A 144,179-nucleotide genomic window follows, 5' to 3' on the forward strand; every position below is an offset into this window, starting at 1 on the left:
GGGTTTGGCCCACCTTATTGGACCTGTCTCAAAGTATAAAATAGGCTCAAAAGGTGTGTGTGTATGTGTGTGTGTGTCACGCCCTGGCTCTGGGGACTCTGAAATGTTGAGCCAGGGTGTGTAGTTTCTGTGTTATATTTTCTATGTTGATGTTCTAGATCGTTTAGATCTATGTTGGCCAGGGTGGTTCCCAATCAGAGGCAGCTGTATCTCGTTGTCTCTGATTGGGGACCATACTTAGGCAGCCTATTTGGCACTAGTCGGTGTGGGATCTTGTTCCGTTAAGGTTTGTTTTGTGTAACCTAGGACTTCACGTTTCGTTTGTTTGTTGTTTTGTCGTGAGTTAAGTACTTAATAAAATGTACGCTTATCACGCTGCGCCTTGGTCCGTATCTTCCATAAACGATCGTGACAGAAGATCCCACCAAAAGAGGACCAAGCAGCGTGTCCAGGAACAGACAGCCTGGACCTGGGAGGAGATCCTGGACGGGAAGGGATCCTGGACTTGGGAGGAGATTCAGGCCGGAATGGATCGCCGTCCTTGGGAGGAGACTGTGGAGGCGCGCTATAGAGAGGAGCAGCGGCAACGCAGAGGGTACCGGCCGAGGAGGAAGCCCGAGAGACAGCCCCAAAAAATCTTTTTTGGGGGGGGCTAAAAGGGTGGTTGGCGGAGCCTAGGGTTAGAGCAGAGCCAACTCCCCGTACTCAGGCTAGGAAGCGTGTGACTGGGCAGGCTCCGTGTTATGCGGAGCCACGTACTGTGCCGCGAGTGTTCCGGCACAGTCCTGTACGTCCTGTGCTAGCACCACGCACGTGTCGTGCCAAGATGGGCATTCAGCCAGGACGGGGTGTGCCGGCTCAACGCTCGTGGTCTCCAGTATGCCTCCTCGGTCCCGTATATCCTGCGCCAGTGCCACGTGCTGTAGCGCCAGTACGAGTGCACAGCCCGTACGTCCTGCGCTGATGCCTCACACGTATTGTTTGGAAGTAGGCATTCAGCCAGGACAGGTTGTGTCAGCTCTCCGCTCCAGACCCGCCTCCACAGTCCGGCCCGGCCCGTTCCGGCTCCCCGCACCAAGCCAGTGGTGCGTGTTCCCAGTCCGGTCCGGCCTGTTCCTGTCCCTCGCGCCAAGCCAGTGGTGCGTGTTCCCAGTCCGGTCCGGCCTGTTCCTGTCCCTCGCGCCAAGCCAGTGGTGCGCGTCGCCAGCCCGGTCCGGCCTGTTCCTGTCCCTCGCACCAAGCCAGTGGTGCGCGTCGCCAGCCCGGTCCGGCCTGTTCCTGTCCCTCGCACCAAGCCAGTGGTGCGCGTCGTCAGCCCGGTCCGGCCCGTTCCTGCTCCCCGCACCAAGCCAGTGGTGCGTGTGTCCAGTCCGGCACGGCCCGTGCCTGTTCCACCGGTGCCTGGTCCGGCACCGGTCAGCTGCTCCACTCCGGAGCCAGAGCAATCCGCTCCACCGGGGTCCGGTCCAACTCCAGTCAGCGGATCCACTCCGGAGCCAGAGCAATCCGCTCCACCGGTGTCCAGTCCAGCTCCGGCCAGCGGCTCCAGTCCGGAGCCTGTACGGTTTGATCCACCGTCGTCGGGTCCAGCTCCAGTCAGCGGTGCCAGACCAGATCAGGGGCGCAATGGGGAGGTGGAGAGAAAGTGGTGGTCACGCCCGGAGCCGGATCCGCCTCCGAGGCGGAATGCCCACCCGGCCCCTACCCTGTTGTGTTTGTGTGGCGCGGTCGCAGTCCGCGCCTTTGTGTGGGGGGGGGGGGGGGGGGGTACTGTCACGCCCTGGCTCTGGGGACTCTGAAATGTTGAGCCAGGGTGTGTAGTTTCTGTGTTATATTTTCTATGTTGATGTTCTAGATCGTTTAGATCTATGTTGGCCAGGGTGGTTCCCAATCAGAGGCAGCTGTATCTCGTTGTCTCTGATTGGGGACCATACTTAGGCAGCCTGTTTGGCACTAGTCGGTGTGGGATCTTGTTCCGTTAAGGTTTGTTTTGTGTAACCTAGGACTTCACGTTTCGTTTGTTTGTTATTTTGTCGTGAGTTAAGTACTTAATAAAATGTACGCTTATCACGCTGCGCCTTGGTCCGTATCTTCCATAAACGATCGTGACAGTGTGTGTGTGTGTGTGTGTGTGCGAGATACTGCACATGTGCATGTGTTGTGTAGGGCTGGATGCTGTTTGTTTACATAAATATTTATATTTTTATGTATTATTGTCATGACTTATAAACACAAGCTGTGAAATCATAAAACGAGCCGCCCATCTTCACTAGTCTGTGGTTGAATTTTGATAAAGGTTTTTCTCTCCAATTTTAGAAGGGCAAAATAAGAAGGCTTTTGTAGCATGATCAGCAGTTGCTGTGAATAGGAAATATGTCAAATCTAACAGCTACTTTGACTCAGGATTATACCCATTTCTGTGTTTGCAGGTCCTTCTCTCTCACACTCACACACTTATTATTTGTCACCAGTAGTGTCCCCACAAACAACCTATTGTCCGCTCTTTGATGACACTACTTTAGCATGATTCCACCAGTATTAGGTGTTAAGTCTCTAATCTAAAAGGTACTATATGCTGGCCCACATGACCCAGGTTAACACCAGCGAGGAAGAGGCGAAGCGAGAGGGGTCCACGAAAATAAGACCACAAAGTGAGGAATATTTGTTCGGAGGTCAATGAGAGTGTCCAATTTGGTCAGCAAAAAATGTAATTGCTAATTTGCTGCGTGATGCTTATTTGATCGAACATAAGTTTCGTAATGGTTAGGTTGTTACGAATGCACTGATATAAGTGGATGCACGTGGCATTTCGGCAACTAGGTGGGAAAGTAGTACAAGCAAGAATGGTTGGTTTAGTGATCAGGGTTTTTTTGTGAGGGAGATTGATGGAGTTATTAGTAGGTATAACTAGGGTGGTCAGGAAAAACTCATGGCCCTCGTTATTTAGAACATACTGCATTAGAATTCACTGCTAGTATAACAGCATGTTCTTTGGAAACACAAACTCTAAAGTTCGGCCTTGAAGATTGCTATGTTGTTGATGCGTTGGAGTCTGTGAAGTTAAACCGGCCTCAGAAGTCACATTTTGGAGAGGAGAGGCTCTAACAATCTGCAATCAACATGAGTGATCTACTGTCCCTGAGACTATGAGCCCTTGGAGAGGACATAATGTGCCAGAGTCATGACAGGGCTTCTGACAAGGTCCCTGTGCAGCTTTATGTGACCACCTGGGCCTAAACCCCGGTCTCTTGCACATCATAAGACTGTGTTGGCCAGCTGAGCTAAAGTCTAGGCATTCGTTTGGGGACTGGGGAGCTAACGAACGTTGTCAGGTCTCTGGCAATGTTTCTCATCACGCGAGAGTGGTTACCCCATCCACACATACACACTTATTAATAACATCCTCTGATTGGGACCATTGTTGAATTCTAAGGCATTATAATGACCTGTTGATCTCTCGACCCTGTAGCGAGGCACTGAGCATCTGTGCGGTTGTATTTTGACAGCCACTCTCGCCTGTCTACACTTTTTCCACTCTGGGTTTGGGGTTTCTTATGGGGCACGTTGCTCGTAGCGCAGGTGCAGCCAACATGCCTGGTTCCTCTCTGGTTTCCTTGGAGACGGTGAATTTGCTTTTTGTTTTGATTGGTTCCAGTTAAGAGGGTGGTGGTGGGGCTACAGTGTGGGGGGTGGGGAGCTGCTCTGTGAGGTTTCTTGGCTGGCTCATGGCCCTCTCTGATGAGGTCACAGTTTATACTATCTGGCTCTCTTACAAATCCCAGTCAAAACAGCCATTAACAGTATTTTCCCCTCGTTTTGCACTCTTGACCCGCGCGGAATAACATGTTACCTCCCTGCACAGAAATCCTGATAAGTCTCCCAGCTATTGTTTGTCTGACACACATACTGGTGTTGTTACACTGTTACATTGAGAAGCAGGCGTGAGTCACCCACTACTTAATGTGCTGTGGGACTCAGCATATGATGTTAATTTAGGGCAGAGATAATAATATGATACTTAATGTTCTGTGTGCTGTGGGACCCAGCATATTATGTTAATTTAGGGCAGAGATAATAATATGACAATATGTGTCGTATTATATCATTATAAATATGTTAGACTAATGATATTTATTATTGCAATCATTGAGTATAAACTGGATTAGTTATCACTTTTACAATCATACTTTTGTCAAAAAAAGGAGATACAACTATTTCTCATAGTTTTCAGAGCAAGTTAAAAGCCACAGAGGCGATTCTTACAGGCCTGGTCACTTTAGGTCTTAAAACTAAAGTTTAGGACACTACCATATTATTACGAGATAAACTTGTCATTTTCTGAAGGGGTTTTGAGATCTGTCCAAATACTACAAAATTACAGGTCTTGGAAAAATGTGTTGGGACACCAAATCCCCAGCCCAGTTGTGAAATTCAACATAAGACTGGTCGAGTTGAATCTGAGATGGACACGAGGCGTCGCGGGGCAAAGATGGTTGCGGGCAGACGAGAGTGGAAGACACCTGTCAGAAAGAGAGAAGAAGAGAGGGAGAGGAAGAGGGGAAGACAGGGACTAGCCACACAGTCTCAGAAGAGCAGCCAAGCAGTGATGGAAATCTGGGTTGATCCAACATTTCTGGAACGCTCAGTGACATTGATGTCTCTGTACTCAGTGGGGTACATTCTTGGCACCTGGCCTCTGCTGTGTTCTGAACAGGTCCCCGGAAACCCCCTGTCTGATCTTGCTGTGTTCTGAACAGGTCCCGGAAACTTCAAAGACTTGTGTCCTCACAATCCCCTGGACCCTGTCTGTCTGTCTGTACCCCCCCCCCCCCCCCCCCCCCCCCACACACACACACACACCTCTGCCTTATCAGCCACCAGTCTCTCTTATAAAGAATTCTCCGGATGCTTTGAGGATCAGTGTGTGGAAACCTCCCGATGCATTGCCCGGCTTCAAAGCTGCCATTTTTCCTGGCCAGTGTGTGTTGGTCCCTGCACCCTTTCATGTGCATTTCAGAGGGGGTGAGGGGGGGTGAGGGGGGCAGGGGACTGACCTTTGCTGGCATTAAAATAAAAGGATTAGGCCAAGCATCATCCAATGGTCTATTCCCACCCACCACAACCTCGCTCCCCCACATCATACCTTACATATTGTAATTTGACCCCCCAACATCCCTCGGCCTTTAGATTTCATCTAGAAAGACCCACCCCTTTCTGATGATGCTACAAACTTCACTCGTATACATGTTTGGAAAACACAATGTTTCCCTCTGTCCCTACAGCACACTCAATAGAGTGTGTGTCTGTGCTGACATGCTTCCATACATGTGTTTTAGTGAGGACAAACCCCATATTTGTCTCTGTAGAAGCCTCTGTACAACACGTTTCTCCACCAGAAACACCCTGCACTGACCCCAAGGTTTGGGTGCTGTTTGACTCCTGATGTAACACTGTATTTATGGTTAGCCGTTCCAAAAGCATAAGATAACCCTAACTTTTGACACCGTCTCCTCCCTCCTCCTGTGTTCACCTGTGTGTGTGATTTACAACTCAGAATGAACGGTTCTTCCAATGACCTACTAAACCTTTTGTGACCACTTATGTAACTTCAAGACTTAAACAGTTTCCAGGGAACCCTGTGACCACTAGATGCAGGCAATGGGTCTTGCGAGGGAGAGATGGATGTAGTCCCCTGTAGCTCAGTTGGTAGAGCATGGCGCTTGCAATGCCAGGGTTGTGGGTTCGTTTCCCACGGGGGGCCAGAATGAAAATGTATGCACTCACTAACTGTAAGTTGCTCTGGATAAGAGCGTCTGCTAAATGAGTAAAATGTAAAATATGGAACGGGGGGTCTGTGTCTGTGTCAGATACAGTGGGGAAAAAAGTATTTAGTCAGCCACCAATTGTGCAAGTTCTCCCACTTAAAAAGATGAGAGAGGCCTGTAATTTTCATCATAGGTACACGTCAACTATGACAGACAAAATGAGAAAAAAAATCCAGAAAATCACATTGTAGGATTTTTAATGAATTTATTTGCAAATTATGGTGGAAAATAAGTATTTGGTCAATAACAAAAGTTTCTCAATACTTTGTTATATACCCTTTGTTGGCAATGACACAGGTCAAACGTTTTCTGTAAGTCTTCACAAGGTTTTCACACACTGTTGCTGGTATTTTGGCCCATTCCTCCATGCAGATCTCCTCTAGAGCGGTGATGTTTTGGGGCTGTCGCTGGGCAACACGGACTTTCAACTCCCTCCAAAGATTTTCTATGGGGTTGAGATCTGGAGACTGGCTAGGCCACTCCAGGACCTTGAGATGCTTCTTACGAAGCCACTCCGTCGTTGCCCAGGCGGTGTGTTTGGGATCATTGTCATGCTGAAAGACCCAGCCATGTTTCATCTTCAATGCCCTTGCTGATGGAAGGAGGTTTTCACTCAAAATCTCACGATACATGGCCCCATTCATTCTTTCCTTTACACGGATCAGTCGTCCTGGTCCCTTTGCAGAAAAACAGCCCCAAAGCATGATGTTTCCACCCCCATGCTTCACAGTAGGTATGGTGTTCTTTGGATGCAACTCAGCATTCTTTGTCCTCCAAACACGACGAGTTGAGTTTTTACCAAAAAGTTATATTTTGGTTTGATCTGACCATATGACATTCTCCCAATCCTCTTCTGGATCATTCAAATGCACTCTAGCAAACTTCAGACGGGCCTGGACATGTACTGGCTTAAGCAGGGGGACACGTCGTGCACTGCAGGATTTGAGTCCCTGGCGGCGTAGTGTGTTACTGATGGTAGGCTTTGTTACTTTGGTCCCAGCTCTCTGCAGGTCATTCACTAGGTCCCCCCGTGTGGTTCTGGGATTTTTGCTCACCGTTCTTGTGATCATTTTGACCCCACGGGGTGAGATCTTGCGTGGAGCCCCAGATCGAGGGAGATTATCAGTGGTCTTGTATGTCTTCCATTTCCTAATAATTGCTCCCACAGTTGATTTCTTCAAACCAAGCTGCTTACCTATTGCAGATTCAGTCTTCCCAGCCTGGTGCAGGTCTACAATTTTGTTTCTGGTGTCCTTTGACAGCTCTTTGGTCTTGGCCATAGTGGAGTTTGGAGTGTGACTGTTTGAGGTTGTGGACAGGTGTCTTTTATACTGATAAGAAGTTCAAACAGGTGCCATTAATACAGGTAATGAGTGGAGGACAGAGGAGCCTCTTAAAGAAGAAGTTACAGGTCTGTGAGAGCCAAAAATCTTGCTTGTTTGTAGGTGACCAAATACTTATTTTCCACCATAATTTGCAAATAAATTCATAAAAAATCCTACAATGTGATTTTCTGGAGAAAAAAAAATCTCAATTTGTCTGTCATAGTTGACGTGTACCTATGATGAAAATTACAGGCCTCTCTCATCTTTTTAAGTGGGAGAACTTGCACAATTGGTGGCTGATTAAATACTTTTTTTCCCCACTGTATGTGATGGAGGTGACTGTGTCCAGACTCCACAGGAGTTGGTGGCTATTATTATGCTGACCTTTGACCCCTAACAGGGGGAACTCTTCAGTTACACAAGGTTCTGTGTTTAATGTACATTTCTGTCAAGGCATCCACTTACAGGTGAGGGATCTTAATTTGATCGCTTTTATTGTATTCAAGGTTTAAAAGGTTTAAAGTAATTTCCACTTTACAATTTCAGACTTGATTTGCCCTAATAAAAAATGTATTAACCCCTACAAATTTTTTTATTAATTATAATCCACACAATAATTAACATTTCCTGTTGCTGCAGGATTATCTTCCTGCTGTGAGAAACTGGTCAAATTAAGATCCTAAAACTGTAGCTACAGTACAATAAAATGATAACAGTGCTGGACAGCCTCCAATAATCTTTTACTTCTGACTGAGACAGGAATCTGCACTCCAACCTTTGTTACAGATCAGGATGGAGAGGGATCTACAAGGATGTACAGAAGAACAGTGTGGTTGTGACTAAACAGAGTCATTTGTTACAATGTACAGACCAGTCTACATTGTAAAGGATTATTCTATTCTATGAATGGCAACATAATTTCTTTATTAAGTACCTCAAAGACTCTTCTACGACTCATGTCCTTCCCTCCTTAGGACCAAATCAATTTTCTATATATAAATCAATCTTCCCTATTCCATTCTGACTCATGTATGAATAGGCTTTAACCCATATTTCCTTCCACTTGTACCTACCCGTGAGCCCTCATCTCACCCCTCCCCTGACGTTACCACCTCTTTACCAACCTCTCTCCACGTTTCTATTTTAGTCAACCCTGTCCTCACACGTCTCCTTTTACCCTCGTCACCTAACCCGTTTCCATACCTTTGCTCGTCTTCCCCTTTCTCACCCCTTTACTCCTGTCTCTTACCTCCATCCCTCTCTCTCTCTCTCTCTCTCAGAGTGAAGGTTGATTGATGTGTTTGTCAGCAGCTCTCTCGCTCAGAAAAAAAACGATGTCATCACTGTGAGACACCTCAGATGAGTGACTGAGTGTGTGAAAGCCACCTCTTTTCCACTGCTCCCACTAATAACCCCTCTGAGTCTGACAACACATTCCACACAATCCATCTTTGAGTTATGTCTCAATTAGAACTAGGGGAAAGTGGAGGCATCATAACACACATTTCTCAGGGTGGAAAGGAGGAGTCTGTCAAATGAAGAGTGCAACAGTGTAGTATCTCCCGAGTGGCGCAGTGGTCTAAGGCACTGCATCGTAGTGCTAGCTGTGCCACTAGAGATCCTGGTTCAAATCCAGGCTCTGTCGTAGCAGGCCGCGACCGGGAGACCCATGGGGCGGCGCACAATTGGCCCAGCGTCGTCCAGGGTAGGGGAGGGAATGGCCAGCAGGGATGTAGCTCAGTTGGTAGAGCATGGCGTTTGCAACGCCAGGGTTGTGGGTTCGATTCCCACGGGGGGCCAGTATGAAAAAAAACAAAAAAAAACAAGTATGCACTCACTAACTGTAAGTCGCTCTGGATAAGAGCATCTGCTAAATGACTAAAATGTAAATGTAGAGATGCTGAACACAGAGGAATAACGCTCAGAATGTTTTTAGAGATTATAAATGTGAAATGTTTTGTAAAGTTAGTATCATGGCTTAGGCCTACCTGAACGTGGGTGACACAAGGTGGAATGACAAGGTAAAATGACGGTAAGAGATAATATACAGAGTGGATGCAATGATCTTAATAATTAGGAAAACTATTTTATTTTAGCATTTCAACAATACAAAATCTTTTATCTATGAACAAAACTTGCCATTCGCTTACTGGCTATTTACTGTAGTTTACTAGCTATTTACTGTACACTAAAACATTTCTTGTAGTTTTTACGGTAATTTACTGGAAGCCAGTTGCCTGTAAGTTATCATTAAAAAAAGGTACAGCATGTACAGTTGAAGTCGGAAGTTTACATACACCATAGCCAAATACATTTAAACTCAGTTTTTCACAATTCCTGACATTTAATCCTAGTAAATATTCCCTGTCTTAGGTCAGTTAGGATCACCACTTTATTTAAGAATGTGAAATGTCAGAATAATAGTAGAGAGAATGATTTATTTAAGCTTTTATTTATTTCATCACATTCCCAGTGTGTCAGAAGTTTACATACACTCAGTTAGTATTTGGTAGCATTGCCTTTAAATTGTTTAACTTGGGTCAAACATTTCAGGTAGCCTTCCACAAGCTTTCCACAATAAGTTGGGTGCATTTTGGCCCATTCCTCCTGACAGAGCTGGTGTAACTGAGTCAGGTTTGTAGGCCTCCTTGCTCGCACACGCATTTTCAGTTCTGCCCACAAATGTTCTATAGGATTGAGGTCAGGGCTTTGTGATGGCCACTCCAATACCTTGACTTTGTTGTCCTTAAGCAATTTTGCCACAACTTTGGAAGTATGCTTGGGGTCATTGTCCATTTGGAAGACCATTTGCAACCAAGCTTTAACTTCCTGACTGATGTCTTGAGATGTTGCTTCAATATACAGTGAGGGAAAAAAGTATTTGATCCCCTGCTGATTTCGTACCTTTGCCCACTGACAAAGAAATGATCAGTCTATAATTTTAATGGTAGGTTTATTTGAACAGTGAGAGACAGAATAACAAAAAAAAAATCCTGAAAAACGCATGTCAAAAATGTTATACATTGATTTGCATTTTAATGAGGGAAATAAGTATTTGACCCCCTCTCAATCAGAAAGATTTCTGGCTCCCAGGTGTCTTTTATACAGGTAACGAGCTGAGATTAGGAGCACACTCTTAAAGGGAGTTCTCCTAATCTCAGTTTGTTACCTGTATAAAAGACACCTGTCCAAAGAAGCAATCAATCAATCAGATTCCAAACTCTCCACCATGGCCAAGACCAAAGAGCTCTACAAGGATGTCAGGGACAAGATTGTAGACCTACACAAGGCTGGAATGGGCTACAAGACCATCGCCAAGCAGCTTGGTGAGAAGGTGACAACAGGTGGTGCGATTATTCGCAAATGGAAGAAACACAAAATAACTGTCAATCTCCCTCGGCCCGGGGCTCCATGCAAGATCTCACCTGGTGGAGTTGCAATGATCATGAGAACGGTGAGGAATCAGCTCAGAACTACACGGGAGGATCTTGTCAATGATCTCAAGGCAGCTGGGACCATACTCACCAAGAAAACAATTGGTAACACACTACGCCGTGAAGGACTGAAATCCTGCAGCGCCCGCAAGGTCCCCCTGCTCAAGAAAGCACATATACAAGCCCGTCTGAAGTTTGCCAATGAACATCTGAATGATTCAAGAGGAGAACTGGGTGAAAGTGTTGTGGTCAGATGAGACGAAAATCGAGCTCTTTGGCATCAACTCAACTTGACGTGTTTGGAGGAGGAGGAATGATGCCTATGACCCCAAGAACACCATACCCACCGTCAAACATGGAGGTAGAAACATTATGCTTTGGGGGTGTTTTTCTGCTAAGGGGACAGGACAACTTCACCGCATCAAAGGGACGATGGACGGGGCCATGTACCGTCAAATCTTGGGTGAGAACCTCCTTCCCTCAGCCAGGGCATTGAAAATGTGTCGTGGATGGGTATTCCAGCATGACAATGACCCAAAACACAAGGCCAAGGCAACAAAGGAGTGGCTCAAGAAGAAGCACATTAAGGTCCTGGAGTGGCCTAGCCAGTCTCCAGACCTTAAGCCCATAGAAAATCTGTGGTGGGAGCTGAAGGTTCGAGTTGCCAAACGTCAGCCTCGAAACCTTCATGAATTGGAGAAGATCTGCAAAGAGGAGTGGGACAAAATCCCTCCTGAGATGTGTGCAAACCTGGTGGCCAACTACAAGAAACATCTGACCTCTGATTGCCAACAAGGGTTTTGCCACCAAGTACTAAGTCATGTTTTGCAGAGGGGTCAAATATTTCCCTCATTAAAATGCAAATCAATTTATAAAATGTTTGACATGCGTTTTTCTGGATTTTTGTTGTCGTTATTCTGTCTCTCACTGTTCAAATAAACCTACCATTACAATTATAGACTGATCATGTCTTTGTCAGTAGGCAAACATACAAAATCAGCAGGGGATCAAATACTTTTTTCCCTCACTGTATCCACATAATTTTCCTTCCTCATGATGTCATCTATTTTGTGAAGTGCACCAGTCCCTCCTGCAGCAAAGCACCCCCACAGCATGATGCTGCCACCCCCGTGCTTCACGGTTGGGATGGTGTTCTTCGGCTTGCAAGGTACCCCCTTTTCCTCCAAACATAACGATGGTCATTATGGCCAAACAGTTCTATTTTTGTTTCATCAGACCAGAGGACATTTCTCCAAAAAGTACGATCTTTGTCCCCATGTGCAGTTGCAAACCGTAGTCTGGCTTTTTTATGGTGGTTTTGGAGCAGTGGCTTCTTCCTTGCTGAGCGGCCTTTCAGGTTATGTCGATATAGGACTCGTTTTACTGTGGTACCTGTTTCCTCCAGCATCTTCACAAGGTCCTTTGCTGTTGTTCTGGGATTGATTTACACTTTTCGCACCAAAGTACGTTCATCTCTAGGAGACAGAATGCGTCGCCTTCCTGAGCGGTATGGTCCCATGGTGTTTATACTTGCGTACTATTGTTTGTACAGATGAACATGGTACCTTCAGGTGTTTGGAAATTGCTTCCAAGGATGAACCAGACTTGTGGAGGTCTAAAAAAAAAAATCTGAGGTGTTGGCTGATTTTTTTTGCCTATCAGAAGCTTCTAAAGCCATGACATCATTTTCTGGAATTTTCTAAGCTGTTTAAAGGCACAGTCAACTTAGTGTATGTAAACTTCTGACCCACTGGAATTGTGATAGTGAATTATACGTGAAATAATCTAGTCTGTAAACAATTGTTGGTAAACTTACTTGTGTCATGCACAAAGTAGATGTCCTAACTGACTTGCCAAAACTATAGTTTGTTGAGTGGTTGAAAAACGAGTTTTAATGACTCTAACCTAAGTGTATGTAAACTTCCGACTTCAACTGTGTATATATAATATTGAATATACAGTATACATTATGAATATTTGGTATTTTATATATCACTTGCACTTCTAGAGGCCTTAACAAAGGCTTCTAAACTGGCAGTGAATACAGGGCAAAACAGACCAAAGAACATGGCAAATACTAAACCATTAAAGGTTTAAGACTTGCTGCCACTCCAATCTGTCCCGTATACACATTTCATTGTTGTGACACTACTACTGTACCACATACTGTATCAGTTAAATTGGTACATCACTCTCACTAACCAGTGCAACAAATGTAGCCTCTACATTGTTAATGAAAACAACCCAAGCCCAGCTCAGCTAATCCCTACCATTGTGACGCAGAGTTGTCAAAATGCTTCAGCAAATGTACATTACACCAGGAGCGTCGGTAGACACAATATAAGTAGCCTAATGTATGTCCCTCTAACTGCCTTGAATGCCTCTGCTGATCCTACAGCTATTGTATGCAGTAATCATGTGCCTAAGAACCAGATTTATACTGTTAGCACTGAGCTGGTGTGCCCAAGGAGGAAGTCCACTGTGTGCAGCTCATCCTGCACTAACATAAAGAACATGAGCACATCTACTGCTGCTAAGCTTCCCAGTAAAGCAATAAAAACAAGTAAGCATCCCAGAAGAAAAGTGCTCACAAATTAAGAAACAAGGTTCATGAAATCAATAATTTGCTAGTAACAGATGACATTCATATTCTGACAATCTCTGAAACTCACATAATACCTTTGATGATACAGTGGTAGCAATACAAGGTTATAACATTTACAGAAAAGATAGAACTGCCAATGGTGGAGGTGTTGCTGTTTATATTCAGAACCACATTCCTGTGAAGATTATAGAGGATCTCATGTTAAATACTGTTGAAGTAATATGGCTACAGGTTCATCTGCCTCACCTAAAGCCCATTCTGGTGGGAAGCTGCTATAGACCACCAAGTGCTAACAGTCAGTAACTGGATAACATGTGTGAAATGCTTGATCATGTATGTGATATCAATAGAGAGGTATACTTTCTGGGTGATTTAAATATTGACTGGCTTTCATTAGGCTGCCCACTCAAGAGAAAGCTTCAGACTGTAACCAGTGCCTGCAATCTGGTTCAGGTTATCAGTCAACCTACCAGGTAGTTACAAACAGTACAGGAATTAAATAATCAACACATATTGATCATATCTTTACTAATGCTGCAGAGATTTGTTTGAAAGCAGTGATCACAATATAGTAGCCATATCTAGGAAAACCAAAGTTCCAAAGGCTGGATCAGGCACCGGTGGAGCGGACTGCTCTGGCTCCGGAGTGGAGCCGCTGACCGGTGCCGGACCAGGCACCGGTGGAACGGGCACGGGCCGTGCCGGACTGGCGACGCGTATCACTGGCTTGGTGCGAGGAGCAGGAACAGGCCGGGCCGGACTGGCGACGCGCACCACTGGCTTGGTGCGAGGAGCAGGAACAGGCCAGGCCGGACTGGCGACGCGCACCACCGGCTTGGTGCGAGGAGCAGGAACAGGCCGGGCCGGACTGGGAACACGCACCACTGGTGCGGGAAGCAGGTACGGGGCGTACCGGACTGGGAACCGGCACTGGAGGTCTATGACTGTCTCCGTCCTTTACACTCCGCGCCCCGTCCTCCTCCAGTGAGGATTCCTCCTTGAGCCCCCACGAGTGTAGTGGTCGGGGCTCCTCTCTGTCGCTCCCCGACCACCCTTTTAGCCCCCCAAAAAATGTTCTTGGGGCTGTCTCTCCTTCTCCACCCTGATCCCTTTCAGGGCCTCCATCTGCCTTGCCAGATCCTCTCTTATCTCCCGCCAAGTACATACTCTCTGCTCCTCCTGGGTACGCTGCTTGGTCCATTGGTGGTGGGATCTTCTGTCACGTACGTTAAGAGACGGGTCGGACCAAGGTGCAGCGTGAAAGGCGTACATGTTTATTAACTAATAAACACATGACACAATAACCAAAATAACAAACTTAACCGTGACGGTCCAAAGGGCTACCACACAAGCCTAAACAGTAACACAACAAGATCCCACAACACAGGCAGGAAAACTGGCTGCCTAAGTATGATCCCCAATCAGAGACAACGAGCGACAGCTGCCTCTGATTGGGAACCACACCCGGCCAAACATAGAAATACAAACCTAGAATATTCACACCTTGACCAAACTACCTAGAGTTCTATAGGCCAGGGTGTGACAGTGAGACCATCTTACTAGTTTGCTAGAGAACCAGTTCGGATTTAAGTATAATTTTTGTATGACTGAAGCTTTTAGTGATAGGTCTAATGCTTTAATATTTAATAATTTCTGTCCTCCATATTCATTATATAAATAGGCCCGTTTAATTCTGTCTGGCTTGCCGTTCCAAATAAAATGGAATATTTTTTTCTCATATAATTAAAAAAACTGTTCGCTAGGCGTAGGCAAGACCATAACCAAATAGGTAAACTGGGATAATACTAAAGAGTTAATCAGGGTGATTTTTCCACAAATTGACAGGTATTTACCTTTCCATGGTAGCAAGCTCTTATCTATTTTTGCTAACTTTCTATTACATTTTTTGGGAGTGAGATCATTTCTTTCATTTGGGATATGTATTCTGAGTATATCCACATCACCATCAGACCATTTTATTGGCAAGATTAGCAAATTTAGGCATGACATGCCAGCAATAATTGCTGACACTACACATCCAAATTAATCTGACCAAATTATGAAAGACAAGCATTGTAATTTTGAATTCCGTAAAGTGAGTGTGGAAGAGGTGAAAAAAGTATTGTTGTCCATCAACAATGACAAGCCACCGGGGTCTGACAACTTTGATGGAAAATTACTGAGGATAATAGCGGACGATACTGCCACTCCTATTTGCCATATATTCAATGTAAGCCTACTAGAATGTGTGTGCCCCCAGGCTTGGAGGGAAGTAAAAGTTATTCCACTACCTAAAAATAGTAAAGCCCCCTTTACTGGCTCGAATAGCCGACCAATCAGCCTGTTACCAACCCTTAGTAAACTATTGGGAAAAAAATAGTATTATTTTGCCACAAAAAAGGACTTAGGAAAATTGCAATTGGCTCAGAACAGGGCCGCACGGCTGGCCCTTGGATGTACAGAGAGCTATTTTATTTTTATTTTATTTTTTTATTTAACCTTTATTTAACTAGGCAAGTCAGTTAAGAACAAATTCTTATTTACAATGATGGCCTACACCGGCCAAACCCGGACGACACTGGACCAATTGTGCGCTGCCCTATGGGACTCCCAATCACGCCGGTTGTGATACAGCCTGGAATCGAACCAGGGGGTCTGTAGTGACGCCTCAAGCACTGAGATGCAGTGCCTTAGACTGCTGCGCGTCTCGGGAGCCCATTAATAATATTAATAATATGCATGTCGATCTCTCCTGGCTCAAAGTGGAGGAGAGATTGACTTCATCACTACTTGTGTTTATGAGAGGTGTTGACATGTTGGGTGCACTGAGCTTTCTGTTTGAGCTACTGGCGCACAGCTCGGTCACCCATGCATACCCCACAAGACATGCCACCAGAGGTCTCTTCACAGTCCCCAAGTCCAGAACAGACTATGGGAGGCGCACAGTACTACATAGAGCCATGACTACATGGAACTCTATTCCACATCAAGTAACTGATGCAAGTAGTAAAATTAGATTTAAAAAACAGATAAGAAAACACCTTATGGAACAGCGGGTACTGTGAAGCAACACAAACATAGGCGCAGACACATGCATACACACACGATAACATACGCACTATACACACACGTACACATGGATTTTTGTACTGTAGATATGTGGTAGTGGTGGAGTAGGGGCCTGAGGGCACACAGTGTGTTGTGAAATCTGGGAATGTATTGTAATGTTTTTTAAATTGTATGAACTGCCTTAATTTTGCTGGACCCCAGGAAGAGTAGCTGCTGCCTTGGCAGCAGCTAATGGAGATCGATTATATATACAAATACAATACAAATACAAATGAACCCCACTACAGGGAAGGGTACAGTATTCCGTGGGGTGGAATTACAGTACCATTCAAAATACAGCACTTCTTTACAGTAATGTACTGTTAAACCAAGTTTCTTAGGAATTTTATGGTATCATTTACCAGTTACGCCTAAAATCACCCACAGTGCATTTCGATTTATGGCAATTTATCATTAATATAGTACTTTACTGTTAGTTTTATTGAATAATACTGTAAAAACAACAAGATGCTTTTACAGTGTAGGTCCAGCATCATCAGACCGCCGCATGTCGTTCACCCCGTCTGGCACACGGACCGTTATGCCCTCCAGATCTCTGGATAGGCAGACCTGGCAACCCAGACGAGACCTGCAGGACCGAAGACAGCAGGTACAGGGACAAGGTCATTATACACACTTTATTAACAGGGAACCATGTGGTCAAATCTATTCCCTTCCCACTAGCACCTTGGTTTGGCTCTTTTGGGGTTAAGGCCCAGGCTGGTGTCATGCACTTTGTGACAAAATCATTTATAAAAGAAAAATCTACAAAAATCTAATTTGATGCTACAGACAGTTAAAGCAAACACCAAGTCTTAGAAAAAGTCACACTAGCATGTGAATAGACCTTACGTAACATGTTATGTTATCATTCCAAATGTGTGAGTTACTGTGTAAACTGTTTGTCTTAAACTGGGATTGGAGCCATGTGGGTGAAGCACATCCTCATTAGTAGAGAAACCCTCAGTCAGTGTCTGGTATTGATGTGTTCTAGAGAATCATGTTAGACATGTGAAAGGTCAGCCAGGGGAAAACTCTGGCCTTGACCAGGTTACATGACAAATAAATGACAAATAAATGTTACAGACAGACAAGAGTCTCAACTACAAGGAGAAAACACACATTTGATATGCATTATAATCATACTGATTTGATTTGTCACCTGAGGGGAATTAGTACCCTTTTCATACCTAACTAATTATATTCTAATGTGAAGTGAATTGGAAAGAAACAATCATCCTAAATTAGTCAAACTGTGGTTCTCTCTTTAATCTGCTCATGTCACCCGGCAACTGAACCTCTTGATCTCTATTGGCTGGAAGCCTACCTGAAATAATGTGATTTATCAGCAGATTAAGCTGTGGGCCAGGCTCAACATGTTCATAGGTGTTCTGTGTGTGTGTGGGAGAGAGTATATAGTATGTGATGTGTATGCATCAGCAAGCATGTCACTCATTTGTCTGTGAGGCCTTTAATAGGCCAGAATCATCTTCCCACCAATGTGTGTTTTGGAATGAGTGTGTATGTGTGTGTGACTCACGTGTCAGTGAGGCCAAAGGCCAGGTCCAGCATGTCATTCTCCTCATCAGTGATGGGCCCCAGCTGGTTGTACACCTTCTGATCCAGGATCACATGACAGGTGGAACAGGCCAGGGTCCCCTCACACGCACCTGGGAACACACACACACACACAAAATCAAACTGTTAAGACACAGCTTATGAAGGTACTATATCAATGTAGCTAATGTACTCAGACCTAGTGAAACGTGCTATATCAATGTAAAGCATTAAATTAATATCAGGTCTGGTTCTGGTTGAATCCCTAGACACTCTGGCGCTGTGCTATCTGGGGGGTTGGGGTTAGGGGGTTAGGGGGTTACTGGTGGGTGGGTGGGTGGGTGGGGCATTCTGGCAAACCCCTCCGCCTCCACAATCGCTCCATTCTGAGTAACGGCCGGGGCTCAGACATTATAATGCCTTATTATGTTGGATGCAATTCACTGCAGAGCATAATTCATCCAAGAGGTAAGACCTACCCAGTCAGTCCAGCTCCAATTAGTACTGGCCCTTCTGATGGTACTGCTGAGCACCTCTAGCATCTCTCTGTATTGATGCTTGTTAAAGGGCTACAAAGCCCCGGCAAAGCCACGAGCTCTGAATCATCATCATATGGGCTGTATGGATGAGAATTTGATACTTTATTAGGATAACAATGTGACGATGTCAATGATATCCAAATCCATTCTCCATTATGGAGGGTATGTACAGCACAGGGTTGGGTGTTGAAGCTAGGCAGTGTTATGCCTGGGAGGACAAAAGTAGCCATCCTCTAGGGGTTTGAATGTAACACCTTGGAGTTATAGCTATGTATGTTATGTAACGACTGAAGTCTAAACTGGTCTAGACATTTCTGAAGAATGTGCATCGGGGAACTACAAAGGAAGTGGATGTAGTAAAACAGACTGTACATTACAGACCAATCTGTACTGGATTAGATCATGAACATTACATATGTACAGTGAGGGAAAAAAGTATTTGATCCCCTACTGATTTTGTACGTTTGCCCACTGACAAAGAAATGATCAGTCTATAATTTTAATGGTAAGTTTATTTGAACAGTGAGAGACAGAATAACAACAAAGAAATACAGAAAAATGCATGTCAAAAATGTTATAAATTGATTTGCATTTTAATGAGGGAAATAAGTATTTGACCCCCTCTCAATCAGAAAGATTTCTGGCTCCCAGGTGTCTTTTATACAGGTAACGAGCTGAGATTAGGAGCACACTCTTAACGGGAGTGCTCCTAATCTCAGCTTGTTACCTGTATAAAAGACACCTGTCCACAGAAGCAATCAATCAATCAGATTCCAAAAAATCCACCATGGCCAAGACCAAAGAGCTCTCCAAGGATGTCAGGGACAAGATTGTAGACCTACATAAGGCTGGAATGGGCTACAAGATCATCGCCAAGCAGCTTGGTGAGAAGGTGACAACAGTTGGTGCAATTATTCGCAAATGGAAGAAACACAAAATAACTGTCAATCTCCCTCGGCCTGGGGCTCCATGCAAGATCTCATCTCGTGGAGTTGCAATGATCATGAGAACGGTGAGGAATCAGCCCAGAACTACACAGGAGGATCTTGTCAATGATCTCAAGGCAGCTGGGACCATAGTCACCAAGAAAACAATTGGTAACACACTACGCTGTGAAGGACTGAAATCCTGCAGCGCCCGCAAGGTCCCCCTGCTGAAGAAAGCACATATACAGGGCCGTCTGAAGTTTGCCAATGATTCAGAGGAGAACTGGGTGAAAGTGTTGTGGTCAGATGAGACCAAAATCGAGCTCGTTGGCATAATCTCAACTCGCCGTGTTTGGAGGAGGAGGAATGATGCCTATGACCCCAAGAACACCATCCCCACCATCAAACATGGAGGTGGAAACATTATGCTTTGGGGGTGTTTTTCTGCTAAGGGCACAGGACAACTTCACCGCATCAAAGGGACAATGGACGGGGCCATGTACCGTCAAAGCTTGGGTGATTTTCCCTCAGCCAGGGCATTGAAAATGGGTCATGGATGGGTATTCCAGCATGACAATGACCCAAAACACACGGCCAAGGCAACAAAGGAGTGGCTCAAGAAGAAGCACAATAAGGTCCTGGAGTGGCCTAGCCAGTCTCCAGACCTTAATCCCATAGAAAATCTGTGGAGGGAGCTGAAGGTTCGAGTTGCCAAACGTCAGCCTCGAAACCTTAATGACTTGGAGAAGATCTGCAAAGAGGAGTGGAACAAAATCCCTCCTGAGATGTGTGCAAACCTGGTGGCCAACTACAAGAAACGTCTGACCTCTGTGATTGCCAACAAGGTTTTCGCCACCAAGTACAAAGTCATGTTTTGCAGAGGGGTCAAATACTTATTTCCCTCATTAAAATGCAAATCAATTTATAACATTTTTGACATGCGTTTTTCTGGATTTTGTTGTTGTTATTCTGTCTCTCACTGTTCAAATAAACCTACCATTAAAATTATAGACTGATCATGTCGTTGTCAGTGGGCAAACGTACAAAATCAGCAGGGGATCAAATACTTTTTTCCCTCACTGTACATTACAATTTAAATACATTACAATGCACTGTACATTGCTGGCTTACGATGTTCTGTTTCTAAATTATTCCAGGTCAAAGGGTGAGGGATGATGTATATCAGGATCTATGGGTAGAGAACAGCCCAGAACAGCCCAGTGGGGAATGACTTGACTGACTTTCCTTTAGTTCATTTGATTGAAATCACAGGATTTACACATCGTATTACCTTTACCCTGCAGTTTCACTGTGAGGAGAGTGAGAGAGAGAGTGGCCAGGGGGTGTGGTTGGAGATAAAACACATTGTTTTGTTCATTTAATGAGACATGGAAATCCAGAAGGCTCAGAGGATCCTGGCACTATGAAGTTCTGAAGCAACCGGATTAATGTCTACTCTAATGCATGGAACAGTTTTTACTGTGAGGAGAGAGGAAGAGGCGAGAGGTTGTGAGAGAGCTTTACACCAGGCCAAGCCATGGGTTGGGTTTGTCCAAAACGCTGTTCCAAGCCTTCGTCCAAATCGCAGGCAACCCACCCAAACTACGGACCTCCCAGAAACACTCCATTAAAATCAGTTCAGCCAATTGCTAGCTCCATCAACTGTACCTGAGTGAGAGCACACCTGAACATGAACTGTGACTCACTGAAGAGAGCTGTGGGGTATTAACTGTATTTTCCAGTAAGATTTGCTGGAACTCAGACCTAAGATTTTGGGGTGAACTATCTCTTCAACTCTCCATATCTTGAGTCTTAAAGTAGCTAATATCACATGTAGATTTGGGCGTTCTTCTTCCATCGCGGGATTTACGGTATTACCGGCATAGCACACAAGGGGGTGCTAACAACGCAAAAAAAGGCCATTGGTCATCTATTACCAGAATGCTTACAAAATTAGTACAGGTAAAAGCTAAATCACATAGACACCAGTAGCTAAATGCTAACGAGTGAAAACTAACAAACTAATTGCAAAGACAGGCAAATCCAGCTCATAAAGTTATACAAGCATAGCTAGTAGCTACCAAATGTAATTTTCGGTGAGTGTGGATATTTACAAGCGAATGTCAACGACAGAAATTGTGCAAATGAACAAAGTTGTGATGCATGCTTTTCTGAAGGAAAAGCAGAATGTGTACACTGAGCAGAGGGGAGAACAGAGGAGAAAAAAACACTAGTAGGAAGCACAGGTAAGAAATGTCAGCTGTACAGATAACTTATCCAGATCTCTTTATAATATAATATGCCATTTAGCAGATGCTTTTATCCAAAGCGACTTACAGTCATGTGCGCATACATTTTTACGTATGGGTGGTCCCGGGGATCGAACCCACTACCCTGGCGTTACAAGCGCCATGCTCTACCAATTGAGCTACAGAGGACCACTTCTGGCAGAAAGCCATTATAAGATATCTGATGGCAAACATTTAGTAGTGAATTGCATACAAGTGTAACTTCATCACCTCATGTGCGCCGCACAATAAAGACTAACCAATAGATAGATGTAGAACGCTATGGACTCACCAGCTCCTGCTTTCTCCCGTTGTGCTATTTACAAACAAACACATGACTGGCTCAACTGGGAACTACGGTAAGGTGAAATGAAGAACGCAATCTGCTTTATCTCCTAACGTATTGCACAAGTTGACTGCTGGTATTTATTTAAAATGTAGCTACAAATATGAACATTAATTGAAAAACTTCAAAGAAATAGTTTTGACGGTATTGAAAAACCAACCCATGGCTTTTTCCCCAATACCCCGGGTATACGGTGTACCACTAGAGACTAGGAATAGAGGAGCCACCACCAGTGGCCTTCGTTTACTGCTCTCTCTCGCTCTCTCTCTCTATTTTTCTCTTTCGCTCTCTCTAGAAAGGGGGGATGAGGCATCTGCAGGGGAGGACAGAACACCAGACAGGTTTTCCCCCTCTTTCTTTTTCTACGATGGAGTTCTTCCAGGGATCCAGATTGTATCATGTCAATGCCTAAATAGGACAGATGTGCAGGAGAAATGAGCTGAACAGAGGCAGAGAAAGGGAAAGATAGCGCAAGAAAGAAAGCCTTGCAAACATCAAAGGTGATGTTGCTGACGCATATTGTGTTCAACTCCTCTCTTTCTTTCCCTCTCTCTCTCTGCCTCTCTCCCTCTGTCTGGATAGAATGTTTGATGCTGGGGCTCGTCCATATAAAGCCATGGAAACATTTAGTGGAGGTGCCAGAGGTAACTGGGCAGCATGTTAAAGTGCCACTCTTGTTGAGAAAGTGACAGTCTAACTACACGCCCTAATATGGACATAATGCCATGTCATCCTCTGGCTTCTTCATCAGCTTCTTCTGGGAAATGTGTCTTGGATCTTATCAAATAAACACAGCATCAGAAATATGGACCCACGTTGGCAATTGCCAGGATGCAAACAGTGCATGCACCATATAAAGCACTTTTATTATTATTATTTAGTAATTTAGCAGACGCTCTTATCCAGAGCGACTTACAAGAGCAATTAGGGTTAAGTGCCTTGCTCAAGGGCACTTCGACAGAATTTTCACCTAGTTGGCTCGGGGATTAGAACCAGCGACCTTTCGGTTACTGGCACAACGCTCTTAACCACTAAGCTACCTGCCACCCCCCCCACTTATCCAGGACTGTACCCATAAGCCTGCAGACTTCCTCACCTAGGGCTGGCACAATTACCGTATATAACAGGGTAACCGACGGTTATGGATGAAGACCGTCATAACCATTTATTTTTTTGTGGAACAAACAGCTGACTGAAGATGGGATGGCTGGGCATTCGTGTGGGTGAGTCCGTTTCTGCGGCAACATGGACTCCTAACAACGTGATGAAACCTTGTTGCTCCTTGCTGAAACAAGGAAGGTGTTGTAGCAAACAAGTCTTCCGTTGCCTATGCAACAGCCCCCTCCCTGCAGCAGCAGCAAACATATAAATATAATGAATAGAACAGGCTTGGAACCTCTAACCCTGGCAATTTGACTGGTAAACTCATGGGTATACTTGCAATGGCTGCCTGGTATTGTGATGCAATAATTTCCATGGTAATGTATACTGAACAAAAATATAAACGCAACATGCAACAATTTCAAAGATTTTACTGAGTTACAGTTCATACAAGAAAATCAGTCAATTGAAATCAATTAATTAGGCCCTAATCTATGGATTTCACATGACTGGGAATACAGATATGCATCTGTTGGTCACAGATACCTTTAAAAAAAGGTGACAGCCCTAAGTACACCACACTTACCAAAACCGTCAATATCTAGGTTTTGGTCGACCACCAGGTCTAGAAGACTGTCGCCCTTGGCACCTGAAGTGGTGATCTTCCGCCCATCGTGGTTGATGAAATAGACTGTCACCTTCTCCTCTGACCTAGAGTAGCTGAGAGAGAGTGAATGGGGAGAGAGAGAGAGAGAGAGAGAGAGAGAGAGAGAGAGAGAGAGAGAGAGAGAGAGAGAGAGAGAGAGAGAGAGAGAGAGAGAGAGAGAGAGAGAGAGAGAGAGAGAGAGAGAGAGAGAGAGAGAGAGAGAGAACCAGGATCATTCAGGTGTATACATTACTTTTCAGGTGAGCCAATAATAACATAATACAAAACCTTCACAGGATAAACATTTTGGCCTGCCTTAGAACCCAACTAAAAACGAGTTTGCATGACGTATGTTAGCGGTGCCAGGATATTTTGTTACCTTTGAAGTCTCAAAAGGTAACAAAGTATGCAGGTAATGCATTGGCGTAATGTAGTTTCACTGGACCCCCACAAGGACAAGCTGCTGCCAAAATAAAAAAAATAGAATGTGTTAGCCAGACAGCCACTCACAAAGTATAGATTACCGATCGCTGTCAATGATGCTGAAATGTTGAAATGTTGACATGTTTATGCGGCTGCATGCCTATTGAATTCATGGTAGGCTTTCTGTGGTGCCAGGGCAATGGATAAATGTTTATTGGTAGGCCTACTGGGTCGTCATTTTCTCATGTTAAGCCTAACAGTTCACAAAGCTATACACGGTGTCGCAATGCTGCCACTTTTAGACTGTTGGCTGGTGGCAATAATGTTATTATTTGTTCAGTAATTAAAGCTGGAAATTCTAACATTGCAGATTGTAAAAATAAATGTTCGATGCAACAGCATATTAATCAGCTACCAATAGATTTTTTTGAATATACAACTGGCTACCTGAACCTGCATGACATGAGCCGTCCTCGCGCTCTCTCCCAGCTTGGATAGAAAGTTGTTGTGCGTAAAACCAGTCTATTAATGGCAAATAATACAGTCAGTCCACCCTCAAAACACTGTCTTACTAGGGATTGTTTCATTATTCAGTGTACTATCTATATCTATATACCGTACTTAGCTGCTATTTAGCTGCTATTTATAAACCTTTTACAAAAATTACACCTCAAATAGCCTAACAATGAGGAAAAAAGTAGTCGGCTTGAGGATAAATTCAACCACTATTTATTGTTGAATTTATAGCCTACACAAATGGCCTGCAATATTCAAGGTAAATTAAATTAAATTATATAAATCCAACTTGAGTCTCCCCTGGTCTCCTGAAGTCCTCCTTTTTTGTGTGCAAATTTTTCCTCCACGGCCTGTAGGTCCAAGTTGCAGGACCGACTGTTTTCTATACTGAGTATTGCCAACCCAGACAGTCTTTCCTGAGACATTGTGTATTACACTCAGTGGCCAGTTTATTAGGTATTAGGCTCACTGAAATGGTTTGCTCCTACAGATAGAGTCACGTGGCCATGGCTTGCTATATAAAGTAGGCAAACAGGCATCCAGTTACTGTTCGGTTGAACGTTAGAATGGGCAAAACGAGTGACTTTGAGTGTGGTATGATCGTTGGTGCCAGGCGCGCCGTTTCCAGTATCTCAGAAATGGACGGCCTCCTGGGAGGGCATCCTGGGCTTTTCACGCACGACAGTGTCTAGGGTTTACCAAGAATGGTGCTCAAACAAAAAACATCCAGTCAGCGGCAGTCCTGTGGGCGACAACAGCTCGTTGATGAGAGGTTGAAGGAGAATGGCAATAATCGTGCAAGCTAACAGGCAGGCTACAAACAGGCAAATAATGGCGCAGTACAACAGTGGTGTGCAGAACGGCATCTCGGAATGCACAACTCGCCGGTCACAGATAGGCTATTACCGCAGACAACCACACCGGTAGGGTAATGGTGGGGGGAATGTTTTCCTGGAACACGTTAGGTCCTTTGATATCAATTGAGCAACGTTACCATGTCCAGAAGAATTCAGGCTGTTCTGGAGGCATAGGGGGTCCGACGCGGTACTAGATGGGTGTACCTAATAAACTGGCAACTGAGTGTATATGTCCATTGCGCTACACACAATTTAAACTTAGTCTTGAATGATGCATGCCAACATACACTGAGTGTACAAAACATTAAGAACACCTTCCTAATATTGAGTTGCATCCACTCCTATTGCCCTCAGAACAGCCTCAATTCGTCAGGGCATGGACTCTACAAGGTGTCGAAAGCGTTCCACAGGGATGCTGGCCCATGTTGACTCCACTGCTTCCCACAGTTGTGTCAAGTTGGCTGGATGTCCTTTGGGTGGTGGACCATTCTTGATACACACAGGAAACTGATGAGCATGAAAAACCTAGCAGTGTTGCAGTTCTTGACACAAACAGATGCGCCTGACACCTACTACCATACACCGTTCAAAGGCACTTAAATATTTTGTCTTGCCTATTTACCCTTTGAATGGCACAAATACACAATCCATATCTCAATTGTCTCAAGGCTTAAAAATACTTATTTAACCTGTCTCCTCCCCTTCATCTACACTGATTGAAGTGGATTTAACAAGTGAATTCAATAAGGGATCATAGCTTTCACCTGGATTCTCCTGGTCAGTCTGTCATGGAAAGAGCAGGTGTTCATAATATTTTGTATACACAGTGTATACCAGAGATAAGGGACTGTTGATATTGCAACCACAGAACTCAAACGCCGGTTCACCAGCATGAACGAAATCGCAAACCTATTTTTTTGTTCAAGCCCTCAAGAACCGTTGTCCGCTAAAGATGATAATCTTTTTGCATCTGCCCATTTATTGGCTGTCCAGTATCCAGACGACCTGTCCCCGGAGCTTCCTATACAGTTAATCTATTTTCGTAATGTGTTGAGGCCGGCAATTAAGGAGAATGAGAGGCTCAATTAAAGATGTTGCAGAAGTGCTGTATTTGAAGCACCCTTCTGCCCAGTTTCCCTGATGTTGCTACAGCAATCAAGCTGTTTTTACCGTCCCTGTAACTGTCACTTCTGCGGGGAGATCGTTTTCTAAATTAAAACCTTAAACTCATAATGAATTACCTAAGAAGCATTAGGCTCTCGGTCTGATATGGGCTTTTGAACACCTGAGTAAGCTCCACTCACTGCACGGGCGCCATCATAGCCTTGACCAAGGCATTTGTTCATCGATATCCCCTTAAACTTTCAATCAGTAAAAAAAAATACTAATCAAGGCCTGAGTCACCTTTTCAGTAACATTCCTGAAGCCCAAGAAACAAAACACTTAGCTTCCTAGCACATATGGAAATTACAAATATTTATTAATGACTTGAGGTAGTTTTTTTGGGACATTGATGATAGGCACATGGGCCCTGCAGAGCTCGTGGGCACCCCAGCCTTGTGGGGGCTGTGGAGGTGTCTGGTAGTGAGGTAATGCTACCCATACACACGTCATTCACTTCTTTTTCAGTGACATTCTTTCCTAGAATAACAAAAACAAAGTTTCACTGCTATTTAGGCTTTTAGTGGATGGTGGACCAAACATGGTGCTGCTATAGTGCTGTCTGGTCACAGTATCCCTTCATTTTATAGGATTATAGGATATTCTTGAACACTTTACTACATCATCTGAGGAAAGGAACACTGTCTGTTGAGCATCCAACACTGTAGTAGTTTGGTTGCCAGAGCACAGCATCCAAACACCATCCACATAACATACTTTTACAAGGCAGACTGTTTCTGTGTGCTCTACTGTACTGTGTGGGCCAGAGTCTCTGGTTTATAGAGTTAGACAATAAGAACAACACACTTTCTCAGTTTCTACTCTCACATGATGAATCACTGCCATAGGGTTTAACAGCGGTAAAACCAAGAGTTTAATAATGGTCATATCAGTCTATGGTCCTCCCCCCTAAAGCAAACAAACATAGTCTTCATTGTAACCAGACAACTTGGTTAAGGCTTAAGATCAAAGTGTTAATGCTGCTGCCCTAGGCAATATTTGGTTAATTGGCTCCCCTCTTGACGGTGGAGAGAGACCTTTTAGTTTTAAAGTTCATTTCCTGCTATTCTACACATTTTGCAATGGGGCGTAGAGAAAATGTTGCAGTTTTAAAGCAAGTTTTCTGCAATTCTACACATACTTCCCAGTCTGCCCTGTACAGAGATTGCACCCGGTTTCCAAACATTCACAGTGGCGTGTATTCATAGTTGCCAAGGGATGCCAGGCTTCCCCCCAAAATGTAAAATAAATATACAGTTGAAGTCGGAAGTTTACATAAACTTAGGTTGGAGTCATTAAAACTTGTTTTTCAACAACTCCACACATTTCTTGTTAACAAACTATAGTTTTGGCAAGTCGGTTAGGACATCTACCTTGTGCATGACACAAGTAATTTTTCCAACAATTGTTTACAGACAGATTATTTCACTTATAATTAACTGTATCACAATTCCAGTGGGTCAGAAGTTTACATACACTAAGTTGACTGTGCCTTTAAACTGCTTGGAAAATTCCAGAAAATTATGTCATGGCTTTAGAAGCTTCTGATAGGCTAATTGACATCATTTGAGTCAATTGGAGGTGTACACCTGTGGATGTATTTCAAGGCCTACCTTCAAACTCGGTGCCTCTTTGCTTGACGTCATGGGACAATCAAAAGAAATCAGCCAAGACCTCAGAAAAAATGTTTTACACCTCCACAAGTCTGGTTCATCCTTGGGAGCAATTTCCAAATGCCTGAAGGTACCATGTTCATCTGTACAAACAATAGTACGCAAGTATAACCACCATGGGACCACGCAGCCATCATACCGCTCAGGAAGGAGACGTGTTCTGTCTCCTAGAGATGAATGTACTTTGGTGTGAAAAGTGCAAATCAATCCCAGAACAACAGCAAAGGACCTTGTGAAGATGCTGGAGGAAACAGGTACAAAAGTATCTATATCCACAGTAAAACAAGTACTACATCGACATAACCTGAAAGGCCGCTCAGCAAGGAAGAAGCCACTGCTCCAAAACCGCCATAAAAAAGCCAGACTACGGTTTGCAACTGCACATGGGGACAAAGTCCTTTTTGCCTTCCACAAGCTTCCCACAATAAATTGGGTGAATTTTGGCCCATTCTTCCTGACAGAGCTGGTGTAACTGAGTCAGGTTTGTAGGCCTCCTTGCTCACACACGCTTTTTCAGTTCTGCCCACACATTTTCTATAGGATTATGTCAGGGCTTTGTGATGGCCACTCCAATACCTAGACTTAAAGGCACAGTCAACTTAGTGTATGTAAAGATCTGACCCACTGGAATTGTAATACAGTGAATTATAAGTGAAATAATATGTCTGTAAACAATTGTTGGAAAAATTACTTGTGTCATGCACAAAGTAGATGTCCTAACCGACTTGCCAAAACTATAGTTTGTTAACAATACATTTGTGGAGTGGTTGAAAAACGAGTTTTAATGACTCCAACCTAAGTGTATGTAAACTTCCGACTTCAACTGTATGTATATATATATATATTGTCTCTCTGTATTTCATAAATGTCCTTCAATTCGCAAGAGGCTGAACATATCTCACCGGAAAACACATCAGAGCGAACAAAACAGCGCCTCTCTGTCTCAGTATGTGTAGCGTATCTTTCTGATGCTTTCTGGTCAGAAAAAGTATGACATTGTTGCCGCCCGTAGCATTGAATGCAAGGGAAGACAGCGAGCATTTTGCCTCCCTTGATAATTTTCCAAATAAAATAATAGCCAATCAGTAGAATAATAAAACTAAAAAAATTATAAAACACTTGATTTAGCCTACATCATCATCAATATTCGGTCTGGTTGGCTGATGGGCACAGCAGAGAGAGGCAGAAAGAGTGGGGTCAATCACAATCAGTAAAATAAATTGAGCTAGCTAACTATCAGATTTACAGTGCATTCGGAGAGTATTCAGACCCCTTGACTTTTTCCACATTGTTACGTTACAGCCTTATTCTAAAATTGATTAAATTACACATTTTACTCAATCTGCACACAATACCCCATAATGACAAAGCAAAAACAGGTTTAGACATTTTAGCAAATGTATACAAAAAATATACAAAAAATACCTTAAGTATTCAGACCCTTTACTCAGTACTTTGTTGAAGCACCTTTGGCAGCGATTACAGCCTCGAGTATTCTTGGGTATGACACTACAAACTTGGCACACCTGTATTTGGGGAGTTTCTCCCACTCTTCTCTGCAGATCCTCTCAAGATCTATCAGGTTGGATGGGGAGCGTCGCTGCACAGATATTTTCAGGTCTCTCCAGAGATAGATCGGGTTGAAGTCCGGCCTCTGGCTGGGCCACTCAAAGACATTCAGAGACTTGTCCCGAAGCCACTCCTGTGTTGTCTTGGCTGTGTGCTTAGGGTTGTTGTCCTGTTGAAAGGTGAACCTTCACCCCAGTCTGAGGTCCTGAGCGCTCTGGAGCAGGTTTTCATCAAAGATCTCTCTGTACTTTGCTCCGTTGATCTTTCCCTCGATCCTGACTAGTCTCCCAGTCCCTGAAAAACATCCCCACAGCATGATGCTGCCACCACCATGCTTTACCGTAGGGATGGTGCCAGGTTTCCTCCAGACGTGAGACTTGGCATTCAGGCCAAAGAGTTCAATCTTGGTTTCATCAGACCAGAGAATCTTGTTTCTCATGGTCTGAGAGTCCTTTAGGTGCCATTTGGCAAACTCCAAGCAGGCTGTCATGTGTCTTTTCCTGAGGAGTGGCTTCCGTCTGGCCACTCTACCATAAAGGCCTGATTGGTGGAGTGCTGCAGAGATAGTTGTCCTTCTGGAAGGTTCTCACATCTCCACACAGGAACTCTGGAGCTCTATCAGAGTGACCATCGGGTTCTTGGTCACCTCCCTGACCAAGGCCCTTCTCCCCCGATTGCTCAGTTTGGCCGGGCGGCCAGCTCTAGGAAGAGTCTTGGTGGTTCCAAACTTCTTCCATTTAAGAATGATGGAGGCCACTGTGTTCTTGGGGACCTTCAATGCTGCAGAAATGTTTTGGTACCCTTCCCCAGATCTGTGCCTCGACACAATCCTGTCTCGGAGCTCTACGGACAATTCCTTTGACCTCATGGCTTGGTTTTTGCTCTGACATGCACTGTCAACTGTGGGACCTTATATAGACAAGTGTGTGCCTTTCCAAATCATGTCCAGTCAATTGAATTTACCACACGTGGACTCCAATCAAGTTGTAGAAACAACTCAAGGATGATCAATGGAAACAGGATGCACCTGAGCTCAATTTCGAGTCTCATAGCAAAGGGTCTTAATAATTATGTAAATAAGGTATTTCTGATTTTTTTTTTTCCAGAATTTTTTTTGCTTTGTCATTACGGGGTATTGTGTGTAGATTGATGAGGGAAAATTGTAATTTAATCAATATCAGAATAAGGCTGTAATGTAATAAATGTGGAAAAAGGGAAGGGGTCTGAATACTTTCTGAATGCACTGTATATCAATCATCAACATCAATGATCAGCTGATAGGCCACCCTCTTTTCCCGATGTCAATTATGCCTTTAGGAGGCACTGTAACCAACTTGCTTAACAATTTGTGATGAGTCGTTGCTCAAAAATAATTTAAAAAATCACATTTTCGCTAGAGGCATTTGGTATTTTATGAATTTGGAGATATGAATTATGAATGTAATTTTTTTCCATTTTACATACCTGCACCCTGAATGGTCTGTGCACGGCCCTGCATAGGCTACTACTAGAAATGTGAAATACTAATGAAATTCATAAAATGCTATACTAAATCAAGTGAGTTGAATCACAAGGGAAAGAAGTCTCTCCACAGTACGCAAGTGGTTTATGGTGATGTGTTGCTGTCCTCTAGTGTCTATATGTGAGAAGACCATTTTGGCATGGAGTCTCGATACCTCCTCCCTGAATTGTGCACTCTCTCTATTGGATTTTAAAGCATGGCACTTTCAGTTCGTTCCTCAAGACTTTCTCGGGGACTGCTGCTTCTATCTAGGAACTGTCTGGGCCCTTTGCCCTATTGGCGAGATAAGGACTGTTGAACCCAGTAGTAATCACCACCCGTCCAGATGTAGAGTTAGTGGATGTGTTCAAGGCCATCTCATTACAGATAACCTTGATCTGAGGAAATTTGAGCTGTTGTTCAGAAACAACTATGGAGATTATGTTGTAATGTCCCAGCCATAGAGATCCTATGAAATTATTCTAATTATATGGTCCCAGCCCTAAAAAGAATATGCGCGCGCGCACACAGTCACATGGCTGTGTTTTTGCAACGTTTTTGGTATTTAAAGGCCTCAACACTTGTGAGATTGTATAGCACTGCAAGTGACACGTGCACAAAAGGAGAGAAAAAGCTGTTGCCCCTCGTGATTGGGGAAGGCTTAACCCTGGGGACAAGTTGCCTGACGACTCAAAAGGAATTATTCGGCTGCTCTACGTTCGCTAAATACTTCATTGCGAAAAATAAACTTTTACGCTTCGATCACACCGATAGACCGATGGTGTCTCTGGCAAGATGGAACGCAGCATCATCTGGATATGTGTGCAACAAAAGTTCAACATTCACCTTCTGCTACCATTTCTGTCAAGCCATCTACACATAAAGTTTGACGCATACATTCGATAAATCCAACGTATGCACCACACAGAACGTACTTACAACTACCGCTGCAAGGCAAATGCAGCGTTCCATTGGAAATATGTACTTCTGGTACCCCAAAATGCATAACACTGTCAGTGTGATCGCGGCGTGTGCGTCGCTTAGCGTCTGGCCGAAGCAAGGAGTTTGAGTAGCCAGGCAAGGGGACAAGCGTCACTTAAATAAATAAAAACACTACAAAAACAGGGAAACTTTCATGCAACAGTTGGACAGGCTACCCAAAATGTGCTGTCTTCAGATGTTTCCTAAAGAAAGAGTAGTGCTAAATGTGTGCCACATATATACGCAGCAGGGCTTACACGGATCCTGCCTTTATAACATTCCATGCTGAAAAATGATAGCTGACCATAATCGCATACTTTCTCATTCAGAAAATATGCTCAAATGTATGTAGCCGTTGAATAGCCTAATTGAAACATATCAGGTGCATTCAGTCGACATGCAAAAATGGTTTAATCTATCTTTTTTATGGCATGGCTAGTGTTGAATGCTAAATAAAAATTTAAAAAATTAAAGATATTACATTTTCCTACCTGAGTGGCTGTGCACAGGTGCCCAGTAGCACCTTATTACCGCCTGAGACCTGGGGCAGGTGCGAAGATATTAAAACCCTAGATGCTGCGTGAAACGGAATGGCACATTTCGTTTGACATTGTAATAAACGTGTAAAAAACTGTCTTGATGCAGACGCAACCGACATGTTGCCCCAACGTCGATGTAAAATAGCCAAAATTATAGCAATTGATGCATAAGAATAAGTTCAGGAGTGTAGAAATGTACCCAGGCGAGAGCGAAATGTCAGCACCACAAAACCTTTACCCCACTTGCAACCCGTAAGTGGATTTCTCCCTCTCTCCCTTGGAGTTTCTCAATGGGGACAAAATACACACACCAATGGAACCCAGGGTTTCTTTGTGTGTGTGTGTGTGTGTGTGTGCGTGCGGAGCAGGGATTGTGCCAGATAGATTACGTGATTCATTAAAAACCCTAGGCTACTTAGTTCATGGTTTATTTCGAAATAAAGGTTATTACCTCCCATCAAAGTCTAAAATGCAATCACTAAGAAACAAACCTGTAGACTAATATGTTTACAACGTAATTACCATTTTGCATGTCATTTCTTAACCTGGTTATTTCCATTGTTTAGGCCTAATCAATGTATTTGTAAATGTGTGTAATGTTGTGCATCACTACATAAACAGATGGGAATCCAACAAACCTCAGTAGCCTACTGCCCTCTGTCACCCCTTGAGAACGCTATTTATGGAACAATATGGGGCTCGCTGTCTGTCTTTGTGGAGCAGTTTGGCTCTTGCCCTTCATCTCTATGTTTCCTGTCCAGGGTTGGGTAGGTTACTTTCTAAATTTAACACCAATAAAACATGTTTGGTAATGAGGATGCTCAAATGTAAGGTCATTAACCATTTAAAAAATAATTTACTAAAGTGATATGATTAATCATTTTGTTCACAATGTAATTTCCCTTCATTTAAATGGAGTAACACCAATTAATCTTTGTATTTAGACATACCAAATTGTCAATCGAATCCCTTACATTTTGACATACTAAAAGGGTCTAAGGATTGGGTAGGTTACTTTCTAAATGTAATCTGGTACAGTTACTAGTTATCTGTCCAACATTTCTATCAGTAACGTAACTTTTGGATTACCCAAACTCAGTAATGTAATCTGATTACCTTTGGATTACTTTTAGACTCACTCAGGTTTAACAAGCTGTTAACAGAAATATGTCATAATGTATTTTTTCCCTGCAAACATCATTCCTAAATGTAAAAGTAGTCCAAGATAATCAACTTTTTCAAAAGTATCTGTAATCTGATTACAATATTTTAGCTGGTAACATAATAGATTAGTTTGTTTTTTCGTAATTAGATTACATGCATCTGATTACATGTAGGCCTAATCAGTTACTCCCCAACCCTGTTCCTGTCTCCACTTCAGTAATAGGCTCGTAGATCTCCCACACTGGCCTCAGCTCCATGGTCTCATAATACTCTTAACCAGCCACCGGCCATATAATCGACTTACTGTAGGCCTATATCAATGAATCCCATCACAAAGCACTTACTTGACTTTAGTTAATCATAGACTTGCTAAACTCACTCATGCAGCCTTGATTTCAGTTTAATTCACCCTCAGGTCAATTTATACAGTAAGACTGTGCATTAGCATTAGACTTTGGATAGAAGTTGCCCGTAGGCACAGATCTAGAATCAGTTTACCCTCATCTAATCCCAACCTTAACTATTAGGTAGAAATTGCTAAACTGACCAGAGATCAGTGTCTAGGAGCAGCTTTATACTTACTGGGGTAAATCAGAAGACTGAGTGAGTGGATGGGAGGAGGAGAGGAGGGGTTAATAAAAGCTCAGGGACAGATTAGAGAGGGATCGTAATCCCCTTCGCCACACCCCAGGTCCAAATACTGTAAAAAGACTAGACACTTACCAGGAACTGCAGCTGAGATGTCTAAAACTGACAGATACACCTCGATGTCTTTGTCATTATACTTAGACTAGAGTATATAATATTATAGTCAGATGTCTTATACATGCAACAATGCATACAGTGGGGGAAAAAAGTATTTAGTCAGCCACCAATTGTGCAAGTTCTCCCACTTAAAAAGATGAGAGAGGCCTGTAATTTTCATCATAGGTACACGTCAACTATGACAGACAAAATGAGATTTTTTTTCTCCAGAAAATCACATTGTAGGATTTTTAATGAATTTATTTGCAAATTATGGTGGAAAATAAGTATTTGGTCAATAACAAAAATGTCTCAATACTTTGTTGTATACCCTTTGTTGGCAATGACACAGGTCAAACGTTTTCTGTAAGTCTTCACAAGGTTTTCACACACTGTTGCTGGTATTTTGGCCCATTCCTCCATGCAGATCTCCTCTAGAGCAGTGATGTTTTGGGGCTGTCACTGGGCAACACGGACTTTCAACTCCCTCCAAAGATTTTCTATGGGGTTGAGATCTGGAGACTGGCTAGGCCACTCCAGGACCTTGAAATGCTTCTTACGAAGCCACTCCTTCGTTGCCCGGGCGGTGTGTTTGGGATCATTGTCATGCTGAAAGACCCAGCCACGTTTCATCTTCAATGCCCTTGCTGATGGAATGAGGTTTTCACTCTGTATCTCACGATACATGGCCCCATTAATTCTTTCCTTTACACGGATCAGTCGTCCTGGTCCCTTTGCAGAAAAACAGCCCCAAAGCATGATGTTTCCACCCCCATGCTTCATAGTAGGTATGGTGTTCTTTGGATGCAACTCAGCATTCTTTGTCCTCCAAACACGACGAGTTGAGTTTTTACCAAAAAGTTCTATTTTGGTTTCATCTGACCACATGACATTCTCCCAATCCTCTTCTGGATCATCCAAATGCACTCTAGCAAACTTCAGACGGGACATGTACTGGCTTAAGCAGGGGGACACGTCTAGCACTGCAGGATTTGAGTCCCTGGCGGCATAGTGTGTTACTGATGGTAGGCTTTGTTACTTTGGTCCCAGCTCTCTGCAGGTCATTCACTAGGTCCCCCCGTGTGGTTCTGGGATTTTTGCTCACCGTTCTTGTGATCATTTTGACCCCACGGGGTGAGATCTTGCGTGGAGCCCCAGATCAAGGGAGATTATCAGTGGTCTTGTATGTCTTCCATTTCCTAATAATTTCTCCCACAGTTGATTTCTTCAAACCAAGCTGCTTACCTATTGCAGATTCAGTCTTCCCAGCCTGGTGCAGGTCTACAATTTTGTTTCTGGTGTCCTTTGACAGCTCTTTGGTCTTGGCCATAGTGGAGTTTGGAGTGTGACTGTTTGAGGTTGTGGACAGGTGTCTTTTATACTGATAACAAGTTCAAACAGGTGCCATTAATACAGGTAACGAGTGGAGGACAGAGGAGCCTCTTAAAGAAGAAGTTACAGGTCTGTGAGAGCCATAAATCTTGCTTGTTTGGAGGTGACCAAATACTCATTTTCCACCATAATTTGCAAATAAATTCATAAAAAATCCTACAATGTGATTTTCTGGATTTTTTTTCTCAATTTGTCTGTCATAGTTGACGTGTACCTATGATGAAAATTACAGGCCTCTCTCATCTTTTTAAGTGGGAGAACTTGCACAATTGGTGGCTGACTAAATACTATTTTTTCCCCACTGTAGCTTTCATCATCATATAAGTATAATGCAGAAATTTCATTATAGATGTATGCTACTGTATATTGACACATTGAGCTACATTCCAATAATGAGGCCACTGCACTAAGAACATTCAGTGGATTGTTGTGGCGTCCACAAGATTAGAATGGAATCCGATTCTCCCAGACATAACCTCACTGTTTCCACAAGAGTCAATGAGAAGAGTCTAGCTCATGGCTGTATGGATAGATTTGTTTATCTAATCTCAGAACAGTTTTACAATGAGTAAAAAAAGGCTTGTTAGTAAGGATTTCACAGTAAAGTCTACACCTGTTGTATTCGGCGCATGTGACAAATACAATTTGATTTGATGAATAAGGAGAGAGCAAACAAATAAAAGCAAACAAAGCTGAAAAGCAAGAGAGATCATGAGCCAGTGAGAGAGTGGTAGAGGGAGAGCCAATGAAAGAGCGGTAGAGGGAGAGACAGAGAGAGAAAGACCAACCAATAACTACATTTCTCCTCATCTCTTTGTCTGACAAATGACCAACCACAGTAGCTCTCTCCTGCAGTGCTTACCTGCAGTGTAGGATGACATTGCCATGAATGTCCACTAGATGGCGTTAGTGCATTCGGTATTGGGCGTTATTGATGTCAAAGTAGCCTAATGATGCCAAGCTACAAACTATGATGATGATTGATTCGGAAATAGACTGAGTCACCTAATAAGGCTGTGGTAATGGAGAGTAAAGTAACCACATCAATAGTTAGGTTAGGTAAGACTCATCGATACAGAATGGGGACAGTTACGATGTGGTGGGAGTGTGAGGGACAGTCAGTAAACAGTGACTGACTAACAATGAGAATGTGCAGCCTATATGTCCATTCACCAACCAAGAATTCACAAAATGTGACAAACACCCAACTGAGACTCTGCATGCAGAATTCTGCAAAAATATCCTTCATGTACAATGCAAAACCCCAAACAATGCATATACAGCAGAATTAGGACTATACCCGCTAATGATCCAAATCCAGAAAAGAGCTGTTAAATTCTACATCCACCTAAGGAAGCGATGCCCACACATTCCACCACAAAGCACTCACCTACAGAGAGATGAACCTAGAGAAGAGTCCCCAAAGCCAGCTGGTTCTGGGACTCTGTTCACAAACCCCACAGAGCCCCAGGACAGTAATAATAATATGCCATTTAGCAGACGCTTTTATCCAAAGTGACTTACAGTCATTCATGCATACATTTTTGTGTATGGGTGGTCCCGGGGATCGAACCCACTACCTTGGCGTTACAAGCGCCGTGCTCTACCAGCTGAGCTACAGAGGACCACAACACAGCAACACAATTAGACCCAACCAAATTATGAGAAAACAAAAAGATAACTATTTGACACACTGGAAAGAATCTATCAACAAACTGAGCAAACCGGAATGCTATCTGGCCCTAAACAGAGAATACACAGTAGCAGAATACCTGACCACCGTGACAGACCCCAAATTAAGAAAATCCTTGACCATGTACAGACTCAGTGAGCATAGCCTTATTATTGAGAGAGGCCGCCATAGGCAGATCTGGCTCTGCCCACAAAATTAGGTGGAAACTGAGCTGCACTTCCTTACCTCCTGCCAAAGTTATGACCATATTAGAGACACATACAGTGCATTCGGAAAGTATTCAGACTCCTTGACTTTTTCCACATTTTGTTACGTTACAGCCTTATTCTAAAATTGATTAAATTGTTTTTCCCCCCTCAATCTACACACAATACCCTTATAATGACAAAGCAAAAACAGGTTTTTAGAATTGTTTGCAAAAATAAAAAACGGAAATATCACATTTACATAATTATTCAGACCCTCTACTCAGTACTTGGTTGAAGCGCCTTTTGCAGCGATTACAGCCTCGAATCCTCTTGGGTATGACGCAACAAGCTTGGCGCACCTGTATTTGGGGAGTTTCTCCCATTCTTCTCTGCAGATCCTCTCAAGCCCTGTCAGGTTGGATGGAGAGCGTCGCTGCACAGCTATTTTCAGGTCTCTCCAGAGATGTTCGATCGGGTTCAATATCACCCAAAGACATTCAGAGACTTGTCCCGAAGCCACTTCTGCGTTGTCTTGGCTGTGTGCTTAGGGTCGTTGTCCTGTTGGAAGGGGAACCTTCGCCCCAGTCGGCGGTCCTGAGTACTCTGGAGCAGGTTTTCATCAAGGATCCCTCTGTACTTTGCTCCGTTCATCTTTCCCTCGATCCTGACTAGCCTCCCAGTCTCTGCCGCTGAAAAACATCCCCACAGCATGATGCTGCCATCACCATGCTTCACCGTAGGGATGGTATTGGCCAGGTGATGAGCGGTGCCTGGTTTCCTCCAGGCTTGACGCTTGGCATTCAGGCCAAAGAGTTCAATCTTGGTTTCATCAGACCAGAGAATCTTGTTTCTCATGGTCTGATAGTCCTTTAGGTGCCTTTTGGCAAACTCCAAGCGTGCTGTCATGTGGCTTTTACTGAGGAATGGCTTCTGTCTGGCCACTCTACCATAAAGGCCTGATTAGTGGAGTGCTGCAGAGATGGTTGTCCTTCTGGAAGGTTCTCCCATCTCCACAGAGGAACTCTGGAGCTCTGTCAGAGTGACCATTGGGTTCTTGGTCACCTCCCTGACGAAGGCCGTTCTCCCCCGATTGCTCAGTTTGGCCAGGCGGCCAGCTCTAGAAAGAGTCTTGGTGGTTCCATACTTCTTCCATTTAAGAACGCCTGCCAGGTCTGGTCCGGTGACGGAGTCTGTAGCCGCCGTCCTCCCGGTGGCAACCACCGCTAGGGCGGTAGGCGGTTCGGAGTGCGGGACCTGGGGAAGAGGTGAGGACTGGTAGGTGGTCTGGGATGGTGGTTTGGGCTGATGAGTGGTCGGTGGAGACCGGAACAGGATGGGGGCGGAGCCTCCCTCCAGGATGAGCCACCCCGTGGACCAGTCTATCCGGGGTTTGTGGGCGACCAGCCAGGGGTGCCTGAGTACGAGGGGACACTCCGGAGAGTCCACAATGAAAAACTGGATATCCGCGGAGTAGTCCGCCACCGAACGGTCACCCTGCCGACATGCCGTGAGCCGCCTCTCGGCCTCGTGCCCGACACCACCGAGAGGTGTCGAACACCTTGCGTAGCTCCCGGGTGAATTGGTAGGAGTCGGAGCACGCTGGAGTTTGGCTCTCCCACTCCGCGGTTGCCCAGGAAAGGGCCCGACCCGTCAACAGAGTGATGATGTAGGCCACCCAGCCCTGCTCCGTCAGGAAGGAGGAGGGTTGTAGGCTGAATACCAGGGAACACTGGGTGAGGAATTCCCTGCAGCCCTCTAGATGTCCGTCATACCTCTCCGTAGGTGGTAGGCGGGGTTCCCGCGATGTCGCAGGCGAGACTGGAGATGCCATTGCCGCGGCTTCCGCTCCGACGGCTGCCGGGGCTGGTCGGGTGTCCACCCGGCTCTGCACGGCGATCGTCAGCTGGCGGAGATTCTCTATGATCTGCTGCAGGCTGCGGTCACGTTGGTTCAGCATAGCTCCCTGTGTTGCCAATGAGCTCTGATACTCCGCTGGGTCCATATTGGCTCAGTTTTCTGTAAGGGTTGGTGTGAGGTGTGACCCAGGTGCGGTGCAGGATATACAGTAGGCAGTAGGCAGAGATGGTGAAACAAGGATCTTTACTGGTGGTCCCGAAGCCAAAATACAAAATAACGGACTTATCACGATAAAAGGAAGTCAGAGATGACAGCCAAAATACGAAATACTACCTACGACTGAAACAAATAACGAAACAGGGAGAACACTTCTCAAGTACCTGTACATAGGTCTCCGATCAGACACCGATTAGTACTGCTGGACATAGAGAAACTAACAGAGAAAACTGAGCAAGGGAACACAGGGAAGTCAGGGCATAAATACACAGGTGAACAGGTAGACACAGGTGACACCAATAGGATACTGATTAGTCCAGACTGTGAGTGAGGAGGTGCCTAAGGTTGTCGGAGGATGACACCTAGTGGGTCGCTCCAGAACTGCGACCCCCTCCTGTAACAGAGGCCACTGTGTTCTTGGGGACCTTCAATGCTGCAGAAATTTTTTGGTACCCTTCCCCAGATCTGTGCCTCGACACAATCCTGTCTCGGAGCTCTACGGACAATTCCTTCGACCTCATGGCTTGGTTTTTGCTCTGACATGCACTGTCAACTGTGGTACCTTATATAGACAGGTGTGTGCCTTTCCAAATCATGTCCAATCAATTGAATTTACCACAGGTGGACTCAAATCAAGTTGTAGAAACATCTCAAGGATGATCAATGGAAACAGGATGCACCTGAGCTCAATTTCGAGTCTCATAGCAAAGGGTCTAAATACTTATGTAAATTAGGTATCTGTTTTGTGTGTAGATTGATGAGGGGGGAAAAAATATTGTATATATTTTAGAATAAGGCTTTAACGTAACAAAATGTGGAAAAAGTGAAGGGGTCTGAATACTTTCCGAATGCACTGTATTTCCCACAGATCACACAGACCCACAAAGAATTTGAAAACAAATCAAACGTTGATAAACTCCTATATCTGTTTAGGCGAAATGCCGCAATGTGCAATCACAGCAGCAAGATTTGTGACCCATTGCCATGAAAATAAGGCAACCAGCGGAGCACAAACAACATTGTAAATAAAACAAATATTTATTCGTACTGCAACTATTTGCCCTTTGTTAAAAGCACTGTACATAGCTGATAATATAACATTTGAAACATCTTTATCCTTTTGAAAACTTTGAGTGAAACGTTTACTACTTGTTGATGTTTTTTGTTTCTTCTCACTTTTGTTTATTGTTTATTTCACTTGCTTTGGCAATGTAAACATGTTTCCCATGCCAATAAAGCCCCTTTGAATTGAATTGAGACTGTGGGATTGGGAGAAGAGAGTGTGTGTAAACCAGGACATGTTGATTATGTGCATTAAATGTAGGTTTATTGTATTCTCAGAAGGGTATGAGGACAGGTGTCTTGGCCTAGATACACAGAGAAGACCGGTTGCAGTCATATTTTCTCATTATTAACATGTGCATCATATTTTCTCATTATTAACATGTGCTGTATGTTGAAGCATGTTCATAATCAGTGAGTCACATTTCCTGTTGACACACTCCTTGGTAATACAGTAATGTACTCATGAAAGACAGCAATACATCAGTGTCTAAATGGGTAGGTCTTATTTTTCTAAAGTCTCATCCTCACAAGCAGATCTTGGCAGTCAGTCATATGTTATCCCCGGAACTGGTCAAGCCTGTAAGCTATATGTGGACGATGTTACACACAAAATGAAGGCAATATTTAATTATACCCTAAATGAAAAGATAAATTGACGACATTTTGCCCCATGAAAAAATTAGATTAATAGAAACAACACTGCGTTGAAACTGATCTCAACACAACCTATATAAAAGCATTACTTTTTCAGAAATATTTTAAATTGGCTGTAGTCCATCTTTCTATGGGCTACCTTCTGGTTATTGTAGGTTAAGGCTAGACATTTTGAAGTTGACTCTTATCACATTTACGTTGTGCTTGTATGTGCTCCTCTCTTAACCCAGTTTGAAGTGAGCGTGTTCCATCAATGAACCACGCCTCGCGCGGCACGCTAAAAGTCCGACGGCCATATTGACTGACTGCACCTCCTCCTCTCTTCCCTGCGGTGAAACTGGCTCAGTCGCTTCATACATTTCCCTGTATACCGAGGCTGGGAAATACCCGGGTGTCTAACGGGAAACAAACCGGTCTATTTTGGTAGCGTAGGATATAAAGTAGTGTACAGTGGGCCCGGGGAAGACAGTTTACCGTTTTCTGAACGCAGTCCGTAAACTGAGGTGAGTTTTTAACCGGTGCATTTTTTCGCTGGTGGCTCCTAAACAGCTCAGAAGGGGATTTGCTCTGTGGTCGACAGTAGCTGTTGTAATGTAGACTTGTTACCAAGATAAACCCGCTCCAGTAAACTACAACATAGGCCTATTGGTATTAATCCCGTTTTTTTGTAATTGTGAAAACATTTAGTATAATGTTCAATATTTCATTCAAGGACATTACTGATCATACGGTCCATCGATAATAGAACAACATTTAAGTGTTAAACAAGTTCTCTAATAAGTTAACAGCTTCATGTCACTACAGTTGTCTGTGACCAAACATCAAACTAATTGGTAACGTCCATTCACATTAACGTTACATTTAATTCACTTTAGGCTATCATAGATAAGGCTTTCAATGTTCAGTGTTAATTTAGAAGGATATTTTTAATCTATGAGATTAATGAAAGTAGGCTAGTACCTGGTTGTTTTCATGACAACTGTGACATGCCCTCCATTGAGGCATAACAGAAACAACGGTTTGCAACTTTGTTGCAGGTGCTGATTACGCGCGTGCAGTATTTGTAATAGTAGTTTCTTGTTACATTGTAGCCTATTTTGCACTCTCGCGACCAGGGTCGCCAATTAGCTGGCCAGTGGAGTGTTTTTCTGTGGTTTTAGAAATGTTTTGTTGTAGTAGCTTAATTCAAATTCCACTTGTCTCCGCTCAGCGACAAATACTTCAGATCCTAGAAACACAATATAGGTTAGTGGCTTTTTGTTGTTGTTGCGCAAACATGTCCTTGAATATCACCACTCGATGTGCGCGCCCTGGCAGCATATAACGGCGCTTGTATATCCATCTGGCAGAAACAGATGCTATGATGACGCTTATTAATTAGGCCCGTTGATTGGCCTGGTCACAGTGGGACACCATATTTTAATGGCCATTGTCACTGTCACTCAAACCCTCCTGTTGCTCAGTTCATCCCTGCTGTGGGGCTGAGTTACAACCATAGACATAGATAGAGGACTCATCTTTATCTGTGCAATTATAGCGTGTGTCACAGCATGGGCAGCGCCATTGAGGCTACAACACATAGGAATCCCCACCCAGTTTACCACTTTGACTACTTTTAAAATGGCAGAAGCATGGTGGAAGCTCTCAATGGTGCTGCCCATGCTAAAATGGCCTTTTGGCCACTAGAGGCCTCCATCATTCTCTATGGTTACAACTCATTTGAGAAAGGACTCATGTGATCCTTTTTACTGCAGGTTTTATGTTTCTTCCAGTGCCATAGTGTGTTGAATAATCCTGTGCCTGCGGAAGTCTTGGACATGGACACTGTCCTCCAGTTGAATATTGGAATGCTATAGTACATTTAATTGAAAGAGCCTCTTTTTTTTTGTTGCTCATGTTATGCAACTGAACTAAACACAACACTGATCGTCAGCCACTTTTTCTTCTGCATGCCTCCTCACACACTGATGTACAGTAAACCTATAGAGGTAGCAAAGATAAGGCCCTGCTCTGTAACAGTTTGTACAGGGTGTTCTGAACCAGCATGACTGACATCGCTGGTAGGGTCACAGACTGATGCTATCTGGTTACCTTGGCGATGCATTTGGTTTCCCAGCAGCCTCAGGGGAATCCCATCTCTGTCATTCCAACGTGATTACCCTGAAACACAGGACTGTATTAATCAGGAAATGAACCAGGCAATATATGATATTACAAGAAGACACTTTTTGTCGTGGTTAGAAAGGTAGGGGATGGTTCACCAGACTCTGCTCTCCTATGGCTGTATCAGTAGGGGGTTGAATTAGGCCTTACATGTTGTCACTCATGTGAGCCTTTCCTACAACTAACCAGAAGTTGTAATTCCCCATAAGGAGAGCCTAGTACAGTTGTTGTTGTCACAGCTGTTGTAGTGGTGCTACATATTCTTTGTTTGTATACCCTTTGTAGTGTCACTCACACCACAGCTGGATATGGTACCATCAGCTCTGTACACACACAAACACACACACACACACACAGAGACACACACACACACACACAAAGAGAGACACACACACCGCAAACACACACTGCAAACTCCCTGGCACATGTGTTTAGCAACCTCTCTGCTCTCTCTTGTACAACTGCAGTGAAAGTGTGAAAGAAGAGAGGGAACAAGGTGATGGAGAGGAGGAGGGAAACAGGATTTGTGAGGGGTACACAGACAGGGTCTGGAAAAGGCTTGTTACTGTGAAACCTGTAATTCGTTTTACCAGTCAAAAGTTTTTCTTTATTTTGTACTATTTTTTATATTGTAGAATAATAGTGAAGACATCAAAACTATGAAATAACACCTATGGAATCATGTAGTAACCAAAAACGTGTTAAACAAATCAAAATATATTTTATATTTGAGATTCTTCAAATAGCCACCCTTTGCCTTGATGACAGCTTTGCACTCTCTTGGCATTCTCTCAACCAGCTTCATGAGGTAGTCACCTGGAATGCATTTCAATTAACAGGTGTGCCTTGTTGAAAGTTAATTTGTGGAATTTCGTTCCTTCCTTCCTTGAGCCAATCAGTTGTGTTGTGACAAGGTAGAGGGGGTATACAGAATATAGCCCTATTTGGTAAAAGACCAAGTCCATGTTATAGCAAGAACAGCTCAAATAAGGAAAGAGAAATGACAGTCCATCATTACTTTAAGATATGAAGGTCAGTCAATACGGAACATTTCAAGAACTTTAAAAGTTTCTTCAAGGGCAGTTGCAAAAATCATCAAGCGCTATGATGAAACTGGCTCTCATAAGGACAGCCACAGGCATGGAAGACCCAGAGTTACCTCTGCTGCAGAGGATAAGTTCATTAGAGTTACCAGCCTCAGAAATTGCAGCCCAAATAAATGCTTCACAGAGTTCAAGTCACAGACACATCTCAATATCAACTGTTCAGAGGGGACTGTGTGAATCAGGCCTTCATGGTCGAATTGCTGCAAAGAAACCACTACTAAAGGACACCAATAAGAAGAAGAGACCTGCTTGGGCCAAGAAACACGAGCAATGAACATTAAACCGGTGGAAATTTGTCCTTTGGTCTGGAGTCCAAATTTGAGATATTTGGTTCCAACCGCGGTGTCTTTGTGAGACGCGGTGTGGGTGAATGGATGATCTCCGCATGTGTAGTTACCACCGTAAAGCATGGAGGAGGAGGTGTTATGGTGTGGGGGTGCTTTGCTGGTGACACTGTCTGTGACTTATTTAGAATTCAATGCACACTTAACCAGCATGGCTACCATAGCATTCTGCAGCGATACGCCATCCCATCTGGTTTGGGCTTAGTGGGACTATCATTTGTTTTTCAACAGGACAATGACCCAACACACCTCTAGGCTGTGTAAGAGCTATTTAACCAAGAAGGAGAGTGATGGAGTGCTGCATCAGATGACCTGGCCTCCACAATCCCCTGACCTCAACCCAATTGAGATGGTTTGGGATGAGTCGGACCGCAGAGTGAAGGATAAGCAGCCAACAAGTGCTCAGCATATGTGGGAACTCCTTCAAGACTGTTGGAAAAGCATTCCAGGTGAAGCTGGTTGAGAGAATGCCAAGAGTGTGCAAAGCTGTCATCAAGGCAAAGGGTGGCTATTTGAAGAATTTCAAATATAAAATATATTTTGATTTGTTTAACACTGTTTTGGTTACTACATGATTCCATATGTGTTATTTCATAGTTTTGATGTCTTCACTATTATTCTACAATGTAGAACATTTTAAAAATAAAGAAAAACCCTGGAATGAGTAGGTGTGTCCAAACTTTTGATGGGTACTGTATATGCTATGTTCTGTTAAAAGCTACTGCATCAGAGAGAGAAACAAAGGGAGAGAGAGGGAAGGGGAGAGAGATGATGATGATGTGTGTGTGGAGAGCAGAGCCTAATACTTTCTGCATGAATTGTGACCTGGAAGCTGTATCCATTTGAGAGTGACCCTCCGGCTTTGGGTGAATAGAGGGGTCAGGTAACACACACGCACACACACACACACACACACACAACAGACACACACACACACAACAGACAGGATTATAGCTTTTCTCTGCCAGGCAGGTTTATGAGTGTGTGGGCTAAACAGGGAGTACCTGTGTTTGGCACCGGATGCTAGTTAATGACCTCACAGAGTCACAGGTTATGGCTGCCCTGAGGTGGGTGGGGAAGTCACAGGTCATTTTTCTTCACACAGACCCATGAGGTCCTTATAGAATATATAGAGGTCAGTCCTGCTCTAGTGATGAAATGTAACTAAGCACCTGTGTCACATTGTTAGAGAGGCATTTCCGGCCCGATATACAGTAAATGGGGCAGGCCCAGCTTTTGTTCTCTGCCTCTCCTATCACACTGCAGTATATCTGTTCTCCCAGTCTCTACCCAGGAGAGAGAGAGGTAGCGATAGAGAGTCAGCTTACTGTCCCTCAGTAAGCCTGCTCTTCATTTCCATAAAGCAGTGGTGCTGCTGTTTAGGACTGCAGCCCTGCCTGCCTGTCTGGCTGCTATCACATCTCTCTGCTCTCTCTCTGCAGGCCGGGCTAGGGCAGATTTTTATTACTTAATTAGCAGGGCCTATTTCTGGCCTTTGCCATCTCAGGACCCTGGCACCACAGGGACTACTTCAAGGCCTACCTACAGCGGGCGCTCTAGCCCTCCCTCCCCCTCCATCTACACTCCCTTCCTCCCCTTTTCTCTTCATATGTTTTGGAGTTTTTTTCAGAAGCCAGCATATGTTTTGCGTTGGGAAATGTAATTGTCTATCCTGTCTATCCTCTCTCTCTCTCTCTCTCTCTCTCTCTCTCTCTCTCTCTCTCTCTCTCTCTCTCTCTCTCTCTCTCTCTCTCTCTCTCTCTCTCTCTCTCTCTCTCTCTCTCTCTCTCTCTCTCTCTCTCTCTCTCAGATTTTACTGAAGTATTTACTGTACTGTTTCTGTTGTATTATCTTTGACATAGAAGTGGAGGCTTTCTTCTTCAAGAAATCTAATGGAGAAATACTAAAATAAATGTTTTACCATAACCTGTAGGCAGGTAGGACTTGGGTCTGAATGGATAGTTCAGACCTTCTGCTCTTTTCTATAACCTGTAGGGTAATGCAAGGTATATAATTTTCTGTAAGTTTCTCACTTATGGGTGGCACAAATTGCGATATGGGGGAGGGGAATGGGCAGGGTATATTCAAATTAAATATTGTTGTATTTACTGTAGTGTTTTTGCAGACATTACTGTAGTATTTACTACAGTGTATAGTATTCTTCAGTATACTACAGTTTACTATAGAATTATATAGTAAACTGTAGTATTTTTTTCGTGTGGGTCTCTCTTTTATTTATAGTGTTAATAATAACTGTTCTGTTCACTCCTCCAGGCGGTAGATCCCAGGGTGAGGCAACAAGGTGGAGGACGATTTCTTAGCATTTTCTCAGCTGAAGGGCAAGGCCGGAGAGAGGACAAAGATGCCTAAACCGGTAAGACTCACCTCGGGAGAAAGGATCAAAATAAAGATGTATAAACACTCACAAACTGTAAGTCGCTCTGGATAAGAGCGTCTGCTAAATGACGTAAATGTAAATGTAAAATAAAGACATATAACAATATTCACAGGAGAAGTGAATGTTCAGGTTGTTTTGTGAGATTTCACAATGCCTTTTCCACCACAATACCTGAGGCTTTGTCACAAAGTATCAGTCACACCATGCAGGAACCACAGCCACATCTAACCTAACTGTAACAAACAGTCACATACACATGCACGCACCCCCCCCCCCACCCCCCCCCCAAACACACACAACAAACAAACAAAAACGCACACACAGGTACAGACACAGTCCTGATTACCCACTTTAGACCTGTTTGTAGAAAACACAAAGCCCCCTTGCTACTCTATTTTTGAGCAACACACACACACACACACAGGCTTCTTGTGTCTCTAACAGGCTCAGAGCTTGCGGACAGACAGACAGAGAGCTACAGAGAGTCTCCCTGTAGTCTAGATCTTACATAAGCACTGTAAACCCTCTACTCCACAGACATGGCTAGTCCGTCACACACACATACACTACCGGTCAAAAGTTTTAGAACACCTACTCATTCAAGGGTTTTTCTTTATTTTTACTATTTTCTACATTTTGGAATAATAGTGAAGACATCAAAACTATGAAATAACACATATGGAACCATGTAGTAACCAAAAAAGTGTTAAACAAATCAAAATATATTTTATATTTGAGAATCTTCAAATAGCCACCCTTGATGACAGCTTTGCACACTCTTGGCATTCTCTCAACCAGCTTCACCTGAAATGCTTTTCCAACAGTCTTGAAGGAGTTCCCACATATGCTGAGCACTTGTTGGCTGCTTTTCCTTCACTCTGCGGTCCAACTCATCCCAAACCATCTCAATTTGGTTGAGGTCGGATGATTGGGGAGGCCAGGTCATCTGATGCAGTACTCCATCACTCTCCTTCTTGGTAAAATATCCCTTACACAGCCTGAAGGTGTTGGGTCATTGTCCTGTTGAAAAACAAATGATAGTCCCACTAAGCCCAAACCAGATGGGATGGCGTATCGCTGCAGAATGCTATGGTAGCCATGCTGGTTAAGTGTGCCTTGAATTCTAAATAAATCAGTGTCACCAGCAAAGCACCCCCACACCATAACACCTCCTCCTCCATGCTTTACAGTGGTAACTACACATGCAGAGATCATCCGTTCACCCACACCGCGTCTCACAAAGACACGGCGGTTGGAACCAAAAATCTCCAATTTGGACTCCAGACCAAAGGACAAATTTCCACCGGTTTAATGTTCATTGCTCGTGTTTCTTGGCCCAAGCAGGTCTCTTCTTCTTATTGGTGTCCTTTAGTAGTGGTTTCTTTGCAGCAATTTGACCATGAAGGCCTGATTCACACAGTCTCCTCTGAACAGTTGATGTTGAGATGTGTCTGTGACTTGAACTCTGTGAAGCATTTATTTGGGCTGCAATTTCTGAGGCTGGTAACTCTAATGAACTTATCCTCTGCAGCAGAGGTAACTCCATTCCTATGGCGGTCCTCATGAGAGCCAGTTTCATCATAGCGCTTGATGGTTTTTGCGAATGCACTTGAAGAAACTTCAAAGTTCTTGACATTTTCCGTATTGACTGACCTTCATGTCTTAAAGTAATGATGGACTGTCATTTATCTTTGCTTATTTGAGCTGTTCTTGCCATAATAAGGACTTGGTCTTTTACCAAATAGGGATATCTGTATACCCCCCCTACCTTGTCACAACACAACTGATTGGCTCAAACGCATTAAGAAGGAAAGAAATTCCACAAATTAACTTTCAACAAGGCACACCTGTTAATTGAAATGCATTCCAGGTGACTACCTCATGAAGCTGGTTGAGAGAATGCCAAGAGTGTGCAAAGCTGTCATCAAGGCAAAGGGTGGCTATTTGAAGAATCTCAAATCTGAAATATATTTTGATTTGTTTTATACTTTTTTGGTTACTACATGATTCCATAGTTTTAATATCTTCACTATTATTCTACAATGTAGGAAATAGTAAAAAATAAAGAAAAACCCTTGAATGAGTAGGTGTTCTAAAACTTTTGACCGGTAGTGTGCACATACACACACTGGACAGGAATTAGGTTGGGGCCACCTCCACTTCTTGGAAAGGGGAAGAGGAAAGAACGTGATGGAAAGCACAGCGAGAAAGAGAGGGGGAACAAGAGAGTGAAAGAGAAATAGGGAGAGAAAAAGGGAGACAGAGTGAGGGAGACAAAGATATAGATAGATAGAGAAAGCGAAAGACGGAAAGGGAATGAGGGATGGAGAGAGAGGGAGAGATTGATAGAGAGACCATTGTTCACATTGTGCTCATTGGGCAATTACATTACCCAACTAATCTCCAAGACGCCCTCAGGGGAAAGATGTTCATCAGACATTTTTATATGTTAACATATTGTTGGACTAAATGAATTGTATTACCGTGGACTGTCATTCAGACGTTTTGTTGTCCGCACTTACTTTAAGAGGTTCTGTCTAAGCGGCCCCTCCAGATATACTCTACAAAAAGACATGGTGAGAGTAAATAATGCCTCCATCAGGGTGCAGTGTGTTTTTGGGGAGCGAGGCAGACAGGTCTGTTGTGTTCTTAAAAGGGGGGATATAGGGATCTCTGGTCTCTCTAGCTTGCCTGGGCCATTAAATCAGTGGGTTTCTGTGTAGGACCCTTCCTTTCTTCTGGGCATGTTTTAATGGGGGATTATTCCTCTGTAACACCACTCAATAGGTGTCCAAAGGTGTGCCTGTTTTTCTGTCTGGTGTAAAGGGGGTCCTTGTTAGCTAGAGTTGGAGGGCCAACCTGTAGGAGGACACAGCAGAGAGTCTAGGGGCTGAAGAATATTTCCCATATGCTCTGCTTGGTTAGCAGAAGGACATGTCTTTGTCTCTTTGTCTGTGTGTGTGTGTTTTAGTGAGTACTTGTTTACTTGCTACCTTTTACTCCACACACAGAGACACTTACAAAGCTCTCCCTCGCCCTCCATTTGGCAAATCTGACCATAACTCTATTCTCCTGATTGCTGCTTACAAGCAAAAACTCAAACAGGAAGTACCAGTGACACGCTCAGTACGGAAGTGGTCCGATGAAGCGAATGGTAAGCTACAGGACTGTTTTGCTAGCACAGACTGGAATATGTTCCGGGAGTCAGTCACCGGCTTCATTAATAAGTGCATCGTACGTACATATCCCAAACAGAAGCCATGGATTACAGGCAACATCCGCACTGAGCTAAAGGCTAGAGCTGCCGCTTTCAAGGAGCGGGACTCTAATCCGGACGCTTATAAGAAATCCCGCTACGCCCTGAACCATCAAACAGGCAAAGCGTCAATACAGGACCAAGATCAAATCCTACTAAACTGGCTCTGACGCTTGCCGGATGTAGCAGGACTCACAAACTATCACAGATTAGAAAGGGAAACCCAGCCATGAGCAGTCCAATGACACAAGCCTACCAGACGAGCTAAATACCTTCTATGCTCGCTTCGAGGCTAGCAACACTGAACCATGCATGAGAGCAGCAGCTGTTCCGGACGACTGTGTGATTACGCTCTCCGTAACCGATATGAGTAAGAACTTTAAACGGGTCAACATTCACAAGGCCGCAGGGCCAGACAAATTACCAGGACGCGTTCTCAGAGCATGCGATGACCAGCTGACATTTTCAAACTCTCGCTGACCCAGTCTGTAATACCTACATGTTTCAAGCAGACCACCATAGTCCCTGTGCCCAAGAACGCAAAGTTTAACCTGTCTAAATGACTATCGCCCCGTAGCACTCACATCTGTAGCCATTAAATGCTTTGAAAGGCTGGTCAAGGCCCACATCAACACCATCATCCTACACACTCTGGACCCACTCCAATTTGCATACCACCCCAACAGAGCCATAGATGACGCAATCTCTATTGCACTCTACACTGCCCTTTCCCACCTGGGCAAAAGGAACACCTACGTGAGAATGCTGTTCATTGAGTACAGTCCAGCGTTCAACACCATAGTGTCCTCCAAGTTCATCACTAAGCTAAGGACCCTGGGATTAAACACCTCCCTCTACAACTTGATTCTGGACTTCCTGATGGGTCGCACCCATGTGGTGAGGGTAGGCTACAACACATCCGCTACGCTGACCCTCAACACGGGGGCCCCTCAGGGGTGTGTGGTTAGTCCCCCCCTGTACTCCCTGTTCACCCACGACTGCATGGCCGTGAGCGACTCAAACTCCATCATTAAGTTTGCTGATGACACGATGATGGTAGGCCTCATCAACGACGATGAGACAGCCTAGAGGGAGGAGGTCAGAGACCTGGCAGTGTGGTGCCAGGACATCAACCTCTCCCTCCACGTCAGCAACATAAAGGAGCTGATCGTGGACTACAGGAAACAGAGGGCAGAGCTCGCCCACATCAACGGGGCTTTAGTGGAGCAGGTCGAGAGCTTCAAGTTCCTCGGTGTCCACATCACTAAGGAATTATCATGGTCCACACACACCAACACATTCGTGAAGAGGGCACGACAAAACCTCTTCCCCCTCAGGAGGCTGAAAAGATTTGGCATGGGGTCTAAGATCCTCAAAAAGTTATACAGCTGCACCATTGAGAGCATCTTGACTGGCTGAATCACCACTTGCTATGGCAAGTCCTTGGCATCTGACTGCAAGCTGCTACAGAGGGTAGTGCGTACGGCCCAGTACATCACTGGGGCCGAGCTCTCTGCCATCCAGGACCTCTGAACAGCTTCTACCCCAAAGCCATAAGACTTCTAAATAGTTAGTCTGGGTAGTTATTGGTTAATTATTTAACTATCTGCATTGACCCTTTTTGCACTAACTCTTTTGACTCATCACATACGCTGCTGTTACCGTTTTATCTATTCTGTTGCCTAGCCACTTTATCCCTACCTATATATACATATCTACCTCAATTACCCCGTACCCCTGCACATCGAGTCTGTACTGGTACTACCTGTATATATCCAAGTTATTGTTTCACATTGTGTATTTATTCCTTGTGTTATTATTTTTCTATTATTTCCCTTTTTTCTCTATACATTGTTGGGAAGGGCACATAAGTAAGCATTCCACTGTTAGTCTACATCTGTTGTTTACGAAGAATGTGAGGAATACAATTTGATTTGACTTGAGCTGTATACTGCGTGTGTGGATTGTAAGAATGTATCACCATTGTAGAGCTATGGTGTGGGGCGCAGTGGGACTTGATGCATTATTGATTTATTGAGGCGTTTTACACATCACCCCTCCTCTGGTTGACCTCACTACTCTCTGCTCCACACCAGCAAGCATGTGCCCGCTGGCCACGCCACACAAAGTCTTTAAATATTTCATAACCCAGTTTTCATTAATATAATGGGAATTATCCAAGTCACTAAATCTAATTATCAGGTGTGAAGTTCACTCACCCATCCCCCTCCCCCCACCTCTCTTTAGCCCACACACATAGAAAAACGTAAGCTCTACATAATCCTCCACTCCCCACTTCTACCTTCGCTCTCCCCTGCTCCTTGTTTTCTCTACCTTTTGATGTGCTTCTAGTCTTCCCCTCTCTATTGTCTTCCTCTCCTAGTCTCTCTGGCCAGCTCTCCCTCCTTCCTTCCTTTCTCTCTCTGTCATCTTGTATGCTGTTGCTACTCTCTGTTTATTATCTATGCATAGTCACTTTAATAACTCTACCTACATGTACAGTGAGGGAAAAAAGTATTTGATCCCCTGCTGATTTCTCCTCTGAATCATTCAGATGTTCATTGGCAAACTTCAGACGAGCATGTTAATGTGCTTTCTTGAGCAGGGGGACCTTGCGGGCGCTGCAGGATTTCAGTCATTTACGGCATAGTGTGTTACCAATTGTTTTCTTGGTGACTATGGTCCCAGCTGCCTTGAGATCATTGACAAGATCCTCCCGTGTAGTTCTGGGCTGATTCCTCACCGTTCTCATGATCATTTTAACTCCACGAGGTGAGATCTTGCATGGAGCCCCAGGCCGAGGGAGATTGACAGTTATTTTGTGTTTCTTCCATTTGCGAATAATCGCACCAACTGTTGTCACCTTCTTACCAAGCTGCTTGGCGATGGTCTTGTAGCCCATTCCAGCCTTGTGTAGGTCTACAATCTTGTCCCGGACATCCTTGGAGAGCTCTTTGGTCTTGGCCATGGTGGAGAGTTTGGAATCGGATTGATTGATTGCTTCTGTGGACAGGTGTCTTTTATACAGGTAACAAGCTGAGATTAGGAGCACTCCCTTTAAGAGTGTGCTCCTAATCTCAGCTCGTTACCTGTATAAAAGACACCTGGGAGCCAGAAATCTATCTGATTTAGAGGGGGTCAAATACTTATTTCCCTCATTAAAATGCAAATCAATTTATAAAATTTTTGACATGCGTTTTTCTGGATTTTGTTGTTGTTATTCTGTCTCTCACTGTTCAAATAAACGTACCATTAAAATTATAGACTGATCCTTTCTTTGTCAGTGGGCAAACGTACAAAATCAGCAGGGGATCAAATACTTTTTTCCCTCACTGTATGTATTACCTCAATTACCTTGACTAACCGGTGCCCCCGCACATTGACTCGGTACCGGTACCCCCTGTATATAGCCTCACTATTGTTATTTTTACAGCTGCTCTTTAATTATTTGTAACTTTTATTTTGTATTATTTTACATTTAATTTTTTTGTGATTTTTTTTGTGTGTATTCTTTCTTAAAACTGTTTGGTTAAGGGCTTGTAAGTAAGCATTCCACTGTAAGGTCTACACCTGTTGTATTCGGCTCATGTGACAAATACAATTTGATTTGATTTAGTGGGGTGAAGGAGATGATGGGAAGGTGAAGGGTGTGTCGGAGGGGGATGGGTGAGGGGTGAAGAAGGGTAAAGCCCAAGTCTGGTCCTCTGCCTTAAAGCCCCTGGTAACCGGCTTAGCAACAAACAGCTGTGCATTTAATTAGGCCTGTCTAGTACTGAACAAACACACACACAAAAACGTGTTTGGGTGGGGGATATGTAAAGGACTACCTCTGCCTTGAGGGTTACTGGACCAATAACTGGAAATAGCCAATCAAGTATAGAGATGGTATCTGTTCTTCTGCCTGATTTTCTAATCCATTTCCAATTTACTTCTTGAATTGGCTGAACAGAAACTGAATTGACCCCGACCCTAGGAGACGTGGCTATGTATAGCCTAGTAGCAGTCAGAGAATGGGGGTTTCTAGTATTCACTGTGCACTGCTCTGCTCTCCATGTGGTTTGTCAGTTGGTGATTAGCTCCTATCAGTTCCGAGACATCTTGCTCCGTCTGCTCTTCTCCTCTATCTGTCAGTCTCTCTCCTTCTCTCTCTCCTGCTCAGTTTCTCTCGCTCTCTCTTGGTCTCGAATGCGCACACACACGAACATATTCAATTATTTCCTCACAGAAATAAGCAATTTTTGGCCATAGGATGGGTGTGACCGCTACGACACAAAGGAAAGGATCTTTACACATCTCCATACCTCCCTAACCCTCAGTCTGTCTCCCCTGTAGAGCACCAGAATTAGCTCCAATACCAGCATTCAGGCCACATCATAATTCTATGTACACAATATATAGAACTGCAGTGTTCAATTGGACATGTGCTGAAAGGGAAAAGTGGTCTACGTGCAATACTTTAGAGGTCCTGTAGCACCAATGTTAGAACTTCTCAGTGTTATTGTGGTCCATCGTGTTAATGATGCAGTGCTACTCATCTCCCAGCCTAAGAGGTTAATCCTACAGATATTGTTTTCTGTGCCCGCGTCTGTGTTTAAATCCCTGTTTAGTGGTTTAGCTTTTTAAACAATTACACTACCGTTCAAAAGTTTGGGGTCACTTAGAAATGTCCTTTTCGAAAGAAAAACAATTTTTTTGGTCCGTTAAAATAACATCAAATTGATCAGAAATACAGTGTAGACAATGTTAATGTTGTAAATGGCTATTGTAGCTGGAAACGGCTGATTTTTTTATGGAATATCTACATAGGCGTACAGAGGCCTATTTCCTATTCAAACTCATTTAATGTATGTTTTCATGGAAAACAAGTACATTTCTAAGTGACCCCAAACTTTTGAACGGTAGTGCATACATTAAATGAGTTTGTATAGGAAATATAGCAAAATGCATAGGAAATGTAGTCATTGACAAGGTTAGAAATAATGATTTTTTATATAAATAATAATTGTGTCCTTCAAACTTTGCTTTCGTCAAAGAATCCTCCATTTGCAGCAATTACAGCCTTGCAGACCTTTGGCATTCTAGTTGTCAATTTGTTGAGGTAATCTGAAGAGATTTCACCCCATACTTCCTGAAGCACCTCCCACAAGTTGGATTGGCTTGATGGGCACTTCTTATGTACCATACTGTCAAGCTGCTCTCACAACAGCTCAATAGGGTTGAGATCCGATGACTGTGCTGGCCACTCCATTATAGACAGAATACCAGCTGACTGCTTCTTCCCTAAATAGTTATTGCATAGTTTGTAGCTGTGCTTTGGGTCATTGTCCTGTTGTAGGAGGAAATTGGCTCCAATCAAGTGCCGTCCACAGGGTATGGCATGGCGTTGCAAAATGGAGTGATAGCCTTCCTTCTTCAAGATCCCTTTTACCCTGTACAAATCTCCCACTTTACCACCACCAATGCACCCCCAGACCATCACATTGCCTCCACCATGCTTGACAGATGGTATCAAGCACTCCTCAAGCATCTTTTCATTTGGTCTGCGTCCAATCTTCCTCTGTCCAGTGTCTGTGTTCTTTTGCCCATCTTAATCTTTTATTTTTATTGGCCAGTCTGAGATATGGCTTTTTCTTTGCAACTCTGCCTAGAAGGTCAGCATTCCGGAGTCGCCTCTTCACTGTTGACGTTGAGACTGGTGTTTTGCGGGTACTATTTAATGAAGCTGCCAGTTGAGGACGTGAGGCGTCTGTTTCTCAAACTAGACACTCTAATGTATTTGTCCTCTTGCTCAGTTGTGCACCGGGGCCTCCCACTCCTCTTTCTATTCTGGTTAGAGCCAGTTTGCGCTGTTCTGTGAAGGGAGTAGTACACAGCGTTGTACGAGATCTTCAGTTTCTTGGCAATTTCTCGCATGGAATAGCCTTAATTTCTGAGGAACAAGAATAGACTGACGAGTTTCAGAAGAAAGTTCTTTGTTTCTGGCCATTTTGAGCTTGTAATCGAACCCACAATTGCTGATGCTCCAGATACTCAACTAGTCTCAAGAAGGCCAGTTTTATTGCTTCTTTAATCAGCAGAACAGTTTTCAGCTGTGCTAACATAATTGCAAAAGGCTTTTCTAATGATCAGTTAGCCTTTTTAAAATGATAAACTTGGATGAGCAAACACAACGTGCCATTGGAACACAGGACTGATGGTTGCTGATAATGGGCCTCTGTACGCCTATGTAGATATTCCATTACAAATCTGCCGTTTCCAGCTACAATAGCCATTTACAACATTAACAATGTCTACACTGTATTTCTGATCAATTTTATGTTATTTTAATGGACAAAAAAAATGGAAAGGACATTTCTAAGTGACCCCAAACTTTTTAACGGTAGTGTACATTAAACCATCCCGCAAGGTGTCTGCCACATTGCCGCCCACCTGTTACGCATGCACACACATGCCCAGGAGCACGCGGTGCGTACAGTACATCTGAATCCAGGCCTTGTCTCTTCTAGACAGTAGTCTGGACATAAACAAGGTGTACCTGGGATTGTGTGAAAAGGCTTTTCTCTCTGACCAGCCTCAGACAGTCCAGGGTCAGACCATCAGTCGAAGGACCCACAGCTAGCACAACACTGACGTGTGTGTGTGTGTGTGTCTATCGTAGTGTACTGTTGAATACAACAGTGGTATGGTCTGAGAAAGAGAGCCAGAGAGGGGTGTGTTTTCTATTTAATTCTCTGGACACCTGCTCGTCGAACATCTCATTCCAAAATCATGGGCATTAATATGGAGTTGGTCCCCTCTTTGCTGCTATAACAGCCTCCACTCTTCTGGGAAGGCTTTCCACTAGATGTTGGAAAATTGCTGCGGGGACTTACTTCCATTCAGCAGCAAGAACATTCGTGAGGTCAGGTACTGATGTTAGGCGATTAGGCCTGGCTCGCAGTCGGCGTTCCAATTCATCCCAAAGGTGTTCGATGGGGTTGAGTTCAGGGCTCTGTGTAGGCTAGTGAAGTTTTTCCACATCGATCTCGACAAACCCTTTCTATATGGACCTTGCTTTATCCACTGGGGCATTGTCACGCTAAAACAGGAAAGGGCCTTCCCTAAACTGTTGCCACAAGGTAGGAAGCACAGAATCGTCTAGAATGTCATTGTATGCTGTAGCATTAAGATTTCCCTTCATTGGAACTAAGGGGCCTAGCCCGAACCATGAACCCCCCTCCCCCCACCCCTGACCATTATTCCTCCTCCACCAAACCTTACAGTTGGCACTATGCCTTCGGGCAGGTAGCGTTCTCCTGGTATCCACTAAACCCAGATTCGTCTGTTGGACTGCCAGATGGTGAAGCGTGATTCATCACTCCAGAGAACGCGTTTCCACTGCTCCAGAGTCCAATGGCGGCGAGCTTTACACCACTCCAGCTGATGCTTGGCATTGCGCAAGGTGATCTTAGGCTAGTGTGTGGCTGCTCGGCCATGGAAACCCATTTCATGAAGCTCCCGACGAACAGTTCTTGTGCTGACGTTGCTTCCAGACACAGTTTGGAACTCGGTAGTGAGTGTTGCAACTGAGGACAGACGATTTTTACGCGCTACGTGCTTCAGCACTCAATGGTCCCGCAGCTCTATCAGGACAGACATTTGAGGAACTGACTTGTTGGAAAGATGGCATCCTATGACGGTGCCACGTTGAAAGTTACTGAGCTCTTCAGTGCGGGCCATTCTACTGCCAATGTTTGTCTATGGAATTTGCATGGCTGTGTGCTGAATTTTATACACCTGTCAGCAACGGGTGTGGCTGAAATAGCCGAACACCTTCCTAATATTGAGTTGCACCCCCCCCCCCCCCCCCCACCCTCTCTACAAGGTGACGAAAGCGTTCCACAGGGATGCTGGCCCATGTTGACTCCAATCAGTTGTGTCAAGTTGGCTGAATGTCCTTTGGGTGGTGGACCATTCTTGATACACACGGGAAACTGGTTGAGTGTGAAAAACCCAGCAGCGTTGCAATTCACAAACCGGTGTGCCTGGCACCTACTACTATAACCCGTTCAAAGGCACTTACATTTTGTCTTGCCCATTTATCCTCTGAATGGCACACATACACAATCCATGTCTCAATTGTCTCTAAGCTTAAAAATCCTTCTTTAACCTGTTTTCATCCCCTTCATATACACTGAAGTGGATTTAACAAGCAACCTCAATAAGGCATAATAGCTTTCACCTGATCAGTCTGTCATGGAAAGAGCAGGTGGTGTTAATGTTTTGTATACTCAGTGTATATACAGTGGTGTGAAAAAGTGTTTGCCCCCTTCCTGATTTCTTATTTGTTTGCATGTTTGTCACACTTAAATGTTTCAGATCATCAAACAAATTTAAATATTAGTCAAAGATAACACAAGTAAACACAAAATGCAGTTTTGAAATGAAGGTTGTTATTATTAAGGGAAAACAAAATCCAAACCCACATGGCCCTGTGTGAAAAAGTGATTGCAATTAGTCTTTTACAGCGCTGTGGAGGAATTTTGGCCCACTCATCTTTGCAGAATTGTTGGAATTCAACCACATTGGAGGGTTTTCGAGCATGAACTTCCTTTTTAAGGTCATGCCACAGCATCTCAATAGGATTCAGGTCAGGACTTTGACTAGGCCACTCCAAAGTCTTCATTTTGTTTTTCTTCAGCCATTCAGAGATGGACTTGCTGGTGTGTTTTGGATCATTGTCCTGCTGCAGAACCCAAGTTCGCTTCAGCTTGAGGTCACGAACAGATGGCCGGACATTCTCCTTCAGGATTTTTTGGTAGACAGCAGAATTCATGGTTCCATTTATCACAGCAAGTCTTCCAGGTCCTGAAGCAGAAAAACAGGCCCAGACCATCACACTACCACCACCATATTTTACTGTTGGTATGATGTTCTTTTTCTGAAATGCGGTGTTACTTTTACGCCAGATGTAATGGGACACACACCTTCCAAAAAGTTCAACTTTTGTCTCGTCAGTCCACAGAGTATTTTCCCAAAGGTTTTGGGGATCATCAAGATGTTTTCTGGCAAAAATGAGACGAGCCTTAATGTTCTTTTTGCTCAGCAGTGGTTTTCATCTTGGAACTCTGCCATGCAAGCCATTTTTGCCCAGTCTCTTTCTTATGGTGGAGTTATGAACACTGACCTTAACTGAGGCAAGTGAGGCCTGCAGCTCTTTGGATGTTGTTGTGGGGTCTTTTGTGACCTCTTGGATGAGTCGTCGCTGCACTCTTGGGGTAATTTTGGTCGGTCGGCCACTCCTGGGAAGGTTCACCACTGTTCCATGTTTTCGCCATTTGTGGATAATGGCTCTCACTGTGGTTCGCTGGAGTCCCAAAGCTTTAGAAATGGCTTTATAACCTTTTCCAGACTGATGGGATCTCAATTACTTTCTTTCTCATTTGTTCCTGAATTTCTTTGGATCTCAGCATGATGTCTAGCTTTTGAGGATCTTTTGGTCTACTTCACTTTGTCAGGCAGGTCCTATTTAAGTGATTCCTTGATTGAGAACAGGTGTGGCAGTAATCAGGCCTGGGTGTGGCTAGAGGAATTGAACTCAGGTGTGATAAACCACAGTTGAGTTGTGTTATAACAGGGGGTGCAAACACTTTTTCACACAGGGCCATGTAGGTTTGGATTTTGTTTTCCCTTAATAATAACAACCTTCATTTCAAAACTGCTTTTTGTGTTTACTTGTGTTATCTTTGACTAATATTTAAATTTGTGTGATGATCTGAAACATTTAAGTGTGACAAACATGCAAACAAATAACAAATCAGGAAGGGGGCAAACACTTTTTCACACCACTGTACACCCGCCCCTCATACAGCCCCTAACCATATCTAACCCTAACATCCATAACACAAACATAGACACAGTATTGTGTATACTGTATATACACACCAAACCCGTAACCCACTAATACTCCGACAGCCCTGTCCTGACCTGCTAATTCACTGACTACCACCATGTCAACATCCTCCTCTAATAATACCTGACCTACTGCATTTCTTTAGCAGCCATTCTACTTGTTCATGCTCTTCTAGCATAGCGCATCTCTCCTCACGCTCCTGATAGATCCTCTTTCCTCGTGCACACTCCTGATAGATCCTCTCTCCTCATACACGCTCCTCATACACGCTCCTAATTGCCATCACTAGCACATTAGAGGCTGATGCTGCCTATTGAAATCACTGGCCACTTTAAGAAATGGAACACTAGTCACTTTAATAATATTTACATATCTTGCACTACTCATCTCATATGTATATACTGTATTCTATAATATTCTACTGTATCTTAGTCCATGCCGCTCTGTCATTGCTTGTCCATATATGTATATATTCTTAAATTCCATTCCTTACTTAGATTTGTGTGTATTGGGTATATGTTGTGAAATTGTTAGATATTACTTGTTAGATATTACTGCACTGTCGGAGCTAGAAGCAGAAGCATTTCACTACACCCGCAATAACATCTGCTAAACACGTGTATGTGACAAATACAAGTTTATTTTATTTGATAATAGATCCTCTCTCCTCATGCACGCAGTGGTGGAAAAAGTACCCAATTGCCATACTTGAGTAAAAGTAAAGATACCTTAATAGAAAATGACTCAAGTAAAAGTAAAAGTCAACCAGTAAAATCCTACTTGAGTAAGTCTAAAAGTATTTGGTTTTAAATGTACTTCAGTATAAAAATTAAATGTAATTGCTAAAATATACCTAAGTATAAATCAAATCAAATTTTATTTGTCACATGCGCCGAATACAACAGGTGTAGTCCTTACCGTGAAATGCTTACTTACAAGCCTTTAACCTCTTATATGTAATGGCACATTTTAGATTTCCGCCTAAATAGACATACCCAAAAGGAACTGCTATTCATGTGTAATTACATGATTCTGACATGCCAAAACTTGGTACATTTGGAAAGAAGACATCTGTGTCACGCTCGATTACAGACGGAACGGACCAAGGCGCAGCGTGATATGCATTCATGTTTATTAACGATAGAATAAACACAACGAACAAAGACAATAAACTAACGATACGTGACGTCCTAAGGTACACACAACAAACCTCACATGGAACAAGATCCCACAACCCACTAGTGCCAATAGGCTACCTAAATATGGTCCCCAATCAGAGACAACGAGCTACATCTACACATTCTAGATCTAAACATTGACAATCCACATAGCACAACACGACACAGAAAATACACACCCTGACTCAACAAATACGAGTCCCTAGAATCAGGGCGTGACAATCTGTGAGATTATGAGGAAATGATCAGAAGATAGATGGGAGTTACATAGTTCAGAATACACAAGATCAAGCACACACAAAATAACCATTTTTTTGTTTTTTATTTTGAAAGTCATTTTTCATTGACCTGCTATAAATTAATTATTGATGCCCAGAGCTGGAAACACATCAGATGGCTTCCACATCATGTGAACAATATCAGAAAAAAATGGGACTGATACACCTAACAACTAGAAATGGGCAGATGTTTTAGTAAGTGGTGTCAGGTGTGGTCACGGGACGTTTCCAAGTGTCCCTAAACCTCTCCAAAGTGGCATATGTATGTTAATGAGATTATTCCAGTGCTATTACATATTTGCAATCCCTAAATGCTAGTTGTTCAGTATAAAAACACAATTTCTACCATATCAACCTCACTCAAACATTGTGGTGGTGTTATGGGGTATCCAGGGTACATTCAAGTGTCCTTTCAATCTCTCCAAAGTGTCCGAATGTGGTAATTGCACTGTTTTTGCACACTGGATGTGCCTAAAAGTTATTGTTCACTATAAAAACTAAATTTCTACAACACTATCCTCTCTCAAACATTGTGGTGGTGTCGGGGGACATACAGGGGATATCCAAGTGTTTTTTCAACCTCTCCAAAGTGCCTGAACGTTTAGCCTAGGCATATCCAATGTATTGGTCCCACATACAAATGAACTGTTTACAAAAACAATAAAAGCAATAGATATACAGAAACAAAATATACAAATGTCTTATCAAACAAACTTGGTTACACACGTGTCCTTCACTAAAAAAGGTGCAAAAATAGAAATAAGCTGGGCTATTTACAAATGGTATTTGTGTTCATTTTACATCCCAGGTGTAGATGATTAGATTTCACTTTCACCGTAGCTTGTGCATGTCGGGATAGTCTTTGAAGCAGTCCCTCTCTGCCAGGAAACAAAAAGCAAAACTGGCATTTCAGAAGAAGATCTGGCATTTCACCCTTTTTTCCACCGTGTTTTGTGCAATGCTTGCAGTTCTTCCTTTTATCTTTTGGCATGTGTGTTGGATAGTGGCGCTCACCTTGAGTGGGGGGTCTTGTGATGGTTGTGAGGTTGGTTTGGGCCCCCAATTCTGCCATTTTCAACACCAGCTGCTCTCGGAAGGCCAACTGGGATAAAGGGGTTTGACCTTTTGCTTTGGTCATCTGCTTGTGGAGAATGAAAGCATTTACTGTAGCAATGTCCACAAAGTGGTAAAAAAAAGTATTATACCACTTCCTGGTCTAGTGAAGGACCTGGTAGTAGCCTATCAGAGCATCAGATAGGTTGACACCCCCCATGCTGGAATTGTAGTTCTTCACAGGAACAGGAATAGAGACATTCTTCCTCACCCATGCCCCATAGGCATTTTTCACCCTACTTGAGACATGATCGTTATTGAATGCCTTATGCTGTGTGGTGAGCATGGTTACTTCCCTAGTGTCCTTCCATTTCACAAAAAGCAGCTTGTTAGTCCTGATCCAACGTATGGTCCCCCTCTCCGCTGTCTTTGTCATGTTGTTTAACTTGGTCTTGGGGAAACCGATTCTGTTAGGACGAATGGTGCCACAAGCCCCTACTTTCTTTTTCAAGAGGTCTATGAAAAGTGGACGTAGAACCATAAGACGGGGTGATTGAAATAGCAGTGGGAGGGTGAAGACCTTGACCGGCGGGGGCGATTGCTGGGGAGGGGTGGCTCCCAAACGTCATCATCCAAATCCTCTGCATCCTCCACTCTGTGGTGAGTAAAATAAAGGGATATATTGTTGTAAAAGACACAGAATTACAGTTGACTCAATTTACAAAACGACATTACTGTAAAGTAAAAACACCAAGCCTAAGCCTAAACTGTATCTGTACAGTGACTCACATAGAAGGTGTGAAGCACACACACAATGCAAACAGTAACACTTTGGAGAAATAAACAGTGGCCATGAGAGTTTAGTGGCCTCTCCAAAGTTACAAGGATGAAACTTAGAACAGCAAACTTTGAACTAATATGAAACAGACAATAACTACTTTTATATAACATTGAAATTACTTGTACTATGTAAACTAAATCCAAAGCACTAGAAAGCAGACAACTTATAAAAAACGAAATACATAGTAGTAGCTATATAAAGTCATGAAAATAATTTACAGATCTAAAAGTGGATCCAATCCTTCTAGAAAGCAATCTTCGTCGGCCGAGTCTAAATCCTCCTTGACCAAATCGCTCCCCTGATCTGAGTCCGACTCCAGTATTTTATTTAAAGCTTCTATGTGGGTATACTTATTTATAGATGCCTTTTTTAGGTTCCTGTTCGATATTCTTAGTTTTTCCCTTTTTTTCTTGAGAAGCCATGTTTTATGCTAAAGCAATGAAATGAAAGCGATGAAATCTGTTTACAATGTAATGTAGCGTGCTCGGTGCGTCTCGTCTCTGAGCCAGGTAGCAATAGTTCGCATTACGCATAAAAGGTTCTAGGCCTTGCTTTGTCCCACCCAGGTCAACTGCATATCCCTGGAAAGATTATCTTATTGGCTACAAGACTGTCAAGGTGCCATAGTAGTCAATCCCTTGTGTAATGGATGCCTATGGCGCTTAAGCAAGCAACATATTTTTGATGCGCAAAGATATACTCACTCGGTGGACATTCGATGTTGCCATTAAGTCATACATCATCAGATAACATTGGCAATAGGCTAGATTTGTTCCTACCAACCTAAGGATTAAGTAGCTATAGCTCGAACACAGACCAAATTGAAGCTTATCTTGTAAGATGTCTGCTTTTGCAGATAGGGGCTAACGTTCTCATACCAGACTGAATTGAACCCTCTTTTTCTCCCCAATTTCGCACCAAACCGCGCTTCTTAACACCTCCTCTTCTCTCTGCCAGCCTCTCCTCCTCCCTCTTCACTGGAGTTATATCAGGACACAGCTTCTTGCCTTGCTGCTCAGTATTTTACTGTTGGCTGGCTGATACTGTACCTCTGGCTGGGCCTGACTTGCTGCAGTCACATACATTTAAATTTTAAATTTTAGTCATTTAGCAGACGCTCTTATCCAGAGCGACTTACAGTTAGTGAGTGCATACATTATTTATATTTTTTATTTTTCATACTGGCCCCCGTGGGAATCGAACCCACAACCCTGGCGTTGCAAACGCCATGCTCTACCAACTGAGCTACATCCCTGCAGGCCATTCCCTCCCCTACCCTGGACGACGCTGGGCCAATTGTGCGCCGCCCCATGGGTCTGGAGCAAGGGAAGTTATTACACACTGACTGGAAGGGAGATAGATGGCCACATATTTGCACTGAAGCTACAAATAACCCATATAGTTGTGATGGGCTAAATGCATCTTGATGTTTGGGTACGAGACTTGTTGTAGTTGTTCTGAGGCCTCGTGTTCCATAGATGGGATTAAGATAGCGTGTGTTTTCATTAACGGTTAAAAGGTCGTATTACTTTTATCTGAGGCGAAGACATAACATATTTATGATGTCCTGGATTGCATTTGATTGTGTATTGCCCCTGGTGCAAATCTGAAACACTTAGTTTCTTCCCTTTTCTGTCTCTGTCATTGGCCCACCTCTCAGCTCCTAGAAAAGAATGACACTGCAATATTCACTCCTCAAGTTCTACAGGCAAGGATGATTTATTTTTTAAAGCTGTGAATAACCCATGGAGTTCTGTTTCTGTACAAGTAATGTTTACTCATTCATGCACTTAATGGCCTCAGGCAAATGGCTGCTGCTGCTATTCTGGTGCCAAATCACTGCTATTGGTTCCCTCTTTCTGTGAAGCTCAGAGACTTTGCCTCGGGGAAGAGAGGAGAGGGGGAGGGAAATGGGACAGAGAGAGAGGGGATCATTTCAACAGAGCAAGTGTGACTCACTTTGGTTCTGGCCCGGAGCACTTTCTGGCTTCTTTTGGGTCATATGAGCTGTATCTTGTCAATTGGACAGGAGTTGATGTTTGTTATTGTGTTTTCGTCTTCATGTTTGTGGCACAGCCCTCTTGGCTACATCGTTGCTCAACTTAAAGGGGTAGTTGACCCAAATTAGGAAATGACAATAGGAGCCGGTCTGAATTGTGTGCCCGTGCATATGCAATGTGTGCGTAGATGTCCTACAAGAGGATAGGGATATTTATAGAAGAATGATAAGCAGTGATAAGCACACACACTCTCCCTCACGTCTTCAGTAGAAGACTGCACACGTGCCCACTCAACACAATCTGATTAAATCCAACATCCATGTGAACACACATTAGGCTATATGCAGCTATAGCACCTGGCCCCCTCTCTCTAATTCCCATGCAGTGGTGTGTCTCAGTGTACTGGGTTCAGTCGTGGCTGCTGTAGACTAACAATATGTGTTCTCTTCTCTCCAGCTGTGAGGTGGTGGAGACGGGGTGCAGCTGAGTAGACTGATAGAGGGAGATAAGAGGGGTGGAGGGGGGTGCAGACTGCCACGTGGGCTGTGTGATGCATATAAAAGTATCTGTGGGGACGTTAACGTGTGTCTACTTGCTTTGAATTAGCTGTGTGTGTGAATGGAATGTTCTCATAATGGTCTTGTCAAAACCAGCAGCTTGGAAGAGAATTACACTGCTGTGCACAAATCCTTCCGCTCATTTCACTTAAAATACTGTCTTTGTATATGAACATGTTGTGATATAAGTTACTAATGGGTATTCTGTCTGTGTGTATAGATCAATGTGCGGGTCACCACCATGGATGCAGAGCTGGAGTTTGCCATCCAGCCCAACACCACCGGCAAACAGCTTTTTGACCAGGTAAGCATGGTTTTAATTTACCTCTCACACTCACTCACTCATTTACTCTCACTCACTCACTCACGTACAGACTAGCTTCATAACCAGGTAAGCATGGGGTTAATTTACTTCTCACTCACGCCACTCATTTACAGACTAGCTTAATGACCAGGTAATCATGGGGTTAACGTACAACAAACACACACTACTGAGGGTCAACAAGGCTGGGAGCTGGACTGGTCTAGTTAGAGCCTGTATGGGTATTGTCAGCAACAGAGAGACTGAGACAGAGAAACAGAGCAATCATTGTGCTGGGAGAGAGAGAGACCAGTGTGTGTTGTCTGAGCAGAGAAAGGGCAGCTTTCAGTAGCTGAACCCGGGTGGGCTGCTGGAGACTGCTGGGGCAGCAGAGAGATGTACAGACAGAGATATTGTTTGCATGCATTTCCCATGGAAGCTGACTGAGTGGAGGAAAACCTGATATTTGAATATTTTAACTCGTAATGTGATTGACATTTACAGTCGGTTAAATTTGCGGCTCCATTCCACTCCAAAGATTGTCTGACAATTCTCCCCAATGTGACTATTTATTTCTGTAGTGTTGGAATGGAGCCCAGCTCTGACTCAGCAGGGATCCTCTTCTGTTGACTGGGCTCTGTTGGTTCCCCTCACAGCTCATCAGTGTGTGTGTGCCACTCAGTCATTGGACTCCATTGACCTTAACTTACACTCTCACATGCACACTCAGTCATGCTCACTACAACACGCATGCACGCGCGCGCAGACACACACAAACGCACACACCATCGGGCGTGCTTCAGTCAGTGTTGGACAGCTGGTTTCCATGGTGACTGAGAAATACACAGAGAGACATAGAGATCCGGTGAGTCAGGCTTTCTATCTGTCAGAGCCTCAGTGAGTGTTATAAATACAAAGACATACATGTGTTGAGAGAGTGCATTCGGAAAGTATTCAGACCCCATTACTTTTTCCACATTTTGTTACATTACAGCCTTATTCTAAAATTGATTAAATAAATAAAAATCTCATCAATCTACACACAATACCCCATAATGACAAAGCGAAAACAGATTTTTAGAAATTTTAGCAAATGTATTAAATAAAAAAAAACGGAAATACCTTATTTACATAAGTATTCAGACCCTTTGCTATGAGACTCAAAATTGAGCTCAGATGCATCCTGTTTCCATTGGTCATCCTTGAGATGTTTCTACAACTTGATTGGAGTCCACTTGTGGTAAAATCAATTGATTGGACATGATTTGGAAAGGCACACACCTGTCTACATAAGGTCCCACAGTTGACAGTGCATGTCAGAGCAAAAACCAAGCCATGAGGTCGAAGAAATTGTCAGTAGAACTCAGAGACAGGATTGTGTCGAGGCACAGATCTGGGTAAGGGTACCAAAACATTTCTGCAGCATTAAAGGTCCCCAAGAACACAGTGTCCTCCATTATTCTTAAATGGAAGAAGTTTGGAACCACCAAGACTCTTCCTAGAGCTGGCCGTCCGGTCAAACTGAGCAATCAGAGGAGAAGGGCCTTGGTCAGGGAGGTGACTAAGAACCCGATGGTCACTCTTGCAGAGCTCTAGAGTTCCTCTGTGGAGATGGGAGAACCTTCCAGAAGGACAACCATCTCTGCAGCACTCCACCAATCAGGCCTTTATGGTAGAGTGGCCAGATGGAAGCCACTCCTCAGTAAAAGGCACATGACAGCCCGCTTGGAGTTTGCATAAAAGGCACCTAAAGAACTCTGACAATGAGAAACAAGATTCTCTGGTCTGATGAAACCAAGATTGAACTCTTTGGCCTGAATGCCAAGCGTCACATCTGGAGGAAACCTGGCACCATCCCTACGGTGAAGCATGGTGGTGGCAGCATCATGCTTGGGCGATGTTTTTCAGCGGCAGGTACTGGGAGACTAGTCAGGATCGAGGGAAAGATGAACGGAGCAAAGTACAGAGAGATCCTGCTCCAGAGCTCTCAGGACCTCAGACTGGGGCGAAGGTTCACCTTCCAACAGGACAACAACCCTAAGCACACAGCCAAGACAACGCAGGAGTGGCTTCGGGACAAGTCTCTGAATGTTCTTGAGTGGCCCAGCCAGAGCCCGGACTTGAACCCGATTGAACATCTCTGGAGAGACCTGAAAATAGCTGTGCAGCGACGCTCCCCATCCAACCTGACAGAGCTTGAGAGGATCTGCAGAGAAGAATGGGAGAAACTCTCCCAAATACAGGTGTGCCAAGCTTGTAGCGTCATACCCAAGAAGACTCGAGGCTGTAATTGCCGCCATATGTGCTTCAACAAGTACTGAGTAAAGGGTCTGAATACTTATGTAAATGTGATTTCCGTTTTGTATTTTTATTTTATTTTTATTTTAACATTTCTAAAAAACCTGTTTTTGCTGGTTTCGAGGCTGACGTTTGGCAACTCGAACCTTCAGCTCCCTCCACAGATTTTCTATGGGATTAAGGTCTGGAGACTGGCTAGGCCACTCCAGGACCTTAATGTGCTTCTTCTTGAGCCACTCCTTTGTTGCCTTGGCCATGTGTTTTGGGTCATTGTCATGCTGGAATACCCATCCACGACCCATTTTCAATGCCCTGGCAGAGGGAAGGAGGTTCTCACCCAAGATTTGACGGTACATGGCCCCATCCATCGTCCCTTTGATGCAGTGAAGTTGTCCTGTCCCCTTAGCAGAAAAACACCCCCAAAGCATAATGTTTCCACCTCCATGTTTGACGGTGGGGATGGTGTTCTTGGGGTCATAGGCACCATTCATCCTCCTCCAAACACGGCGAGTTGAGTTGATGCCAAAGAGCTCCATTTTGGTCTCATCTGACCACAACACTTTCACCCAGTTCTCCTCTGAATCATTCAGATGTTCATTGGCAAACTTCAGACGGCCCTGTATATGTGCTTTCTTGAGCAGGGGGACCTTGCGGGCGCTGCAGGATTTCAGTCCTTCACGGCGTAGTGTGTTACCAATTGTTTTCTTGGTGACTATGGACCCAGCTGCCTTGGGATCATTGACAAGATGCTCCCGTGTAGTTCTGGGCTGATTCCTCACCGTTCTCATGATCATTGCAACTCCACGAGGTGAGATCTTGCATGGAGCCCCAGGCCGAGGGAGATTGACAGTTATTTTGTGTTTCTTCCATTTTCGAATAATCGCACCAACTGTTGTCACCTTCTCACCAAGCTGCTTGCCGATGGTCTTGTAGCCCATTCCAGCCTTGTGTAGGTCTACAATCTTGTCCCTGACATCCTTGGAGAGCTCTTTGGTCTTGGCCATGGTGGAGAGTTTGGAATCTGATTGATTGCTTCTGTGGACAGGTGTCTTTTATACAGGTAACAAGCTGAGATTAGGAGCACTCCCTTTAAGAGTTACCTGTATAAAAGACACCTGGGAGCCAGAAATATTTTTGATTGAGAGGGGGTCAAATACTTATTTCCCTCATTCATAAAATTTTTGACATGCGTTTTTCTTGATCTTTTTGTTGTTATTCTGTCTCTCACTGTTCAAATAAACCTAACATTAAAATTATAGAATGAACATTTCTTTGTCAGTGGGCAAATGTACAAAATCAGCAGGGGATGAAATACTTTTTCCCCTCACTGGAGGGAGGGAGGGAGGGAGAGAGGGAGAGATCTGTTTTTAGAATGAGATAAATACTCAAATTTAAAAATAATTTCATACAAGAAGTGATGAACAACAACTCTATTCAATCAGTAAGTGCCTCAAATTAAGGAGGTTTGACTCTTGCTAGCTAGCTAAACAACAAAAACCTAGCCAGCAGGCTAACAAGCTAGCCATAAAAATTTAGCTAGAACAAACCTAGCAAGGGGAGTTAATACAACGACATCAAACAACCAAATTGAGTGAGTAAACCAAAAAGCAGCACGGACTCTAACGTTAAACATGTCTTCTGTTTTTTTGTGTGAAGATTTTTCACTTTTTTTGCCGTTTTTTGAGCTAAAAAAATAAAAAAATAAAAATAAATTAGAGCTAGCTAGCAACAGCAGCAGACAAACAAAAACGGTGATGCGAGTAATCTCATCTTTCTCACTGACCAGCCAAATGTATGGCGCTCAGCAGTCTGCTCTCACTACCCATCCATAAAGAAAGAGGGAATCTGTTATGGGTGGAAGCTGAAAGTCAAAGAGACAGACGACCCTGACAGCACCATGATAACAATCAACCTCTACAAGACTGGGACTGTCATGGTGCAAGGTAATTTTAGGCTGTTCAGACCATTAAGGAAAGAGCAGAGAGAGAGAATGACACCACCAGTGACATGCCCTCCCACAAGAGAAACTTGCACCACTCTCACCCCCACTATCCCCACCCAAAAAGGCACATCCAGCACCTCTCTTCCCACCATAGTGGAGGACACGCCCCAGGAGGAGAGCGACCCCCTCAGTGCAGAGCAGGCTCAGGCCCTCCTCACCACCATGGCTGCCATGAGGGATGAGTTCACTAAACTAGAGGGGGAGGTGGTCCTGTTCAGGGAGAGTGTAAGCAAACAGCAACCAGACATCCACACGTTAGAGGAGCTCCTAACCAAAGGACGGACAGAGCAGGACAACAGCCTTACAACACATCTGAAAGAGGTTCAGCAAGAGAGAGACGAACTCAAGAGAGAGCTGGCTGATCTAACAAAGGAGGTGAGAGAGCTCCAAAAAGACAAGCACAACAGTAATAACGAGCTGACCACACTAAGAGAGGAGCTGCAGGAGAGAAAGAGTACAGAGGACAGGCTGCAGGAGCAGCTAGATCACCACTCCAGGATCGTGGTGTCAACCCTTCTACAGAGGACCGTCTTCCACCCTGCCACAATCCAAAGAATAAACGCCAGCCTCTCCCGGGACTGTGCCCTGCGACCCAATGTACACCTGGCCCACCATCCCACCCTCGATCCGGACTGTTTATATGACCATGTTCACCTGTACAGGGAGACAGTCCCCATCCTTGCCAAGACTCTAAAGGACGTCACTTTAAACCGCAGCCCGACCTCTCCACCATTTTGAAGGTAAAGAAAAAACAGTTATGAAATCTTTTTACGTTGCATGTTGGATTTTACAAGGATTGAAGTCCTCTGCTTTTTGGGCTAAAGAGCAGAAACCCAGACTTCCTGAAAGAAATTGATGATGTTGATATTGTAGTACTACAGGAAACATGGTGCAGAGGTGATGTTTCCACTGGCTGTCCACTAGGTTATAGTAAGATAATCGTACATTTACATTTACATTTTAGTCATTTAGCAGACGCTCTTATCCAGAGCGACTTACAGGAGCAATTAGGGTTAAGTGCCTTGCTCAAGGGCACATTAACGTCATTTAGCAGACACTCTTAGCCAGAGCGACTCACAAATTGGTGCGTTCACCCTATAGCCAGTGGGATAACCACTTTACAATTGGGGGGGGGGGGGGGGTAGAAGGATTCCTTTATCCTATCCCAGGTATTCCTTAAAGAGGTGGGGTTTCAAATGTCTCCGGAAGGTGGTGAGTGACTCCGCTGTCCTGGCGTCGTACCATCCACCAAATTAAAAGGAATCACACAGGGCAGAGACTCATGGGGAATGCTAATATGGTATAAATCTAAACTAACTCATTCAATCGAATTGATCAAAACAGGAGAATTCTTTATCTGGTTAAAAATCAACAAGGAAGCTATCTTAACAGATAAAAACGTCTTCCTCTGTGCCATATACATTCCCCCCTCTGTCACCCTACTTCAATGAAGAGAGTTTCTCCATTCTAGAGGGGGAGATTAGTCACTTTCAGGCCCAAGGCAACGTACTGGTATGTGGAGACCTGAATGCTAGAACAGCAGAAGAACTAGACACTATCAACAGTCATGGGGACAAACACCTACCGGGAAGCAACAACCTTTCCCTCCCCACATACCCCCCCAGAAACAACTATGACAAAGTGAAAAACAAAAATGGAGCACAGCTCCTGAAGCTCTGTTGAACACTGGGTGTGTACATAGTCAATGTAGGCTAAGAGGGGACTCTTTTGGTAAGTACACCTATAGCTCATACCTTGGCAGCAGTACTGTAGACTACTTTATCACTGACCTCTACCCAGAGTCTCTCAGAGCCTTCACAGTCAGCCCACTAACACCTCTCTCAGACCACAGTAAAATCACAGCCCAATAAATTACATGGTACTAAACAGGCCTATAGATGGAGTGCAAACAGTACAGAAATCTACCAAAAAGCAATTAGTAGCCAAAAAATACAATCTCTCCTGGACAACTTTTTAGCCTCTTACAGCAATGAAGGTGTAAATTTGGCCGTTTGGAACATAAACTTTATATTTGACAAATTAGCCTCCTTGGCTAATCTAAAGAAACATAAGAGCAAACCAAAAAGAATAGATAATGAAAAATGGTTTGATAATGATTGATAAAATCTAAGAAAGTCATTGAGAAATATATCTAATCAAAAACACAGAGAACCAGACAACAAAAATATACGCCTTCAATATGGGGAAACACTGAAGCAATACAAACGCACCCTAAGAACAAAAAAGGAACCGCACATTAGAAATCAGCTGGATGGAATTGAGGTATACATAGAATCAAACCACTTCTGGGAGAATTTGAATAAATTAAACAAACCTCATCATGAGGAATTGGCTATCCAAAATGGGGATATGTGGAGAAATTACTTTGCAAACCTCTACAGCAAATATAACAAATAGCCCAGAACAAAAAGATATACAAGAAAAATTACAAATCCTTGAATCAGCAGTCAAAGACTATCAGAATCCTGTGGATACCCCAATTACAGAATAATAATTATTGGAAAAACTATGCACTCCAACCCAAAAAGGCCTGTGGTGCTGATGGTATTTTAAATTAAATGATCAAATATACAGACCACAAATTCAAATTGGCTATACTCAAACTCAACATTATCCTCACTGCAGGTATTTTCCCCAGTATTTGGAACCAAGGATTGATCACACCAATCTATAGAAACGGAGACAGATTTGACCCAAATCATTACAGAGGAATTTGCGTTTTCCCCAGTATTTGGAACCAAGGATTGATCACACCAATCTATAGAAACGGAGACAGATTTGACCCAAATCATTACAGAGGAATTTGCGTTAACAGCAACTTGGGGAAAATTCTCTGCAGTATCATAAATAGCAGAATACGTAATATCCTTGATGAACACAACGTCCTGAGCAGAAGCCAGAATGGATTTTTTTTTTTAATTATTGTACAACAGACCACATTTACACCCTCCACACTCTGACAAACAAGTAAACCAAAACAAAGGCAAAATCTACTCGTGTTTTGTAGACTTCAAGAAAGCATTTGATTCAATTTGGCACAAAGTTCTTTTTTATAAACTAATAGAAAGTGGTATTGGAGGGAAAACAAATTATGTTATTAAATCAATGTACACTAAAAACAAATTTGCGGTTAAAATTGGCAACAAGCAAACAGACTTCTTCTCTCGGGGACGTGGAGTGAAACAGGGCTGCTCAATAAGTCCAACACTATTTAACATCTACATTAATGAATTGGCAAAAACATTAGAAGAATCTCCAGCACCTGGTCTCATCCTACACAACACTGAAATCAAGTGTCTGCTGTACACAGATGACCTGGTGCTACTGTCTCCCACTAAGGAGGGGTTACAGCAGCATCTAGATCATCTGCACAGGTTCTGTCAGACCTGGGCTCTGACAGTTAACCTAAAACAAACAAATAGAAATATACTCAAAAAAAGGTCAGGAAATCAGGATCACAAATATAAATTCTATTTGGACACAGTTCTATTAGAACACACCAAAAACGACACGTTTCTAGGTGTCACGTTCGTTTAATGACGGGACAGACCAAGGCGCAGCGTGATATACGTACATGTTTATTAACGTAATAAACACTCGACAAAACAATAAACGAAAAGTGAAGTCCAAGGTAGCACACACAACATACCTTACATGGAACAAGATCCCACAACCCACTAGTGATTCTACACCTGCATTACTAGCTGTTTGGGGTTTTAGGCTGGGTTTCTGTACAGCACTTCGAGATATTAGCTGATGTAAGAAGGGCTATATAAAATAAAATTGATTGATTGACTAGTGCCAATAGGCTGCCTAAGTATGATCAACATAGATCTACACATAATAGATCAAAACATAGAAAACACCACAAAGAATATACACACTCAACATATAAGAGTCCCCTGAGACAGGGCGTGACAGTACCCCCCCCCCCCCCCCCAAAGGTGCGGACTCCGACCGCACAAACATGACATGACAGGGAAGGGTCCGGGTGGGCATTCCACTTCGGAGGCGGATCCGGCTCCGGGCGTGACGACCACAATCTCTCCTCCCCCCCATTACGCCCCTGGTCCGGTCTGGACCTCAGCGCGCTGCTTCCCCTCTCCTTCCTCCCACGATACACCAGACCCTGTCTGGACCCTGGTGTGAGAGACCCCGAACCTGGAGAGGGGCTGACGTCAGGCTCCGGACTGGAGCCGCTGACCGGAGCTGGACTGGGCACCGGTGGAGCGGACTGCTCTGGCTCCAGAGTGGAGCCGCTGACCGGAGCTGAATCAGGCACCGGTGGAGCGGACTGCTCTGGCTCCGGAGTGGAGCCGCTGACCGGAGCAGAATCAGGCACCGGTGGAGCGGACTGCTCTGGTTCCGGAGTGGAACAGCTGACCAGAACTGGATCAGGCACCGGTGGAGCGGACTGCTCTGGCTCCGGAGTGGAGCAGCTGACGGGCACGGGCCGTGCCGGACTGGACAAACGCACCACTGGTCTGGTGCGAGGCGAAGGCACGGGCCGGATCGGACTAGGAACACGCACCACTGGCTTGGTGCGAGGGGAGGGAACGGGCCGGACTGGCGACGCGCACCACTGGCTTGGTGCGAGGAGCAGGAACAGGCCGGGCCGGACTGGCGACGCGCACCACTGGCTTGGTGCGAGGCGCAGGAACAGGCCGGGCCGGACTGGCGACGCGCACCACTGGCTTGGTGCGAGGGGCAGGAACAGGCCGGGCCGGACTGGCGACGCGCACCACTGGCTTGGTGCGAGGAGCAGGAACAGGCCGGGCCGGACTGGCGACGCGCACCACTGGCTTGGTGCGAGGAGTAGGAACAGGCCGGGCCGGTGCCGGGCCGGACTGGCGACGCGCACCACTGGCTTGGTGCGAGGAGCAGGAACGGGCCGGGCCGGAACTGGCGACGCGCACCACTAGCTTGGTGCGAGGAGCAGGAACAGGCCGGGCCGGGCTGGCGACGCGCACCACTGGCTTGGTGCGAGGAGCAGGAAAGGGCCGGACCGGACTGTGAAGGCGGACTGGAGGTCTGGAGCGGAGAGCTGGCACAACCCGTCCTGGCTGGCTGCCCACTTTCGCACTACACGTGCGGGGCACTGGCACAGGACGCACTGGGCTGTGCACGCGCACTGGCGATACCGTTCGTAGAACTGGCGCAGGATATGCGGGACCGAGGAGGCGTACTGGAGACCAGGAGCGTTGAGCCGGCACACCCTGTCCTGGCTGGATGCCCATCTTCGCACGGCACGTGCGTGGTGCCAGCACAGGACGTACAGGACTGTGCCGGCGCACTGGCGACACAGTACGTAGCTCCGCATAACACGGAGCTTGCCCAGTCATACGCTTCCTCGCGTGAGTACGGGGAGTTGGCTCTGCTCTAACCCTAGGCTCCGCCAACCACCCCGTGTGCCCCCCCCCAAATTTTTTATTGGGGCTGCTTCTCGGGCTTCCTCCTCGACCGGCCTCCTCCGTGTTGCCGTTGCTCCTCTCCTGCCTGGGCATCTACCTTAGCCCATGGTCCTTTCCCCGCGAATATCTCCTCCCATGACCACAAATTGGCCACCTGTGACATGGCCATCCGCTCCTTGGTCCTCGTTTGGTGGGATCTTCTGTCACGTTCGTTGAATGACGGGACAGACCAAGGCGCAGCGTGATATACGTACATGTTTATTAACGTAATAAACACTCGACAAAACATTAAACGAAACGAAACGTGAAGTCCAAGGTAGCACAGACAACATACCTTACAAGGAACAAGATCCCACAACCCACTAGTGCCAATAGGCTGCCTAAGTATGATCCCCAATCAGAGACAACGAGCTACAGCTGCCTCTGATTGGGAACCACACCGGCCAACATAGATCTACACATAATAGATCAAAACATAGAAAACACCACAAAGAATATACACACCCTGACTCAACATATAAGAGTCCCCTGAGTCAGGGCGTGACACTAGGACTAAATATCAGCAACACAGGTAGCTTTCACATGGCTGTGAATGAGCTGAGAGACAAAGCAAGAAGAGCATTCTATGCCATTAAAAGGAACATTAAAATTAGAATCTGGTTCAAAATGTTCCAATCAGTTATAGAACCAATTGCTCTATATGGCAGCGATGTATGGTGTCCGCTCTCTAATAATAAATTGACCAAATGGGACAAACATCCAATTGAAAAACTGCATGCAGAGTTTTGCAAGACTGTATTGCAAGTGCAAAGAAAAACTCAAAATAATGCATGTAGAGCAGAATTGGGCCAATACCCCCTCCTTATTCAAATAGAAAAAAGAGCCATACAATTTTACAACCATCTAAAAACAAGTGACCCCTAAACATTCCATCACACAGCTCTACAATGTCAAGAGATTAAACAAGAGAAGAGTCCCCTCAGCCAGCTGGTTCTGAGGCTCAGTTCACTAACCCAAACCAACACCATAGAGCCTCAGGACAGCACTCAGAAAATCTGGGCTAACCAAATCATCACGAAGCAAAAAGGAAGAATATGCACCTATTGGAAAGACACCACAAAAAATCAAAGTAAATGTCAATGATATTTGCCTCTAAACAGACAGTACATGGTGGCAGACTATCTGACCACTGTGACTGATAGAAAACTGAGGAAAACACTGACTAGGTACAGTCTGGCTATAGAGACCGGTCATCACAGGCGAACCTGGCTGCCCAGAGAGGACAGGCTGTGTTCACTCTGCCCCAGGGGAGAGGTAGAGACAGAGCTGCATTTCCTATTACACTGTGACAAATACTCAGACCTAAGAGAATCTTTCTTTCCCAAAATTATCATTCAGTACAAAGAATTTGAAACTAAAAAAAGATGAAAAATATATATATATTTATTGGGTGAAAAGCCAGAATTGGGTGTAGCCAAATATGTGTCCTCCTGCCACAACCTGAGGGACAGCCAGTGAAAGTGCAATGTAATGTCAATAATATTCCATGTCATGTGGCTTCTCAGTCATGTTGAGACTGGTCTACTACTATTGCTTTAATGTATTGTTATTCTCATTAATATTGTTGTTGTAGTTGCTGTTAATGGTAATCCCATTTCCACTACTATTATTATTATTGCTGTTGGTCCCACCATTTTTGTTATATGTATACTTTGACGAGAGAGAGAGAGAGAGAGAGAGAGAGAGAGAGAGAGAGAGAGAGAGAGAGAGAGAGAGAGAGAGTTGATAATTTATGCATTTTGTGTTTTCAGGTGGTGAAGACAGTGGGTCTCCGGGAGGTGTGGTTTTTTGGCCTGCAGTACACAGACAGTAAAGACTACAGCACGTGGCTCAAACTCAATAAGAAGGTGACGCAGCAAGATGTGAAGAAGGAGAACCCTCTGCAGTTTAAGTTCAGAGCCAAGTTCTTCCCTGAGGACGTGTCTGAGGAGCTCATCCAGGAGATCACACAGAGACTCTTCTTCCTGCAGGTAACAGACACACACACTTCTACAGTGTGTCCTTTGTACTCACAATGTACATTGCAGATCCAAACAAAGTATGTGTGTTCCCTGCCCATGCCAGGTGAAGGAGGCCATCCTGAACGATGAGAACTACTGTCCTCCAGAGACTGCCGTGTTGCTGGCCTCCTACTCTGTCCAGGCCAAGTATGCAGACTACAACAGAGACATCCACAAGCCTGGTTACCTCACCTCCGACCGCCTGCTGCCACAGAGGTCTGTACCCCACACCAATTCCTCTGTTCCCTCTCTGTTCCCCCTCTGTTCCCTCTCTGTCCCCCCCTGTTCCCTCTCTGTCCCTCTCCGTCACCCTCTGTTCGCTCTCTGTCCCTCTCTGTCCCTCTCCGTCACCCTCTGTTCCCTCTCTGTCCCTCTCTGTCCCTCTCTGTCCCTCTCCGTCACCCTCTGTTCCCTCTCTGTCCCTCTCTGTCCCTCTCTGTCCCTCTCTGTCCCTCTCCGTCACCCTCTGTTCCCTCTCTGTCCCTCTCTGTCCCTCTCCGTCACCCTCTGTTCCCTCTCTGTTCCCTCTCTGTCCCTCTCTGTCCCTCTCCGTCACCCTCTGTTCCCTCTCTGTCCCTCTCTGTCCCTCTCCGTCACCCTCTGTTCCCTCTCTGTCCCTCTCCGTCACCCTCTGTTCCCTCTCTGTCCCTCTCTGTCCCTCTCCGTCACCCTCTGTTCCCTCTCTGTCCCTCTCTGTCCCTCTCCATCACCCTCTGTTCCCTCTCTGTCCCTCTCTGTCCCTCTCCGTCACCCTCTGTTCCCTCTCTGTCCCTCTCTGTCCCTCTCCGTCACCCTCTGTTCCCTCTCTGTCCCTCTCTGTCCCTCTCTGTCCCTCTCTGTCCCTCTCCGTCACCCTCTGTTCCCTCTCTGTCCCTCTCCGTCACCCTCTGTTCCCTCTCTGTCCCTCTCTGTCCCTCTCTGTCACCCTCTGTTCCCTCTCTGTCCCTCTCTGTCCCTCTCTGTCCCTCTCCGTCACCCTCTGTCCCTCTCCGTCACCCTCTGTTCCCTCTCTGTCCCTCTCTGTCCCTCTCCGTCACCCTCTGTTCCCTCTCTGTCCCTCTCTGTCCCTCTCCGTCACCCTCTGTTCCCTCTCTGTCCCTCTCTGTCCCTCTCCGTCACCCTCTGTTCCCTCTCTGTCCCTCTCTGTCCCTCTCCGTCACCCTCTGTTCCCTCTCTGTCCCTCTCTGTCCCTCTCCGTCACCCTCTGTTCCCTCTCTGTCCCTCTCCGTCACCCTCTGTTCCCTCTCTGTCCCTCTCTGTCCCTCTCCGTCACCCTCTGTTCCCTCTCTGTCCCTCTCCGTCACCCTCTGTTCCCTCTCTGTCCCTCTCTGTCCCTCTCCGTCACCCTCTGTTCCCTCTCTGTCCCCCTCGGTTCCCTTTCTGTTCCCTCTCTGTCCCCCTCTTTCCCTCTCTGTCCTTCTCTGTCCCCCCCTGTTCCCTCTCTGTCCCCCCCTGTTCCCCCTCTGTTCCCTCTCTGTTCCCCCTCTGTTCCCTCTTTGTCCCCCTCTGTTTCCTCTCTGTCCCCTTCTAACCCTCTCTGTTCCCTCTCTGTCCCCCTCTAACCCTCTAGGTCTCCCTCTAACCCTCTCTGTCCCCCTCAGAGGGAGTGTGTGCTGTCCCCCTCAGAGGGAGCTTTTTTAAATGAGCTGTTCTTTAGTAAAGTGGCTCAACTCTCCGCCACTATAAATCTGTGCTGTCTTTTGATGCCAGGCCTCTACTGTGGCTCTGTTTGAATAACCCTGTGTGTATCCTGCAGAGTGTTGGAGCAGCACAAGTTGACTAAGGAGCAATGGGAGGACAGAATACAGACCTGGCACGAGGAACACACAGGCATGCTCAGGTAGGGCTATGTATGAGGGTCTCTGTCTGTGTGTGCTTTGTATGAGAGTGTTTGTATCACACTTTCTCCTCTACACAAGTTATAACTTTCCAATTTGTGTTTGTGTACACAGAGAGGACTCAATGATGGAGTATCTGAAGATAGCCCAGGACCTGGAGATGTATGGAGTCAACTACTTTGAGATCAAGAACAAGAAGGGAACTGAGTTGTGGCTGGGTGTGGATGCACTGGGACTCAATATCTACGAACACGAGGACAAGTACGAAACACTGACTTATACAATGTGGAATATTTATTTATTTAGTTATTTAGTTATACTATTTATATATTTATTCATCAATTATTTTAGAGTGGAAGGTAAGATAGCTTTTGTGGCTACCTGAGCATGGCTTTGTCAGATATATTCCATGACACTATTGCCCTCCGCTGGCCATGGATGGTACCTTTAGTTTCATTTAGTACTACGCTGATGTATTGTAGGTAGACAGTTACCTTCCCATTGCATATTACTGTACTAGTGTAGTGTTGTGATAGTCTGTGCTTTCCCTTCCCTCCTCCCCAGGTTGACACCAAAGATTGGCTTCCCCTGGAGCGAGATCAGAAACATCTCCTTCAACGACAAGAAGTTTGTCATCAAACCCATCGACAAGAAAGCCCCAGTAAGTCAGTCTACAAGGAAGGTAGGGGATCAGTCTACCGGGAAGGTAGGGGATGGTGGGAGGAAATAATACAACACAATGTACAATAAACAATGAGAATATAATAATGACATTGGAGTAGAGTTAGCCACCCCTGTTCTCCACATTGCCCTTCTCTCCCCGCCTCCTCTCTCTGAAGGACTTTGTATTCTACGCGCCACGGTTGCGGATCAACAAGCGTATCCTGGCGCTGTGCATGGGGAACCACGAGCTGTACATGAGGAGGAGGAAGCCTGACACCATCGAGGTGCAGCAGATGAAGGCCCAGGCCCGAGAGGAGAAACACCATAAACAGATGGAGAGGTACAGTACTGGAGGAACGCATGCAGACGTGGTTGTGATTCTGTCCAGAAGGGGGCAGCATTGTATTAAAATATGTCTGGTCTGCATTAGAGCCACATAAAAGGTAAATCTCTGTATTTCCTTGATTCCCAAAAGGAGGGGAGAAGAGAGGATACAGGGAATTACAGAAATAAAATTGAGATACAAGCCTGATCTACCATCCTGACAGCTGCTCTCTGGAGATCAGGATGGTCCAAAGAGGCTATTGAGATACAGCCATGGACTGGATATCTCTGTATGCAGTGGTGTAAAGTGCTTAAAAATACTTTAAATTACTACTTATGTTGTTTTTTGGGTTATTTATACTTAACTTTACTATATATATTTTACTGCACTACATTCCTAAATAAAATATGTACTTTCTACTCCCATACATTTTCCCTGAAACCAAAAAGTACTGAATGCTCAGGCAGGACAGAATTATGGTCCAATTCAAACACCTATCAATATAACGCGTTGTCATCCCTACTGCCTCTGATCTGGCGGACTCACTAAACACAAATGTATACTGTATACTGCGTTTGTAATTAATGTCTGAGTGTTGGAGTGTGCCCCTGTCTGCCATCTGGTTTTCTTAATATATTTGATGTATAGCTTTTACGTTTTTACTTTTACTGAAGTATGACAATTGAGTACTTTTTCCACCACTGTTTGTATGGCTCTTATGTGCATTTTTGTGTGTCTTGTCTTTTCGTAAAGCATCTTAGTTGCAGAATGTTGTTTTGTGATCATATTTTATACATGAAAATACATGAAAATATAATTTGATATTGAATGAAATGAGCAGTATATTCTACAATTAGTTTAATGAATCCTTAGCCCAGGCATGTTCATCCTCTTTTGTTTTACAGAGCTCAGCTAGAAAACGAGAAGAAAAAACGAGAGCACGCAGAGAAAGAGAGGGAGAAGATAGAGAAAGAGAAGGACGAGCTGATCGAGAGACTCAGACAGATTGAGGGACAGACGCTAAAGGCCCAGAAAGGTTTATATATACACACACGCGCGCACTAAGGATACTTCAGAGGAAAAATGAAAAGGAGACTGATTTGCATTCTCTCACTTACTTTTAAATGTCATAGCCTTGCAAGCAACACCCTGGAGTAACACTAAAGGCGTCCGCATGCTTCCCGGCCGAAACATTTCGCAAGAGTTCGTGCATATATTATGATTACATTTTGTGACATTTTTGTTAGTTTTGGACTTCTATGAGGTTTTTTTCGGTTGTTCCGCCACAAATGTTTTTCTAGAGTCAAGCTGAAGTTCGGAGCCGAAGTCTACACCCCTTCGTCAGTGATTGGTCAACAGTAGGGATTCTTCAATAAAGTATTTGTTGTCATTCAACGAGAGACGACTCGTTTTCGTGCACATTTTTTCATCGAGAAATACTGCACCAAACATCTTAGTTGGATGTAAAATTGCGCGACTAAGATCTCCTAGGTAAAAACGTCAAAATTAATGACAGATTTCTTGAGTTATTTTAGATTAATTCAGACTATTTTGAGGAAGTGTATACTGGCTACGGCGTCTCAAAATAGACAAACAGTACTATTGCCGTTTATTTCTGTTTTTTCAAGCGAAGGTCTTTAAGGGAGTATGCGAGCACACTTGTTAGGTTTGGCTAGCCGAGGCGCTAGCCGAACTGAAGCATGCTGACGCCTTAACACCCACTGTAGTACATAGCTGGTGTTCAGACATTCAATTACCACAGAACAAGTTCACAGCTACAGTGCGCAATATTGGAATTTGCATACTAACCTCTTATCAGGAGGAGTGAGGAATGGGATATCAGTTAGAGATGGGCATAGGATGACACTGCCACCTGTTATATCATGGTATGGGAACAGGGACAAGCACATTCATTCTCTCTGTTGTTGGCCCTTGACTTGTTGCACCACAGCTTTTCTGTTAGGACAGGGCATAACATACCTGGGTCTATTTGAGTGAAGTCGTGGACAATTATGAGCCGTTGAGGCTGTAGTGCTGACATTATGGTGCCTCTAGAAATCTGTGTTTATAATATAGGTCAGGCCTTTCTCAGGTAAACACTGTCATTCCATGGGAGATTATTTGAGTACTCCTCTTGTTTCATAACATACAGTGGGGAAAAAAAGTATTTAGTCAGCCACCAATTGTGCAAGTTCTCCCACTTAAAAAGATGAGAGAGGCCTGTAATTTTCATCATAGGTACACGTCAACTATGACAGACAAAATTAGAAGAAAAAAAATCCAGAAAATCACATTGTAGGATTTGTTATGAATTTATTTGCAAATTATGGTGGAAAATAAGTATTTGGTCAATAACAAAAGTTTGTCAATACTTTGTTATATACCCTTTGTTGGCAATGACACAGGTCAAACGTTTTCTGTAAGTCTTCACAAGGTTTTCACACACTGTTGCTGGTATTTTGGCCCATTCCTCCATGCAGATCTCCTCTAGAGCAGTGATGTTTTGGGGCTGTCGCTGGGCAACACGGACTTTCAACTCCCTCCAAAGATTTTCTATGGGGTTGAGATCTGGAGACTGGCTAGGCCACTCCAGGACCTTGAAATGCTTCTTACGAAGCCACTCCTTTGTTGCCCGGGCGGTGTGTTTGGGATCATTGTCATGCTGAAAGACCCAGCCACGTTTCATCTTCAATGCCCTTGCTGATGGAAGGAGGTTTTCACTCAAAATCTCACGATACATGGCCCCATTCATTCTTTCCTTTACACGGATCAGTCGTCCTGGTCCCTTTGCAGAAAAACAGCCCCAAAGCATGATGTTTCCACCCCCATGCTTCACAGTAGGTATGGTGTTCTTTGGATGCAACTCAGCATTCTTTGTCCTCCAAACACGACGAGTTGAGTTTTTACCAAAAAGTTCTATTTTGGTTTCATCTGACCATATGACATTCTCCCAATCCTCTTCTGGATCATCCAAATGCACTCTAGCAAACTTCAGACGGGCCTGGACATGTACTGGCTTAAGCAGGGGGACACGTCTGGCACTGCAGGATTTGAGTCCCTGGCGGCGTAGTGTGTTACTGATGGTAGGCTTTGTTACTTTTGTCCCAGCTCTCTGCAGGTCCCCCCGTGTGGTTCTGGGATTTTTGCTCACCGTTCTTGTGATCATTTTGACCCCACGGGGTGAGATCTTGCGTGGAGCCCCAGATCGAGGGAGATTATCAGTGGTCTTGTATGTCTTCCATTTCCTAATAATTGCTCCCACAGTTGATTTCTTCAAACCAAGCTGCTTACCTATTGCAGATTCAGTCTTCCCAGCCTGGTGCAGGTCTACAATTTTGTTTCTGGTGTCCTTTGACAGCTCTTTGGTCTTGGCCATAGTGGAGTTTGGAGTGTGACTGTTTGAGGTTGTGGACAGGTGTCTTTTATACTGATAACAAATTCAAACAGGTGCCATTAATACAGGTAACGAGTGGAGGACAGAGGAGCCTCTTAAAGAAGAAGTTACAGGTCTGTGAGAGCCAGAAATCTTGCTTGTTTGTAGGTGACCAAATACTTATTTTCCACCATAATTTGCAAATATATTCATAAAAACCCTACAATGTGATTTTCTGGATTTTTTTCTCTCTCAATTTGTCTGTCATAGTTGACGTGTACCTATGATGAAAATGACAGGCCTCTCTCATCTTTTTAAGTGGGAGAACTTGCACAATTGGTGGCTGACTAAATAATATTCCCCCCCACTGTATAGAGATTAATGTGTGAATGTATGTCAGGAAAGATGGGTGCGACTCTTGCTCAGATCGGAGTATATTTGTCATAAATTGTTGTCATCACTAATTGTGTGTGTGTGTGTGTGTATCTTTGTCTGTCTGTCTGTGTCTGTCTGTGCGCGCTCATACAGAGCTGGAAGAGCAGACACGCAGGGCCCTGGAGTTGGACCAGGAGAGGAAGAGAGCAAAGGAGGAGGCAGAGAGGTTGGAGAGAGAGAGACAGGCAGCAGAGGAGGCCAAGGCAGCGCTGGTTAAACAGGCTGCTGACCAGATGAAGAACCAGGAACAACTGGTAACACTTCACATCACATCACCAGTCTGTGCCCCGCTTTGGATCAGGGCCCCGTTAACATACTTTCAGTGCATCCTTCTTTCCTTCCTTCCTTGAAGAAATCACAGAACTTATATGAAATTATTAGTGAACGCGATACGATAAGACACCTTACTTTGCTTTCTATTCATTGATTACGTCAAGGAAGGAAGGTAGGATGTATAGGTCTTACTGTAGTTAAAACCATGTAAATATACCTACCGTAGGCAGGTATACAGCAATTCTCTAAGTCAACAATCTCCTCTGGATTGTGCAATTCTCACACTAAAACAGTTGTAAATTCTCTATTCTACATTATAAACTGGGTGACAGCCGTGTTATATCAGACCGTATACCACGGGTATGACAAAACATTTATTTTGACTGCCCTAATTATGTTGGTAACCAGTTTATAATAGCAATAAGGCACCTCAGGGGTTTGTGGTATATGGCCAATATACCACGGCTAAGGGCTGTATCCAGGAACTCTGCGTTGTGTCGTGCGTAAGAACGGCCCTTAGCCGTGGTATATTGGCCATATACCACACCCCCTCTGCCTTATTGCTTAAACATATCATCACTGTAATAACCCTGTCCCTGCTCTATTATCACCATGTCAATACATACGGTTGTATGTAAATAAGTGAGACTGACTTTTTGTAAACACCTCCACTGGTCACACTAGATTTATGGATGGTTTTACTAGCATTCCACAGGTGATTTGGTTGGTTATTCCTCATCTTGGCATTTAACCTGAAATGCCTAAGCTCAACTTTGTGCTTCAGCTCCGAGAGAGAGAGAGAGAGAGACTTCATGTCCAAATCATCCTAAAATATCTAAAAATGTATTGCATAACTCAATGAAGTTGCTTATAGATGATTTGGACCCCAAAAAAAATAGATACCATTGACATGCATTTCATTTGTGCTACAAATGCTAAAAGGTTAGTATTTGAAACAGTGGCCAGGTAAACAAAAGCAAAACATGAATTGCTGGCATACCTTGTCCATAGACTGCTTACGGGGTAAGGAAACCAAAATGTAATTTGGGTGAACTATCTCTTCATGCGTAGGGAAATAACATTGATGAATTTGCTTTGATGCCGTGTTGGAAGGCCCTGAGGTGATTGAGGTGTTAATGTGCAGGCAGCTTGCCCCAGGGGGAATTCTATCTTCACACTAGCCTCCCACTCTCTCTGGTATTCCAGGTAATATTTCATAGATGGTATAACATGTTAACAGCACTCACCACAGAACCATGTGTCAATAAATGTTGATATTGGTTGGTCATTAAACTTCATGTGGAGGAGAGTGGGCCATGTTCAACTCTTGCAGTCTGATGGTCAGTGTGTTGGTGTGTCTGACAGCAGGGTGCCTTGTGCTTGTCGCTCACAGGCCGCTGAGCTAGGAGAATTCACCGCCAAAATCGCTCTGCTTGAAGAGGCCAAGAGGAAAAAAGAAGATGAAGCGACAGAATGGCAACACAAAGTAACGGTTACCTCCGCTACCTCTCTCTGATCCCCTGCATGCCCCCTGCCCGGCCCCCTGGGCTTACTGGACTAATGCATTATTACAATAGTGTCTGTGTCTAAATGTGTGGGGGTGTGTGCCCTCAAACCAAATCATATAACAGCTTTCCTAAAATAACTGCTGAAAGTTTTGTGTATGTGTGGGAGCTGAGGTTGAAATTGTGTGTGAGCGAGGATTTTTAAAATTGTGTGTAGCTCAGTTGCTAGAGCATGGCGTTTGCAACGCCAGGGTTGTGGGTTCGATCCCCACGGGGGGCCAGTATGACAAAGGTATGAAAATGTATGCACTCACTAACTGTAAGTCGCTCTGGATAAGAGCGTCTGCTAAATGACTAAAATGTAAAATGTGTGTGTCTGTCCTTTATTTGCATGTTAACCCGCTACTTTAGTACGTGTGTTTTTATTGCTTTTTACAAGTCTCTGGCCTGCTCAGGCCCTACACTTGCATTACCTTTAAATACAGATGTCCCTGTCTTTGTGTATATACATTAACCTCCCCCCTCCCCACTAGGCCATCTCAGCCCAGGAGGACCTGGAGAAGACTAAAGAGGAGCTGAAGTCTGTGATGTCATCACCCCCGGCGCCAGAGCAGGATGAGCAGGATGAGACAAATGCTGAGGGCAGCACCGAGCTGCACAGTGATGGGGTCACCAGCCACCGCAGAGAGGAGGAACGTGTCACAGAGGCCCAGAAGAACGAACGCGTCAAGGAACAGCTGCAGGTAGGCTAAGGAAGACGTGGCCTTACTTACATTTTACATTTTAATCATTTAGCAGACGCTCTCTCCAGAGCGACTTACAATTAGTGCATTCATCATAAGATGGCTAGGTGAGACAACAACACATTACAATGGTCATCTGTAGTTCAGTTGGTAGAGCATGGCTCTTGCAAAGCCAGGATAGTTGGTTTGATTCCCGGGACCACCCATACGTAATTTATTTTTTATTTTTATAAAAGCGTCTGCTAAATGGCCTTTATTATTATTTATTACAATCGTATCGTGTACATTTTTCCTCAAAGTATTTATTAGCAAAGTCAGTGCAAGTTTTTATTTTTTTATGTGGGGGGTGTCAGGGGCGCCGTGAGAGTTATTTAAGATACTCTTCAAAGAGGTAGGGTTTCAGATGTTTTCTAAAGATGGGCAGGGGCTCCGCTGTCCTGACTTTAGGGGAAAGCTTGTTCCACCATCGGGGAGCCAGGACAGAGAAGAGCTTGGACTGGGCTGAGCGGGAGCTGCCCTCCCGTAGGGCTCGGAGGGCCAAGAGACCAGAGGTGGCGGAATGGAGTGCTCGGGTTTGGGTGTAGGGTTTTGAGCATAGCCTGAAGGTAGGGAGGTGCAGTTCCCCTTGCTGCTCCGTAAGCAAGCACCAGGGTCTTGAAGATGATGCGAGCTTCGACTGGAAGCCAGTGGATTGTGCGAAGGAGCGGGGTGACATGGGAGAACTTAGGAAGGTTGAACACCAGGTGGGCTGCGGCATTCTGGATAAGTTGCAGGGCTTTGATGGCACAAGCGGGGAGCCCAGTCAACAGAGAGTTTCAGTAGTCTAGATGGGAGATGACAAGTGCCTGAATTAGGACTTGCGCTGCTTCCTATGTGAAGAAAGGTTGTACTCTATGGATGTTGAAGAGTATGAACCTGCAGAAGCGAGTCACTGCTTTGATGTTTGCAGAGAACGACAGGGTGTTTTCCAGGGTCACGCCAAGGTTCTTTGCACTCTGGGAGGGGGACACTGTGGAATTGTCAACCGTGATGGAGAGGTCTTGGAGCGGGCAGGCCTTTCCCGGGAGGAAGAGCAGCTCTGTTTTGTTGAGCTTGAGGTGGTGGGCCGACATCCAAGCTGAGATGTCTACCAGGCATGCAGAGGTCCGTGTTGCCACCTGGGTGTCAGAAGGGGGGAAGCAGAAAGTAGTTGAGTGTTATCCGCATAGCAATTATAGGAGAGAGCATGTGAGGATATGACGGAGCCGAGAGACTTGGTGTAAAGAGAAAAGAGGAGAGGGCCTAGAGACACCAGTAGTGTGTCCAAACTGCTACAGACCTATATCCATCCTGCCCTGCCTTTCGAAAGTATTCGAAAGCCAAGTTAACAAACAGATCATCGACCATTTCGAATACCACCGTACCTTCTCCGCTATGCAATCCGGTTTCCGAGCTGGTCACGGGTGCACTTCAGCCACGCTCAAGGTCCTAAACGATATTATAACCGCGATTGATAATAGACAGTACTGTGCAGCTGTCTTCATCGACCTGGCCAAGGCTTTCGACTCTGTCAACCACCGCATTCTTATTGGCAGACTAAATAGCCTTGGTTTCTCAAATGACTGCCTCGCCTGGTTCACCAACTACTTCTCAGATAGAGTTCAGTGTGTCAAATCGGAGGGCCTGTTGTCTGGACCTATGGCAGTCTCTATGGGGGTGCCACAGGGTTCAATTCTTGGGCCGACACTTTTCTCCGTGTATATCAATGATGTCGCTCTTGCTGCTGGTGACTCTCTGATCCACCTCTACGCAGACGACACCATTTTGTATACATCTGGCCCTTCATTGGACACTGTGTTAACAAACCTCCAAACGAGCTTCAATGCCATACAACAATCCTTCAGTAGCCTCCAACTGCTCTTAAACACTAGTAAAACTAAATGCATGCTTTTCAATCGAACGCTGCTGGCACCCGCCCACCCGACTAGAATCACCACTCTCGACGGGTCTGACCTAGAGTATGTGGACAACTACAAATACCTAGGTGTCTGGTTAGACTGTAAACTCAACTTCCAGACTCACATAAAGAATCTCCAATCCAAAGTTAAATCTAGAATCGGCTTCCTATTTCGCAATAAAGCCTCCTTCACTCATGCTGCCAAACATGCCCTCGTAAAACTGACTATCCTACCGATCCTTGACTTCGGCGATGTAATTTACAAAATAGCCTCCAACACTCTACTCAGCAAATTGGATGTAGTCTATCACAGTGCCATCCGTTTTGTCTCCAAAGCCCCATACACTACCCACCACTGTGACCTGTACGCTCTTGTTGGCTGGTCCTCACTACATGTTCGTCGTCAAACCCACTGGCTCCAGGCCATCTATAAATCACTGCTAGGCAAATCCCCGCCTTATCTTAGCTCATTGGTCACCATAGCAGCACCCACCCGTAGTCTACGCTCCAGCAGGTATATCTCACTGGTCATTCCCAAAGCCAACACCTCCTTTGGCCGCCATTCCTTCCAGTTCTCTGCTGCCAATGACTGGAACGAATTGCAAAAATCTCTGAAGCTGGAGACTCTTATCTCCCTTAATAACTTTAAGCATCAGTTGTCAGAGCACCTTACCGATCACTGCACCTGTACACAGCCCATCCGAAATTAGCCCACCCAACTACCTCATCCCTATATTATTTATTTTGCTCTTTTGCACCCCAGTATCTCTATTTGCACATAATCTCTTGCACATCTAGCATTCCAGTGTTAATACTATTGTAATTATTCTGCACTATAGCCTATTTATTGCCTTACCTCCATAACTTGCTACATTTGCACACACTGTATATATATTTTCTGTTGTATTTTCTGACTTTATGTTTTTTTTACCCCATATGTAACTCTGTTGTTTTTATTGCACTACTTTGCTTTATCTTGGCCAGGTCGCAGTTGTAAATGAGAACTTGTTCTCAACTGGCTTACCTGGTTAAATAAAGGTGAAATAAAATAAAAAATAAAGTGAGAGCACGTGGTGCAGACACAGATCCTCTCCACGCCGCCTGGTAGGAGTGACCTGCCAGGTAAAATGCAATCCAGGAGTGTGCAGAGCCTGAGACGCCATTAGGGTGGATAGACCCCTAGAGCAGGGGTGTCAAACGTACGGCCCGCGGGCCGGATCAGGCCCGCAAACGGGTTTAATCCGGCCCGCGAGATGATTTTGGAAAAAAATAAAAAATAAAATCTTTTTTTTTTTTTTTTTTTTAAAGTATAAAAATGCGCTGCAATTTTTTAATAAAATAAACTGCTGTTCCAATTGCGTCCACTGGATGGCGCAATAGCAATTGTGTTAAGCAAGCAAACTGTTTATACCGGGGCAGAGCAAGTAGGTCAAGCACGTGCAGCCAATGAGCTACTTTGTTTTTCCCGCGATATTTATTACGGCTTCTACTTTTAACATTATGTGCTTTGGCACCCTCATTGCCCCAATATGTCTCTGTCAAAAAAGAGAAAAGTGGACGCAGAGTGTTCCAAGAAAAATGGTCATCCTATTTAATCACGGAATTGAATGGGAAAGCTGTATGTTTGGTGTGTTCAGAGCATGTTGCAGTGCTGAAAGAATATAACCTTCGTCGCCACTATGTGAGTCTTCATGCCGACAAATATGACAACTTTCAAGGACAGCGGAGATGAGAGAAGGTGAATGAACTGTTGGCGGGTCTGAAGAAACAGCAGTCTGTGTTTACTCACAGCCGAGACATCAGTGACGCTGCAGTGAAAGCTAGCTACCTCATTGCTAATGAAATCGCAGTGGCTTCAAAACCATTTAGTGAGGGTGAATTTGTAAAAACATGCATGATGAAGGCAGCGGAGATTGTGTGCCCTGAAAAGCGGCAGGCTTTTGCAAATATCAGCCTGACAAGAAACACAGTTGCAGACAGGATTTCCGATCTTTCAGTGGATTTGGACAGCCAGTTGAAGCAAAAAGTAAAGTCATTTATTGCGTTTTCGGTTGCAATTGATGAAAGCACGGACATTACAGATGTTGCACAACTGGCCATTTTTTCATCCGCGGAGTTGATGACATTGACCGTCACCGAGGAGTTCGTGGAGTTGGTGCCGATGACAGATACAACGACAGCAGCTGATATTTTTACCGCACTCGTCGGCGCGCTGGACAGGGTCGGAGTGGACTGGTCCCGCGCTGTCAGCCTGGCTACAGATGGTGCGCCCTCAATGATCGGGAAAAAAGCAGGCGTTGTGACAAAGTTCAGAGAGAAAGTGCAATCTGCAAATGGAGGACGTGATTTTTTTACTTTTCACTGTATTTTGCACCAGGAGGCTTTGTGTTGCAAGTCATTAAAGATGGATAACGTCATGAAGGTGGTCATCCAAACTGTTAATTTCATCCGATCCAGAAGCCTGAATCACCGTCAGTTTGACAGCCTTCTCAGAGAGAAAGACCACATCTATGGCCTGCCATACCACACTGAGGTAAGATGGTTAAGCCGAGGTGCTGTGCTGAGGCGTTTCTTTGATTTACGAGAAGAAATTGAACAGTTCATGGAAGAAAAGGGCAAACCAGTGTTAGAATTTCATTCCGCAGAATGGATGCCGGACCTTGCATTTATGGTGGATGTTACAGAGCACCTGAATAACTTGAACAAACAGCTACAAGGGCGCAACAAAGTTGTCACGCAGTATTATGACAGCATACGTTCTTTCAAGTTGAAGCTGTCATTGTGGGAGACGCAACTTGCCGGTGGTGATGCAGCTCACTTCCCCTGTCTGAAAAATGTGTGCGCGACCCAACATGTGGCAGACATGAAGCGGTTCAAAGATAAAATAACTGGACTGTTACGGGAGTTTGAGCAACGCTTTCAGATTTATATTTATATGTTTTTATGTTGATGTGCTATTGTTTTTAATTGATTTTATTTTATTTGTATATTTAACCTATTCTTGACTCTGTGGTTCTTGCACTTGTTTGGGGAACAGGATTTCATTATTTTTATCTACATTTCTGCCTGAGAAATGACACCCTGATATAGTTCTGTGATCTGTGAAACAGTTCTGTTAATCACTGAGGCATTGTGTGTTTGTGTGTTCTTTTTCTTTAGAATTTTCAAATAAACTTGACGTGTTTTATGATTAATAGTGATGTTGTGCTTGTACTATTTTGGACACACTGTCCTCAGGCTCCAGCTTTATGTTGTATGTTGATCGTATTAAAACAAAGAAAACAATCTGAAGTTGTTGTTTTTAAGTTATATATACCATGATTTTTCCGGTCCGGCCCACTTGGGAATAGATTTTCCTCCATGTGGCCCCTGAGCTAAAATGAGTTTGACACCCCTGCCCTAGAGGCTCAAACTATCAACAAGATATCAACTGCAAAAAAATGTTAGGGTTATGGTTAGGCCTAGGACTATTGTTTGGGTTAGTGGATCAACAGTTTGCTGATAATTTGTTGAACTATACACAATCTGTCTGCAACTATCAAAATTAAGTGTCCTCTCTCTTCCCCTCTCCCTCTGTCAGGCTCTGAGTTCAGAGTTGGCCCAGGCGAGGGACGACACCAAGAAGACCCAGAATGACATGCTTCATGCGGAGAACGTGAAGGCTGGGAGGGACAAGTACAAGACCCTGCGTCAGATCCGCCAGGGCAACACCAAGCAGCGCATCGACGAGTTCGAGTCCATGTGAGAGACCTCGCCCTCCCACCCTTGCATTGCCACGACAACGGCTCACTTTTGTGTACAGCCGAACCTGCCCGTTCCCGTCTCATTCCCCCAAATCCCTACCTTCAAAAAGGCCAGTTGTGTGGATCCAATGTCCCGCCAACTATGCCTTGCCAAAGCTCTGCCCACTAGCGGTTGGCCAATCAAACTGCTCCATGCTTAGAGTTCTGCCCAACCACGTCTGGAATCGCCTAATCTGGAATGGCAAGCAACAAACTGTCAAAACGAACTTCTCCATGAGCAAAGGATAATTTAATGCTTGCATGTCTGATGTAAGAATGGATAAAAAAAAGAGAATGGATAGAGAAATTTGTTGATATCTTGCTTTTATTGAGAGAGAAAAATAGCAATTTGTAGCTTTTTGATGTTGCTGGCAAGCTTGTATGTAAAGCTTTAAATAACGTACCTTTTTTGTTTGCCATCAGTTGAAGAATTTAAATAGTTTAATTTTTTAACAAAACAGCCTTATGTCTGATTTCATTTCCATCATTTCATTTTGGCTTCATATTTAACTTTGGTGAGTTAGCTGTGCTCTAGTCAGTCATGGGTCAGCTGATGTTGAACCAGTGGTTTAATTCCTCCAGAATTTGGCAACAGCGTTTTATCTGTCCCTTCTGACCTATACCTTTGTGTCATTTTATCATCCATTGAAGCGTTTACCATTTATTTATTTTGGTTAACAATAAAGATTCCATGTATATTTCTTACTTCCAGTCAGTCAAGGTGTTCATCCCCAGGTTAAATGAGGTAAAACCGAATGGGAGGGAAGCAGCAGTCCAATATTATATGGATGGAGTGATATGAGGAACTGTTTATTTTGAACATTCCAGATTCATCACCTTCCAGACATGTAAGAATGGGAAAAAGAAAATAACCATAAAACCGTTGTTTTTCTAAATCAAGGTTATGTAAGGAATGATCAGTCTGCCACCTCCTTGAATTTACAACTGGTGTTGTTTCTCCTGAAGGAAATAACCAGTTATTAAATTGTAAATGTCAATTGTTTTATCCTTAAATGTCAACCAACGTACAGTATGTACAATAATGTACTTTGCTAACCTTTATCATCTTGAGTTACAACTTTGAACCCATTCATCATTAGTTAAAAACATTAAAACAATTAAATAAAATGTAATGTAGTAACCTTTCCAGAGTATTACCTTTCATATAGTGTTGTAGAAAGATGACGACACATTATAGGTTATTCATTCAACTTTATCACCACAGTAAATGTAACATCTGTTTGATTTTAAATTTCAGAGTTGATTTATGTACGCATCATCTTCAGACATTCTTTTCAGTATGACAATGTTTATGGGGGGAAAAAATAGTATATTTGAAGAAAGAAAAAATATTTGAGGTAGGCCTATTCGATTTGACATTTAAAGGTAGAGTAAAGTCTACCATTATTATCAAAACAATGACGTTGACATGACAAGCTTCTTAAGTGTTATTTAAATGAATTAGTTAATTACTATTATTTTCCCATTCACTGTAGGCTACAATACACTTTGTCTGACATGCCCCAGAGCATTGAAATATCATTATCACATGATACACATTGCCTCATCAACATCCTATCTAAATGAACCTGAGCACCATTTTGGCAGCACACCCATCCCATCCCAAAAAAGAAGACACATTGTCACCATCTGAAAGCTTGAGTAGGGCTTTATTGCTCTATTATTAATCAGCCTGCTTGGAGTTTGCCAAAAGGCACCTAAAGACTCTCAGACCATGAGAAACAAGATTCTCTGGTCTGATGAAACCATAATTGAACTCTTTGGCCTGAATGCCAAGCGTCACGTCTGGAGGAAACCTGGCACCATCCCTACGGTGAAGCATGGGGGTGGCAGCATGATGCTGTGGGGATGTTTTTCAGCGGCAGGGACTGGGAGACTAGTCAGGATTGAGGGAAAGATGAATGGGGCAAAGTACAGAGAGATCCTTGATGAAAACCTGCTCAGGACCTCAGACTGGGGCGAAGGTTGATCTTCCAACAGGACAATGACCCTAAGTACACAGCCAAGATAATGCAGGAGTGGATTCGGGACAAATCTCTGAATGTCCTTGAGTGGCCCAGCCAGAGCCCAGACTTGAACCCGATCGAACATCTCTGGAGAGACCTGAAAATAGCTGTGCAGCAACGCTCCCCATCCAACCTGACAGAGCTTGAGAGGATCTGCAGAGAAGAATGGGAGAAACTCCCCAAATACAGGTGTGCCAAGCTTGTAGCGTCATACCCAAGAAGACTTGAGGCTGTAATCGCTGCCAAAGGTGCTTCAACAAAGTACTGAGTAAAGGGTCTGAAAACGTATGTAAATGTCATCCTTTTTATATATATATATTTTTTTATAAATGAGCAAACCGTTCTAAAAAACAGTTTTTGCTTTGTCATTATGGGGTATTGTGTGTAGATTGATGAGGGAAAAAAACAATTGAATCAATTTTAGAATAAGGCTGTAACCTAACAAAATGTGGAAAATATCAAGAGGTCTGAATACTTTCCGAAGGCGCTGTATCACATTTGGCCACTGTTCCCTGAATCGGCATGTACAGTTGAAGTCGAAAATTTACATACACCTTAGCCAAATACATTTAAACTCAGTTTTTCACAATTCCTGACATTTAATCCTAGTAAACATTTCATGTCTTAGGTCAGTTAGGATCACCACTTTATTTTAAGAATGTGAAATGTCAGAATAATAGTAGAGAGAATGATTTATTTCAGCTTTTATTTCTTTCATCACATTCCCAGTGGGTCAGAGGTTTACATATACTCAATTAGTATTTGGTAGTATTGCCTTTAAATTGTTTAACTTGGGTCAAACGTTTTGGGTAGCCTTCCACAAGCTTCCCACAATAAGTTGGGTGAATTTTGGCCCATTACTCCTGACAGAGCTGGTGTAACTGAGTCAGGTTTGTAGGCCTCCTTGCTCGCACACGCTTTTTCAGTTCTGCCCACACATTTTCTATAGGATTGAGGTCAGGGCTTTGTGATGGCCACTCCAATACGTTGACTTTGTTGTCCTTAAGCCATTTTGCCACAACTTTGGAAGTATGCTTGGGGTCATTGTCCATTTGGAAGACCCATTTGCGACCAAGCTTTAACTTCCTGACTGATGTCTTGTGATGTTAATATATCCAAATAATCTTCCTTCCTCATGATGCAATCTATTTTGTGAAGTGCACCAGTCCCTCCTGCAGCAAAGCACCCCCACAGCATGATGCTACCACCCCCGTGCTTCACGTGCAGTTGCAAACCGTAGTCTGGCTTTATGGCGGTTTTGGAGCAGTGGCTTCTTCCTTGCTGGGCGGCCTTTCAGGTTATGTTGATATAGGACTCGTTTTACTGTGGATATAGATACTTTTGTACCCGTTTCCTCCAGCATCTTCACAAGGTCCTTTGCTGTTGTTCTGGGATTGATTTGCACTTTTCGCACCAAAGTACGTTCATTTCTAGGAGACAGAACGCGTCTCCTTCCAGAGCGGTATGACGGCTGCGTGGTCCCATGGTGTTTATACTTGCGTACTATTGTTTGTACAGATGAACGTGGTACCTTCAGGCGTTTGGAAATTGCTCCCAAGGATGAACCAGACTTGTGGAGGTCTACAATTATTTTTCTGAGGTCTTGGCTGATTTCTTTTGATATTCCCATGATGTCAAGCAAAGAAGCACTGAGTTTGAAGGTAGGCCTTGAAATACATCCACAGGTACACCTCCAATTGACTCAATTGATGTCAATTAGCCTATCAGAAGCTTCTAAAAAAAATCATTTTCTGGAATTTTCCAAGCTGTTTAAAGGCACAGTCAACTTAGTGTATGTAAACTTCTGACCCACTGGAATTGTGATACAGTGAAATAATCTGTCTGTAAACAATTGTTGGAAAAATTACTTGTGTCATGCACAAAGTAGATGTCCTAACCGACTTGCCAAAACTATAGTTTGTTAAAAAAATTAATGGTGGAGTCGTTGAAAAACAAGTTTGAATGACTCCAACCTAAGTGTTTGTAAACTTCCGACTTCAACTGTAAGTCTGCTACAGGCCAGAGTTTCATAGAGAGTCACATGCTCTGGGGTTCCAGTACCTAAAGCTCATTGTTGTAACATGTGTTTCCTCCCATTCACATACAGTACAGTCACTGAAGCAAGAACATCAACATCAGGTCACAGTTCTTGTTCTCCATTTCCCAGATTCCATTTTAGCTTGAAATGACCCATGTTGACCTGTGACGAAAGGAGCATTATAATACAAAAACATACGCTAACCCTCAATCATTTTGCCAATTGCTTTGGTCCCTGACAGAATACTGCATCCCAACCTTATTTTTAAGACATTTATTATATTTAACAGTTTTATTGTAGCACAAATTGTTGGATTTAAAGCACAGCAGTGATGAATATGAAAATAAATTATACTTGACATGGGAGAAGTTTGACACATTAATATCTATATATTTTTTACTTGAATTGTAGGCCCTGGATACAGACTGTAAAAAATAAACAAACAGTTAGCAGTCAAATAGAATAGTAAGTCAACCAGTCAGACCAAATGACATAAAACCAATTAAGATCCAAATTCCAAAATGACCAAAAAATGTCCATGGTGGAAGAAATTCAACCCAGTACTACATCCAAAACCCAGCACATATACATACACTGTCTTCAAACTGAACCTCACCTCATTAAAGGGTGTTTCATTAAACAAAATGTGAACGGTACAGTATAGTACATATCCAGTGACAGTGAGGAAAACCCCCCAAACCCCCCCCAGAAATACATCACAAATTATTCCAAAAACACCTCTTTAAAAAATCAGGTCGTGGAAAAATAAATGTTTAACTGAACATGGTTCAGACTATCATCGGATGTGTTTAAAAAGCACAATGCCATGAAGAGGCATTTACTACGCTGCCCACACCCCGGCCCACACTGGCACACAGTGCCCTGCAGCTACGGAGAAGGCTCTTTTTTTAGAAAGGTGCTAGACGTCAAGTCTTGGGTGGCAGTTTTATTCGGTCACAACGTTGCATGCTTGCTCAGCTCAATGCCAATATGCCAACCAACTCAGGGGACCAGAAAAGAACACTTTCATTGAGTGACTTGCCATGTAGTACTACTGTGTGAATGGACATGGTTTCTTAAATGTACAAAAAAACATATTTTAACCTTTTGGCTGTTGTCATGTTGAGAAACTGGTTCCAGAGAGTAAGTATTGTCTTTGTCAAGTCAGCAGTGTTCCACTGATCCTCCGAAGGGATAGGCTTAGTTTGAAGAGAGAGCTGAAAACCACGGTACAGAAACAAGTTAAGTGAAAGATCATGACCATCAATAGGGGCTGATGGGGAAGAAAAAATTATCTGCTTCACCATAAAGCTGACCCCCACAGTCACACTCACATGACTGTGACCTCAGTTAGCTTGTGACCACCCAATGAGAAAACACACTTTCAGTTCAATGATAATAAAACAACCCATATTTTCTGTCCTCTCTGTCTGCTGATCACCACTCACAGTACAGTAGTTGGAAGAAATTGCATTTGATGCCTTTTCTTTCCCAAATAATTCTTTAAAAAACACAACAATTTCCCAAAATATATTTTAGAACAGTAACAAATGTGACCAATTACGGCACATAAAACTCAAAATACTTTTTGTATACATATTCTCATATAAAACAATGATCTGGTTTAAGTTAATAGGATACAATTTGTATCAACAAGGAGAGGGATTCTCTTGGCCACTAAAGTTTGTGGCAGTCAGGTTACCTTGGCAACACAAGTCCAGTGTTTTGGACTGTAACTGGTAGATGTAGTCCCTGCTGTGTGTGAGCAAGGCATTTCCCAACACAGAGGTGTCATTGCCTAACTATTCCTATTCACTGAGAGATTGTGGCAACTTGCAATGGATTCTAAACCAGGAGGTAGAGGCTAGAATTACCTTGTCCACAGACTGAAGTACACAGACAGTTACAGTACAGCACCATCTGTCTGTCTGGATGGATGTTTACACCTGACGTCTCTTGTAATGAAACCCTAGCAACGGAGACCCCCTTCAACTAAAATACTCTCACACATAACGAAAATGACAAAGGGACAATAATAAATTAACATATTCATATGTTTAAATAAAAATTGTAAGATAAACAGTGCACCTGCACTAGTTTGCATATCCTCAATAACCATCTGGATATGATTTCAATGACCAGAATGGTTTTTGGAGGACCAAAAATAAGTGATAAAAAAAAAATCAATATCGCAATCTCCCAAGCTGTGAAGTAAGCTTCAGAGCTCTCCCAAGAGACGAACTAGCTCCGGTCTGTCAGAGTAAACAATGCTCTGGGGTTTTCACATGGACTTTACCAGGCCTTTAACAGCTGGAGTTCCTGCGTTTCACTTCTCTAAAGGGGAAATTCATCAAATCTTTCAACAACGCTATTCAATTCACCACCTGCTTTTACAAACCTTCAATGTACAAATTACAGGGATACAGCTAAATCAATGTAGCTTACATTTATGCATTTGCTTAGTCTTTTAGTTTGAAAGTAACATTTTAATGACGACAAACCATACCTTAGATTTGGAATCCCAGAATTCACCCCATCTTGACACCTCAGGATTTTCCCTAACTCTGAAGCACCCTGAAACACTTGAGCCCCCCTATCATATGATTGACAAAAATGTAAAATGTTGAGAAAAAAGCAACGGAAAGTGCCATAACAAAATATAAAACAATATAAATAATTTAAAACATACTAAATTAATTAATTAAAGCAACACATCCCATTCAAAGAGTCTCCTGAAATAACACTGACACACATGTTCACTCCTACCCACTCACCATAAACAATCCTGACCATAAGTGCTTGAAGTGGTCTCATACCGCACAACAGTAACGAACAACAATAAGGTAGCTCGGATTTTCCTTAAAAAATATAATTAAATGTAAAAAATAAAACATCTCCCCCTGCATCGTAGACGTTTTGGGAAGACTATAGAGTTGGGCACACCACTTCTTTCCTCTACTACAGTAGTGTCAGTACTCAGTAGCAAGCCTGGGACTTCTCAGCCAGGATGGCTGCAGCCAGCTGCTGGGCGTCCATCACATGGGGGTTCCTCCCCATCACCACCTTCACCAGCTCTTGGGGAAAGATGTTACACAGGTTGACAAACACCTTATCCCTCACGTCCTGGTATCTTCCCCCCTGGTGCTGGGGGGCCATGGAGGGTTGGGGTGGAGGATGGGAGGAGGAAGGGGGTTGAGGATGGGGCAAGTGTGTCCCCCTGGGCCAGGGCGAGTGCCAGGGTTGTTCGTGGCCCTCAGGCTGGGACTGGAAGGTGAAGGGCTCGTAGCAGGGCTGGGGGGGCTGCTGGTAGTGGGGGTCCCAGCTGGCCAGCCACTGCTCCTGTCCCGGCCAAGGGTAGGTCCTTCTGGGGTGGACAGGGGAGCGCTCGTAGAGCTGGGAGTCCTGGAGGCTGTTGTTGTCCTGCCAGGTGGAGCCCCCCGGGTTATGCCCCAGAGTTGAGCTGTGAGAGTGGGAGTGGGGGCTGGAGTTCTGGGGTGGAGGTTGGGGAGGATAGTCCTCAGAACAGCCAGAGCTGCTCCCCACAGACGGGTGCTGAAGATGGGGAGGAAGGTAGGTGAGATGGGCCTTGAAGTAGTGGAAGGAGGAGGGAGGATCCTCCAAGCTGAAGCCCTGTGGCCTCCCAATGCTCTGAGCTAGGGGGTAGCTATGGTGGGAGCCTCCATGTGGGTGCTGGGTCAGACCAGGCGGCGGGTGGTTGGGGTGGTGTGGGTAGCGGCTGGGGCAGTGATTGTGGTGGTGATGGGGGTGGTGGCATTTGATGCCATCCTCCAGCAGGGGGTCAGGGGAGAAGGAGTCAGAGCTCATGCTGCCCTCGCTGCTGCAGTCAGATGCCAGCAAGCCCGTCCGTAGGTCAGCCGGGAACAGCCGCTCGGGGCTCCGTGGCACTACCAGGCTTAGGCTGGAGTAGGCCCTCATCAGGGAGTTGCAGCCCAGCTCTGGGGACTCACAGCTGGGATACGACTCAGAATGACCAAGCCCCAACAGACTTGGAGCTCTGCAGGAGCCGTTTCTCCCTGCGTTGTGGTCCCTCCAATCCTGCAGAGAGAAGCCTTGGCTGGAAGGAGGACCCCCAGGGGCAGGGACCAGGAGGCTGCTGCTACAGCTGCTGCTACTACTGCTGCTACTCCCTCTGCGGGCCTCTGCTTTGGTCCTCCCGCCCAGCCGCTCCTCCAGGAGGTTGTTGTAGGAGGGCGTGCACAGGCCGGGGTCCGACCGCCTCTTTGGGGCAGCTAGGTGGGGGTCTGGGAGCCCATCTGCACTGGAGCGACTGGACATGCTGTGGCTCTTCACCAGCAGAGCCTTGCCCAGGCTCTTGGAGGAAGATGTGGAGGAGGAAGAGGAGTTCTTAGCACTGGCACGCAGCTCGTCGGCCACAGAGCGCTGGGGCTGACTGCCTCTCTCAGGGTGGTAGAACTTACACTTGTGGCCGTAAGTACACTTCTTCCCTTTAGAGAATACAGGGTGGTTAACTCTCAATCATGAGACAAGCCAGAGGAGGCTGGATGAATAATGTATAAGAGAGGATGGCTAGGTGTTACCATAGGGGCAGGGCTGCTTCCTGTGTTCTGGGATCACTGGTCTCTTCCTCAGGAAGTTCTCCAGACTGGGACCATGGCGACCCAGAGGATCATCAGGAGGCATGAACCTGGACACACAACCACATACCAGACACACTGTCAGATAACCACTCAACATCCACATATCAATCCCCCTGGAAAAACAACTCCAGATACTAATAGTTATAGGCTTGATGGGACCTTACTTGTCATTGACGAATGAGTACATGAGCAGCCGCTCGTCAATGAACTTCTTCCACTCTGGCTTCTCATTGGCCAGGTCCCGGTAGTTGTCATTAGAGACGATGATGCCGTCGGACTCGTAGGCCAGCTTGACGATGAAGCGGTCGTCATAGCAGACCACACGGCGGCCCTGGACCCGACGAGACGGAGTGAACACCAGGATCTTGTCTTTCTCCAGACGCCTCAATATCTCCTGGTCTAGAGAGAGAAGAGAGAGAGAAAAGCGAGAGCGCGAGAGAGAGAGAGGGTATGCATTATGCCTCCAGGAATATACCAGACACCTGCAGTGTGTTTGTCTTTGGAGATTTGAATCTGTCCTGATATGTCGGGTAAGACATGTCAAAACCAATGAATTCATGAACCAAGCCCTCCAGGATTTAAGGTGTGTGTGTCTCCTCTTATGAAACATTTAAATGTCAAGTAGCCTAAAACCAGGGCTCGGCTTTTGCCTAGAGAAAAGTTTAACGTAATTTCCACCAATATGCAAATCAGCTATGATGTCGGTAAAAGGTTAGACAAGTTTAAACAGTCTAGAGTGGCTACAAGGTCGTTCTTGAATTGCGGTGTCATTTGCGTCCCTTTGCAACCATGAAAAACACTTTAAAATGAGAAATAGTTACACATCATACATGTTTTTGTTTATATTGAAAAGTTGATCAATGATGATCAATGAAGTCTTTATACTGCAAAACATTTTATGCATTGTTTAAAGTTCTTAGGGCAAGCAAATTGGCTCTTCCCAGTAGTGATGAGTGGAGTTGTAGTGACATGTTTTGGAAATTTTTAGATATCTATGCAAACAAAAAGTAAGTACCCATTGGGCAAAAACTGGTTCAATCCAAAAAGTTTCCACGTCATTTCAACCAAAATATGTAATGGGATGACGTTGAATCAACGTGGAAAACTGGTTGGATTTGCAAAGTCACCAACATAAGAGAATTTCATATTCCTTTCACACAGCTTTTAATTTAAATCCAATTACAGGGTGATATTTTTGGTTGATTTCACATTAGTTGACAACTAGACGTTGAACTGATGTCTGTGCCCGTGGGTAAGTACTAGAAAGTCAACAACTATAACATGTTTACCTAAGGGCTCTACTCAATCTGTATCGCTAATGTGTTACAGATTGCAAACTAGAAATGTAAAGGCAATTTCAGATTGAGACAACATACCTGTAGGCCTATGCAGCGTTTACTGCATGTAGCATGTCGCGGGAAAATTGCCTTTAAATTTCAATCAAACTGTGATGCTGAATTTCCACCATATGGATTGAATAGAGGCCTACATTGTATGTAGTTGGTGTTACTAATTACAAAGATATACAAGGACCTTCAGCATTCCCTCCAGTGGCAAACTGTTATTTGGGTCTATATTAAGGAAAAATATTTTCTAATTAGCCGGGTTGCGGAGTAAGGAATTACAAAAAAAACTGTAAACGTAATCCGTTACATTTCCAACAAAAATATTGTAATCAGATTACAGAAACTTTTTAAAAACGATTACTTCTAGGATTACTTTTAAATTCAGAAATGATGTTTGCCCCAAAAATATTTGACAGCTTTCTGTTTTCTTAATGACATTCAAATCAGCATTGAAAAAAGGCACAAGTTTTGTTCTGGCTGAGCAAGTCTCACCACAAGTCAGAGACCACTATGCAGGGCCGGCACCAGAACGAATCAGTTGGACGGGCCTTTGATTTCTGCCCACAAATGTTCTATAGGATTGAGGTCAGGGCTTTGTGATGGCCACTCCAATACCTTGACTTTGTTGTCCTTAAGCCATTTTGCCACAACTTTGGAAGTATGCTTGGGGTCATTGTCCATTTGGAAGACCCATTTGCGACCAAGCTTTAACTTGAAATGTTGCTTCAATATATCCACATAATTTTCCTTCCTCATGATACCATCTGTTTTGTGAAGTGCACCAGTCCCTCCTGCAGCAAAGCACCCTCACAGCATGATGCTGCCACACCCGTGCTTCACGGTTGGGAAGCCCCCCCCCCTTTTTCCTTCAAACATAACGATGGTCATTATGGAAAAACAGTTCTATTTTTGTTTCATCAGACCAGAGGACATTTCTCCAAAAAGTATGATCTTTGTCCCCATGTGCAGTTGCAAACCGTAGTCTGGCTTTTTAATGGCGGTTTTGGAGCAGTCGCTTCTTCCTTGTTGAGCGACCTTTCAGGTTATGTCGATATAGGACTCGTTTTACTGTGGATATAGATACTTTTGTACCCGTTTCCTCCAGCATCTTCACAAGGTTCTTTGCTGTTGTTCCGGGATTGATTTGCACTTTTCGCACCAAAGTACATTCATCTCTAGGAGACAGAACGCGTCTCCTTCCTGAGCGGTATGATGGCTGCGTGGTCCCATGGTGTTTATACTTGCGTACTATTGTTTGTACAGATGAACGTGGTACCTTCAGGCATTTGGAAATTGCTCCCAAGGATGAACCAGTCTTGTGGAGGTCTACAATTATTTTTCTGAGGTCTTGGCTGATTTCTTTTGATATTCCCATGATGTCAAGCAAAGAAGCACTGAGTTTGAAGGTAGGCCTTGAAATACATCCACAGGTACACCTCCAATTGACTCAAATGTTGTCAATTAGCCTATGAGAAGCTTCTAAAGCCATGACATCATTTTCTGGAATTTTCCAAGCTGTTTAAAGGCACAGTCAACTTCTGACCCACTGGAATTGTGATACAGTGAATTATAAGTTAAATAATCTGTCTGTAAACAATTGTTGGAAAAATTACTTGTGTCATACACAAAGTAGATGTCCTAACCGACTTGCCAAAACTATAGTTTGTTAACAAGAAGTTTGTGGAGTGGTTGAAAAACAAGTTTTAATGACTCCAACCTAAGTGTATGTAAACTTCCGACTTCAACTGTATGTAATGGGAAATTGGTTAAAAAAAAAAAACAATCAAAGGGCAAACAATTCACACAATGAAACAATGAATGCTCAAGAATTGGCGGGAGACAGCTGAGTGCATTCTGAAGAGCTGAGCATTCTGGAGAGAGACATGGCATATCTTTGCCACACACCCTTCCCTTTCTTCTTGTTGCAACATTTTAAATTATACTCAAGACACATTCTCTTCACACATATTTTAGATGCTTATCACTGAAAGCCGCAACTCAATCAGCTAGACCTATTGCTTCCCAAATATGCATAGGCCTATACACTTGTGATTTGAAACAATCCACAGCTATTTATAAAAAAAATAAGCTAATGATCCTCTGTGTCTAAGTCATGCTCCCTGGTGAAGTATTTTGAATATTATTTAGACATGAGTAACTATAGCCTATCAATTTACTTTAGGGAAATCCAGCACCCTAAGAGTGCACTGTGCACCCGCCAACTTTCTTTCCAATTCACAAGAGGCTGAAACCAGAGATCTGTATATAATGACGAGATGATGTCTCCGCCCTAACAATGGGAGTCTTTGTCCCAAAGATGGGAAGGCAGGTGACAAGCTTAAGTCTGCAAATTATGCCCATAGAAACACAATGGGCTTATTCTGCACAAATGTTGGTGAGAGTGAGCCCTCTCGCTTCGCCTCTTCCTCTCTACTGAAACTATGTCACTGGAGAAAGTATCTGAGCAAGCGAAACAGCCCCCCTCTATATGTAGCCCATGTATCTGATGTTGTCTGGACAGAAATATACTGAAAAAATATATAAACGCAACATGCAACAATTTCAAAGATTTTACTGAGTTACAGTTCATAGAAGGAAATCAGTCAATTGAAATAAATAAATTAGGCCCTAATCTCTGGATTTCACATGACTGGGCATGGGCACAGCCATAGGTGGGCCTGGGATGGCATAGGCCCACCCACTTGGGAGCCAGGCCAACCCACTGGGGAGCCAGGCCCAGCCATTCAGAATTAATTAGTATTTCCCCACAAAAGGGCTTTATTACAGACAGAAATACTCCTCAGTTTCATCGGCTGTCGGGGTGGCTGGTCTCAGATGATCTCGCAGGTGAAGAAGCCAGATGTGGAGGTCCTGGGCTGGCGTGGTTACACATGGTCTGCGATTGTGAGGCCGGTTAGACGTACTGCCAAATTCTCTCAAACGACGACATCTGTGGCATTGTGTTGTGTGACAAAACTGCACATTTTAGAGTGGCCTTTTATTGTCCCCAGCACAAGGTGCACATGTGTAATGATCATGCTGTTTTTTATTCAGCTTATTGATATGCCACACCTGTCAGGTGGATGGATTATATTGGCAAAGGAGAAATGCTCACTAACAGGGATGTAAACATATTTGTGCACAAAATTTGAGAGAGATAAGCTTTTTCTGGGATCTTTTATTTCAGCTCATGAAACCAACACTTTACATGTTGCGTTTATATTTTTGTTCAGTATAGTATGATATGCCATACTGTTTTGGTCCAGACAGCATCAGATACATGATCTACACATACTCAGACTGAGGGACGCTGTCTCGCTCGGATGCTTTAACTGAGATTCATGCGTCTTTCTGTCCGCGCGTGTCTTGGTCAAATAAATGATCAATATTTTATTTGGATGGGCAAGGAGGTGCGGTAGGTGGGCCCCCTAAGGCGGCCCGCTCATAATGCCAGACTTGCCACTGAAAAATCAAATCAAATCAAAAAAAATTTGCCACATGCGCCGAATACAACAGGTGTAGACATTACAGTGAAATGCTTACTTACAAGCCCTTAACCAACAATGCAAAGTAAAACAAATCAAAAAAGTGTTAAGCAAAAAAAATAAAAGCAAATAACTAAAGAGCAGCAGTAAAATAAAATAACATTAGGGAGGCTATATACAGGAGGGTACCGGTGCAGAGTCAATGTGCGGGGGCACCGGCTAGTTGAGGTAATTGAGGTAATATGTACATGTGGGTAGAGTTAAAGTGACTATGCATAAATAATAAACAGACTAGCAGCAGAGTAAAAAAGGGGGACGGGGTGGGGGTGGGGGGTGCAGTGCAAATTGTCCGGGTAGCCATGATTAGCTGTTCAGGAGTCTTATGGCTTGGGGGTAGAAGCTGTTGAAGCCTTTTGGACCTAGACTTGGCGCTCCGATACCGCTTGCCGTGCGGTAGCAGAGAGAACAGTCTATGACTAGGGTGGCTGGAGTCAATGACAATTTTGAGGGCCTTCCTCTGACCGCCTGGTATAGAGGTCCTGGATGGCAGGAAGCTTGGCCCCAGTGATGTACTGGGCCGTTCGCACTACCCTCTGTAGTGCCTTGCGGTCAGAGGCCGAGCAGTTGCCATACCAGGCGGTGATGCAACCAGTCAGGATGCTCTCGATGGTGTAGCTGTAGAACTTTTTGCTGATGACCCATGCCAAATGTTTTCAGTCTCCTGAGGGGGAATAGGCTTTGTCGTGCCCTCTTCTATGATGACATATCCGTTTGATGTATCGCGGGAAAAGAGCAGGAATAGGATTTTGTAGGCTACAATCCAAGCTATGTCTTCCAATGGTGCGACTGCTGTCAGCATCCAAAGATTATCCAACTTGAATAAACGCTTGGAGGTAAGGACACTAGTAAGGACACATGGCCAGAAGTATGTGGACACCCCTTCAAATTATTGGATTTGGCCTGTTGCTGACAGGTGCATAAAATCGAGCATACCGTCATGCAATCTCCATAGATGAACATTGGCGGTAGAATGGCCCATACTGAAGAGCTCAGTGACTTTCAATGTGGCACCGTCATAGGATGCCATCTTTCCAACAAGTAAGGTCTTCAAATTTCTGCCCTGCTAGAGCTGGCCCAGTCAACTGTAAGTGCTGTTATTGTGAAGTGGAAACATCTAGGAGCAACAAAGGCTCAGCCGTGAAGTGGTAGGCCACACAAGCTCACAGAACAGGACTGCCGAGTGCTGAAGCGCGTAGCGCGTAAAAATCGTCTGTTCTCGGTTGCAACACTCAATACCGTGTTCCAAATTGCCTCTGGAAGCAACGTCAGCACAATAACTGTTCGTCGGGAGCTTCATGAAATAGGTTTCCATGGCTAAGCAGCCACACACAAGCCTAAGATCACCATGCGCAATGCCAAGCGTCGACTGCAGTGGTGTAAAGCTCGCCGCCATTGGACTCTGGAGCAGTGGAAACGCGTTCTCTGGAGTGATGAATCACGCTTCACCATCTGGGAGTCCGACGGATGGATCTGGGTTTGGCGGATGCCAGGGGAACGCTTCCTATCCGAATGCATAGTGCCAACTGTAAAGTTTGGTGGAAAAATAATAATGGTATTGTGCTGTTTTTCATGGTTCAGGCTAGGCCCCTTAGTTCCAGTGAAGGGAAATCTTAACGCTACAGCATACAATGACGTTCTAGACGATTCTGTGCTTCCAACTTTGTGGCAACAGTTTGGGGAAGGCCATTTCCTATTTCAGCATGACAATGCCCCCATGCACAAAGTGAGGTCCATACAGAAATGTTTTGTCGAGATCGGTGTGGAAGAACTTGACTGGCCTGCACAGAGCCCTGACCTCAACCCCATAGAACACCTTTGGGATGAATTAGAACACAGACTGCGAGCCAGGCCTAATCACCCAACACAAGTGCCCAACCTCAGTAATGCACTTGTGGCTGAATGGAAGCAAGTCCCCGCAGCAATGTTCGAACATCCAGTGGAAACCTTCCCAGATGAGTGGAGGCTGTTATAGCAGCAAAGGGGGGAACAACTCCATGTTAATGCCCATGATTTTGGAATGAGATGTTCGACGAGCAAGTGTCCACATACATTTGGCCATGTGGTGTATCACAAGCCTATTATAAGCTACATAACACATTGTTATTGGTATTTGGTATTTTATTAGGATCCCCATTAGCTGTTGCAAAAGCAGCAGCTACTCTTCCTGGGGTCCACACGAAACATGAAACATGACATAATACAGAACATTAATAGACAACAGCTCAAGGACAGAACTACATTAAAAAAAAAATAATACAAAAGGCACACGTAGCCTACATATCAATTCATACACAAACTATCTAGGTCAAATAGGGGAGAGGCGTTGTGCTGTGAGGTGTTGCTTTATCTGTTTTTTTAAACCAGGTTCGCAGTTCACTTGAGCAATATGAGATGGAATGGAGTTCCATGCAATAATGGCTCTATATAATACTGTTTTTGGGGACTGTGAAAAGACTCCTGGTGGCATGTCTGGTGGGGTAAGTGTGTGTGTTAGATCTGTGTGTAAGTTGACTATGCAAACAATTAGAGATTTTCAACACATTCATGTTTCTTATAAAAATAAGAAGTGATGGAGTCAGTCTCTCCTCAACTCTTAACCAAGAGAGACTGGCATGCATAGTATTTATATCAGCCCTCTGGTTACAATGAAGAGCAAGACTTGCTGCTCTGTTCTGGGCCAGCTGCAGCTTAACTAGGTCTTTCCTTGCAGCACTTGACCACACGACTGGACAATAATCAAGATAAGACAAAACTAGATCCTGCAGGACTTGCTTTTTGAGTCATTTAGCAGACGCTCTTATCCAGAGCGACTTACAGTTAGTGAGTGCATACATTTTTCATACTGGAGGCTGTTATAGCAGCAAAGTATGCTATAACAGCCTCCAGTATGAAAGAAAATGTTAACGCCCATGATTTTGGAATGAGACCCCTCCCCATCTCTTTCAACCATTGAATCTATATGTTTTGACCATGACAGTTTACAATCTACGGTAACGCCAAGTAATTTAGTCTCCTCAACTTGTTCAACAGCCACACCATTCATTACCAGATTCAGCTGAGGTCTAGAACTTAGGGAATGATTTGTACCAAATACAATGCTCTTCGTTTTAGAGATGTTCAGGACCAGTTTATTACTGGCCACCCATTCCAAAACAGACTGCAACTCTTTGTTAAGGGTTTCTGTGACTTAATTAGCTGTGGTTGCTGATGCGTATATGGTTGAATCATCAGCATACATGGACACACATGCTTTGTTTAATGCCAGTGGTAGGTCATTGGTAAAAATAGAAAAGAGTAGAGGGCCTAGAGAGCTGCCCTGCAGTACACCACACTTTACATGTTTGACATTAGAGAAGCTTCCATTAAAGAATACCCTTTTGAGTTCTATTAGATAGATAGCTCTGAATCCACGATATGGCAGAGGTTGAAATGCCATAACACATACGTTTTTTCAACGACAGGTTATGGTCAATAATATCAAAGGCTGCACTGAAATCTAACAGTACAGCTCCCACAATCTTCATGACTGTAAGTCGCTTTGGATAAAAGCGTCTGCTAAATGGCATATTATTATTATTATTATTATTATTATTATTATCTATTTCTTTCAACCAATCATCAGTCATTTGTGTCAGTGCAGTACATGTTAAGTGCCCTTCTCTATAAGCATGCTGAAAGTCTATTGTCAATTTGTTTACAGAGAAATAGCATTGTATTTGGTCAAACACCATTTTTTCCGACCGTTTGCTAAAAGCTGGCAGAAAGCTTATAGGTCTGCTGTTAGAACTAGTAAAGGCCGCTTTACCACTCTTGGGTAGTGGAATTACTTTGGCTTCCCTCCAGGTCTGAGGACAAAGACTTTGCTCTAGGCTCAGATTAAAGATATGACAGAAAGGAGTGGCTACAGATTCAGTTACCATCCTCAGTAGCTTTCCATCTAAGTTGTCAATGTCAGGAGGTTTGTCTTTATTGATCGATAAAAATAATTTTTCTACCTCTCCCACACTAACTTTACAAAATTCAAACTTGCAATGCTTTTCTATCATTTATTTTTATGCATGAATACGATGGCTCACTGTTTGTTGTTGCCATTTCCTGCCTAAGTTTGCCCACTTTGCCAATGAAGTAATCATTAAAATAATTGGCAACATCAAATGGTTTTGTGATGAATAAGCCATCTGATTCGATGAAAGATGGAGTTGAATTTGTCTTTCTGGCCATAATTTCATTTAAAGTACTCCAAAGTTTTTTCCATCATTCTTTATATCGTTGATCTTGGCTTCATAATAGAGTTTCTTCTTCTTTTTGTTAAGTTCAGTCACATAATTTCTCAATTTGCAGTAAGTCAGCCAGTCAGACTTATTAGCCACTCCTTTTGCCCCATCTCATTCAACCATACAGTTTTTCAATTCCTCATCAATCCATGGAGCCTTAACAGTTCTAACAGTCAGTTTCTTAACAGGTGCATGTTTATCAATAATTGGAAGAAGCAATTCCATAAAGTTCAGCGTCTGGATGCGCCTTATTAATCACATCAGACCAACAAATATTTTTAACATCATCCACATAAGAGTCACAGCAAAATCTTTTGTATGATCTTATACACTATTTTAGGCCCAGCTTTAGGAACTTTGGCTTTCCTGGATATATACACTATATTGTGATCACTGCATCCAATGGGTACGGATACAGCATTAGAACAAAGTTCTACAGTATTAGTAAAAATGTGATCGATACATGTGGAGGATCTTGTTCTTGTAGTGTTTGTAAACACCATGGTAGGTTGATTAATAACCTGAACCAGATTACAGGCACTGGTTACAGTGAGAAGCTTCCTCTTGAGTGGACAGCTCGATGAAAAACAGTCAATATTCAGGTCCCCAAGAAAGAAGACCTCTCTGTTTACATCACATACACTATCAAGCATTTCACACATATTATTTAGATACTGACTGTTAGCACTTAGTGGCCTATAGCAACACCCCAAAAGAAAAGGCTTTGATGTGAATCACACTGCTTTCATTTAGCTATTTGTGCCTTATGGATTGTGGTTGTTGTGGATGGCTGTTCACAAATGTATATGTGTATTTTAACCCAATAATGGTTGAATTGAAGAAACTTATGCTGCCTATCAATCATTGTTTTTACGACCAGGGGTGTATTCATTACGGAAACCGTTTACCGTTTAAGAACCAAATGGAAGCCATCAGAACAAAACGAGAGTTTCTATTGGACAAATTAAGGTAGGTCCCTCCATATTTAGTTCAGTTTTGCAACAGAATCGGCGTAATTAATAGCCTATGACCCAGTGGACAGCCAGTGAAAAATGTGCTTTATGGATCCCAGCCTATGGAATAAAAGTTTGAATTCCTCCCTTCTAAACTCCCTCGTGGTATTATGCTCCATACTGTCAAAAACAAGTTTAATTTAAGAAGGGGCTTTTAGCATATTGCTCAATCTAATTCTTGCTGATTCAAAAATACAATTCTATAAACCTAACAGACATTCTCAAACTTGCACACTTTTGTGGGGTGGAATGTTGGGGGTGGACATGGAAGTGCTTGTATACCTGTGATGAGGGCGTCCGGTCTGGACTGTTCCTTTCTCCAGGCGGGCACAAACACAGTGATGTCACGGTGACCACGTTCCAGGAACCAATCAACAGCCAGCTGGATGCCGTGACAGGAGAACACTTCCTTATTACCATGACTGTGGAGAAACACACACAAATTCATGATCATGACATGTGTTTTTGTTTATTTGTATAATACTATAAATCAGGAGAGCAGTGTATGAGGTCTTGCAGATAGAAAATGAACCGGAGTAAAATGTTTCTGAATGCAGCAGCAGTTTGTGTTGACTCACCTCATGGCTACATTACTCCCATCCACCACCACAGGCCTGATGTTCTCCTTGTCATCCAACAGAAGCTGGGAGGAGCAGTCCAGCCTGCAGGAGTCCAGAGAGGAGGAGGATAAGGAGGAAGAAGAGGGCGACTGGGAGGCGGCAGACTCCCCAGCCTGCTCTGTCTCTGTCCTGGTGCCCAGTTTGACCAGTTCTCCCAGTATGTCGTTGATGAGGGCGTCAGGCCCTAACTTCCTCAGCACCAGCAGAACCAGCTCCTCAGAGTAGCCCAGCTTCAGGGCAAACTCCATCTTGGAGCGGTACTCTGTGAGGGGGTCGGTGGGGAGTTTGGGGTCCCTAGTGGGGGGGATCTGTGCCGGGCCCAGGCCAGCAGGGTGACAGGGGTGCGGGTGGGGGGTCTCAGCTTCAGAACCAAAGCCATGGTGGACCCCCCGCTCATCTTCGCTGTCTGACGCAGTACTTTCTTCAGAGGAGTTACTACTACTACTACTACTACTACTACTACTGCTGATGCTGCTACTACTGACACTGCTATGGGTCCCTCCCACCTCCGCCTCTTCCCCCTCCAAGGCTCCTGAGTGGGTGCCGGCTGTGGCACTCAAGCTGGCCTGGCGGTCGGTGCCTTCCACATGGAGGTAGTCCAAATCCAGACCCAGGTTGAGGTTGTGGCCTGTTCCATCCTCCAGATGGTCCTTCAGGCCCATGAAGCCGTCTTATACATCCAGCCTCTGACCCCGGACCTCTGACCCTGGACGACCCCACTGTCACTGCTGCTGATGGGCTGCTCTCTGACCAATCCTGGGACGGAAGCCTGGTGGAGAGGGATGGTCAAGAAAGTTATCCCATTGGAGAGACTGGTTTCCACCTAGAAATCTGGAGAATGTTCTGTGCTTTTCTATCTGAACATTTTGTAATGTTACAATTAGCCCCCAAGTGATTTAAGTCCCATTTCCTAACTTGTTGAGCTACTTTATTACAGCCAGCGTCAATCACTGGACCCAGCCCTCCCCTACAACACCCATGCTGCAGGGGGTAACCTTAAAAGTAGAGTAAAATTGCTCTTAGTGAGTAACCTGAGCTGTAATAGAGCTCCTCAAGCATTAGGCTGAATGACACACCAAAGGCATTTCCAAAAGGGCAAGTTTAAAACAGTAATCTCCATCGTTCACGTCCACTGATTTGCATTTTAGCAGTGCTGAGCTCAGCAGTCAGAAATGCTCTCCATCAACGTCGGTGTTAACAACACACCGTGCCAAGACACACAAACATAGCTGACTTGGCACTCAATAACATACTCTACATTGCACCTACACCCATACAGGATAATGCCGTATGGGTGCTTTTTTGGGGGGGACTCTTTACATCCACCACCTGATATTCAAACTAGGATCAGGTGTCGCTTGCAGTCGCAGAGGGGGTTTGTGATGGGCTGAAACAGAGAAAGAACTGTTCTAATGGGCCTGCCTCCTAATTGCTCAGTGACCCCTTTAAAAGGGACATGTGTCCCAGCATCATCAGAGCACATAATCTGGGGGCCCAGTGCTCCTGCTTTACATGCATGGGCTTACTGTATTAACATATCTATTTCTACTGTATATCCAAGCATGCTATGTAGGCTAGGATATGTGTGCTGTGTTCACTGTGTTGCAGACTAAGCGGAATGTGGACAGTAATAGACAACGGTGGAATGTGCTTCAGTCTATTTCCTCAATACACAGTGTTTCAAATGGTTCTATAATAAGACATGAAAGGAATAATCCCATGGTAGGGGCATATAAGGACGCCAGCACTTGCTTGATTCAGTGGTGTTGATTTATTTCATCAATTTGCACAAACAGTTGTCCTATGGCCATGTGTTTTAATTCCAAACCACTGCACATCAAAGCTTGAGTGAATTTATGGAGTGGTATATCAGTGTGTGTGTGTGTGTCTGCATGCATGTATAAGTAGGGTAAAGGTAGGCTCTCAGTACCAGTCTCAGTACCCCTAATGACCTGCCTCTCAGAACCAAGCTGCTGCCTCACTGTGGCTCCTCATGAATGCCACAAGAGAGATGGAATAATTTAATCTTCCAACTACAAAAAAGAGCACAAAGAAAGCGACAGTGTGTGCATATGTGTGTGTGAGGGGGGGTCAGGGGCTGGGGGGCGATATGGGGGGGCTAAAGTATGTCTGGCTTGCCGTCCCCAAATAAAGCAGCTGCTATCCCAATCTGGACTTATCCGACGGAGCATTGTTCTGCAGGCCGTGCGGTGCACACAGATGGAGGCTGGGGCTATTCAAACACACACACACACACACACACACACTCAATGACCCTGTTAGAATCAGAACAGACGTACTGGTGCGAGCCTGAGTCACTGCTCACCAGACTGATTTCGGAAGTGTTTAAACATGATACGACACACACTCACACGTACACACACACACACACACACACATATACTAACACGAGCACACACATTCCTATTCTCTTTTCTAGCATAAACACAACCTACAATTTATTATACAACAATCTTCCAAACAAACACAGACACGATTAAAATCTTCCACAATCAGTGGATAATGAGGTCAGATCTACTCATTCTCCATATCTTTGAGATAAGTAGTGCACAGTCCAGTGATGTTACTATAGTTAGATGTGAAAGACCATGGCTGAATAGACACTGAACTGAAATTAGGCTGTAGCGAGGTTCAAGGCTTTGAGATCAGATCAATGAACGCCCTTTGGTCCTTTGACTCGTTTATAGAGGACTGTGTCCATTGCTTCTTTATTTTACTGTACTTTATATGATGATTTAAGGCTAACCTTGTTTGATCAAATAGAATAGAAACCAGAACTATTCTGGATTAGAGATTAAGAGAAACTTGAATGATTATTTAGAAAATAAGTTCCTGGTTGCAAATTGTATTTTCAAAGCATGGAAGAAGATACGACAAGATAAGGTATATAATTAAAATGGCAGGTTTTAGTATGAAAAAAAAAATATATATATATATATACACTACCAGTCAAAAAGGGTTTTTCTTTATTTTTACTATTTTTTACATTGTAGAATAATAGTGAAGACATCAAAACAATGAAATAACACATATGGAATCATGTAGTAAGCACAAAAGTGTTAAACAAATCAAAATATGTTTTATATTTGAGATTCTTCAAATAGCCACCATTTGCCTTGATGACAGCTTTGCACACTCTTGGCATTCTCTCAACCAGCTTCATGAGGTAGTCACCTAGAATGCATTTCAATTAACAGGTGTGCCTTCTTAAAAGTTAATTTGTGGAATTTATTTCCTTCTTAATGCGTTTGAGCCAATCAGTTGTGTTGTGACAAGGTAGGGGGTGCATACAAAAGATAGTCCTATTTGGTAAAAGACCAAGTCCATATTATGGCATGAACAGCTCAAATAAGCAAAGACAAATGACAGTCCATCATTATTTAAGACATGAAGGTCAGTCAATACGGAACATTTCAAGAACTTTGAAAGTTTCTTCAAGTGCAGTCGCAAAAACCATCAAGAGCTATGATGAAACTGGCTCTCATGAGGACCACCACAGGAATGGAAGACCCAGAGTTACCTCTGCTGCAAAGGATAAGTTCATTAGAGTTACCAGCCTCAGAAATTGCAGCCCAAATAAATGCTTCACAGAGTTCAAGTCACAGACACATCTCAACATCAACTATTCAGAGGGGACTGTGTGAATCAGGCCTTCATGGTCGAATTGCTGCAAAGAAACCCCAACTAAAGGACACCAACAAGAAGAAGAGACCTGCTTGGGCCAAGAAACACAAGCAATGGACATTAGACTGGTGGAAATGTGTCCTTTGGTCCAAATTGGAGATTTTTGGTTCCAACCGCTGTGTCTTTGTGAGACGCAGTGTGGGTGAACGGATGATCTCCGCATGTGTGGAGGAGGAGGTGTTATGGTGTGGGGTTGCTTTGCTGGTGACACTGTCTGTGATTTATTCACACGTAACCAGCATGGCTACCACAGCATTCTGCAGTGATACGCCATCCCATCTGATTTGGGCTTAGTGGGACTATCATTTGTTTTTCAACAGGACAATGACCCAACACACCTCCAGGCTGTGTAAGGGTTAATTGACCAAGAAGGAGAGTGATGGAGTGCTGCATCAGATAACCTGGCCTCCTCAATCCCCCAACCTCAACCCAATTGAGATGGTTTGAGATGAGTCGGACGGCAGAGTGAAGGAAAAGCAGCCAACAAATGCTCAGCATATGTGGGAACTCCTTCAAGACTGTTGGAAAAGCATTCCAGGTAAAGCTGGTTGAGAGAATGACAAAAGTGTGCAAAGCTGTCATCAAGGCAAAGGATGGTTATTTGTTTAACACTTTTTTGTTTACTACATATGTGTTATTTCATAGTTTTGATGTCTTCACTATTATTCTACAATGTAGAAAATAGTACAAATAAAGAAAAACCCTGAGTAGGTGTGTCCAAACTTTTGACTGGTACTGTATATACACTGTATATATCAGGGATGGGCAACTGACCAGTAATAGACATGGGTGAAGTCTATAATGAAGTTGTTTTGAAGGCCCCCCCCCCCCCCCACCCCCGATTTCCTCAGTCGGGGTCTCAACTTACTGTTGCTAGTTAGAATAGCAGAATACACAAAGTGCAATTTCGAAATTTGGTTGTGCATCAGCAGTTTTTCTCTTGTTATGTCCATCACTGATAGTCACTCAATTAGCCCATGTCAGATAACATTTATTAGATTGGTAAGTTAGTCTAGTGGCCTGCTATTTAAATGTAGTAGTGGCCGGGGTGCCCCCATTGATTTTGTTAGTCAGTCTCACTCAGATATCATATTAAAACCTGCAAACATTTCTCTCCACTCTATGGAAAAATGTGTAGAATTGCAGGAAATTAGCTGTAAACCCGCAAATGTGGGTACGCAGACCCGCGAGCAACTGCGGCCCCTTATGATGAGTTCAGATTTTTTGTGGCTCCACCTCCATCCCTGGTATATATGATTATTTTATTTTGTTACCGTTTGTTATAAGCCCATGTGGGCTAGGTATCCTAAACATGTAAGACACTATAAAAATAAAATCAATAAAATCAAAAATGTAATCTCTAATATAATAGCTCAATGAGTTGTGAGTGGAGCCGGGGTACTTACAGATTACCACTAATTTCTATTCAATATTTTCCCAAAATGTCCTTCCCCTACTGAAAAACAATATTTCAATGACTCACAAAATCTACACAACAATTAGCCAAACTGCAAACAATAACCACAGGCACTAGCAGTCCTAGAAACTCCAAACCTGCTCTCCCCTCTTGCACTCCCTCAGTTTCCAGAAAATACGAGTGGAGGTAGAGGTAATTCTAGACTTCCTGCTGGAGCTGGAGCTGGAGATGGAGATTGAGAGAGATAAAAATTAAGATAAAGAATGCGATGGAAATATGGGAATACAGGGCAAGCTAGATCTAGACATGAAGATGACTATGGAGATAGAGACAGAGGTGGGAGTTAAGGTCCTACTACATTGAGCAGATGCTGCAGCCTCCACCTCCTCCTCCTCAGTGTCCCTGCCTGCTGGGGGAGAGAGCCAGGGTTAGCCCCCTAGGGCCCTGTTATCTCCCCTGGGGCTGGGGAAGACCTGACCTGGGCTAGTCCCCTTGGCCATGGCAGCCTCTGAATGCTGAGCCATGACACTCTGAAATCTGCACCAAGCCAGGGACAAAGGGGGGAGGTAGGAGGAGTGAAAGAGAGATGGGGAGAGGGGGAGTGTATAGGCAGCAGGGGCAACAGATGCCTTCTGAAACCACAGGGAGCCACGGCAACTGGTGTCCTGTCCTGCTCGTCCTTCTACAGAGCGCGATCAGTAGAGGATGATACATATCACCACTGTCATGTGACCCAGGAGTGGACCTCATTTTCACCCCTAAGCACAGACATGCACACACATGTCCATATGCTCAGTCACTCAGTCACTTTATATTCTGACTTGCTCCCCATTCTCTCTCTTTCTGTGTTTCATATGCACAATACACTGATACTGTAGAACTACACTCACAACGTAACTTGAACATATTTCCTTTCCTTGTCTAATTTCCCCCCAAGTTGGTTACATTTTACAATGAGTTCCCAAAATATCCACTGCATCATAGACTACTGTATGTGAAAGTAAAATTCTATAACTTCTATAAATATAAAACATATTTTTCTTTGTTACCAAACCAGGTGAAAATGTGTCAAACAACTCTGTAGTCACAATCCTCTTCAACCAATTAACTTTCATTACCTGTCACACTTAACTACAGTAAGTTCCCTAATTTAAAACATTACTTGTGCAGTTTTATCATAATTGGCAGCAATCCCTGACCTGTTTTTCGCTGTCATTAAACATGAAGACTGATGACTCAAAGCATTTGACTAGATGGATTCAACAATTCTATGCCAATCCTAAACTGTAACTTTAGCCCAAAGGTAAAATGACAGGCTTCTACACCAACGCACTCCATCTTGTATCGTCTACTCTGACACTGTTTTATGCAAATGTCTGTGTGGATTCCCTGGTGCTTGCTATGCTCCAAAGATAAACATATAGCTTCCTTTTGTACAATCAGCAGGTTAAGTCTTTACAGTTTTATTGATAGTATACTTGTTTTGATAAGTATATCAATTATACTTATCAATGTATATATCATAGAGTTATTAAATGAACAAATCATCAAACTGGGATGAGGCTTAGTGAGTCTATCATTAGTTACATTTAAGATTTGTTTTACCACCAAGAATTCAGAAAACAAAAACACTTCATCAAACATACATAATCAATTATGAAAATTGTATGAAAAGGTTTGAGGGAGAAAATGAACAATTGTGCACCAAACTGCAGCGGATTACTGCAAAAAAACTCTATGAGATTTCAGATGTAGTTTTTACACCTGCTGTAACTCTAATATTAACTTATGTAACTGCCTATATAAAAGTGTATTAAAAGCATAAAATATTTACCACAGGCTCCAAGGAAAAAGTAAAGCAGCAACACAAAGACAGAAGGAACTCCTAAAGATATGCTCCTGACAGAAAACCTTTGGTCGTTCCAGCATGCCAGGGGGACTGTCTCAGCTTTGTCAAGTTTTCTCCAAATTTGGACGTGTTGACACTGGTACATAAAAATCCAGGTTTTCTGTATCCAGCAGAGAATAAATAAAGTGACAAAAAATCCAAAGGGAGGTGAAGTGAAACAAGATTCCTTGTAGCACAGTGGTCCAAACTCAACACAATGCCTGTTAGGTTGGGTAGTGCTGCAGTCTGGTCCCAAGGCAGGAGGGTTGAACAATGTGAGTGTGAACAGATGGAGCTGCAGTGTCTACCATTCCCACATTACACACAGTATGCCTAGTGACCAATAAGAGCACAGCAGTGACCACAAGACCACTCCTCCGGCAAGTGTTTATTCACACACACCACCCTAACCCCCCCCCCCCCCCCCCCCTCCCCCTCAACGCACGCACGCACACGCACACACACACACACACACACACACACACACACACAGACCAAAGGCCAATAAGATAAGCAAGTGGCTGCCATCCTCCCTCCTCCCCTCCAGCTCGAGCCATGAATGGACGAGGGGTGTGCACTGACAATGGGAGTCACACAAAAGCGTCCCGGCCGGCGGGCAGCTGCAGAGGCACCAGGCTGCAGCCATTACAGAGCGACGGCCTTGCCCTGAGGAACACCTGGCTCACTGGGGACCACTGTCTCCCTGGCCTCTTTGTCTCCTGGAGGGTGGAGGGGGAGGGGGGCAGGCAGACAGTGAGCTGAATTATGTTAAAAGTAGTGCGTGTTCTTAAAGGATGTTAGAAGAGACGGAATGGGGGAGGAGGAGAGAAGGGGAAAAAAAGAGGGGGAAGTTTAGGAGGGGATTGGGGAGGGAGACACTGAAAAGCTTTCAGAGTAATTAGAGGTCCAGAGAGGGAGGGAGAGAGAGAGAGAGAGAGAGAGAGAGAGAGGGAGAGGGAGGGAGGAAAGGAGAGAGAAAGAGGGGGTGAGGGCCGGGGCAAAAATCCTCATTGTTTGGACACACTTCGACAAAATGGTGCGCTCTTTTCAAAGGAATCGGACGGGAGTTTTACTTTGGGAATTTGAGGTTGTCAGTGACAAAGACTCAGTGTGAGGCAACTGGGGTTGGCATCTCTCTTTCCCTGAGAGCCAGGGTGACATTATATCCTTACCTCTCCATTATCACCTGTCATTACCACTGTTGGCTGCCAACCAGAAACATTAGTAGCGGCAGTGGTGTAAAGTACTTAAGTAAAAATACTTTAAAGTACTACTTAAGTAGTGTTTTGGGGTATCTGTACTATACTTTATATTTATATTTTTGACAACTTTTACTTTGAATCCACTACATTCCTAAATAAAAGAATGTACTTTTTACTCCTTACATTTTCCCTGACGCCCAAAAGTACTCGCTACGTTTTGAACGCTTAGCAGGACAGGAAAATGGTCTAATTCACGCACTTATCAAGAGAACATCCCTGGTCACCCCTACTGCCTCTGATCTGGCAGACTCACTGAACACAAATGCTTCGTTTGAAAATTATGTCTGACTGTTGAAGTGTGCCCCTGGCTATCCGTACATTTAAAAGAAGGAATTTGAAATTATTTATACTTTTACTTTTGATACTTAAGTATATTTCAGCGATTACATATACTTTTGATACTTAAGTATATTTAAAGCTAAATATTTTTAGACTTTTACACAAGTAGTATTTTACTGGGTGACTTTCACTTTTACTTGAGTCGTTTTCTTTTAAGGTATCTTTACTCAAGTATGACAATTGGGTACTTTTTCCACCACTGAGTAGCGGTAATCTTTCCAATGCAAATAACAGATGTCTTTTACAACATATATTTGCATTAGTGCTGAGCGATTAACGGAAATGTTTTATTTGAATTCCATTTCGTATTTATTTTTCTGTGAGCTCAATGCGCACATTGCGCTGCAGTTTCTCTAGAGATAAATCAGATCATATGCCTGAACTGTGCAAGGTAATAGGGAGTTAAGGTTTCCAACAGGCCTATGTTCTACATAGTTTAGCTCAGAAAACATGATAATGAACTGCAATGACCATAACCCATTGCGCGGCTAAACTTGTCAGGTCTGTGTTTCTTTTACGTCTCGTAAGAGAGAAGAATGCGCGATCAAGAGGGGATACAAAGAGAGCAGTTTCTTTGTGAGGTATCTCTACCTGAAAATACATGATCTAAGTCAGGAATGGGTAACTCCAGTTCTCAGGGGCCAGACTGGTGTCACACTTTCTCCCCATTCCTAGCAAGCACAGCTGATTCAACTAATTGCGTGTAGCTCAGTTGGTAGAGCATGGTTCGATTCCCACGGGGGACCAGTATGAAAAAACAAAAAAAATGATGCACTAACTGTAAGTCGCTTTGGATAAGAGCGTGTGCTAAATGACTAAAATGTAAGATCATGATTAGTTGATTATTGGAGTCAGGGGTGTTAGCTGGGGCTAGGGCAAAAGTGTGACACCAATCAGGCCCCTGATGACTGGAGTTGCCCATCCCTGATCTAAGTGATTGATAGTTGGTACTCAGCAGTCAGAAAAGTATGCCTTATCTACTTTGAAGAACTACTAAAATAGTGATTTTGTCAGACAGCATAAGAAGCAGCTCTTAACAGCTCCTACCCCCAAGTCAAAAGACTCCTGAACAGCTATTCAAATGGCTACCCAGACTATTTACATTGTTCCCCAAACCCCCTCTTTTATGCTGCTGCTAATCTCTGTTTATTATCTATGCATAGTCACTTTAACTCTACCTACATGTACAGTACCAGTCAAAAGTATGGACACACCTACTCATTCAAGGGTTTTTCTTAATTTTTACCTTTAACTACATTGTAGAATAATAGTGAAGACATCAAAACTATGAAATAACACATATGGAATCATGTAGTAACCAAAAAAGTGTTAAACAAATCAAAATATATTTTATATTTGAGATTCTTCAAAGTAGCCACCCTTTGCGTTGATGACAGCTTTGCACACTCTTGGCATTCTCTCTACCAGCTTCACCTGGAATGCTTTTCCAACAGGCTTGAAGGAGTTCCCACATATGCTGAGCATTTGTTGGCTGCTTTTCCTTCACTCTGTGGTCCAACTCATCCCAAACCATCTCAATTGGGTTGAGGTCGGGGGATTGTGGAGGCCAGTTCATCTGATGCAGCACTCCATCACTCTCCTTGTTGGTCAAATAGCCCTTACACAGCCTGGAGGTGTGTTGGGTCATTGTCCTGTTGAAATACAAATGATAGTCCCACTAAGCGTAAACCAGATGGGATGGCGTGTCGCTGCAAAATGCTGTGGGAACCATGCTGGTTAAGTGTGCCTTATATTCTAAATAAATCACAGACAGTGTCACCAGCAAAGGACCCCCACACCATCACACCTCCTCCTCCATGCTTCACGGTGGGAACTACACATGAGGAGATCATCCGTTCACCTACTCTGCGTCTCACAAAGACACGGCGGTTGGAACTAAAAATCTCACATTTGGACTCATCAGACCAAAGGACAGATTTCCACCAGTCTAACGTCCATTGCGCGTGGTTCTTGGCCCAAGCAAGTCTCTTCTTCTTATTGGTGTCCTTTAGTAGTGGTTTCTTTGCAGCAATTCGACCATGAAGGCCTGATTCACGCAGTCTCCTCTGAACAGTTGATGTTGAGATGTGTCTGTTACTTGAACTATGTGAAGCATTTATTTGGGCTGCAATTTCTGAGGCTGGTAACTAATGAACTTATCCTCTGCAGCAGAGGTAACTCTGGGTCTTCCTTTCCTATGGCGGTCCTCATGAGAGCCAGTTTCATCATAGCGCTTGATGGTTTTTGCGTTTGCGACTGCACTTGAAGAAACTTTCAAAGTTTTTGGAATTTTCCGTATTGACTGACCTTCATGTCTTAAAGTAATGATGGACTGTCATTTCTCTTTGCGTATTTGAGCTGTTCCTGCCATAATATGAACTTGGTCTTTTACCACATAGGGCTATCTTCTGTATACCCCACTACCTTGTCACAACACAACTGATTGGTTCAAACGCATTAAGAAGGAAAGAAATTCCACAAATTAACAAGGCACACCTGTTAATTGAAATGCATTCCAGGTCACTACCTCATGAAGCTGATTGAGAGAATGCCAAGAGTGTGCAAAGCTGTCATCAAGGCAAAGGGTGGCTACTTTGAAGAATCTCAAATATAAAATACATTTTGATTTGTTTAACAGTTATTTGGTTACTACATGATTCCATATGTGTTATTTCATAGTTTTGATGTCTTCACTATTATTCTATAATGTAGATAATAGTAAAAATAAAGAAAAACCCTGGAATGAGTAGGTGTCTCCAAACTTTTGACTGGTACTGTACATATGACCTCAATTACCTCAACTAACCTGTGCCCCCGCACATTGACTCTGTACCGGTACCTCCTGTATATAGCCTCGCTACAGTTATTTTACTGCTGCTCTTTAATTATTTTTTACTTATCTATTTTTTACCTAACATTTATTTTTCTTAAAAGTGCATTGTTGGTTAAGGGCTTGTAAGTAAGCATTTCACCTGTTGTATTCAGTGCATGTGACAAATAACATTTGATTTGATTTCATATAGAGATGAGATGACTTGAAATTAAATAATAAAGTCATCAAATAAAACAAATGTAATATACACAACTGAAATATTTTATAAAGTCATGTGAAAAAGTACCATAGTATGAGTCATAATTCCCATGAAACTTAGCAATCAAACAGGGAAATGGTTCCAATCAGTTTTCCACCATTCATTTTTCCCATAGTGGATTTTGGAAACACTAAAATAAGGGCTGTGTTTCGTGTAGGCTTAACCTGGCGTGACGCTTTGATAACCGTGTAAATTTCTCTTGGACAAAGTGACTTTTATCAATATATTTGCTTGTATTTACCCCCAACAAATGAAATGTTAATTAGCTGCTAATGTGGCTATCATAAAGAACTAATGCCATGATGATCTGGACAAGACTCCTGAATTGAGGCAAAGGTAAGAATCTCTGCATGAACTATCTAATGTTAGCTAAATGTAGTAATGAATAAATTGGTTAAATTTCTTAAAATAGACAATTCTGTGAACTATCTTGGGCCAGTTTTAAATGGACACAATACCTGTTAGCAAAGGTGTCAGCTAGAGATTTTTACATTTTAGTCATTTAGCAGACGCTCTTATCCAGAGCGACTTACAGGAGCAATTAGGGTTAAGTGCCTCGCTCAAGGGCACATCGACAGATTTTTCACCTAGTTGACTCGGGGATTAGAACCAGCGACCTTTTGGTTACTGGCACAACGCTCTTAACCACTAAGCTACCTGCCGCCAGAGATGGCATGCAGGAGCTTGCATGGATTTGTCTTGCATGATGTCTACTTTGATGCTAATTAGCATTTTCGAATCTGAGAGTAAATAGAGCCGAATATATTGATAAAAATCACCTCGTCCGAAAGAGATTTACATGGTTATCAAAACGTCATGCAAGGGTTAGCCTACATAAAACACAGCCCATATTTTAAGTGTTTCTAAAATCCCCTATGGGAAAAATGAATGGTGGAAAAACGATTGGAACCATTTCCCTGTTTGACTGCTAGGTTTTATGGGTATTATGACACCTCCATTGTGGGGCTCTATAACTGATGGTTAATAAGTGATCAGCAGTCACCATAATGGTACTTTTATTAATTGTTTTACTCTGTGTTGTTACAGCATTCAACACCATAATGCATAGTGCATTTAATGTAAAAAAAAGGAATATTGAAACCGAAATCAAAAAGCACCAATCGCTGAGCGCTAATTTGCATATAACACAGAAATCCCAAATATCTCCCAGGCTCAAATACAAACCCAAATCTCCACAACTCATTAACAAACAATACAGAGATGTACATATTGGATTCATTCTCTGCTATAAATACAACACAGAAAAAGCAAACACCCATATTGTAAAATAATAATATGCCATTTAGCAGACGCTTTTATCCAAAGCAACTTACAGTCATGTGTGCATAAATTTTTACGTATGGGTGGTCCCGGGGATCGAACCCACTACCCTGGCGTTACAAGCGCCATGCTCTACCAATTGAGCTACAGAGGAGCACAACAATAAACATTCTCACAAAATGTATCTTATAGTGCTGCAACAAGTTTTTATTACATTTTCCTACAAAAAGAGAAGTGTTGACTAAGTGAAATGCACTGAAACCAGTGATGTGTATCTGTCTCAAGTCCTGTTGAGATCTGTTGCTAAGGTGCCTTCACATGCTATCGGAATTATCGAAAACACGAGTTTCCGACTCAGAAGTTTAGCTTGAACGACACCCCGACTCGTTATTACAAGTGGGAAACGTACATTTCCAAGTACTTTGACCATGGGCAATTCCACGGTAAAAGGAATAGTGCTGAGACTAAGATTTTTCACTTTAAAAAGTAGGATAAACTAAAACCATTGATTTCAAAGTTTAACAAAACCATACAACTCTATGCACAAGGACTACTTTTAACTATTTAAACAGAACGTTTTACAAAGCACGTTTACTGGAAGAACTCTGCAGATATAAAGTTTGGTAACAGAATTTGGTAAAATCTCCCTTAGTTTTTATGTGAACATGTTTTTCAAAATCTCTTAACGATCTGCTAAGAAGATTAAAAGATTTCTGCAGAAAGAATGGGGTGTCAGATTTGATGACACATTGAGTTTGAAAAAAGCTATTTTGGTTATTGAACTACAGTAAGTGAAGTGGATGAACACCCAGTAAGAGAGATGGTAACAGAATGACATCATGGGTCCCTGATCTGTACTACACAGAAATGCAGAATTATGGATATGAATGTAATTCTCTTCATGGTGATGTACAGTGAGGGAAAAAAGTATTGGATCCCCTGCTGATTTTGTGCGTTTGCCCACTGACAAAGAAATGATCAGTCTATAATTTTAATGGTAGGTTTATTTGAACAGTGAGAGACAGAATAACAACAACAAAATCCAGAAAAACAGATGTCAAAAATGTTATAAATTCATTTGCATTTTAATGAGGGAAATAGGTATTTGACCCCCTCTCAATCAGAAAGATTTCTGGCTGTCAGCTGTCTATTATACAGGTAACGAGCTGAGATTAGGAGCACACTCTTAAAGGGAGTGCTCCTAATCTCAGCTTGTTACCTGTATAAAAGACATCGGTCCACAGAAGCAATCAATCAATCAGATTCCAAACTCTCCACCATGGCCAAGACCAAAGAGCTCTCCAAGGATGTCAGGGACAAGATTGTAGACCTACACAAGGTTGGAATGGGCTACAAGTCCATCGCCAAGCAGCTTGGTGAGAAGGTGACAACAGTTGGTGCGATTATTCGAAAATGGAAGAAACACAAAATAACTGTCAATCTCCCTCGGCCTGGGTCTCCATGCAAGCTCTCACCTCGTGGAGTTGCAATGATCATGAGAACGGTGAGGAATCATCCCAGAACTACACGGGAGGATCTAGTCAATGATCTCAAGGCAGCTGGGACCATAGTCACCAAGAAAACAATTGGTAACACACTACGCTGTGAAGGACTGAAATCCTGCAGCGCCCGCAAGGTCCCCCTGCTCAAGAAAGCACATATACAGGCCCGTCAGGGCAATGAAAATGGGTCGTGGATGGGTATTCCAGCATGACAATGACCCAAAACACACGGCAAAGGCAACAAAGGAGTGGCTCAAGAAGAAGCACATTAAGGTCCTGGAGTGGCCTAGCCAGTCTCCAGACCTTAATCCCATAGAAAATATGTGGAGGGAGCTGAAGGTTCGAGTTCCCAAACGTCAGGCTCGAAACCTTAATGACTTGGAGAAGATCTGCAAAGAGGAGTGGGACAAAATCCCTCCTGAGATGTGTGCAAACCTGGTGGCCAACTACAAGAAACGTCTGACCTCTGTGATTGCCAACAAAGGTTTTGCCACCAAGTACTAAGTCATGTTTTGCAGAGGGGTCAAATACTTATTTCCCTCATTAAAATGCAAATCAATTTATAACATTTTTGACATGCGTTTTTCTGGATTTTTTTGTTGTTATTCTGTCTCTCACTGTTCAAATAAACCTACCATTAAAATTATAGACTGATAATTTCTTTGTCAGTGGGCAAACGTACAAAATCAGCAGGGGATCAAATACTTTTTTCCCTCACTGTATCCTAAATAGGTACACAAAGGTAGAAATATGCAATATCCTCCTTTGCATATTTGGGTATTATTTTAAACACTGGCTACTATTTTAAAGCTGCAATATTTAACTTTTTGGGCGACCCGACCAATTTCACATAGAAATGTGAGTTATAGATCTGTTATTCTCATTGAAAGCAAGTCTATGAAGTGGTAGATATGTTCTATGTGCGCTATTTCTATGCTTTCCGTTCTTAAGTTTCGATTTAGAGTCTTTTACTTTAGTCTTTTACTAAGATAACATAAGGAATTATTTTAAGATGGTCATACCATGGATTATTTAGCTATTTGATTTTGAATTTTCTGAACTTTTTAGGTATAAAACAATATATATACAAAAAATATTTGATAAAATATTGAATTTGGCCTTTACTACTATAGCCCATAGAAACGCATTGAATAAGACATTCATAAATGGCAAAAAAAGACAGGCAAAAAATTAATCATAAGGAATAAGGGTTTGAAGTGTCTGTCCTATATCTAGGAGATATAAGAAAGCTCAGGAAATATTTAGGTTTTTTAGACACATATTTAACCCCTTATTTCTTTGGGCACAAAACGACCTCCATACTTCCATTCGTTTGTATGGGTTACCTTCAGACGAGTCTCCTGACACTTGTGGGGATCGTAGAGAAAAACGGAGAGTCTCCCCTTTCAGTAGAGTGGTCATAATAGTTTCTAGGCCAAACCGTTTGGACACTACAGACATTTTCGTGAGAACACTGATTTTCGTGATGTCTCATGGTCTGAAACACTGCTGTAGCTCGGCCACCTTCCACCACAGATGCGGAAGGCCGACATAGGTGGATGCGGTGGATTGAGACGCAGTCAATGCAAAATAAGTCATATCTCAACAGACTTTTAAGGATTAATGAGCTCAACCCACAAACAATTGTTTGGTCCGAACCAGACCAAATCTGAACCAATCATAGACGTCTATGTTTCACAAGTTTGGACATCCAAGTACAGCACATTAGAGCTCCGTAGAGTACAGCACAGCAGAGTAGAGTTCAGTACAGTACAGTACAGTAGAGTATAGTTCAGTACAGTAAAATAGAGTACAGTAAAGTAGAGTATAGTTCAGTACAGTATGGTACAATACAGTACATTATAGTGTACTCAACTCTAGTGTGGTCTACTATGTACTGTACTGAACTCTAGTCTACTCTACTGTACTTTGTACTGTACTGAACAATACTTGACTCAACTGTTTTTAAACTTTACTGTACTGTACTGTACTGTACTGTACTGTACTGTACTGTACTGTACTGTACTGTACTGTACTGTACTCTAATGTACTGTACTGTACTTTGCTCTCCAAACTTGTGAATCATAGTCTGGTCTGGACTGGACCAAATCTGAACCAATCATGGACGTGTATGTTTGGGCCAAATCAAGGCCTGTCCGGACAGAACCAAAAATCAACATCTGTGGAAGTTGAAATTAAAGCTAGTCTGGATCGTACCAAAAAACGACATCTGTGGACGTTGAAATCAAGGCCAGGGCGAACTGACCAAATTTCAATTACTTTTCAACGTCCATATTAGTCTGGTGTCCATTTACATGGAAATGCCCCCATATTGTCAATGTTAAGCAAGCTAGCTAACTTAATTATTAGCAACCTTATGCTAGCTTGTCTAGCTAGTTATTTTAAATTGTATTGGTTGAAGAATTGTTCCGACATCAAAAGCACTTGAACACAGTCATGTCAGACTTATGACTGGAAAGTTTTCCACTTGCGAAAAGCACATGAAGGAAGCATATTTCATGACATTCTGTTGTATATGTGTGGTATGCTGGGGGGAAGGCTTGGGCTTTTGTAACTGTAGGTAATAACAGGTTTGGGGTGATAGGGTAGCTAGGAGCTGAGTGGGTCAAATCGTGAATGTGTGATGGGTCTTTATGGAGGTGAAATAGTGTTTTTGGAGCACAAGGTGAGTTGTAGGCTGAATATCATAAGAAAAATATGGGTTTGCAGTCGCTTATATGAGTGTGTGTGCCTCCGTACAGTACATGCATGCCTATGTGGGTCCATATGTGTGTGTAAGCACGTAGGAGGGCGAGGTATCCAGAACCGTTTGACTTGCGTTGCTGAGCGGTGTGTGGGTGACTTCCTAAATGAGGCTCAGCTAACTTCTTTCCCCTGGGGGGCCGTGAACTGAAGACCATCTGCTGATAAGGCCAATATAAACAGGTGTCCTCCTCCTCTCTGCCTGCCTGCCTGGCCCTGCACCTTTCAAACCCTGCTCTAGTCTGTTTACACAAGAACACACCACTGCCCTGCCCTGCCTCTCCCCTCTACCCTCTACCCTCCCCTCCCCTCCTCATCAGGCTTATCTCGGCCTGAAGGGAACGAATGCAACCTGCTTGCCTCACTTAGTTTGAATTCTATCCTTAAAGAGCCACTGAATACGCCGATTGTCACGTGTTTTTCTGTTGCTCATTAGAAAAACGAGATTTCACTCTTGAAGGTTTGTTTCCTGACCGATTCCTTAATGATGTTTGTAACGCACAGATGTTCCAAACTCCGTTTTAGATGAGACTAACTTTATGACCAAAATGATCTTATTTACTCTTTGTAATCAATTTTGACGTTAAAATAACTGTTTCTGACTCATATCGATACCATATAAGCCCTTTTCAAAGGGATTTGTTAATAAAGATGTGTGGGTCTCTTGAAGATGTTGTTACATACAGTGCCTTCAGAAAGTATTCACACCCCTTGACTTTTTTGTTGCTTTACAGCCTAAAGATTTTTTGTTACTGGCCTACACACATTACCCCATAATGTCAAAGTGGAATTATGTTTTCCAAAATGTTTACAAATGAATTAAAAATGTTAAGCTGAAATGTCTTGAGTCGATAAGTATGCCTTTGAGCATGGTGAAGTTATTAATTATACCCAGTCACCACAAAGATACAGACTTCCTTCCTAACTCAGTTGCTGGAGAGGAAGGGAACCGCCACATGATTTCATGAGGCCAATGGTGACTTTAAAACAGTTACAGAGTTTAATGGCTGAGGACGTCTCAACCCCATTGTATTCAGAAAAAAAAGTAAATTGCTTTGCTACATTTTTTGTGGTATTACTTTAGTGCCTTGTTACAAACAGGAAGCATGTTTTGGAATATTTTTTATTCTGTACAGGCTTCCTTCTTTTCACTCTGTCAATAAGGTTAGTATTGTGGAGTAACTACAAAGTGTTATGTTTGGGTCAAATCCAATACAGCACATTTCTGAGTACCACTCAAGAATAGTGGTGGCTGCATCATTACATTTTACTCATTTAGCAGACGCTCTTATCCAGAGCAACTTACAGTTAGTGAATACATATTTTTTTTATACTGGCCCCCCGTGGGAATCGAACCCACAACCCTGGCGTTGCAAACGCCATGCTCTATCAACTGAGCTACATCCCTGCCGGCCATTCCCTCCCCTACCCTGGACGACGCTGGGCCAATTGTGCGCCGCCCGGTCGCGGCCGGTGGCGACAGAGCCTGGATTCGAACCAGGATCTCTAGTGGCACAGTTAGCACTGCGCCACTCTGGAGACTTCATTTATGGCTATGCTTGTAATCGTTAAGGACTGGGGAGTTTTTCAGGATAAAAAAGAAACAGAATGAAGCTAAGCACAGGCAAATCCTAGAAGAAAACCTGGTTCAGTCTGCTTTCCACCAGACACTGGGAGATGAATCCACCTTTCAGCAGGACAATAACCTTAAACACAAGGCCAAATCTACACTGGAGTTCCTTATGAAGAGGACAGTGAATGTTCCTGAGTGGCCGAGTTACAGTTTTGACTTAAATCTGCTTTAAAATATATGACAAGACTTGAAAATGGTTGTCTAGCAATTATCAACAACCAATTTGACAGAGCTTGAAGAATTTTGAAAATAATAATGGGCTGCTGTGCTGCTACTTCAGTAGAAATAGGAACTCTTCTGTTCAGGAAGTATTTTGGTCAATAGGATTAGGAACTCTATCCCTTTTTCCCACCCATCCCCCCTATGTCCACTCCCTTCCTTTTTTTTTCCCTGTAAAGAAAGAGAGAGGGATAAAGCGCCATAACCGATTAGGCTGAGCCCCTTCTTGAAACAGAAACTACTGTAGAGAAAAAGAGAGAGAGAGATACTCCATCCCATCAATGCTGACTTAAATGAAAGACAAGGCACAAGAAAGTGACAGAGAAAGAGATACTAAAAGATGGAAAAATAGCAGGCAGACAATGATAGACAAAATACATGTCAGAGGAAAAAAGAAGGAAGGGAGTGGACAGAGGGGGGATGGGCGGGAAAAAGGGATAGAGTTCCTAATCCTATTGACCAGAAGACCGCCTGAACAGAATAGTTCCTATGGCCAGGCAGTGCCTCCTCTTCAACCCCACTGTGTCAACACCTTTTCAGGCATAGGGGATTACTTCAGCCCGAGGATACTCGGACTGCACTAGGATGCCCAAGCCTCTAAAGGGGAAGAGGCAGCCCAGGAGGCCAGCTGATGTTCTGTCCTTATAGGTCAACTCACCCGCACACATGCACACACTTTCTTGCACACACACACACACACACACACACACACACACACACACACACACACACACACACACACACACACACACACACACACACACACACATACACAGAAACACACACACAAACACACACACACAGAAACACACACACACACACACACACACACACACAGAAACACACACACACACACACACACACACACACACACACACACACACAGCATGTGGCCCTGTTAGATTCCTCAGGCTTGCCATACTCTCCATAGGGGGGAGCATGTGTGAAGGCTGTTAGTATTGTGTTTGGGAGGTGGGTGTGTGTGCGCGTGTGTATGCATGTGTGCACATTGCCTTTAAGTGATCCTAAGGCCAGTCAGTCCTTTGTACCCCCGAGGTCCTCTATAACCCCCCCCCACCTTCCCACACACACCCTCACCACCTGCTGTTCACTCAGAGCTGTTGGGTAACAGTGATGGAGTGGATTCCTCCCCATACAAACCCTGAGGAAAGACTTCACTGCGATGCATTGGTCTGACTTACCAACACTTTCATTATCATCCAGGAAACACTGTGGCAGCCAGACTAGCACAATAGGAATCTCAGTGTATAGCCCACTCCTCAACAGAGACTCTGGCAGGACAAGTCCTACACAGACCTCAGCAGTCATTTCTATGGTGCTGCTGCCGTCACCACAATGGTATATGACACAGAGACAAGGTCAATTTTGCCACCACCACACTATTCCCATAAATTGACTTCAACCACTATCAATATGCTTTCTCTATCAACACAGTGCATTCAAATAGGCTGTTGTGGACAGACCTTAACTATCCCTAGCAGTGGTAGTGACTACATGGTGTATCACAACGGTCACTGATTCCTGCCTGGGCTATCCATGTATCTATATAGTGGTCATTCATTTTGCATCTGGTGTCTGTTTTTGGTGTTCTCTGATTAAGTCGTGATGGATCGTCCCCCGCTGGCCTAGCCCCTGAAAGGGTGGGGTTCGGACAGGAGGTTGTTGGGTTCAAGGGGTCCAGAGAAAGGGGTGTGGGTGGTGGGACAGCAGGACGAGTGCCATGTCACCAGGGCCAGAGGGCAACAAAGCCGGGGAGCAGGTCCCATATGGCCTTGTGCCAGCTGTTAGGCCAAACATCACCACCATCACTACCACAGCCCCCCCCACTCCCCCATAGACATACACAAGTATGTTTAATAATAATAATATGCCATTTAGTAGACGCTTTTATCCAAAGCGACTTACAGTCATGCGTGCATACATTATTCTTTTTGTGTATGGGTGGTCCCGGGGATCGAACCCACTACCTTGGCGTTACAAGCGCCGTGCTCTACCAGCTGAGCTACATGATGACTGAGAAAGGGATATCTTTCAAGCAGAAGTTGTTGGTGATGAGAGAGTGGAGATGATATAAAACAACTGTTCCAGACTTATGCTACTTGGATAGAACGTTTGGATGACGACATCTTTCAACAGAAATCCTCAGCAGATTTTGGCTGTGATTCAACGATCCAAAACTGCCCGTAATGCACACAACCATCTAAAAAAACAGTCATCAATCAATGAGTTGAATACAATAACACTTTGCAGTTTGCAGCCTCACACACAATTGATGAATTATATATTTTTTTGTGGTAAAACACTACAAATGACAAAAAGGTTTGAAAGAAAAAGGGTTTTAGCATTTTGGTTAGATTTTTCCTTTTTTTAAATTTCATTTTACAAGGAATCTCCATTATAGGGGACCTGGTCAAACAAGCAGTCAGTCCAAGTGGCTACTTGCATTCAGTGATCTCATCGGTAATAATTACCATCTGCTCTTAAACACACACACACACACACACACATTTTCAGTGTTCTTTAGCTAGTGTTCCACAACTAGGAACATAATGAGTTGCAAGAGCAGAATAATAATAATGTTAAACGGGAAGCAAACATTAATCGATCATACTCATCATGTTGATTGATATGTTCTGTGGCAGCGGTAATCACTTTCGTAATTAGCCTACCTGGCATCTGTAATGCTGACTGCCCAGACTTATAGTCCTTGCATTTTCCCCATCGAGTTTATTATGTGGCTTTCATATCTTCAGGACATCAGATACAGTGCATTTGGAAAGTATTCAGACCCCTTGACTTTTTCCACATTTTATTGCGTTACAGCCTTATTCTAAAATTGATTAAATAGTTTTTTCCCCCTCATCAATCTACACACAATACCTCCTAATGACAAAGCAAAAACAGTTTTTTAGAAATGTTTGCAAATGTATAAAAAAAAAAAATGAAAATATCACATTTACATAAGTATTCAGACCCTTTACTCTGTACTTTGTTGAAGCACCTTTGGCAGCGATTACAGCCTTGAGTCTTCTTGGGTATGACGCTACAAGCTTGGCACACCTGTATTTGTTTTTTCCCCCCCACTCTTCCCTGCAGATCCTCTCAAGCTCCGTCAGGTTGGATGGAGAGTGTTGCTGCACAGCTATTTTCAAGTCTCTCCAGAGATGTTCGATCGGGTTCAAGTCCGGGCTCTGGCTGGGCCACTCAAGGACATTCAGAGACTTGTCCTGAAGCCCCTCCTGTGTTGTCTTGGCTGTGTGCTTAGGGTCATTGTCCTGTTGGAAGATGAACCTTTGCCCCAGTCTGAGGCCCTGAGCGCTCTGGAGCAGGTTTTCATCAAGGATCTCTCTGTACTTTGCTCCGTTCATCTTTCCCTTGATCCTGACTAGTCTCCCAGTCCCTGCCGCTGAAAAACATCCCCACAGCATGATGCTGCCACCGCCATGCTTCACCGTAGGGATGGTGGCAGGTTTCCTCCAGACGTGACGCTTGGCATTCAGGCCAAATAGTAAAATCTTGGTTTCATCAGACCAGAGAATCTTGTTTCTCCTTTAGGTGTCTTTTGGCAAACTCGAAGTGGGCTGTCATGTGCCTTTTACTGAGGAGTGGCTTCCGTCTGGCCACTCTACCATAAAGGCCTGATTGGTGGAGTGCTGAAGGGATGGTTGTCCTTCTGGAAGATTCTCCCATCTCCACAGAGGAACTCTGGAACTCTGTCAGAGTGACCATCGGGTTCTTGGTCACCTCCCTGACCAAGGCCCTTCCCCTCTGATTGCTCAGTTTGGCCGGGTGGTCAGCTCTAGGAAGAGCTTTGGTGGTTCCAAACTTCTTCCATTTAAGAATGATGGAGGCCACTGTGTTCTTGGGGACCTTCAATGCTGCAGAATATTTTTGGTACCCTTCCCCAGATCTGTACCTCAACACAATCCTGTCTCTGAGCTCTACGGACAATTCCTTCGACCTCATGGCTTGGTTTTTGCTCTGACATGCACTGTCAACTGTGGGACCTTATATAGACAGGTGTGTGCCTTTTCAAATCATGTCCAATCAATTGAATTTACCACAGGTGGACTCCAATCAAGTTGTAGAAACAGCTCAAGGATGATCAATGGAAACAGGATGCACCTGAGCTCAATTTCGAGTCTCATAGAAAAGGGGCTGAATACTTATGTAAATAAGCTATTTCTGTTTTTATTTTTAACAAATTTGCAAAAATATCTAAAAACCTGTTTTCACTTTTGTCATTATGGGGTATTGTGAGTAAATTGTTGAGGATTTCTATTTATTTAATCCATTTTAGAATAAGGCTGTAATGTAACAAAATGTGTAAAAAGTGAAGGGGTCTGAATACTTTCCGAATACACTAAGTCAAATTCACTTGGAACATTTCTATTTCCCAACTAAATATGCTATTTATCCGACAGGCTATCCATAAATGAACGCAAATAACTCGGATGCCTCACATGGGTCGAGACAGAGCCATATCTTGTCTAGATGGCTCTGGTTCAGTACAGCAACTAACCAAACCATCCACACAGGTTGACAGAAACATAATATAATCTCTTTTTTCCATGGCGTGAGTAAATGACAGGCAGCTCTTTACAAACTCAAAAGCAACATACATACAGTAGACTATCTAGTCTTCATTTTCTTTTTATAATAGTCAACACCTTTTCTTATGTAAATGGAAAGGCAAGTTTTTCAGAGGTCGTAAATGAACTTTCAGAGCCTATGATACCTTTTTAGAGCCTATTCTACAGTCAATTTGTCATTATGGCAGCTGACACATCTCTACACAGCATTGATATAAGGAGTTTTTAGAGATAACTTGGCATGTTCTCTTCTATAACAGAATCCCAGACCTCCAACCGCCCTTCAAGTCCTCAGACCTTCTGATTGCTCTCATAGAAGAGTCATATTAACTGGGTTGTCAATACTCGTCGAGTGGCATCATGTAACGTACCCTATTCCAGAAGCTCGAGTTGGGCAGCGTCGACCCCCGCCTTCCCTTCTGCCACCTTAAAGGGGCACTCTTGTGGAATAGGTGCTGCAGGCAGGGGAGCAGGTGTGTGTAGTCCCCCTCCCCCATATCCCCCAGCTGGATGAGGAGAACACTCATTGCACTGTGGACCAGAGCCTGGTGGAGACCCACCTGACAGTCATAGTCTTCTGCTGGGGTTAGTGAGGATGAGTAGCCCCACTGGCCCCCTGACCCTTGACCTCCCGATCCTGAGCCTGACCCTGAGTTTGAGCTGGGGGTCAGGATCAATGTTCCCTCTAAGCTATGGCAAAGTTGATACTGTGAGATTTCAAAACGTTTAAAACCCTGACTAGAGAGAGACTGTAAACAAATACAACAAATACAACATGTTTAAGTTCTTACTCAGCACTGTCAACACTTTGTGTTCAACATTTTTATAAGCCATAATATGCGCATTCTTCCTATTTCCACTCAGCGCTACAACAAGCACTGCAGCAGTAATGAATGAGTAGGAAAGTGTATTTATAGGCTTGTGTTGTTGTTATTATTAGCTTGGGTCATTTTTAATATCTATGAATATTTCACTTTCTCTGTTCATAGGAGTAACAATATTAATTTGTGCATGAGGCAGAAATAATGGGTGCGACTCAAGTTTCGCCATCAGCTGGAAGACGGTATCCCTTTTTGGTCAGTGTCAGTGGAGGAAAGGGAAAGCGGAGGGATGTTGAGAGGTGGACACTCAGTCTGCTGCTCTCTCCCTCCGCTGAGACTGACCATCAGATGCAGGCACCATCAGCCCAGTAAAATAAAAAGCTAATTATTTAAATGTATGCTCACTCAGCTGTGCTTCACAAGTAATACAACAATGGATCTATTACCAGTGTGATCATATAGACTACCTCAAATTCAGAAATCTAATTTAAAAAAATGTCCGGAACAAGAATGCATTGGCAGGGCAATTCAAGCAAAGCCAATATGCGGTGATAAAGTATTGGGCCTATAGCTTACTGCAAAAACCTCATTGCTACAGTACTGCTTTTAATTTGTTAATGTTGAATAGGATTACGTTTTTTAAATCATGTAAAAACAAATCTGAGCGGTAGATCTCGGCTTGCATTTTGACTCAAAGTGATCTTGACTCAGAAAAGGTTGGTGACCACTGTTCTAGGTTTTTCCCTGTTAACACTATCAACGTTTCCCTTTACTGTGGCAATTGTGATTGAATCAACGCAATATTAGCCACTTTCAATATACCATACCAAAACAAAACAGTATAGCCTATATGCAAATAGACCATTGCCATATTTGTCTTAAAGTGGAAGTGTTGTATTTTGAGACAGGCTTGAATCTAAGTTGCCAATAGGTAGAGGGTAGCATAATTAGTCTGATTCTCAGTATGGTAAGAATATTGGATTTTATTTTGAAAGGTGGTTTCTTGCATCAAACAACATAACAACATTTTCAGTCACCTCCTTGTCTGAAGGACGTGGATAAACAGGTTAATGTCAAGCCCTGCATGTTTATTTTCAAAAGTGTCATGAAATGTACGCCTACATTGAACACCACACATTGGCTGCTACTGTAGGCTGAATGATAGAACAGCTATTTCCATGTTAAAATGTTATGGGATGTATTTTCTCCATTGTTTTTGATGGTAGGCCACTCTGGTAGGCCTACATAATGATCAAATAGCCACAGTAGCCTACTTGACCACTGTCTCAAACTGTAACTTAAAGCGGGTTCAGCCTCAGTGTTCACAATAAACGCACACTGGAAGTTGCACAACATTTTCACAAAGTTCAAGTTTGCGCTCAGCAGACCTGAAATTTGCTCAGTGCCTACATATTTTTGAGGGAACTTTGGTCAGGATGACCATCAGCCTCCTGTTTAGCCACATGCAGGCCTCCACTAGCTCCAAGCAGTCTGGGGACACAACAGAAGAGCGGGAGAAGCTAATGTTTTACTTAAGTACTGTTTATTACTTCTAAATGTTCCTCTTAAAGGGCAGGGTACTGTCTAAATGAACCAACCTATTCCATGTAAGTCGTCTCTGCCGTTGATGAAGAGTCTGAAGCCACACTTCTGCTCCAGGACAGTGGGCAGAATGCTGCTCACAAATTGACACACTTTCTCCTCCATGCCTTTGTCTACACCATCCATCTGGTAGACAACGTAAGCATCATAGACTTCCCCATCTGAGAACACAGACAAAGAGGAGGTTTCTGTCAAACCTTAGCATGAAAAGAGTGGATTCTAGAGATTTTATTAAATTTGAACTGAAATATAGTTTTTCTTTGTTTTATAAATGGCCAATTTGTTCTACACTAGCAGTGGGATTGACCCCAGATGGGACCTGCTGAGAAGAGCAGACTTACGCTTTGAACACACGACTGCCTCATTGCGCAAAATAGTATGCAGCATCATCTAGATATGTGTGCAACAAAAGTTCAACATTCACCTTCTGCTACCATTTCTGTCAACTTGTTTACGCATACAGTTTGACGCATACGTTCGATAAATCCAACGTATGCACCACACAGAACGCACTGCAACTGCCTCTGCAACGGAATGCTGCAAGGCAAACGCAGCGTTCCATTGGAAATAAATGTACTTCTTGTGTACCAAAATGCAACAACACAGTCAGTGTGTTCGAAGCATTAGCCTACTGCAGACTACTGCATTGCACAATGAGAGGGACCGACTGAGACATTTACTGTACAGTACAAGGTTAGAGTGCCTCCGTGTGGTGTAACTTAGAACTACATGTAGTAACATTTTTATATGGCTCCCAATACTATACCGGCATAGGCTGAATAAGCATTCATGTACAATGAAATGTGTATATAAAATAGCATCAGTAAACTTCAGTTTGTGGACTAAATCATCTTTATTTATTTATTTATTTTTGGAAGGGGGGGGGGTTAGATCAGCTTTAATATTGCAGATAGATTGTAACTTCCATCGTAGTAATTGTCTGCATCACTTCCAATCCTCCATGTTTTTTTTCTCTCGCAAATATACACACACACACACACACACACACACACACACACACACACACACATATATACATACATACATATAAATACATATACATACATATTAGGCCTCTACTTCCAGCTTATACATACTATACAAATTTTATGGACACAGTCAATTTTACAATAATTATATTTTGTTTGTTTTTACTCCTGAACTTCCTCAACCTCTCCGATCATTTTCATGATGTCCATCCGGTTTGCTTCTATATGCCATATATTTCTAACTGTGCTCTTTCACAAAAGCTCTCAACTTATAACCTATATACTTATTATGGACACAGTATGCTTTACATTAGTTATCTTGTTGTTATTAGTTGTTGTTAGTTGTTATTAGTCCCATCCTTCAGCTCCATTCAACACCTCCCATCTATCTCTTAACACCATCCATATTGGATTTCTATTTGCCATATGCTTTTCAACTGCACTGTGATGTTTCACAAAAGTTCTGAACCCTTCTATTCTCATTGTTCCTACAGATTGTAAATTGAAATTTATTTTTTTGCTAAAAGTATTATTATATTATTGATCGATTGACTATGACTTTTCAGATCACCCAGTAGGGCTACTGTATCTGCAGGGTTAGCTCCAGGTAAATATTGCAATCCTTCAGCCATTCCTGGACCTGTGACCAAAAACAAGCTACACATTTAATATTGTTTTGGTCTGGCTTGCCGTTCCAAATAAAATGTAATCTTTTTTTCTCATATAATTAAAAAAACTGTTCGCTAGGCGTAGGCAAGACCATAAGCAAATCCGTAAACTGGGATAATACTAAAGAGTTAATCAGGGTGATTTTTCCACAAATAGACAGGTATTCACCTTTCCATGGTAGCAAGATCTTATCTATTTTTGCTAACTTTCTATAAAGATTTATTGGAGTGAGATCATTTATTTCATTTGGGATATGTATTCCGAGTATATCCACATCACCATCAGACCATTTTATTGGTAAACTACATGGTAAAGTAAAGATTGTATTTTTTTGTGATCCAATACGTAATATAGTACATTTATCATAATTTGGTTGTAATCCAGAGCGGTTAGAAAATGTATCTAGATTCTCTATGAGGCTGTGGAGGGATTCAAGTTGTGGATTTAAAAGAAAACATGAATCATCAGCGTACAATGACACCTTTGTTTTTAAGCCCTGGATTTCTAATCCCTTGATGTTATTGTTAGATCTGATTTTAATAGCGAACATTTCGATGGCCATAATAAATAGATATGCCGATAGTGGACAACCTTGTTTTACTCCTCTTGACAGTTTAAAACTTTCGGAGAAATAGCCATTATTTACTATTTTATACCTAGGGTTACTATACATGATTTTAACCCATTTTATAAGAGATACTCCAAAATTGAAATGCTCCAGGCATTTATATATAAACCCCAGTCGTACTTTATCAAATGCCTTTTCAAAGTCTGCTATGAATAGCAGGCCTTGTTTCCCAGATTTTTCATAAGGTAAGATTTTTTGTAAGGGGGCCTATCCTGTTTCAGTAATAATGAAATCCGACCTTCTTCTTGAGTGTCAGATAATCTACCATTTACATAGGAGTGGTTAAAACATGCTAATAACGGTCCTCTGAGTATATCAAAAAAGGTTTGGTATACCTCGACTGGTATGCTATCCAACACTGGAGTTTTCCCGGACTTAAAGTCTTTAATTGCTCTGTAATTTCACCTTCACATGAGTCTTTCTGTATGGCTGTTAATTTTACATTATCAATAGAAAAAAAATCAGTTAGAGGAGATTAAGGCAACTGAAACTAAAACTACTTTGCTTCCTCCTTCAAAATATAATTTGGTGAATCATGGGTGACTTCGTCATTTGTAACCAGTTTCCGTAAATTCTTTTTGGTAGCATTTCTATGTTGAAGATTTAAAAATAATTTGGTGAATTTTTCCCCATATTCCATCCAGTTTGCTTAATTTTTTATAATATATTACACTTGATCTTTCTTGAATAAGTTTCTCAATTTATTTTTGTTTTTCCTCTAATTTATTCTGAGCCTCTATGTTACACTTTTTATTGCTATCTATCTGTTCTGTTAGACCTTCTATTTACTTTGTTAGTATGGACTCTTCATTTCTTTTGTTTTTAAGATGAGTTCTGAATTGCATGGCCTCTAAAGGCACATTTAAAAGTGTCCCATACAATAAGGGGATTTGCTGTGTTTTGTCGGAAAAAATCAGTTATAAATTCCTCAGTCCTAGTTAAAAACAAGTTATCATCCTATAGGCTTTGATTACATTTCCAATATCCTCGCCCACGTGGAAATTCAGTAAGAGTAATGTATATGCCAACTATATGATAGTCTGACCGCATTCTGTCCCCTATCAACACTTTTTAAACATTTGGTGCCAACGAGAATGACATAAGATAGAAGTCAAGACGACTAGCTTGATTGAGTCTCCGCCATGTACAGTTGAAGTCGGAAGTTTACATACACTTAGGTTGGAGTCATTAAAAGTTGTTTTTCAACCACTCCACAAATTTCTTGTTAACAAACTATAGTTTTGGCAAGTCGGTTAGGACATTTACTTTGTGCATGACACAAGTAATTTTTCCAACAATTGTTTACAGACAGATTATTTAACTTATAATTCACTGTATCACAATTCCAGTGGGTCAGAAGTTTACATACACTAAGTTTACATACACTAAATCCCAGAACAACAGCAAAGGACCTTGTGAAGATGCTGGAGGAAACAGGTACAAAAGTATCTATATCCACAGTAAAACGAGTCCTATATTGACATAACCTGAAAGGCCGCTCAGCAAGAAAGAAGCCATTGCGCCAAAACCGCCATAGAAAAGCCAAACTATGGTTTGCAACTGCACATGAGAACAAAGATCATACTTTTTGGAGAAATGTCCTCTGGTCCGATGAAACAAAAATAGAACTGTTTGGCCATAATGACCATCGTTATGTTTGGTGGAAAAAGGGGGTGGCTTGCAAGCCAAAGAACACCATCCCAACCGTGAAGCACAGGGGTGGCAGCATCATGCTGTGGGGTTGCTTTGCTGCAGGAGGGACTGGTGCACAAAATACATGGCGTCATGAGGAAGGAAAATTATGTGGATATATTGAAGCAACATCTCAAGACATCAGTCAGGAAGTTAAAGCTTGGTTGCAAATGGGTCTTCCAAATGGACAATGACCCCAAGCATACTTCCAAAGTTGTGGCAAAATAGCTTAAGAACAACAAAGTCAATGTATTGGAGTGGCCATCACAAAGCCCTGACCTCAATCCTATAGAACATTTGTGGGCAGAACTGAAAAAGCATGTGCGAGCAAGGAGGCCTACAAACCTGACTCAGGTTCACCAGCTCTGTCAGGAGGAATGGGCCAAAATTCACCCAACTTATTGTGGGAAGCTTGTGGAAGGCTACCTGAAATGTTTGACCCAAGTTACACAATTTAAAGGCAATGCTACCAAATACTAATTGAGTGTATGTAAACTTCTGACCCACTGGGAATGTGATGAAAGAAATAAAAGCTGAAATAAATAATTCTCTCTACTATTATTCTGACATTTCACATTCTTAAAATAAAGTGGTGATCCTAACTGACCTAAGACAGTGTCAGAACGCTGATTGTAGATGTGGTGCAGGGAATCAAGC

General features: G+C 43.5%; 4 protein-coding genes across 4 annotated transcripts in view; 1 reads left to right on the top strand and 3 right to left on the bottom strand.

The window, feature by feature from the left end:
* Window positions 1-16,684: 16,684 nt before the first annotated feature.
* Window positions 16,685-33,144, bottom strand: LOC311129467 (adrenodoxin-like). Its single transcript, XM_084161759.1, has 4 exons — window positions 32,873-33,144; window positions 23,641-23,765; window positions 17,838-17,967; window positions 16,685-16,886 (listed from the first exon to the last, which is right to left on the bottom strand). Exons 1-4 carry the CDS (start codon window positions 33,037-33,039, stop codon window positions 16,772-16,774), a joined length of 537 nt encoding a protein of 178 aa, XP_084017885.1. The 5' UTR covers window positions 33,040-33,144; the 3' UTR covers window positions 16,685-16,771.
* Window positions 33,145-47,788: 14,644 nt separating this feature from the next.
* On the top strand, window positions 47,789-94,623 carry LOC311129984 (radixin-like). The gene is made up of 13 exons (XM_084162558.1): window positions 47,789-47,880; window positions 67,180-67,263; window positions 78,804-79,022; window positions 79,117-79,268; window positions 80,809-80,892; window positions 81,005-81,151; window positions 81,455-81,551; window positions 81,730-81,893; window positions 82,784-82,914; window positions 85,780-85,940; window positions 87,353-87,445; window positions 87,998-88,207; window positions 93,724-94,623. Exons 1-13 carry the CDS (start codon window positions 47,869-47,871, stop codon window positions 93,886-93,888), a joined length of 1,719 nt encoding a protein of 572 aa, XP_084018684.1. The 5' UTR covers window positions 47,789-47,868; the 3' UTR covers window positions 93,889-94,623.
* A 6,343-nt stretch (window positions 94,624-100,966) lies between these two features.
* Window positions 100,967-114,069, bottom strand: LOC311129168 (putative ribonuclease ZC3H12C; the record flags this gene model as incomplete). Its single annotated transcript, XM_084161481.1, has 5 exons — window positions 100,967-102,456; window positions 102,550-102,656; window positions 102,774-103,008; window positions 113,070-113,209; window positions 113,366-114,069. 5 exons carry the CDS (start codon window positions 114,067-114,069, stop codon window positions 100,967-100,969), a joined length of 2,676 nt encoding a protein of 891 aa, XP_084017607.1.
* A 23,390-nt stretch (window positions 114,070-137,459) lies between these two features.
* Window positions 137,460-144,179, bottom strand: part of LOC311129201 (interleukin-1 receptor-like 1) — a gene marked incomplete at both ends in the record, with an annotated part of 14,078 nt that continues 7,358 nt past the window's right edge. Inside the window, 3 exons of the mRNA XM_084161507.1 lie at window positions 137,460-137,764; window positions 139,353-139,433; window positions 139,541-139,705. Coding sequence (XP_084017633.1) covers window positions 137,460-137,764; window positions 139,353-139,433; window positions 139,541-139,705 — 551 coding nt within the window. The remainder of the gene's footprint in view (window positions 137,765-139,352; window positions 139,434-139,540; window positions 139,706-144,179) is intronic.

Source organism: Coregonus lavaretus (genome assembly GCF_964263955.1).
Source record: "Coregonus lavaretus genome assembly, chromosome: 5".
NCBI lineage: Eukaryota > Metazoa > Chordata > Actinopteri > Salmoniformes > Salmonidae > Coregonus > Coregonus lavaretus.

What these genes read in the sequence shown, in the direction of transcription:
- LOC311129467 (XM_084161759.1), bottom strand. Translation starts at nt 33,039, where the DNA reads ATGTCGGTTGCGTCTGCATCAAGACAGTTTTTTACACGTTTATTACAA. An exon ending in ACCTGTGCACAGCCACTCAG is followed by an intron (nt 23,766 to 32,872) that starts GTAGGAAAATGT and finishes CAGCTACTCTAG; the next exon opens with GTCAGAGGAGAAGGTGACAG. An exon ending in GCCTTTGGCCTCACTGACAC is followed by an intron (nt 16,887 to 17,837) that starts GTGAGTCACACA and finishes TCGGTCCTGCAG; the next exon opens with GTCTCGTCTGGGTTGCCAGG.
- LOC311129984 (XM_084162558.1), top strand. An exon ending in AGAGACTCTTCTTCCTGCAG is followed by an intron (nt 79,023 to 79,116) that starts GTAACAGACACA and finishes TGCCCATGCCAG; the next exon opens with GTGAAGGAGGCCATCCTGAA. An exon ending in CCATCGACAAGAAAGCCCCA is followed by an intron (nt 81,552 to 81,729) that starts GTAAGTCAGTCT and finishes CTCTCTCTGAAG; the next exon opens with GACTTTGTATTCTACGCGCC.